This window comes from Oncorhynchus nerka, linkage group LG13 (genome assembly GCF_034236695.1).
Source record: "Oncorhynchus nerka isolate Pitt River linkage group LG13, Oner_Uvic_2.0, whole genome shotgun sequence".
Taxonomy (NCBI): domain Eukaryota; kingdom Metazoa; phylum Chordata; class Actinopteri; order Salmoniformes; family Salmonidae; genus Oncorhynchus; species Oncorhynchus nerka.
In genome coordinates, this window is record NC_088408.1 from 46,098,755 (window position 1) to 46,237,548 (window position 138,794).

Sequence of the window (138,794 nt, forward strand, 5' to 3'; positions counted from 1 at the left end):
AGGGAAGCCATAGAAAAAGGAATCTGGTTGATATCCCTTTAAAAATGGGCAATAGGCATGCATAACAACAGAGAGGTTTCAAAAACAGGGGCAGTTCCTGATTGGATTTTCCTCAGGTTTTAGCCTGCAATATAAGTTCTGTTTAACTCACAGACAAAATTTTGACAGTTTTGGAAACTTTAGAGTGTTTTCTATCCTAATCAATTATATGCATATTCTAGCATCTGGTCCTGAAAAGTAGGCTGCTTTCTTTGGGAACGTTATTTTTCCAAACATAAAAATAGTGCCCCCTAACTTCAAGAGGTTAACAAAAGGCTAAGCTGTGTTTTGCAATATTGCACTTGTGATTATTATTATTTTAATGTTGCGCTATAATATTCAGCGTTGCTGATGACAATTATACCGGATCCGGGATGGGTGGTTCAGAGAGGTTAATTTGACTAATATTATGGTATTTCTATTCAGAGAAATATGAAAAACGAAACCCTCATGGTTTCCGATAGGGTGGAATGGAAAATACGGCGCTGTACAACGTGACGGTCGGGGGTAGGCTACAGGATTGGAGGAGCCTAAATGATTTGCCTTCATTAGACAGATTTGTACCAATATTTCTGTAAATCAGCAATATTTATTCCCATAGTAATTCATTATGGATCCATAACTAAATAATCATCTGCATTTTGAAAGAGTATTTTTTATAATTATTATATTGATGAAATGTGTTTTTGTTTATTAGGTTACTGTGCAATATACAATACTGTAGTAAAAAATTTTTTTTACTGTAGTAAACATGGGAAAGTGCCTAATTCCTTACATAAGGGAGAGCAGTCTATACTACAGAATGTGGGGCACGCAGGAGACCAGTGTTATTTCACAGTTGTGATGTCTTCACTATTATTCTACAATGTAGAAAATAGTAAAAATAAAGAAAAATCCTGGAATGAGGAGGTGTGTCAAAATTCTTGACTGGTACTTGCTTAATTAAATTGACTAATATTATGTTTTTTCTATTCCAAGAAATATGAAAAACCCTCTGGGTTTCCATTAGGATGGAACAGAAAATATGGTGCTGTACAACGTGACGGTCGGCAGTACAGTACTGGGGTATTTAGCAAAAGAAGCTCCGCAGGGCACGAGGAAAGAGTAGGTTGTCCTTGTAAATAAGAATTAATTAACTTTTCTGGGATGGGGGCAGCATTTGGAATTTTGGATGAAAAGCATGCCCAAAGTAAACTGCCTGCTACTCAGGCCCAGAAGCTAGGATATGCATATAATTGGTAGATGTGGATAGGAAGCGCTCTACAGTTTCCAAAACTGTTAAAATAATGTCTGTGAGTATAACAGAACTGAAATGGCAGGCGAGAACCTGAGGAAAATCCATCCAGGAAGTGCTATTATTTTGAAATTGGTGTTTTTCCATTGAAAGCCAATCCACCATTTAAAGGGAGAGGACCCAGATTCCATTCCCTATGGACTCCACTAGCTGTGCACAATATTTAGACATTGTTTCAGGCCTTTATTCTGATAATTGAGGGAGAATGAGCTGTTTCAATGAGAAGTCCCCAACCTGTTTGGTGCGTAATCCCGAGAGCGCGTCTTTCTTGTTTTTCATTTATATTGACGACACTATTGTCCGGTTTAAATATGATTATTATTTAGACTAAAAACAACCTGAGGATTGATTATTAACATCGTTTCACATGTTTCTAAGAACTTTACAGATACTATTTGGAATTTTTATCTGCCTCGTGACCTCACTTGAGCCATTGGATTATTGAACAAAACGCGCCAACAAAATTGAGGTTTTTGGATAATAAAGAGGGACTTTATCGAACAAAACAAACATTTATTGTGTAACTGGGAGTTTTGTGAGTACAACCATATGAAGATCATCAAAGTGATTCATTTTATTGCTACTTCTGACTTTCGTGACTAATCTACTTGGCTGCTAACTGTTTGTAAAGTTGTGTGCGGAGCGCTGTCCTCAGATAATCACATGGTTTGCTTTCGCCGTAAAGCCTTTTTTAAATCTGACACGGCGGCTGGATTAACAATTAAGTGAAGCTTAAGGTTAGTGATTCATTTCTCTCCATTTCTGCTTTTTGTGACTCCTCTCTTTGGCTGGAAAGTTTTTCTGTGACTTGGCTCTGACATAACACAATCTTTTGGTTTGCTTGCGCTATAAAGCCTTTTTGAAATCGGACACTGTGGTGGGATCAACAAGAAGTGTATATTTAAAATGGTGTAAAATATTTGTATGTTTGAGGAATTTTAATTTTGGGATTTCTGTTGTTTTGAATTTGGTGCCCTGCACTTTCACTGGCTGTTGTCATATCGATCCCGTTGGCGGGATCTCAGCCCAAAGAGGTGAAAGACTGTGCATCCGTATTCATCGACCTGGCCAAGGCTTTCGACTCTGTCAATCACCACATTCTTATCAGCAGACTCAACAGCCTTGGTTTCTCAAATGACTGCCTTGCCTGGTTCACCAACTACTTCTCAGACAGAGTTCAGTGTGTCAAATCGGAGGGCCTGTTGTCCGGACCTCTGGCAGTCTATGGGGGTGCCACGGGGTTCAGTTCTCGGGACGACTCTCTTCTCTCTTATGTCGCTCTTGCTGCTGGTGATTCTCTGATCCACCTCTACGCAGACAACACCATTCTGTATACTTCTGCCCCTTCTTTGGACACTGTGCTAACTAACCTCGAGTCGAGCTTCAATGCAATACAACTCTCCTTACATGACCTCCAACTGCTCTTAAATGCAAGCAAAACTAAATGCATTCTCTTCAACCGATCGCTGCTAGCACCTGCCCACCCGTCCAGCATCACTACTCTGGACGGTACTGACCTAGAATATGTGGACAACTACAAATACCTAGGTGTCTGGTTAGACTGTAAACTCTCCTTCCAGACCCACATTAAGCATCTCCAACCCAAAATTAAATCTAGAATCGGCTTCCTATTTCGCAACAGAGCATCCTTCACTCATGCTGCAAAACATACCCTCGTAAAACTGTCCTACCGATCCTCGACGATGTCTTTTACAAAATAGCCTCCAACACTCTACTCAAGAAATTGGATGCAGTCTATCACAGTTCCACCCGTTTCGCTGAAGCTGGAGACTCATATCTCCCTCACTAGCTTTAAGCACCAGCTGTCAGAGCAGCTCACAGATCCTTGCACCTGTACACAGCCCATCTGTAAATAGCCCATACAACTACCTCATCCCCATACTGTATTTATTTTGCTCCTTTGCACCCCAGTATCTATACTTGCATATTCATCTTCTGCACATCTACCACTCCAGTGTTTAATTGCTATATCATAATTACCTTGCCACTATGGCCTATTTTATTGCCTTATCCCTTATCTTATCTCATTTGCACACTGTGTATATACTTTTTTCTACTGTATTATTGACTGTATGTTTGTTTATTCCATGTGTAACTGTATTGTTGTGTGTGTTGAACTGCTTTGCTTTGTCTTGGCCAGGTCGCAGTTGTAAATGAGAACTTGTTCTCAACTAGCCTACCTGGTTGAATAAAGGTGAAATAAAATAAAATAAAACCTCTGGGACTTGTTGGATTGGAGGGTGAGGGCTAGGTCCATTCCCCCAGAAATGTCTTAATGCAGCTGGTGGCGACACCAGATACTGACTGTTACTTTTGACCCCCCCTTTGATCAGGGACACATTATTCCACTTCTGTTAGTCACGTCTGTAGAACTTGTTCAGTTCATGTCTCAGTTGTTGAATCTTGTTATGTTCATACATGTTAAGGTTGTTGAAAATAAACGCAGTTGACATTGAGAGGACATTTCTTTTTTTGCTGTGTTTATGTCAAGGAAACAACTTTATAGGTGTAAACAATAGAGTGAATGCACTTTGAAGTAAATCTCAGCCCTGTTAAAGTGGCAATATGTAACTTTTTGGGGGACCAGACCAAATTAACATAGAAATGTGAGTTATAGATCTGTCATTTGCATTGTAAGCAAGTCTAAGAAGCGGTAGATCTGTTCTATGTGCCCTATTTCTATGGATTCAGTTATTTTTTTAAACACATTTTTTCTTTAACTAGGCAAGTCAGTTAAGAACAAATTTTTATTTACAATGACGGGCCGACCCCAGCCAAACCCTAACGACGCTGGGACAATTGTGCACCGCCCTATGGGACTCCCAATCATGACCAGTTGTGATACAACCTGGAATTGAAACATGGTCTGTAGTGACGCTTCTAGCACTGAGATGCCATGCCTTAGACCACGGCCACACTTGGGAGCCGTAAGTTTAGTTTTTGTGTCTTTTACTATTGATTTTGTACACCAGCTTCAAACAGTTGAAAATACAATATTTTGGGTTATGGAAAAGATATTTCACAGCGGTTTAGATGGTACAATGATTCTCTACACTATACTAGCTGATTTTGCCACAAACTGAAATTAGGCCAACTATTACAATTTCGCTAACTAGGAAATGGCTGAGTGATTTTTTCATAGTCTAACTTTAAATGTACAGAAAAATATTTTATTGATCATAGTGATTCAGGATTATCATTAAAAACAGGTTAACATGCCTCACCAATATTAGACAACTATACAGAAAGCTCTTGAAATAAGTACATCAAATCAATGATGAGAACAGTCAGATTAACCAATACGTGACTGGACACAGTGGCGTAACGGGAAGATCGGAATACCATGAACCAAGAGGTTGTGAGTTCAAATCCCAGGTGAGAAAATGTTGAATATTTACTGTATAAATGAACATGCACAATGTAATCATCTACTTCAGTGTGTAAAATACATAAATTAAAATCACTGTGTGTGTGAGTCTCCCCAACAGACAAAGAGCTATGAATTGATCAGTGGTTCACCAATTAGGGCCTTGATGTTAGGCAGTGTCAGAGGAAGGCCTTAAAGCCATAAGACTCCTGAACATCTAATCAAATGGCTACCTAGACTATTTTGACAGTGCAGCAGTATCTAACAGGTAATATTTAACAAAACCTAATATCTAACACATTCGGCAACAAAACCTAATACACACAATCTAGTAAATGAATAGGATGAGAAAGTAGAAGTATAAAATATATGGATGAGCGGCTAAGATGCAATAGATAGTAAAGAATAGATAGTGAAGGATACAGAATATACATGAGATGAGTAATGCGAGATATGTAAACATTCTTAAAGTGACTAGTGTTCCATTTATTAAAGTGGCCAATGATATCAAGTGTGTAGCTAGGCAGCCGCCTCTCTGTGCTAGTGGTGGCTGTTTAACAATCTGATGGCCTTTAGCTTTGATGCGAGGTGAACAGGTACTTGTAACTTTTATTTCTTATTCTTATGTTTTAAACTGCATTGTTGGTTAAGGGCTTGTAAGTAAGCATTTCACTGTAAGGTCTACACCTGTTGTATTCGGCGCATGTGACTAATAAAATTTGATTTGATAGGCTCGGAAACAGCAACAAGGTGTAATTAAACTCTTTGGGGGTTCAATTTACACCTGACAACTGATACACAGAAATGATCCCATAAAACGTGTCTAGAACATTAACATCTTAGATTCTGATAAAATGGTAACCATATTCTGGGTAGGATCTATGTGACATTATGTAGATGGTCTCTTAGAAACATTCATTACACATCACACAAACATTCCTATGAAAACGTTATTTAATGACCTAATGAGATTCTTAAGGAACCTTCTCTAAAGTTGTGGGGACGTTCTTGTTAGCTGGGGTGGGCCTTCAACCAGAGGTTACAATAGGGACAAATCTGCTGTGATTCGGTTATTCTAGCAAGGCCCTTAATCCCTATACTCCAGGCGTGCTACACCGTGGCAGACTCTGGCATCCAGCCGCTCAGTGTGTGTGTACCTCGGGAAGCAAAAAGGACCGGTTTCTATATAGCTTATCATTTTTGATGTGATATACAGCCAGCCTGTCAATGACATATGTTCTACAGTGTTGACATAGAGGGGATCAGTCTGCAATAACTAAGCATTTGTAGCCTTTTTTTTTATTTTAAGCCTTAGCTGACTAAAATCCACTCCATAGTGAAGGAAGTTGAGTTCATCAGAAATGCCTTTCAGCTCTTCAAGCCTAAATCTATAACAGTCTAGAATGCATTTGAACATAGTTGACCACAATGAACTATCTGCTATCATCAATGGTCTACTTTGAGAATGTGCAGTCAGTAAAAATACCCTCATGTTTGTGGTTCAAAACAGCAGTTTCTTTGTCAGGACTCCACGACGGCTCAAATTGAGAGGTTTTACATCCCACCCACGCATCTTCATTGGCCTAATTTGGAGACTGTCGCGCGGACATCATGTCTGTCAATCATACCACAATAAATAATAATAATCAGCTAGACAGATGTACAATCATTTCGCAGAGTGGTACTTCTTGAAAATATCGGGGGACCAAACAAAGTGAAACCAAAATGGAGAGCTCCACGGCAGTGTTGTCGGAAATGTCACGCAAGCACGCACTGCCACCCCGCGCTGCTTCCCGCATTCACCCTAGGTGAAAAAAGGCACAAGGTTTTTCCAAACGCAGGAATGTTGACCCTGTGAAAACACTGAATAAATACTCACCGAAAACAAAGGTGGCCGACTGTGGCTGTAGTAAAACTCAAATTGGGTTGTACTGTCCAGAAGTTCCACCTGAACCGCTTTTATCCAAGCATAAAGTTGTGACGAGAATAATCGCGAGGGCGAAGCCCCTTCTGCAGCACGGATGACAGAACTTCCGCACAGCCGCTGTTTGAGCTCGTTCACCGCACTGAGCCTGATCGAGCCCCACTCACGCAAATCCAACCGTCTCGAGACTGCACAGTAGAGTAACAAAGCAGGTAACATTACTCAGTTGAATGCTTGCAGTTAAAATGGACGAACATAGAAAATGTGATTTATGTGATACTGGCATAGTAGGCTAGTTATTATATTATACATGTAGGCCTGTACAATTGATTTAGGCATATCTTCCTCATCATTAATTTGATTAATAGCCCATGTGTATTGCATTTCGTCTCCACATGCACGGGCATTTACTATAATGACCGCCGATGATGTTTAGGCTACATTTCAGCATAAAGGCAAATTAGAATAAACTTTGACATCCAAGGCATACGTTAAGTAGAACTTTGCTGCACCCATTGGCTGAGCATGGCATGTACATTTTATGATCTATTAGAAAGTGTTCTCTGCTGCAAAGTTTGTTAACGAACATCAGACTTGTATTAGGATGGCGTAAAAAAACTATGTGCAAAAAAATATATACGTGCGTTCGCTACACAGACAGGTGATTTTTACACATTTTATGACCTGACAGAAAATGTACATGGGACACACTCTTTTCACGCATTTTGCCCGTTGGGCAGTCCCATACGTGGGCGTCGGTTTCAAAGTGCAATGATTGTCCCAATGGCATGGGATTGTCCGATGCACGTCAACGTTCTACGGAGGCTGGGTCCAGTTGTTTTAGCTAACATTCCACTCCCTGCCACTCCGGTCATTTGCCACTCCGGTCATTTCCCATGTCTTTGGCAAATGCCATGGAGTAGCCTACAAGGAGTGGAATGAACGAGCTGAACTGAGACCATAACCAGGCAACTCCATCTGGGATCTAATTCATACATTAAGCTATGATGGGTTTATACTTTATAGTTTACTTTAGCAATAATACATGAGGCCATGTTTTATGACATTTTTATCATGGCTGTGTATTATTGCTTTTATACAATGGGTTAACAGCATTAAAAATCAAGATTATTTCCGAAACGATCAGTTTTTAAACAAAACATTCACTAACACTGGTTGTCAAGTGACATTTTAGGCATTCTCTGATCATTACTTATTTTGTGTTTATTAGGATATAGCATCAAGTACTAGGATTAGGATATACAGTGTCTGAGTGTCTCATAGTGTTATTGTAAGAGTATCGTTCCATAGTATAGTAATTCCATACCCAGCATTTGGAATTCAGTTTATGTCCTCCCACTGCTAAAGGGTGGAGATCCCTCAGATGCTAATAACAATCGTCCTATCTCCAAACTCCCTGTCCTGGTCAACGTCTATGAATCCCTAGTGAATTCACTATCCTGGCCAAAGTCTATGAATCCCCAGTGAACTCACTATCCTGGCCAAGGTCTATGAATCCGTAGTGAACTCACAGTTAAAAAACTTATTGAAAAGAACATACTGAGCGGGGTTCAGTCTGGCTTTAGATCCGGGCACAGCACCACAACTGCAGCTATGGCAGTGGCAAACAACATCATTAATGCACTTTTATAAAAAGCAACGTTGTGCTGCTCTGTTTGTGAATTTATTAAAGGCCTTTGATTCCGTTGACCATGAATAGTTGCTAGCTAGACTCAGTAACATTGGTCTCAGTGAAGGGGCAGTAAATTGGTTTAGGAACTACCTTTCTGACAGAACACAATGTGGTATATACGGACAATCACAGTCTAGCTTTCTTGAGATGAAAAGTGTGCCCCAGGGTTCAATTTTAGCTCCTGTGTTGTTCTCAATTTTCATTAATGATTTGGGAAATGGGATGCAACCAGCAAAGTTACATCTATATGCAGATGATACGCTTATATATTCATGTGCTCCTTCTCTGGTTCAGGCTGTTGAAGAGCTCCAGACTGATTTTCAGTCACTGCAAGCTTCCCTTTATGGTCTCAAACTGGCCTTGAATATACAAAAACCTAAATTCATGGCAGAGCTAAAACTCTCCCAGAGAATGTCAGCATGGCTTATCAAATGAAAAAGTGTCATCCTATAAATACCTACAGTTGAAGTTGGAAGTTTACATATACCTTAGCCAAATACATTTAAACTCAGTTTTTCACAATTCCTGACATTTAATCCTGGTACAAATTCCCTGTTTTAGGTCAGTTAGGATCACCCCTTTATTTTAAGAATGTGAAATGTCAGAATAATAGTAGAGAGAATGATTGATTTCAGCTTTTATTCTTTCATCACATTCCCATTGGGTCAGAAGTGTACATACACTCAAATACTATTTGGTAGAATTGCCTTTAAAATTATTTAACTTGGGTCAAACGTTTCGAGTAGCCTTCCACATGCTTCCTACAATAAGGTGGGAGAATTTTGGCCCATTCCTCCTGACAGAGCTGGTGTAACTGAGTCAGGTTTGTAGGCCTACTTGCTCGCACACACTTTTTCAGTTCTACCCACAAATGTTCTATAGGATTGAGGTCAGAGCTTTGTGATGGCCACTCCAATACCTTGACTTTGTTGTCCTTAAGCCATTTTGCCACAACTTTGTAAGTATGCTTGGGGTCATTGTCCATTTGGAAGACCCATTTGCGACCAAGCTTTAACTCCCTGACTGATGTTTTGAGATGTTGCCTCAATATATCCATATAATTTTCCTTCCTCACGATGCCACCCATTTTGTGAATTGCACCAGTCCCTCCTGCAGCAGAGCACCCCCACAATATGATGCTGCCACCCCGTGCTTCACGGTTGGAATGTTCATTATGGCCAAACAGTTCTATGTTTATTTAATCAGACCAGAGGACATTTCTCCATAAAGTACGATCTTTGTCCAACGTGTGCAGTTGCAAACCATAGTCTTGCTTTTTTTATGGCAGTTTTGGAGCAGTGGCTTCTTCCTTGCTGAGCGGCCTTTCAGGTTATGTCGATATAGGACTCGTTTTACTGATACTTTTGTACCTGTTTCCTCCAGCATCTTCACAGGGGCATTTGCTGTTGTTCTGTGATTGATTTGCACTTTTCGCATCAAAGTACGTTCATCTCTAAGAAACAGAACACATCTCCTTCCTGAGCGGTCTGACGTCTGCGGGGTCCCATGGTGTTTATAATTGCGAACTATTGTTTGTACAGATGAGCGTGGTACCTTAAGGCGTATGGAAAATGCTCCCAAGTATGAACCAGACTTGTGGAGGTCTACAATTTTCCCAAGTCAAGCACAGAGGCACTGAATTTGAAGATAGGCCTTGAAAAACATCCACAGGTACACCTCCAATTGACTCAAATTATATCAATTAGCCTATCAGTAGCTTCTAAAGCCATCACATAATTTTCTGGAATTTTCCAAGCTGTTTATTAAAGGCACCGTCAAATTAGTGTATGTAAACTTCTGACCCACTGGAATTGTGATACAGTGAATTATAAGTGAAATAATCTGTCTGTAAACAATTGTTGGAAAAATTACTTGTGTCATGTGTAACAGTATAACTTTAGACCGTCCCCTCGCCCATACCCGGGCGCGAACCAGGGACCCTCTGCACACATCAACAACAGTCACCCACGAAGCATCGTTACCCATCGCTCCACAAAAGCCGCGGCCCTTGCAGAGCAAGGGGAACCACTACTTCAAGGTCTCAGAGCAAGTGACGTCACCGATTGAAACGCTATTTAGCGCGCACCACCGCTAACTAGCTAGCTATTTCACATCCGTTACACATGCACAAAGTAGATGTCCTAACCGACTTGCCAAAACTATAGTTTATTAACAAAAAAAATTGTGGAGTGGTTGAAAAACTAGTTTTAATGACTCCAACCTAAGTGTACAGTCGTGGCCAAAAGTTTTGAGAGTGACACAAATACTAATTTTAACCAAGTCTGCTGCCTCAGTTTGTATGATGGCAATTTGCATATACTCCAGAATGTTATGAAGAGTGATCAGATGAATTGCAACTAATTGCAAAGTCCCTATTTGCCATGCAAAGGAGCTGAATCTCCCCAAAATATTTCCACTGCATTTCAGCCCTGCCACAAAAGGACCAGCTGACATCATGCCAGTGATTCTTCTTGTTAACACAGGTGTGAGTGTTGACGAGGACAAGGCTGGAGATCACTCTGTCATGCTGATTGAGTTCGAATAACAGACTGGAAGCTTCAAAAGGAGGGTGGTGCTTGGAATCATTGTTCTTCCTCTGTCCTCCATGGTTGCCTGCAAGGAAACACGTACCGTCATCATTGCTTTGCACAAAAAGGGCTTCACAGGCAAGGATATTGCTGCCAGTAAGATTGCACCTAAATCAACCATTTATCGGATCATCAAGAACTTCAAGGAGTTCAGTTCAATTGTTGTGAAGAAGGCTTCAGGGTGCCCAAGAAAGTCCAGCAAGCGCCAGGACCATCTCCTAAAGTTGATTCAGCTGCGGGATCGGGGCACCACCAGGACAGAACTTGCTCAGGAATGGCAGCAGGCAGGTATGAGTGCATCTGCACGCACAGTGAGGCAAAGACTTTTGGGGGATGGCCTGGTGTCAACAAGGGCAGCAAAGAAGCCACCCTACATTATTCATCTCATATGTATATGTATATACTGTACTCTATATCATCTACTGCATCTTTATGTAATACATGTATCACTAGCCACTTTAACTATGCCACTTTGTTTACATACTCATCTCATATGTATATACTGCACTCAATACCATCTACTGTATCTTGCCTATGCCGCTCTGTACCATCACTCACTCATATATCTTTATGTACATATTCTTATCCCCTTACACTTGTGTCTATAAGGTAGTAGTTTTGGAATTGTTAGCTAGATTACTTGTTGGTTATCACTGCATTGTCGGAACTAGAAGCACAAGCATTTCGCTACTCTCACATTAACATCTGCTAACCATGTGTATGTGACAAATAAAATTTGATTTGATTTGATTTCTCTCCAGGAAAAACATCAGGGCCAAACCGATATTCTGCAAAAGGTACAGGGATTGGACTGCTGAGGACTGGAGTAAAGTCATTTTCTCTGATGATTCCGCTTCCCGGTTGTTTGGGGCATCTGGAATAAAGCTTGTCCGGAGAAGACAAGGTGAGCGCTACCATCAGTCCTGTGTCATGCCAACAGTAAAGCATCCTGAGACCACCACCACCACTCACAATTTTGCCTATGAACACAGCCATGAATAAAGAATGGAACCAACACATCCTCCGAGAGCAACTTCTCCCAACCATCCAGGAACAGTTCGGTGATGAACAATGCCTTTTCCAGCATGATGGAGCACCTTGCCATAAGGCAAAAATGATAACTAAGTGGCCCGGGGAACAAAACATTGATATTTTGGGTCCATGGCCAGGAAACACCCCAGACCTTAATCCCATTGAGAACTTGTTGTCAATCCTCAAGAGGTGGGTGGATAAACAAATACCCACACATTCTGACAAACTCCAAGCATTGATTATGCAAGAATGGGCTGCCATCAGTCAGGATGTGGCCCAGAAGGTAATTGACAGCATGCGGATTGCAGGGCGGATAGCAGAGGTCTTGAAAAAGAAGGGTGAACACTGCAAATATTGACACTGCATCAACTTCATGTAATTGTCAATGAAAGCCTTTGACAATTATGAAATGCTTATAATTATACTTCAGTATTCCATAGTAACATCTGACAAAAATATCTAGACATTGAGGCAGCAGACTTTGTGAAAATGTATATTTGTCATTCTCAAAACTTTTGGCCACGACTGTATGACATTTCAGACATGGCAACACAACGTGCGTTACAGGGGAAAAAAACACTGAAGTTTAAAACTGAAATATTTACTACACAACAAACGTAAGAGGATTCAAAACAAAAGAATAACAATACAAACTGAACGACTAAAAAGCACCCTGAGGAAAAGCAAAGAAAAAAAAGATGCGATTTAAGATCTCTTTTATATATGTCCACAGTTTTGGCCCCCCTCAGGTTCTCTGGCAGGCTATTCCAGAGGCTGGGAGCATAATAACTAGAGGCTGCCTCTCCATGCCTCTTGTTCTTAGTGTTTGGGATAGTTAAAAGGCCAGAAGACCTGAGGGACCTACTGGGTACATAACTCTAAAGCATGTCCGACATGTATTGGGGTGTACAACCGTGGATTGATTTAAAAAACAATATAAATATAAAAATGTATTATCAAACTCGCAGGCAGCCAGTGGAGAGACCTTAAAACCTGTGTAATGTGTGCTCTCAGTCTGGTCTTGGTCAGTACCCACGCTGCAGCATTCTGTATGTTTTGCAGTTGACCAATGGGTTTCTTGGGTAGACCAGACAGGAGAGCACTACAGTAGTCAAGGCTGCTTGTAATAAAAACACGGATGAGTCTCTCTGTATCAGCCAGAGAGAGAAATGGCTGCACCTTGGAGATGTTCCTCAGGTGGTAAAAAGCTATTTTGGTCACATTCTCAATGTGTGATTCAAAATGTTTTACCTGGTGTTTTCTCTTTATTGCCTGTGAATGACAATGTGCGGCCAGATTCTCTCTCTGTGCTTTGGCTCAAACAATAAGTACCTCGGTCTTGTCTTGATTTAGCTGGAGGAAGTTGTGTGCCATCCAAGTATTTAAATCACTAATACAGTCTAATAATTTATCCATGGAGCTAAAATCCTCTGGGGACACAGAAATGTAAAGTTGTGTATGGTCTGAGTAGCAGTGAAATCAACGCTGTTCTTTCTGATAACGCTGCCAAGGGGTAACAATATAGAAACTGAACAGTAACGGGACCCAAAATCGAACCTTGTGGAATGTCACATGTGATATGTATTTTCTATGAGTTATGTTCACCAAGGGTGACGACAACTCTTGACGGGTTAAATAGGTCCTAAACCAATTTAGATCTGGACCAGAGAGGCACACCCACCTCTCCAGTCTGTCCAGAAGGGCATCATGGTCAACAGTGTCGAATGTAGCACTTAAATCCAAGAGTACAAGGACAGAGAGCTGTTTAGCATCTGTGTTGGCTCTAAGATAATTTACTACTTTACAGCACCCTCAGCACCCCTACATCCCGCGGCTATAAGCCAATCTACAAAATGTATTTGAATGAAATATATTAAACTGATTATGATTAGATTTAACCTAATTTCAGGACCTCTATACCAGGCGGTGTCAGAGCAAAGCCCACAAAATTGTCAAAGACTCCAGTCATAAGACTGCTGAACAATTAATCAAATAGCCACCTGGACTATTTACATTGACACCTTTGTTTTTACTATGCTGCTACTCGCTAATTATTATCTCTGCATAGTCACTTCACCCCTACCTACATGTACAAATGACCTCGACTAACCTGTACCCCTGCACATTGACTCAGTACCGGTACCCCCTGTATATAGCCTCGCTACTAATCTGTACCCCTGCACATTGACTCAGTACCGGTACCCCCTGTATATAGCCTCGTTATTGTTATGTAATCTTATTGTGTTACTTTTCATTTTATTTTTTACTTTAGTTTATCTAGCAAATATTTTCTTAACTCTATTTCTTGAACTGCATTGTTGGTTAAGGGCTTGTAAGTAAGCATTTCACGGTATTCGGTGCATGTGACAAATAAAATTGGATTTGATTTGCTGATTGGTTAGTCAACATGCAATAATACCTGTATACTGTCAATCACTGAGACATGCATTTCTAGCTTCATTAAAAACTGTTAACCTGATGGATTTTGGATGTCCTTGTTCTTATTTGTTGGAGGCTCTATACATGAGGCTAACTGTTACGTAACTAGGAGTGGTGGGTGTAACTTTACCACATTATCCTTTAGGCAAACTCACACAACCAGTCTCGTTTGCATGAATTATATCTCTCAACTTTAAACAATGCGAAATTTGAATACAAAATAATTTGTTTAGCTTTTTCCTATGATGTGGCTGCATGAAATTGCAAATAATGTGAATTCAGCGATTACATTTGTTAACTTCATCTTTGTGGCTCCCTGATGAAACAGTAACATCCATTACTGTAGTTAGGCTTAGAACATCTGAACTCTCTATTGCTGTTTTTCAACTGTAACACCAGTGTTACACTAGTGCAGGGTTCTCCAATTAGCGCCCCGAGAGTGGTTTTAGTTTTCTGAGCAAAAAAAAATATTTAAATTGTTCACAGTGTAGCCATTGTTATATAAATGCAGCTGAAAAGCCCCAGCAGCCGTGCCTTGGCCCCAGGGCCGGTGCTAGCCTTTTGGGGGCCCTAAGCGAGAATTGGTCGGCATGGCTAATTGAATGATTGTCAGTGACTGACATAACAATAAAAAAATTGCTCAACCAAATTTCGAACTTGCACCTTGTGTATTCTACTATTCTAACTCTCAACAGTAAATTGAGACCCTGAGTTCCACAAAAAAATGTATTAAGTGTTCTGCAGTTCTACACATTTTGCCATAGGGTGGAGATACATTTTTTAACACCTTTCATGGAATTCTATTCATTGTGGCAAGGGGCAGAGATTTGTTTCTCTCTTCAGTTTTGTAGCTACTTTCCTGCAATTCTATGACTTATGCCATGTTAATGATATTTCAGTGAGAGTGACTAACAAAATCAATTTGAGGTCAGGGCCCCTGGGCACGTGCCCTGCATGACCGGTTGGTATTCGGCCATGATAACTAATTTAACAATCTAAAAAATGCTGGCTGACCTGGCTAATTGAGTAACTGTCAGTGATTGACATAACAAGAGAATAATTGCTGATTCACAACCAAATTTCTAACTTGCACCTTGTGTATTCTACTATTCTAACCCTCAACAATAAATTGAAATCCCGACTGGGTTCGGGCCCCCTAGTGGCCTGGGCCCCCAAGCAACCGCTTTTGTCACTTATTCCTGAAGCCGGCCCTGCTCAGCCCCAAGTTAGCTGAACCTGCTGTTCGCAGGAGCTATGGTCAAGTGAGATATAGGTTCCGGCCTGCATAGAAGGAAACAGAACACGGTTAAATTATCAGTGGAAATGCCCCATATATGGCTTTGCGCAGTGTGTTGAATAGATGCCACGATCCGGACATGAGTGAGTGCTCGGCTCGTTCTCGACACTGTGCGCGTTGAAATCTACGCCCACGGTGACGTTAGCACCGCCTACCGGGCGAAATGCCCTGAAAGAGTACATCCCAAATGTACGGCGCAGTACAGTCACGTGACGAATAACATGCTCAGTTGACAATCACATATGAAGACGTGAGAGACTGCGAGAATTTCTCTGCAGCAACAAATAGACTCCGAAATATAAACCTGTATTTCGCAAATAGGTGGTAAGAAAGACTCCCAATTATCGTATATGTTTTGTTTTGCAATTAGGAGGGGATATCCAAATGCATGCATTAGTCTAGAAGGAACACTTGATTCGGTCTGAAGGAACACTTGATTCAACGCAGACGTGTGTGAATGGATATTATGCTGTCGTGAAACAAGTTGGCGAATTTATAATGAAACTAGCTGTGGGTTGTAGGCTACATAGGGGACTGGCATATTGACCATCTTTTAGGATGGTATTTTCAGTTATTGATTTATTCCATTCGTCGAAAGCTTACCCTGTCGTGGTTGCAGAATTCATGCTTTGTTGCCATGTCTGACAGTCCATCGTATTGGCCCATCTGCTTTGAAGTAGATAACATGAATGTATACATTTGAATAAAGGCTTGCTACAATATAAATATGCCCGGTCGACAATAATACTTCTGGCATCTTTGGAAAGCTCAAATTCTCGCCTTTCAAGGAAAACACTGTCATGTCCCTTGACGGTTATGATTGGGAGAAAATATAGAGATTGACACTGTTTTTAACCTGTAACTAAGGCTTTATAGCCTATAGTAGGTGGGTTGGACAAGGCTATCAGAATGTGCACATGAAGGACGGTAGAGGTAGCCTAAATATTCATTATTTCATATTTTTTTAAATTCACTGACTATGTGACTAAGATGGCTGGGATTTAAAACTAAACTAAAATTGTTTTAGTCGAATGAATACTAGAACTAACGAAGGATGAAATAACACAAATGTAACAGCCTAAAATGTATTTTAAAACTTAATCTTAAATAGCTGCCAAAATGAATACTGCAGTGTAACAGTATATTCTATTGACCCCATGCTCAGTTGCAATGTACCATTATTGCCAAAAGGCTACATTGACATCTGGAATAGTTTTTATGTCATAGTTTTTAGGTTAGCCTACAGTTACTCAATGTTTCAAGTGTCAATGTTGTCACACCAGACGTGAAACTCCTTTACTATCTAAAATGTCTACATGTAGAAAGTTACGGAGATGCCAACATCTGGCCCAGTACTTTAGTTAGAGATGCTTCTTTCAGTTCTTTGACCAGCAGAGTATGCCATTGTTTCAGCAACACCTTGAGAAATGCCTTAGTGCATGAGTCAGAGGTGTTACATTTCCGAACATATGTTTGGTGCGTGTTTTAGAGCGTGGGGGAAGAGTGTAGTCCGATAGAACCACATTTTGTCATTGCACAGAAATCAGACCTGCATGGTTACCAATAGTATTTGTGTGTTTGATCGTTTATTGAGCTTACCTGGCAAAATGGAATAGCCCCAGAAGTGCAAACCCACCACACTAAAAGTATTTGATAGGAAGGACATACTATTTTAACCCACGTCTGCACAATATATCCTCTCCCAAATTAATTTTAAGCTGTATATAATACAATCTTAATTACTGTGTGCGTGTAGCAGGAGGTCGAGAAGTGGCATCATGGACGTGTCCAGCCACAGCCTGTTCCTCCTGCAGCAGCTCAACGTCCAGAGGGAGTTCGGCTTCCTGTGTGACTGTACTGTCGCCATTGGCAACGTGTACTTCAAGGCCCACCGGGCCGTCCTGGCTGCCTTCTCCAACTACTTCAAGATGATCTTCATTCATCAGTCAAGGTTTGCTAGCTTTTATCAACAGTACTAGTCAATATCACACTCATGTTGTTGTTAAATACCTATGTTGAGGCCTTCAAGTAAGTACTTAGCATTGTACAGTAGCGTGGGCTAGTGTCCACATACGATGTAGGCTAGCATAATAGTGGTCGTCAGGGGTTATTTCAGTGGTATTGGAGATTCAAAGGAAGGTTGTGTGTTGACTCATATTTCACTGACTGTTAAGCTAATATTATATTTGAGGATGGTAATATACAAAATGTATATGATATGTGTGTTTTCCCTGGAAAGCTGTCACAAATAAGATATTTTGAGCTAGTTTTATACATCTTACTCTACAAAATCCAAGAGATACTTTGATATAAGAGACAGGTCATTTTATGGAATCTGTCTTTGCAGACTAAAAGCTAATGGTCAGCAATAATACTTTCCCACTGTCTACTACCATCTCCACAGCGAGTGCATTAAAATCCAGCCCACGGACATCCAGCCGGATGTGTTCAGCTACCTGCTCCACATCATGTACACTGGCATGGGTCCCAAGCAGCCAGTGGACCAGGGCCGCCTACAGGAGGGCATCAAGTTTCTCCATGCCTACCAGCTGTGCCGTAACCCCGACGAGGGTTCCCCCGATGTTGGCGACCTGGTCCGTATGTCCAACCTGTACGGTATTCAGATTTCATCCCAGTTGGCCAACAAAGAGGGTACTGAGGGCCCTAAAGGTAGTGCAGGGGCCCGAGGAGGAGACGGGCGTTCGTCCACCCAGGCGGGCCGCTCCCACGCCGCACATTTCTCGATGACCGTGGGGATGGAGGGCATCCCCTCCTCGGACCGTCAGCCCTTCTCTGGTCTCCTCCGTGGCGTCTCCTCAGTGGCTTCCGGCGACGACTCAGACATCTCGACACGCATCAAGCAGGAGAGGGTGGAGGAAGGGGAGGGAAAGGAGGGCCACCAGGTGCTGGGAAGGGTAGGGTCCCCAACATCTCCCTCAGCCCAGGGTGGCAGCCCCTGCCAGGGCCTCCTGTTCAAGGATGGCCCTCTGGTGCTGCTGTGCCCCCGCTGTGGCGAGCGCTGCTCCTCCCCCGAGCGGCTCCGCAAGCACCTGTTCAGCCATGCCGCCTGTTCCCTGGATCCCAGTGGACTAATGGAGGACCTCTCCCAGGGCGGGGTAGGGGACCCGGAGGGCCCTGAGGACAAGCAGCAACGTGGGGCCCCCCAGGATCAGCTAGATGCAGGCTGCTTGGAGGAGGCCCTGCGGCAGAGCCAGGCCCTAGCTAATGAGCTAGCTGCTGAGCTAAGTTGGAGCAGGGGCGGTATAGCCATTGGCACTAGTCCACCGCCCACCACCACCTCCAGTACCAGTCACGCACGAAAGCGCAAGATCGCTTGTGCTGTGTGCAGCTTGCGCTTCGCCCAGAAGAGCCAGCTGCAGGAGCACATGTATACTCACACGGGCAAGCCGTCACGCTACCACCGCTACAGCCGCCTCTGCAGCCAGCTCATCCACGCCTCCGGACACTTCTGCGAGGGGCCACCGGAGGGCGGCGTTGGGGTGGCAGCAAGCACCACAGTAATGTTGACGGAGGAGTCCAACAGGGAAGCTCAGGACAATGGCAGCTCCTGCTATTCGCTAGACTCTGAGATCTCACAAGAGAGCGTGGATGCCGTCACTGTGGAATGAAAGTGATAAAAAAAACTGAGTGCCAAATATTTTTTCTTATTCTTAATTCCCGATAGTACCTCCTGTTTCAGTTTGTTTTCTTTGGTTTGATTCCTACTGAACATGACCTTGTTTCAGTTATAGGGATTCCTTACCTTTTGTCATTATCCTTCCACTTATCCGCTTATATCCTGTCTTTTGTCAATACTGTCATCTTTCTGTTGGTTAGATGAAACCCTGTGATGTGATTCCAGTGTAAACCGTATCTAATTTTATTCAGTGAATGTCTGAATAGAATAGAACATTGTTTTTACATGATACTTGTGTTCTCTCTCTGTTGTCATATGTTACCAGCTGATATTGATTGGAATTGAGCAAATACTATGTATCTGCAGTTATTTCTGAGAATTTGCACATTCCGAAATAAGTAGTTGAAACAGGTATAGTACCAGTCAAAAGTTTGGATACACCTACTCATTCCAAGTTTTTTTTCTTCTACATTGTAGAATAATAGTGAAGACAACAAAATGATGACGGCTTTCCATTCTCTCAACCAGCTTCATGAGGTAGTCACCTGGAATGCATTTCAATTAACAGGTGTGCTTTGTTAAAAGGTCATTTGTGGAATTTCTTAATTAGTTTGAGCCAATCAGTTGTGTTCTGACAAAGTAGGGGTGGTATACAAAAGATAGCCCTATTTGGTAAAAGACCAAGTCCATATTATGGCAAGAACAGCTGTTATAAGCAAAGAGAAACGACAGTCCATCACTACTTTAAGACATGAAGGTTAGTCAATTCGGAAAATGTACAGAGCTTTGAAAGTTTCTTCATGTGCAGTCGCAAAAACTATTGAGCTATAATGAAACTGGCTTTCATGAGGACCACCACAGGAAAGGAAGACCCAGAGTTACCTCTGCTGCAGAGGATAAGTTCATTAGAGTTACCAGCCTCAACCTAATTGAGATGGTTTGGAATGAGTTGGACCACAGAGAGAAGGAAAAGCAGGCAACAAGTGCTCAGCATATGTGGGAACTCCTTCAAGACTTGGAAAAACATTCCTCAAGGAGCTGGTTGAGAGAATGTCAAGAGTGTTCAGAGCTGTCATCAAGGCAATGGGTGTCTACTTTGAAGTGTTTAACAGTTTTTTTGGTTACTACATGATTCCATATGTGTTATTTCATAGTTTTGATGTCTTCACTATTATTCTACAATGTGTTATTTCATTCTACAATGTGTTATTTAATAGTAAAATTAAGGAAATACCCTTGAATGAGTAGGTGTCTCAACTTTTGACTGTTACTGTATGTAATGTTGTTATGGATGTTTGTCAGGGTTACAGGATTTTGCAAGGGACAACTTCTTAAGACCACAATGTTGCAGTACACAATTAAAGTATGGAACATCATTATACATATTGGATTTATTTAATTTTATATTTCTTCCCAAAATTGTGAGCAGTGCCTTGCTGTTTATTTTTTAAATTCAGTACCTCCTAACAAACTAGCTAAACAAACTAGAGAATTAGCTTGAATTCAAATGATTCAGGAAGAGTGTACTACCTACTTAAGTGGACAAATATGCAAAAGTAGACTGTCACAAGTGTCATCCCAAGACCTTTTCAAGCTGGAAAACCTGGATCTGTATGTTTCAAGTGTCACAAGAGAGGTGATCTAGAATCAGGTGTTTCCTGTCTTATTCATTCTTGATCGAAAAGGCAAAACTGATTCTAAATCAGTTGGGGGGGAGACCTCAATATACTTTAAAATGACAAAAACTAAACTGTATAAATGATAATGGACCTACATTCACACAGTTTCTAGACTGTCCAGCTCGCTAATAATCACTGAAATGAAAGGTAGACAGTGAGGGAGCATTTACAATTTCCTAAATGATGGATAGATGGCTATTCTTTGCTAATTTTGCCAGCAAGGAAATATATCACATTTTCAATGTGGCCCTCCGTACCTCGTTAAAGACCGAATGCGGCAAGGACCTTTAGCAAGGGGACATTTGCAGAGTGGCTAAGTATAGAGTACACTTGTTGAATGTCCTTTCTCCTTGACTAGGAATATTTTCAACACTAAGAGGAAGGACTTATTTTAGCTCATAACAGGCTAACATGACTAGAAGTGACTAAAAGAGATGTTCTGAAATTCGTTAGTGCTCTACAGCTTTATGATAGTGAGATTATTTATAGTTTCACCTTTGATGGATATGTGCCAATGGCCATCAGAATGTGTAGAAGAATGCATCTGTTAATGACAAACCAGGAGTCTGCATGTACTGTGATAGGTTTATACTGTCTCGAAATTGACGATCAGATTTGCCATTTTGGGTGTTTCCATTTTTGTACTGTTGTGTGTGACTTCTGGTCTGTTTGAATTCGCTACTCTTCTATGGTGTTTCCACTTTGTCATACACTTTAAACATGAATGTGGTTTAATGTTTTGTAAATCTGTGTCACCTTTCCATAAATGAGAAATGTTTTGTAAATAAATGTTAAGAGATTGTCCAATGTAACTCTTCTCATTGATAAAAATCATTGGTTTCCACAAACCTGAGTCTGTTTGTGCTACACAATGCCAACTCCTTTGCCAACTCCCTCCTTGACATGCCAAACTTAGACAAGGACTGCAATGGAGTAGGCAAGAGCACAAACAGATCTGGGACCAGGCTTTATGTTCCCTGTTCTTGTAGTAACATTCTGTTACCACCAGAGGCCACTTAAGAGCTGACGGACTCATCCCCAAAAGGTACCATCGCTCCTCTCTACCCCGTGCTTGATGGACTGAGTCCCAATTCTCCACCCTTTTCCAGAAGTGTGCACTTGAAAAATATCTGACATGGATTTAACAAAGATGGAAACTCCCTCCAGCATATGCTTACGCCAATCCTATGCTTATAAATCCATAATGGGGAGTGTGCCTGTACACACTTCTGAATACGCGTGGAGAATTGGTAAGCAAACATGGTCCATTAGTAGCGCAGGGTAATGGAACGACTACACAGAATGTTTTATGCATCCCTCTACGGGGCTCAACAACAAAATATGAAAACTGACAGATGGCTTCTGACTCTTAAGACAGCACACCTCTCAAGCAGTGGGTTCGATACATTCCAATTCATTCTTGGACAGCTAGTGCTGGAACCCATCAAACTGTCCTGTGTTGTATTGATGATATATGTTGTTACATAAAGTAAGAGGCTGAGGCTGTAAGGACAATAATTCTCCCTCCCAAACAAATGGAAAACTATTATTGCACCTAATTTAAGAGAAAAACTGATAAACTCGGAAACAGCTGTAGTGGTAAAAACTGGCAGTTGCTTGATGATTTATTATAATTTAACTAGGCAAGTCAGTTAAGAACAAAGTCTTATTTACAATGACGGTCTACCAAATGGCCTCCTGCGGGGATGGGCGCTGGGATTAAAAAATAAAATACAAATATAGGACAAAACACACATCACGACAAGAGAGACGACACTACATAAAGAGAGACCAAAGACAACAACATAGCAAGGCAGCAACACCTGACAACACAGCATGGTAGCAACACAACATGACAACAACATGGTAGCAACACAACATAGCAGCAGCACAAAACACGGTACAAACATTATTGAGCAAAGACAACGGCACAAAGGGCAAGAAGGTAGAGACGACAATACATCACGCGAATCAGCCACAACTGTCAGTAGGAGTGTAGATGAGTCTTTGAATGAAGAGATGAAGATAAAACTGTCCAGTTTAGGTAGGTTATAATTAAATGTAAGATAGTTCTATTGCTATAGAAACCAAACACTGCAGCATTCACTGGGGAAGATCATTTTCACGTTAATGAAAAACATTGGTAGACCAGGAGTGAGATTTTGCTTGTCTGTTCGATAATTTAATGAAAAATATTGTTATATTGATAAATACATACAGTGGGGCAAGAAAGTATTTAGTCAGCCACCAATTGTGCAAGTTCTCCCACTTAAAAAGATGAGAGAGGCCTGTAATTTTCATCATAGGTACACTTCAACTATGACAGACAAAATGAGAAAACAAAATCCAGAAAATCATATTGTAGGATTTTTAATGAATTTATTTTCAAATGATGGTGGAAAATAAGTATTTGGTCAATAACAAAAGTTTATCTCAATACTTTGTTATATACCCTTTGTTGGCAATGACAGAGGTCAAACATTTTCTGTAAGTCTTCACAAGGTTTTCACACACTGTTGCTGGTATTTTGGCCCATTGTTTTGAGGAAGTTGCTGGGCAACACGGACTTTCAACTCCCTCCAAAGATTTTCTATGGGGTTGAGATCTGGAGACTGGCTAGGCCACTCCAGGACCTTGAAATGCTTCTTATGAAGCCACTCCTTCGTTGCCCGGGCAGTGTGTTTGGGATCATTGTCATGCCACGTTTCATCTTCAATGCCCTTGCTGATGGAAGGTGGTTTTCACTCAAAATCTCACGATACGTGGCCCCATTCATTCTTTCCTTTACACGGATCAGTCGTCCTGGTCCCTTTGCAGAAAAACAGCCCCAAAGCATGATGTTTCCACCCCCATGCTTCACAGTAGGTATGGTGTTCTTTGGATGCAAATCACCATTCTTTGTCCTCCAAACCCGACAAGTTGAGTTTTTACCAAAAAGTTATATTTTGGTTTCCTCTGACCATATGACATTCTCCCAATCTTCTGGATCATCCATATAATCTCTAGCAAACTTCAGACGGGCCTGGACATGTACTGGCTTAAGCAGAGGGACACGTCTGGCACTGCAGGATTTGAGGCCCTGGCGGCGTAGTGTGTTACTGATGGTAGGCTTTGTTACTTTGGTCCCAGCTCTCTGCAGGTCATTCACTAGGTCCCCCCGTGTGGTTCTGAGATCTTTGCTCACAATTCTTGTGATCATTTTGACCCCACGGGGTGAGATCTTGCGTGGAGCCCCAGATCGAGGGAGATTATCAGTGGTCTTGTATGTCTTCCATTTCCTAATAATTGCTCCCACAGTTGATTTCTTCAAACCAAGCTGCTAACCTATTGCAGATTCAGTCTTCCCAGCCTGGTGCAGGTCTACAATTTTGTTTCTGGTGTCCTTTGACAGCTCTTTGGTCTTGGCCATAGTGGAGTTTGGAGTGTGACTGTTTGAGGTTGTGGACAGGTGTCTTTTATACTGATAACAAGTTCAAACAGGTGCCATTAATACAGGTAACGAGTGGAGAACAGAGGAGCCTCTTAAAGAAGAAGTTACAGGTCTGTGAGAGCCAGAAATCTTGCTTGTTTGTAGGTGACCAAATACTTATTTTCCACCATAATTTGCAAATAAATTCATAAAAAATCCTACAATGTGATTATCTGGATTTTTTTCTCTCATTTTGTCTGTCATAGGTTGAAGTGTACCTATGATGAAACGTACAGGCCTCTCTCATCTTTTTAAGTGGGAGAACTTGCACAATTGGTGGCTGACTAAATAACTTTTTGCCCCACTGTATTTACCAGCGCTTTATATACATGTAATAATACTGAAGCTGTTTTTATTGAACACACACAACAATGGTGTGTAGATACTTTGTAGAAAAGACGTATGCAATTCTTATATAAACATAAAGGAGCAGACATACAAAAACACCCAGAGTTTTAGGTACAAAATAAACAATACAAAATCAGACATACAGAACAAGGACAGGTAAATAGAAAGAAGGCAGATGTCATCGCCCATATCCATCCGCCATCAACCCCCCTCCCCCAAATCCTTTCTAAGTGTAGAGTGTTTGCCAAATCGCTGAGACATAAGTTCCTTCCGTTTCAAAAACAAGGTTCATTTTTTTGCTGAAATGAGACTGTAAGAGATTAGTTGTTTTAGGGGTTAATCTGTTTCACGTTTCTGACACTTACAGGATGATCAGAAGTGGGTCTGGGTAAATTGAAGTCTTCAGAAGATCCTAAAAATTCCACACCAATAACCATACAAGTTAGAGCATAAGGCAAAGCAGTGGAGTAGTGTACCCTGCACAGCATGACATTTATCATATGTAAACAGACATTATGTTAACAGTTTTAGAAACGTCAGAGTGTTTTTTATCCAATGCTACCATATCCTAGCTTCTGGGCCTCAGTAACAGGCAGTTTACTTTGGGCACGTCATTCATCCGAACTTCCGAACACTCCTCCCGAGCCTTAAGAGGCTTATAGATAGGACCACTCAACTTGGTCAAAGGCCATTTCGTTGTCAAGGGATAGTGTAACAGGAAAGTTCACTTTGGGTAACCTCTGAAAAAACATAATGTTAAAGAGGTGCCTTAGATTGAAGAATGCGTTTCTGTTAGGGATAAAGCCGGTCTGGTCTGAATGGACCAATTTGCCCACCATTTTGCCTGTTATCCAGAGTTTTTGCTAAAATCTTTTGGTCTGTATTAAGGAGAGATATTGGTCTGTATGACCCTACCTCTTCTGGATCTTTACCCTTCTTATGTATAACTGTAATTAACCCCTAATCCAAAGTACGTTGGGAGAGCTCCATCCTCATTGGCCTGAACCAACAGTTTGTGCAGGTAGGGAGAGAGAATGTTCCTGAGTGTTTTATATAATTCACCAGGGAATTCATCAGGCCCAGTGTCTTGCCACTCTTTAGAGATTTAATTGAGATATTTCCTTATTCAGGAAGTTAGAATCTTCCTGGTTCAGGGCAGGGAGATTACAGTCCTCCAAAACGTTTTGCATAATTAAGGGGTTAGGATCTGCTTTAGATGTATAGAGTCTCGTAAAACTGATGTCCTTGAGGGAAGAGAGTAATTCCCCAGTCGCAGATTTAACTTTGTGAATCATTCGGTCACTCAGTTTTTCGAAGTTGTCTGGCAAGTAATTTGTGCGGTTTATCACCAAACTCAAAATATTTTTGCTTGGTATAGAGAAAAGATTTAGCAATTTTAGCTGAGAGAATCCGATTATATTCCAATTTAAAGTGGTTATTTTTTATGTTTGATTTATGTCTGTGTTGTCATTGATATCAAAGAAAAATGTAATTTGGTCTTTAAGATGTTCACAGAATGTTGGTTCTGTGAGGAGCTGAGGAAACAACTTCCAGACCCTCTCGTTTTATACCATGTCACCCAACCTCAGGGAAAAGGTGAGTGGACTGTGGTCCGAGATTATAATATCATGATATCTCACATTACAGGTAAAAGGGAGTAATTGAGCATCAACCATAAAGTAGTCAGTTTGGGTATAAACATTGTGAACATGAGAGTAAAAGGAGTATTCTTTACCCATAGGGTTAGAGATCCTTCATATATCAAATAAGTTACACTTTTTCTTATGTAGGTACACAATAATTCACTTGAATAGGAGGTATGCCAGGTAGAGGATCTATCCAAATATTGGTCTAGCACACAGTGGGGGTTATCAATGTTTGGCCCATAGATATTCAGAGTTACAGAAGTATAATGGATCTCTCCTATTACGATAACATAGCAACCCTCTTTATAGCGACCCACAGAATCTGACCGACCACTCCCCCAAAGCAAGCACCCTTACTCCCCACCCTGTCCCCCAATGCTCCCCAACATTTACCCTCCCTTTCAACCAACCTTCAACAAGCATATACAAATAGGAAAAAATTATTACAAATAAAAAACACACTGTTTGGCTTCTGGCATCGGCGCGACCTCGAACGAGAGGTAAAACAAAAATAAAATCCCAAATATATGTTCACCTCTCACTATCCTAGAACTTCTACTAACATATGAACTGAGGAGGCTCCTGCAAATTAAGTGCACATTTAGCATCTAATAAACCAAAACAGAATAAATTGCAAAATAGACATATTACTCATTCAAGCACCTTCCTGGATTGACCCATGAGATACGGAAGATATAACAGCTCAAGTTTATATTGCTGAGGAATGCAGGTCTAAACATAAACCATCAGCAACTGATATAGACAGTAGTACATTTACATATTGTGGGTTGGGAGATTGGAACAAGGATCTTGCTAAATTAAACGTACCCCCCCAATCCCCCCCAAAAATGTGTAATTTTGGGGGGGAAATATAACCAAAAATATACAAATATAAATATTCATACCAAAAATTACAATTAAAATATACACATACATAATCGTAAAATGATAAGAAAAAAAAGAAAGGACAAATAATAATTATATGTACACACACACAGCAAGAATGAAAGTGAAATGAAAGCTCAGATCGCCCTCCAGTGGCTGGATCAGCATCTTACATGTCCGCATGGAACAATAAAACTTAATTCGGCAGCCATTGCTGAAATAGTTTAAGATTTCCCCCGCTATTGCACAGAATGGATTCAAGTCCATGAGAAGACCTTAACAAGCAATGACAAGGCACTCCCACGCGGCGTCCCATGTCTCCTCCGCGCGCCTGAACCAGTCATCCAGGAGCCTCGGTCTGACTCTGATGCCACGGAGCCAGAACCGGCCGATACCCCAAAACACACTGGAAGGGAGAGAGGTTAGTTGAGGAGTGGCGGAGCGAGTTCTGCGCCATCTCTGCCCAGGGCACAAATGCTGCCCACTCTCTCGGCCGGTCCTGGCAATAAAACCTCAGAAACCTACCCACTTCCTGGTTAACTCTCTCCACCTGCCCGTTACTCTCGGGGTGAAAACCTGAGGTAAGGCTGACAGAGACCCCCAGACGTTCCAATAACGCCCTCCAGACCCTCGACGTGAACTGGGGACCCCGATCTGACACTATGTCCTCAGGCACCCTGTAGTGCCGGAAGACGTGAGTGAACAGGGCCTCCGCAGTCTGTAGGGCCATAAGGAGACCAGGCAAAGGGAGGAGACGATAGGACTTAGAAAAATCCACCGACAGGTGCGACCACGGCCGTTGTGGAACGGGTAAGGGTTGTAGCTTACCTCTGGGCATGTGCCTAGGAGCCTTACACTGGGCGCACACCGAGCAGGAGAAAACATAAACCCTCACATCCTTAGCCAAAATGGGCCACCAGTACTTCCCAAAGACAGCGCACCGTCCGGCCGATCCCAGGATGACCAGAGGAGGGTAACGTGTGGGCCCAATAGATCAGCCAGTCGCGGACAACAGATGGAACATACAGACGCGCGGCCGGGGGAGTGGGCTCTGCACGTGACGCCCGCTCAATGTCCGCGTCCAGCTCCCACACTACCGGCGCCACCAAGCAAGAGGCGGGGAGTATGGGAGTGGGATCCATGGGCCCGCTCCTCTGTGTCATACAGCCGGGATAATGTGTCTGCCTTAACGTTCTGGGAGCCTGGTCTGTACGAAAGGGTAAACAGAAAACGGGTGAAAAACATGGCCCACCTTGCCTGGCGAGGGTTCAGTCTCCTCGCCGCCCGGATGTACTCCAGATTGTGGTGGTCAGTCCAGATGAGGAAAGGGTGTTTATCCCCCTCAAGCCAATGTCTCCAAACCTTCAAGGCCTTGACGACAGCCAACAACTCCCAGTCCCCCACGTCATAGATTTGCTCCACCGTGCTGAGCTTCTTTGAGAAGAAGGCACAAGGGCGGAGCTTCTGTGGCGTACCCGAGCCTTGAGAGAGCACAGCTCCTATCCCAGCCTCGGACACGTCCGACCTCCACTATGAACTTCAAAGAGGGATACGGATGGGCCAGCACGGGAGCCGAGGTAAACAGAGCCCTCAGGTGACTGAAAGCCCTGTCCCCCTCAGCTGTCCACTGCAAGCGCACCTGACCCCCTGCAGCAGTGAAGTAATGGGAGCCGCTACCTGACCAAAACCCCGGATAAACCTCCGTGCTAAGTAGTTGGCAAACCCTAAGAATCACTGGACCTCCTTTACCGTGGTAGGAGTCGGCCAATTACGCACGGCTGCAATGTGGTCACTCTCCATCTCCACCCCTGAGGTGGAAATGCGATATCCTAGGAAGGAGACGGACCTGTTGGAAGAACAGGTATTTCTCAGCCTTGACGTACAGGTCATGCTCCAACAGGTGACCAAGCACTCTGCGCACCAGGGACACGTGCTCGGTGCGTGTAGCGGAGTATATCAAAATGTCATCACCACTACATCCTGCCCGTGCAGGTCCCTGAAAATCTCATCTACAAAAGCTTGGAAGACTGATGGCGCATTCATCAACCCGTACGGCATGACGAGGTACTCATAGTGCCCAGAGGTGGTACTGAAAGCCGTCTTCCACTCATCTCCCTCTCGGATACGCACCAGGTTGTAAGTGCTCCTGAGATCTAGTTTTGGGAAGAAGCGCGCCCCGTGCATTGACTCTATGGCTGTGGCTATGAGCGGTAGCAGGTAGCCACAACTATACCTCACCGTGATCTGATTTAGATCCCGGTAGTCAATGCACAGACGGCAGATCTCCCTCCTTCTTATTCACAAAAAAGAAACTCGAGGAGGCAGGTGAAGTGGAGGACCTAATGTACCCCTGATGCAGGGATTCGAGACATATGTTTCCATAGCCTCCGTCTATGCCTGTGAGAGGGGATACACGTGACTCCTGGGAAGTGCAGCGGCAACCAGGAGATCTATCGCACAATCGCCCCGTCGATGAGGTGGTAAATGTGTCGCCTTCTTTTTAGAGAAGGCGAGAGCCAAATCGGCATATTCATGGGGAATGCGCACGGTGGAGACCTGGTCTGGACTCTCCACCATAGTAGCACCAACGGAAACCCCTTAACACCTACCTGAGCACTCTTGCGACCACCCCGTGAGAGCCCTCTGTGGCCAAGAAACAGTGGGGGTCATGACAAGCTAACCAGGGTAGGCCCAGCACCACGGGAAAGGCAGGAGAGTCAATAAGGACGAGACTAATTCTCTCCGTATGACCCCCCTGCGTCACCATGCCCAAAGGAGCGGTGACCTCCCTAATCAACTCTGACCCTAATGGTCGTCTATCTAAGGCGTGACCGGGGAAAGGAACATCCACGGGAAAAATGGGGATCACTAAACTATGGGCTAACGCTCTATCAATGAAATTCCCAGCTGCGCCTGAATCGACGAGTGCCTTATGCTGGGAATGCGGGGAAAACTCAGGAAAAGTTACAGACATAAACGTATGTGCAACAGAGGACTCTGGGTGAGGATGGTGCCAGCTCACCTGGGGTTACGCCAGGGCGCCCTGTCCGCTGCCTCGATTCCCAGAGGAACTGATAAGAGAATGTTCTCAAGGTACATAACCCAATTGAATTATATTGCTCAGTCTGCAAACCAGAATTTGTAAGATCCTGGTCGAATGAAACAGACGGAGGCCCAGCTAAAATAGTCAAATAAATGTATCCACGGGAACTTTCTAAAGTCAAGAATACACAACAATTCATTTTATACTGACTTCTCACGCCCACACATTCACACAGCCATACACACACACATACACACAAACAGACGCACACAATGTCCTGCTACGCACACACTGTCTCACTACCCAGCCGACAGACATTAGTGACCTTGTCCTTGAGACATACTCCCCGTTCTCTTCCTAATCTCTATAGTCAGGTCGGCACCAAGCTCAGACAGTCTGTGTTTAAAATACCATAAAGACATATTGTTTACCCTAATTCTGACTAGGACTACACATTTATTGAATATAATTTTATACATTCTAATCAATTCCATACAATTATATGTTTCAGGGTGGAATATTCTAATCTTTAAATTAACAGATAATTCTCAACTAACAGGAACCCAACCGGCACCAACCGGCAGTGTGACCTCTGCGGCCACAGTGGGAACCCCTTCCGGTCTCCCTGCGCACCGCCCCTCCCAGCTCCATGGGTATTGAAGAGGGGGTGCGGGAGGATGGAAGCACCAGACCCCGATCTGAACGTCCGCGAGTAGCCAGCAGGTTGTCCAGCCGGATGGACAGGTCCACCAACTGGTCAAACGAGAGGGTGGTGTCTCTGCAGGCCAGCTCCCGACGGACATCCTCGTGTAGACTGCAGCACTGTACACTTTACCTTCTCCACTATGCAATCTGGTTTCCAAGCTGGTCATGGGTGCAACTCAGTCACGCTCAAGGTCCTAAACAATATCATAACCATCATAGATAAAAGACAGTACTGTGCAGACGTTTTCATCGACCTGGCCAAGGCTTTCGACTCTGTCTATCACCACATTGTTATCGGCAGACTCAAGAGCCTTGGTTTCTCTAATGACTGCCTCGCCTGGTTCACTAACTACTTCTCAGATAGAGTTCAGTGTGTCAAATCGGAGGGCCTGTTGTCCGGACCTCTGGCAGTCCCTATGGGGTACCACAGGGTTCAATTCTCAGGCCGACTCTTTTCTCTGAATATATCAATGATGTCGGTCTTGGGGCTGGCGATTCTCTGATCCACCTCTACGCAGACGACACCATTCTGTATACACCTGTCCCTTCCTTGGACATTGTGTTAACAAACCTCCAAAAGAGCTTCAATGCCATACGACTCTCCTTCCGTGGCCCCCATCTGCTCTTAAATGCTAGTAAAACTAAATGCATGCTCGTCAACCGATTTCTGCCCGCACCTGCCCGCCCGCCGCCTAGCATCACTACTCTGGACGGTTCTGACTTAGAATACATGGACAACTACAAAGATCCTAGGTATCTGCTTAGACTGTAAACACTCCTCCCAGACTCACATTAAGCATTCACTCATGCTGCCAAACATACCCTTGTAAAACTGATTATCCAACCAATCCATTCGCTTTGGCAATGTCATTTACAAAATAGCCTCCCAACACTCAGCAAATTGGATGTACTCTATCACAGTGCCATCTGTTTTGTCACCAAAACCCCATATACTACCTACCGCTGCGACTTGTATGCTCTCGTTGGCTGGCCCTCGCTACATATTTGTTGCCAAACCCACTGGATCCAGGTCATCTATAAGTCTTTGCTAGGTAAAGCCCCGCCTTATCTCAGCTCACTGGTCACCATAGCAACACCCACCCGTAGCACGCACTCCAGCAGGTATATTTCACTGGTCATCCCCAAAGCCAACACCTGCTTTGGCCGCCTTTCCTTCCAGTTCTCTGCTGCTAATGACTGGAACGAATTGCAATAATCACTGAAGCTGGAGACTTATATCTCCCTCTCTAACTTTAAGCATCAGCTGTCAGAACAGCTTACCGATCACTGTACCTGTACACAACCGATCTGTAAACAGCACACCCAACTACCTCATCCCTATATTGTTATTTATCCTCTTGCACCCCAGTATCTCTACTTGTACATCACCATCTGCACATCTATCACTCCATTGTTAATGCTAAATTGTAATTATTTTGACACTATGGCCTATTTATTGCCTTACTTCCCTAACCTTACTACATTTGCACACACTGTACATAGATTTTTCTATTGTGTTATTGACTGTACGTTTGTTTATCCCATGTGTAACTCTGCGTTGTTGTTTTTGTCGCACTGCTTTGCTTTTTTCTTGGCCAGGTCGCAGTTGTAAATGAGATCGTATTCCTGGTGAAATAAAAAATATAAATAAACGTGACTTGTTATGAAGCACATTTTGACTCCTGAATTCATTTAAGGCTTGCCATAACAAAGGGGCTGAATACTTGACACAAGACATTTCAGCCTTTCATGGTTAGAAAAACATAATTCCACGATGACATTATGCGGTATTGTGTGTACTTCAGTCACAAAATACCTACATTAAATCCATTTGAAATTCAGGCTGTAACACAGCAAAATGTGGGAAATGTCAAGGGGCGTGAATTCTGAAGGCACTGTGGCCTATACATAGAAATAACACAGGTGAGTCAGTCCCTCTAGAGCAGGTAGCTTTCTGTAGACAATCAGTAGGCCTACAGCATCTAACTGACATACTGATTAATGAAAGACATGTCCTCAGCGGTCTTTATTAACCATAGATTTCACCCAAGCTGTCCATGTCTCATTCATTGAATTGCAGTCACCCTTACTTCTGAAGAAGAATAAACTGAAGATGAGGAAGGAGGCGGTATATGGTAGGTGTCACACTCTGACCATTATTTGCGTTGTTTGTTTCCTTGTTTTGTTTGGTCAGGATGTGATATGAGTGGGCATTCTATGTTGCATGTCTAGTTAGTCTGTTTCTTTGTGTTTTGGCCTGATATGGTTCTTAAACAGTGGCAGGTGTTTGTCGTTGTCTATGATTGGGAACCATATTTAGGTAGCCTGTTTTGTATTGTGGTTTGTGGGTTATTGTCTATGTTATGTTGCATGTTAGCACAGTGTTTCGATAGCAGTCGTGTTAGTTTGTTTTAGTGTATTTCGTGTTTTTTTCCAATCAGAATGCGCTTTGGTCTCCTCAATAAGGCGATCGTGACAGTAGGAGGAGGTGGTGGAAGGCATATGAATATCATCTATTTGTTATATTCCTGTTACAGAGGCTACATTGTGAAGTGTTCAAAGAAATAAATGAGATAGCCGTAAACAAAACTTTTCTGGGCCTTGGCAACTAAAACTGACCACCTGAGGATACTGTACAGTTTTGAGAGCAAAATATAAAATTCAACATTGACAGAAGTCATGGCCATATAACCATATAAATATGGATATTGGCATCATAAAGAGACAGTCTCTAGGTGTTTTGCAATATAATCAGATATTAGGTAATGGTCAGGGTGGTCCATTAAAATGGCTGGTCCTTTGGAACATAGTGTGTTCTAAGTTCTCCTGGGTCAGAACACAAACACTAACTATTCGTTTTCAGACACTAGGTTAGCCTCCAGCTGCAGAGGAATGAAAATGTGCATCTTCTCGCTTTGACTTTATTTGTCAGCTTTTGGCTCAAACAATTGGAGATAAAATGGGCATTCGTACTTTTTCCCAAAAAAGGGCACATTTGTTATTTTTCCCTATAGAATTCTGGCAGGCTTTTGTTCTAGCCCTGCACTAGCACACCAGATTGAACAAACCAACTAATATTACAAGCCCTTATTTTAAGATTGGGTTAAATACACACACAACCCACTTTTTTCCCACTGCCACAATAGTTTACCAAAGGGCCAATCATCAGAAAGTGTTTTTTACTGAGTGTGTCATGTTGTGCTAATGAATGATGTACAGTACCAGTCAAACGTTTGGAATTAACTACTCATTCAAGGGTCTACATTGTAAGAATAATAGTGAAGACATCAAAACTATGAAATAACATGGAATCATGTTGTAATGAAAGAAGTGTTAAACAAATCAGCTTCACCTGGAATGTTTTTCCAACAGTCTTGAAGGAGTTCCCACATATGCTGAGCACTTGTTGGCTGCTTTTCCTTTACTCTGCAGTCCACCTCATCCCAATTGGTTTGAGGTCGAGGGATTGTGGAGAACAGATCATCTGATGCAGAACTCTCCTTCTTGGTCAAATAGCCCCTACACAGCCTGGAGATGTGCTGGGTCATTTTCCTGTTGCAAGAAAAATGGATAGTCCCACTAAACCCAAACCAGATGGCATGGAGTATCACTGTAGAATGCTGTGGTAGCCATGCTGGTTAAGTGTGCCTTGAATTCTAAATACATAAATTCTAAATAAATCGCTGACAGTGTCACCAGCAAAGCACCCCCACACCATCACACCTCCTCCTCCATGCTTCATGGTGGGAACCACACATGCGGAGATCATCCGTTCACCTGCTCTGTGTTTCACAAAGACATGGTGGTTGGAAACAAAAATCTCAAATTTGGACACCTCAGAACAAAGGACAGATTTCCACAGGTCTAATGAACATTACTCAAGTTTCTTTGCCCAAGCAGGTCTCTTCTTATTATTGGTGTCCTTTAGTAGTGGTTTCTTTGCAGCAATTTGACCACAAAGACCTGATTCACGCAGTCTCCTCTGAACATTTGATGTTGAAATGTGTCTGTTACTTGAACTCTTTGAGGCATTTATTTGGGATGCAATTTCTGAGGCTGGTAACTCCAATTCATTTATCCTCTGCAGCAGAAGTAACTCTGGGTCTTCCTTTCCTGTGGCGGTCCTCATGAGAGCCAGTTTCATTGTTACTCTCAGTGGTTTTTGCGGCTCCACTTGAAGAAACTCTCAAAGTTCTTGACATTTTCCGAATTGACTGACCTTAATGATGGACTGTTGTTTGTCTATGGTTATATGAGGTGTTCTTGCCATAATATGGACTTCGTCGTTCACCAAATAGTGCTATCTTCTGTATACCACATCCACCTTGTCAGAACACAACTGGTTGGCTCAAACACATTAAGAAATTCCACAAATAAACTTTGAATAAGTTAGGCCTAAATATTTCTAAAACTAAAAGCATTGTATTTGGGACAAAACATTCACTAAACCCTAAACCTCAACTAAATATTGTAATAAATAATGTGGAAATTGAGCAAGTTGAGATGACTAAACTGCTTGGAGTAACCCTAGATTGTAAACTGTCATGGTCAAACCATATTGATCAAATCAAATCTTATTTGTCACATTCGCCTAATACAACAGTGAAATGCTTACCTACAAGCCCTTAACCAACAACACAGCTTAAATAAAATACCTAAAAAAAGTAAGCGATAAGAATAACAAATAATTAAAGAGCAGCAGTAAATAACAATAACGGGGCGATATACAGGAGGTACCGGTACAGAGTTAATGTGTCAATGTGCGGGGGCACCAGTGTCGAGGTAATTGACGTAATCATGTACATGTAGGTAGAGTTATTAAAGTGGCTATGCATAAGTAATAACAGAGAGCAGCAGCAGCGTGGGGTGTGTGTGTGCTGGGGGGGGGGGGGGCAATGCAAATAGTCTGGGTAGCCATTTGATTAGCTGTTCAGGAGTCTTATGGCTTGGGGGTAGAAGCTGTTTAGAAGCCTCTTGGACCTAGACTTGGCGCTCCGGTACCGCTTGCCATGCGGTAGCAGAGAGAACGGTCTATGACTAGGGTGGCTGGAGTCAATTTTTAGGGCCTTCCTCTGACACAACCTGGTACAGAGGTCCTGGATGGCAGGAAGCTTGGCCACGGTGATGTACTGGGCCATACGCACTGCCCTCTGTAGTGCCTTACGGTCAGAAGCCGAGCAGTTGCCATACCAGGCAGTGATGCAACCCGTCAGTATGCTCTCGATGGTGCAGCTGTAAAACCTTTTGAGGATCTGAGGAACCATGCCAAATCTTGTCAGTCTCCTGAGGGGGAATAGGTTGTGTCGTGCCCTCTTCACGACTATCTTGGTGTGTGTGAACCATGCTAGTTTGTTGGTGAAGTGGACACCAGGGAACTTGAAGCTCTCAACCTGCTTCACTACAGCCCTGTCGATGAGAATGGGGGCGTGCTCGGTCCTCCTTTTCCTGTAGTCCACAATCATCTCCTTTGTCTTGATCACGTTGAGGGAGAGGTTGTTGTCCTTACACCACACAGTCAGGTCTCTGACCTCCTCCCTATAGGCTGTCTCATCGTTGTCGGTGATCAGGACTACCACTTTTGTGTCATCAGAAAACATAATGATGGTGTTGGAGTTGTGCCTGGCCATGCAGTCATGAGTGAACAGGGAGTACAGGAGGGGACTGAGCACGCACCCATGAGGGGCCACGTGTTGAGGATCAGCATGGCGGATATGTTGTTACCAACCCTTACCACCTGGGGGCGGCCGGTCAGAAAGTCTAGGATCCAGTTGCAGAGGGAGGTGTTAGGGGTTGGTAATCCCAGGGTCCTTAGCTTAGTGATGAGCTTTGAGGGCACTAAAAGGTGTTGAACGCTGAGCTGTAGTCAATGAATAGCATTCTCACATAGGTGTTCCTTTTGCCCAGGTGGGAAAGGGCAGTGTGGAGTGCAATAGAGATTGCATCATCTCTAGATCTGTTTGTGTGGTATGCAAATTAGGGTGGGTATACAGTTTCTGGGATAATAGTGTTGATGTGGTTCATTACCAGTCTTTCAAAGCATTTCATGGCTACAGACGTGAGTGCTAAGTGTCGGTAGTCATTCAGGCAGGTTACCTTAGTGTTCTTGGGCACAGGGACTATGGTGGTCTGCTTGAAACATGTTGGTATTACAGACTCAGGCAGGGAGAGGGTGAAAAGTTGGTCAGCGCATGCTCGGAGTACACGTCCTGGTAATCCCTCTGGCCCAGCGGCCTTGTGAATGTTCACCTGTTTAAAGGACTTACTCACATTGGCTGCGGAGAGCATGATCACACAGTCGTCCGGAACAGCTGATGCTCTCATGCATGTTTCAGTGTTACTTCCCTGGAAGCGACCATTGAAGTTGTTTAGCTTGTCTGGTAGGCTCGTGTCACTGGGCAGCTCTCGGCTGTGCTTCCCTTTGTAGTCTGTAATATTTTGCAAGCCCTGCCACATCCAACGAGCGTCGGAGTCGTTTTAATACGATTCGATCTTAGTCCTGTATTAACGCTTTGCCTGTTTGATGGTTCATAGGAGAGAATAACGGTATTTATTATAAGCTTCCAGGTTAGAGTCCCGCTCCTTGATAGCAGCAGGTCTACCCTTTAGCTCAGTGTGAATGTTGCCTGTAATCCATGACTTCTGGTTGGGGTATGTACGTACAGTCACTGTGGGGACTACGTCCTCGATGCAGTTTTTGAGAAAGCTAGTGACTGATGTGGTGTCCTCCTCAATGTCATCGGAAGATTCCCGGAACATGTTCCAGTCTGTAGTTTAGCATCTGCTTAATCTGACCACTTTATTATAGACAGAGTCACTGGTGCTTCCTGCTTTAATTTTTGCTTCTAAGCAGGTATCAGGAGGATAGAGTTATGGTCAGATTTTCCAAATAAAGGGCGAGGGAGAGCTTTGTATGCGTCTCTGTGTGTGGAGTAAAGGTGGCCTATAATTTTTTTCCCTCTGGTTGCACATTTGACATGCTGCTAGAAATGAGTTAAAACTGATTTTCCCTGCATTAAAGTCCCCGGCAACGCCGCCTCCGGATGAACGTTTTCCTGTTTGTTTATGTCAGAATACAGCACATTGAGTGTGGTTTTAGTGCCAGCCTAGGTCTGTGGTAGTATGTAAATCAAATCAAATGTATTTATATAGCCCTTCTTACATCAGCTGATATCTCAACGTGCTGTACAGAAACCCAGCCTTAAACCACAAACAGCAAGCAATACAGGTGTAGAAGCATGGTGGCTAGGAAAAACTCCCTAGAAAGGCCAAAACCTAGGAGGAAACCTAGAGAGGAACCAGGCTATGAGGGGTGGCCAGTCCTCTTCTGGCTGTGCCGGGTGGAGATTATAACAGAACATGGCCAAGATGTTCAAATGTTCATAAATGACCAGCCTGGTCAAATATTAATTCTCACAGTAGTTGTCGAGGGTGCAACAGGTCAGCACCTCAGGAGTAAATGTCAGTTGGCTTTTCATAGCCGATCATTAAGAGTATCTCTACCGCTCCTGCTGTCTCTAGAGAGTTGATAACAGCAGGTCTGGGACAGGTAGCACGTCCGGTGAACAGGTCAGGGTTCCATAGCCGCAGGCAGAACAGTTGAAACTGGAGCAGCAGCACGGCCAGGTGGACTGGGGAGAGTAAGGAGTCATCATGCCAGGTAGTCCTGAGGCATGGTCCTAGGGCTCAGGTCCTCCGAGAGAGAGAAAGAAGGAGAGAAAGAGAGAATTAGAGAGAGCATAATTAAATTCACACAGGACACCGGATAAGACAGAAGTTCTCCAGATATAACAAACTGACCCTAGCCCCCCGACACAAACTACTGCAGCATAAATACTGGAGGCTGAGACAGGAGGGGTCAGGAGACACTGTGGCCCCATCCGATGATACCCCCGGACTGGGCCAAACAGGCAGGATATAACCCCACCCACTTTGCCAAAGCACAGCCACCACACCACTAGAAGGATATCTTCAACCACCAACTTACCATCCTGAGACAAGGCCGAGTATAGCCCACAAAGATCTCCGCCACGGCACAACCCAAAGGGGGCGCCAACCCAGACAGGAAGATTACGTCAGTGACTCAACCCACTCAAGTGACGCACCCCTCCTAGGGACGGCATGAAAGAGCACCAGTAAGCCAGTGACTCAGCCCCTGTAATAGGGTTAGAGGCAGAGAATCCCAGTGGAGAGAGGGGAACCGGCCAGGCAGAGACAGCAATGGCGGTTCGTTGCTCCAGAGCCTTTCTGTTCACCTTCACACTCCTGGGCCAAACTACACTCAATCTGTGTGTCATCGGCATGTAGACAGATATGAAAAATACAGATGAAAACTCTCTAGGTAGATAGTGTGATCTACAGCTTGTCATGAGATACTCTACCTCAGGTGAGCAAAACCTTGAGACTTCCTTAGATATTGTGCACCAGCCATTGCTTACAAATATACATAGGCTCCCACCTCGTATCTTACCAGAGGCTGCTGTTCTTTCCTGCCGATAACCCACCAGCTGCATGTACTTAATGTTGTCGTTTAGCCACAACTCGGTGAAACACAAGATATTACTGTTTTTAATGTCCTGTTGTTATATGTGCTTTCAGTTTGTCCCATTTATTTTCAAGCGATTGAACGTTAACTAGCAGAATGGAAGGCATTTACATTACATTACATTTAAGTCATTTAGCAGAGCGACTTACAAATTGGTGCGTTCACCTTAAGACATCCAGTGGAACAGCCACTTTACAATAGTGCATCTAAATCTTTTAAGGGGGTGAGAAGGATTACTTTATCCTATCCTAGGTATTCCTGAAAGAGGTGGGGTTTCAGGTGTCTCCGGAAGGTGGTGATTGACTCCGCTGTCCTGGCGTCGTGAGGGAGTTTGTTCCACCATTGGGGGGCCAGAGCAGCGAACAGTTTTGACTGGGCTGCGCGGGAACTGTACTTCCTCAGTGGTAGGGAGGCGAGCAGGCCAGAGGTGGATGAACGCAGTGCCCTTGTTTGGGTGTAGGGCCTGATCAGAGCCTGGAGGTACTGAGGTGCCGTTCCCCTCACAGCTCCGTAGGCAAGCACCATGGTCTTGTAGCGGATGCGAGCTTCAACTGGAAGCCAGTGGAGAGAGCGGAGGAGCGGGGTGACATGAGAGAACTTGGGAAGGTTGAACACCAGACGGGCTGCGGCGTTCTGGATGAGTTGTAGGGGTTTAATGGCACAGGCAGGGAGCCCAGCCAACAGCGAGTTGCAGTAATCCAGACGGGAGATGACAAGTGCCTGGATTAGGACCTGCGCTGCTTCCTGTGTGAGGCAGGGTCGTACTCTGCGGATGTTGTAGAGCATGAACCTACAAGAACGGGCCACCGCCTTGATGTTAGTTGAGAACGACAGGGTGTTGTCCAGGATCACGCCAAGGTTCTTAGCGCTCTGGGAGGAGGACACAATGGAGTTGTCAACCGTGATGGCGAGATCATGGAATGGGCAGTCCTTCCCCGGGAGGAAGAGCAGCTCCGTCTTGCCGAGGTTCAGCTTGAGGTGGTGATCCGTCATCCACACTGATATGTCTGCCAGACATGCAGAGATGCGATTCGCCACCTGGTCATCAGAAGGGGGAAAGGAGAAGATTAATTGTGTGTCGTCTGCATAGCAATGATAGGAGAGACCATGTGAGGTTATGACAGAGCCAAGTGACTTGGTGTATAGCGAGAAGGCAGATTAGCCACTCATCACCTGGTCCTCACAAGGCATCCTGATCTCTCGAAACCTACATTTTATTTTCCACCGAATCACGGGAACAGGGCCTGTTCGGGTGTCTGTAGTATATCCCTCGCGTCCTACTCATTGATGAAGAACTCCTCGTAAATTTTGAGGTGAGTAATCCCAGATCTGATGTTCAGAAGCTCTTTTTGGTCACAAGAGACGGTAGCAGCAACATTATGTACAAAACAAGTTACGAACAATGCAAAACAAACCTAACAAAATAGCATGGTTGGTAAAGAGCCGATACAGTAGTAGCTAAGATGGTGAGAAATCTGTCCATAATAAAGCAATTGCTCTGCCTTCTTAACAACGCTATCAACAAGGCACGTCCTACAGGCCCTAGTTTTGTCGCACCTTGACTATTGTTTAGTCGTGTGGTCAAATGCCGCAAAAAAGGAATTTGTTAAATTGCAATTGTCTCAGAACAGGGCAGCACGGCTGGCCCTTGGATGTACACAGAAAGCTAATATTAATAATATGCATGTCAATTTCTCCTGGCTCAAAGTGGAGGAGAGATTGACTTCATCACTACTTGTATTTATGACACGTTTTGACATGTTGAATGCACCGAGCTGTCTGTCTAAACTACTGGCACACAGCTCAGACACCCATGCACACCCCAGAAGACATGCCACAAGAGGTCTCTTCAGATTCCCCAAGTCCAGAACAGACTATGGGAGGCGCACAGTACTCCATTGAGCCATGACTACATGGAACTCCATTCCACATCAGGTAACTGATGCAAGCAGTACAATTTGATTTAAAAAACAGATAAAAAATACACCTTATGGAACAGTGGGGACTGTGAAGCAAAACAAACATAGGCACAGACACATCCATACACACAAACACGCGCACTATACCCCAGGAAGGCTTGGGGGTAGAAGCTGTTAAAAAGACTTTTGGATCTAGAATTGTCACTCCGTACCATTTGCCATGCGGTAGCAGAGAGAACAGTCTGTGACTAAGGTGGCTGGAGTCTTTCACAATTTTTAAGGACTTCCTCGGACACCGCCTGGTATTGTGGTCCTGGATGACAGGAAGCTTGGCGCCAGTAGTACCTTGAGGTCGGAGGCCGAGCAGTTGCCATACCAGTCAGTGATGCCTCCAGTCAGGATGCTCTCGATGGTGCAGCTGTAAAGCCTTTTGAGGATCAGAGGACCCATGCCAAATCACATCTCCATTTACACTGCTGCTACTCTGTTTAGCATACATCCTGATGCCTAGTCACTTTACCCCTAGACAGTTCCTTCAGAAACTATTCACAACCCTTAACTTTCACACAATTTTTGTTGTGTTACTGTCTGAATTTAAAATGGATTACCGGCCTACACACAATACCTCGTAATGTCAAAGTGTAAATATGTTTTTTGCAAATTCATTAAAAATGAAAAGCTGAAATTTCTTGAGTCAATAAGTACTCAACCCCTTTGTTATGTCAAACATAAATAAGTTTAGGAGTCAAAATTTGCTTAACAAGTCGCATAATAAGATGCTTGGAATAGTTGAATATGACTGACTACCTCATGATTGTGGTCAATATGCCCGTGGTAACTGTCTTCGATGCTGTAACAAACCATGCTCTCTCAGATGTGGTATCACACCTGTCAATACCGGCATAGGCAGCCCCATTGATGCAATCTCCATTTTGAAATAGTATATTTTCTTCTTCACGATCACTCCAACAGACAGACACTAGAAGACAAATTCTCCTTTCAGCAGGACAATAACCTAAAACACAAATATACACTGGAGTTGCTTACCAGAACGACATTGAATGCTCCTGAGTGGCCTGGTTACAGTTTTGAATTAAATCCTCTTAAAAATCTATGACAAGACTTGAAAATGGCTAGCAATGATCAACAACCAACTTGGCAGCGCTTGAAGAATTTTTAAGAAATGAATACATGTAATGTAATTCAACCATTGAAAACCATTCGACTTACTCGCCAACAAATGTGGATTTTCATTCAATAGGGTTTACAGTACATTTATCTAAAGCCATCCCTTTAAATTCGGGGTGTGCCTTTCATGTGGATTTTGTCGACAGACTCACTAGAATATATCGAGACAAAATATAAGGTATCAATGAAAGAAAACATTCTAAATCTATCCATGTTCGTGTGGTTTCCACCATTTGGTAGATTTAAAAATACTCTGACCTTGTAGATTATTGAGGGTTGGGAAAGTAGTTATGAATCATACAAAAAACTGGTTTGGAAATCCTTTACGCATGAAATATACAGCATTAATTAATAAAAAACACAGTGGTTTGATTCATCCTGAAAGTTGGCAAATTCAATTGTTCAATCCAACTGTAATGACAACGGTCCAGGGTCTTGAACCGTGCGTTAGGCTCCAGGCTTAACTGCACTCTATAATGATTAAAATAGGTTACATATCCCAAATGATTGCACAACGTTAGCCTTATGTATATGATCCACTATTTCTAGAGACCCTCAGGAACAACCATAACGGACATGACAGAGGAAAGAAAGGAAACAGAGTAATGTAATGTAATGTACTGATGCAAATACTCTACAAACTGAAGAAAACTAACACTCAAGTGCCAGTTATAAATGTATGTGGGTATTGCTGAAGGTGGCTACTGATACTGGATAATATTTAACATGATACAAATAAAAAAAGAACTGAGAATAGCCAGAGCATACAATTAAAACACTCTAGAGCCCTTAAATCAACTTGGTAGGTTCGGCGCTATGCCTAAACCTAAAGTTTGGGTCTCCAAATTTCATCCCTGAAAATGATGATGACATACAATTAAAATTCTGAATAATGGCACAGCTAATTATAGCCTACTTCGCTTTGGAAACGGGACCGAAATACATATTATGTTGATACGATATTCCGTTAGCTTCCATATAACTTGTTTCAAGTCTCCAGCGATCATAAGTAAAAATGATCTAAAACAATTGCTATTTATATATACATTCCCCTTCTCCAAATAGATGACTCATTTGCCTAGCTCTTGTCAATTTATAAATTACAGTGCATGGAGAATGGTGTTATTTCGATCTGAAAAAAATGATTATGTGTTTTTCCACTTAGAACCTACAGGAGATTGACCATATTCATGGTTTCCTGGCACTTATTTTTTAAGGTGACGTAATTATGAGGGAATAAAGTCAAGGTCAGTAGACCCACATCTGTAGACACACCTCCTGTAGACACACATCTGTAGACACACATCCTGTAGACACACATCTGTAGACACACCTCCTGTAGACACACATCCGTAGACACACCTCCTGTAGACACACCTCCTGTAGACACACCTCCTGTAGACACACATCTGTAGACACACCTCCTGTAGATACACCTCCTGTAGACACACCTCCTGTAGACACACATCCATTTCTGTGATCTCCACCCCAAATGTTTAGCTGGCAGGCACATACATTTCCCCATGCTTAAGTTCAAAGTCAGATTATGCATAGAGAGAATAGTGTATAAAAAGGGAATTCAGTTCCATTTATGCTTATGGGTCTCAATTCCCCCCATGTCCCCTTTCCAGACAGTGCATTTGAGGAGGAAAGGGACATCTATTTCATAGTCCTAAATATTGAATGAAACAAGTCAAAATCAAGAGTCCCTGGGATTCAGAGGAAAATTTGATTCACAAATAAATACCAGAGAGAGAAAGAGAGAGATGCTGGATGTTAATCAAACAAATTTGAGGGCAAAAAAATTGAGGGCAAAAAAATAGTTGGATGTTGGTTCTAGTGAGCCACGCTTGGATTGGGAGTGACCTTGCTTTCAAGACTTGCATAAGCTCCCTGAGTTATTTGGGGTTTAAAAAGGCTTCTGAAGTTTGTAATTTAAACTTTGAAATATAAGATTTGATTTTCTCTTTCGAAAAATGTCTCAAACCCCCCATAAAATTCCAATAATTAGAACCCACATAATAATTGACATTTCCTGTTGCTGAAAGAACAAAGGGGAGAACAAAGCTTACACTGGCCTCTCTCTGAAGTCAATATGAGGAGTGTGTGTATGTGTGTGTGAGCGTGCACGTGTGTGTGTGTGTGTGTGTGTGTGTACACATTTGTGTGTGCGTGTGTGTGTGTGTGCAAGGAGATCGAGGTAAGTGGTCATTTTAATGGAGAATAACACAACAGATTTCTCATTATCACCGCTGAGGAAGAAGACTTCTTTTTTGCAAAACGTTGTGATGCCTTGACTCAATCGAATTGCCTCCTTTCTGTGCTTTCCAGTGGTAATAAGGAGAGGAGCTGAGGAAAGAAAGCAATGTCCCTTTCCTTATCTAATGAGCCTTTAGTTGTTGGCTAATCTCTCTCCATGTGTGTGTGTGTGTGTGTCAATTATGATAGAATGCAGTTATTAAATCTTGAATCCTTAGTTGTTACATCAATTTTGGGACTTATAAATGAATGACACAGTACTGTCTTTACCCATTGATCTTGAAGAATATAACTTATGAATGCCTCATGAGCTTAATTCAGCTGTCATACCCCATCAAAACCCCAAATATTAGCATATTTTACTCTGTTATTGTAAACAATGTAAACGTAATCAAAAAATTGCCTCACATTTTGTTATCATGGATGGTCAGTCCATGCATCCATAACTGAATTTGAGAGTGGTCACATTTATCCAGGCCCATCCCTCCGGTTTTTACCAAAACACAGGCGAGATGACCTCTTTAATAAAGTTTTAATTAAGGATTCTACTTATAAGGTTCTATGCATGTGGACGCTTTTTCTAAATTCTACACTCTTGGGGATTCACAAGATTGTCAACATCAGAAAAATGTCACTAAAAACTGATTGTGAATGTGTTCCCACGGCTTCTTAATTTAGAGAATGACTGCATATTGGACTAATTCATTAGGTATATTGATTGGCAATTATAAAAGGCTAAATTATTACATTTAAGGATGTTGATAAGTGAGTAAATTAGTACAGGTGGGATTAGCCACATTAAAAAAATACTACAGTTTATGATATATAGAATATTACTATAGAATTCTGTAGTAAACTGTAGAATACTATACTACACACTGTAGTATTCCTCAATCATATGTAGTACTTATTATAGAAGTTTGTGGTATACTGTAATATACTATATTAAATACTACAGTATACTACAGAGCGCAAAACCACTACAGTAAATACTAAATTATATACTACAGTATATCATTTGCATATATCCTGCCCATTCCCCTCCCCCATATAAAAAGTTGTGCCTCCCATAAGTGAGAAACCTTACATGTCAAGTATAGACAATATATTGTGTTCCCTACAGCTTATGGAAAAGAGCAGGGGCCCTGAGCCTATCTGCTCAGATTTCAGTCCCACCTATCTATTGATTATGGAAAATGAGCTATTTTTATATATGCCATTAAGTTTTCAACCAGGAGACTGCTTCCACTTCTATGTCAAATATAATAACACAGTAGTAAATATTACAGTAATGTCTGCAGAAACACTACAGTAAATATTATAGTTTACTACAGTCTGCAAAAACACTACAGTAAATACTACATTATAAACTGGGTGGTTTGAGCCCAGAATGCTGATTGACTGAAAGCCGTGGTATATCAGACCGTATACTACAGGTATGACAAAACATTTATTTTTACTGTTCTAATTAAGTTAGTAATCCATTTATAATAGCAACATGGCACCTTGGGGGTTTGCGTCGTGCATAAGAACAGCCCTTAGCCGTGGTATTTTGGCCATATACTGTACCACACCCCCCCGTGCCTTAATGCTTAACTATACTACAGTCACCAAATATACTACATTAATTACTACAGTATACTACAGTCCACAAGCACAGTAATTACTTTTATTACAGTATTTATTACGGTATACTAAAGTCATGTCCATAACACAGTAAACACTACAACATCACTGTACATTGAATACTACAGTAAGGTTTGTAAAAACACTACAGTGAATACTATAGTATTTATACAACAGTGTACTATAGTATTTTATCATGTGGGTACTGTCACTAAAGTGACCATTTTATCATCATGCAGTTTCAGCTCTTGCCTCAGTTCATTTACGTAGTGTACAGACTTTATATGTTGTAGGTTGAATTGAATACAATAAGTCCTGTGTGGCTCGGTTGGAAAGAACGTGTGGCCTGCAATATCAAGGTCATGGGTTAAAGTCCCACAGGGGTCACATAAGCGGCATTGTACATATGCAAAACATTTATGCACTCACTGTCTGGACATATGGAGCCTCATTTGGCATTTTCAAAAACTATTACCAGAGGATAAAGAGCCCATGAAATATGTCTTAATTTGTATATCCTAAAAAGACAGCATATAACTACAGTACAAAAACACAACAACCAAGATATATTTGATTCACTCCTTCAATTATGCATTCACATTTCTGTAATACTTTTGTGGCCAAATGACATTTCCAAATGAAAAGTCAGTAATGAAAGCCTGCAGGAATAAGAAAAGGCCTAAAGCGCTTTGGTGATATCAAAAGTATTAAAATATCAACACCACATTGGTAAAAGTGCTGTTCTTCTTAAAAGTCTTAATATGATCATATTAAACAGCATATGATTGGTCCTGTGGTATCTCATATTGTGCCAACAAAACAGCATATGAGACTTTATGCAAGTAAGTGCGTGCACAGACACACACACTTCCCTTTCAGTCCATGTGGCTAGCTAGCTAGGTTCTTCAAAATCCCCTTTCACACTAAGTGCTGATGGACAGGCTGGCTAATTCTCCACAGCAGCAGTAGCGCTGCCTGGGGTCTATTCCTGGAGATGCTACCTATGACTGTGTCCCAAATGGAACCCTACTCCCTTTATAGTGCACAACTTCTGGCCAGAGCCCATTTAGAGTTAGATAAACTTGGAATTTTTGGCAAGGACATATACAGGATACTACCCTCCACAAGATAACCTAAAGTCCAAATCAAAACTCCAAACCTACAACCTGATTTTGGACAAAATAACCTGGGAAGATGCCTACTGCCTGTCACGGATCCCTCCAGAACTTTCCTTACGCACACCTGGTCCCTATTCCCATTGATTAGTAATTGTATAAGTGTGCCCTTTGTTCACCATTGTCCTGTCGATTATTGTTACAATGTCCATTGGTATGTGTGAGTACCTGTGCTGTGTGTTTTGGCTTTCCTGCCATTGTGGATTGCTCAGATGATTACTGGTCTGTCCAGCGCCGCCACAACTTCTGCAGTTGCAATCCGGGCCGTCCGATGTCGCCACAAGGTGTCCGTCCAACGATGCAACTTCTGCAGTTGCAATCAGAGCCGTCCGATGTCGCCACAAGGTGTCCGTACAACGATGCAACTTCTGCAGTTGCAATCCGGGCCGTCTGATGTCGCCACAGGGTGTCCGTCCAACAATGCAACTTCTGCAGTTGCAATCCGGGCCGTCCGATGTCACCACAGGGTGTGCGTCCAACGATGCAACTTCTGCAGTTGCAACTGGCCCGTCCGACGTCGCCACATCCGGTCCATCCGACGGCACTGCAAATGGCCCGTCCAACGATGACACAACTTCGGCAGCTGCAACTGGCCCGTCCAACGATGACACCACTTCGGCAGCTGCAACTGGCCCGTCCAACGATGACACCACTTCGGCAGCTGCAACTGGCCCGTCCGATGCATGCCACAACTTCGGCAGCTGCATCGGGTCCTGTTCGACTCATACTGCGTTCCTGTGATCATCCTCGTTGCACTGCTAGTGCGTCGGGGGGTTACTGTCACAGATCCCTCTGGAACTTTCCTTATGCACACCTGGCCCCTATTCCCATTGATTAGTAATTGTACAAGTGTGCCCTTTGTTCACCATGGTGCTGTCGATTATTGTTACAATGTCAGTTGGTTCGTGTGAGTACCTGTGCTGTGTGTTTTGGCCTTCCTGCCATTGTGGATTGCGCAGACGATTACGTGTCTCGTCCCGTATGTTAATCATTGTGCGCTTGTGTTATTTATTCAAGGTACTCCTCGCTCTTTTGTTTGGATTTCAACCCTGTGTTTTGTATAGTGTTTGGTTGGTCTTTGTCCCCGTGCAGCAGACAGAACACCGGTATAAATACACAGGCAATAAAAGGATCAAATGGGTGTGGGGTGGAGACATGCGCAAGAGAGGTGAAACAAATCAGGGTGTGTCTGTACATTACTTTACTACTTATTTTTTGACAACTTTAACTTCACTACATTCCTAACGAAAATAATGTACTTTCTACTCATTACATTCCCTGACAACCAAAAGTACTATTGACATTTTGAATGCTTAGCAGGAAAATTATCTAATTCACACACTTATCAACAGAACATCCCTGGTCTTCCCTACAGCCTCTGATCTGGCAGACTCACTAAACACAAATGCTTAGTTTGTAAATGATGTCTGAGTGTTGAAGTGTGCCCCTGGCTTTCCATAAATACATTTTAAAAACTAGAAAATCTTATGGTTTGCTTAATATTGTCACACCCTGGTCGAAGTATTTTGTGTTTTTCTTCATGTATTTGGTCAGGCCAGGGTGTGACATTGGTTTTTGTATGTGGTGTGTAGCTTAGTGGGATTGTAGCTTAGTGGGGTGTTCTAGGAAAGTCTATGGCTGTCTGAAGTGGTTCTAAATCAGAGGCAGGTGTTTTTCGTTGTCTCTGATTGGGAACCATATTTAGGCAGCCATATTCTTTGGTCGTATTGTGGGTGATTGTCGTATTGTGGGTGATTGTCCTTCGTGTCCTTGTTTGATGTTAGTTGACACAAGTATAGGCTGTTTTCGGTTTTCGTTTATTTGTTTTGTAGTGTTCGTGTTTAGTCGTGTTTACGTTTGTTTAAATAAACATGGATCGCAATCGACACGCTGCAGTTTGGTCCGACTCTCCTTCACCATATGAAAACCGTGACAAATATAAGGAATTTTGAATCATTTATACTTTTAATTTTGTTACTTAAGTATATTTTCCCGATTACATTTACTTTTGATACTTAAGTAAATGTTAAATCAAATACTTTTACTAAAGTAGTATTTTAACTAACTTTTACATAAGACATTTTGTTATCTTTACTTTATGACAATTGGGTACTTTTTCCACCACTGCTCATCAGACCAAAGGACATATTTCCACCGGTCTAATATCCATTGCTTGTGTTTCTTGGCACAAACAAGTCTCTTCTTTAATAGTGGATTCACGCAGTCTCCTCTGAACAGTTGATATGGAGACGTGTCTGTTACTTGAACTCTGTGAAGCATTCCACTAGATGTCAACAGTCTTTAGACATGGTTTCAGGCTTGTATTCTGAAATATGATGAAGAATGAGACCATTTTCTAAGTGGACTGTAGAATGAACCGGAGCTGTTTTGCCGGCATGACCGATTGCGCGCCGTTCATTGTTTTTCCTTTCTATTGAAGACTCTGTTGTCCGGTTGAAATATTATAAATTATTTAGACAATAGACAACCTGAGGATTGATTATAAACATTGTTTGACATGTTTCGACATACTTTACCTGTACTATTAGGATGTATTTGTCTGCATGTCGTGACCGCCTTTGAGCCAGTGGGTTACTGAACAAAAGACGCCAACAAAATTGAGTTTTTGGGACATAAAGAGGGACTTTATCGAACAAAACAAACATATATTGTATAACAGGGACTCTTGTGAGTGCATGAAGATCATCAAAGGTAAGTGATTCATTTTATCGCTATTTCTGACTTGATTAATTCCTTTACTTGGATGCAAAATGTTTGTTTGATTTTTAAACGGGGCGCTGTCCTCAGATAATCGTATTGTATCCTTTCGCCGTAAAGCCTTTTTGAAATCTGACACAGCGGCTGGAATAACAGGAAGTTCATCTTTAAGCGATGTATGACACTTATATTTTTATGAACGTTAAATTGGACTATTTCTGTATTTTGAATTTGGCGCTCTGCAATTTCACTGGATGTTGGCCAGGTGGGACACTAGCACTGCCCATAAGAAGTTAAAGTGGTCCTATGGACAGATACTCCAATCTCCGATGTGGAGCATTGCAGCACTTTGTTGCCTCTCTGATTAATGCCCACCTTGCCTGGTGGGTGAGTTTTGGTGGGAGGCCCTCTCTTGGCAGGTTTGTTGTGGTGCCACTTCTCCACTACTTTGTCTCTGACCTGTTTGGAGAGCTCCTTGATCTTCATGGTGCCGCTTGCTTGGTGGTGCCCCTTGCTTGGTGGTGCCCCTTGCTTGGTGGTGTTGCAGACTCTGGGGCCTTTCAGAACAGGTGTATATATTCTGAGATCATGTGACACTTAGATTGTACACAGGTTGACTTTATTTAACTAATTATGTGACTTCTGAAGGTAATTGGTTGCACCAGATATTATTTAGGTGCTTAATAGCAAAGGGGGTGAATACATATGCAAACACCACTTGTCCGTTTTTTATTTTATATAATGTTTAGATTTTTTTTTTCATTTCACTTAACTAATTTGGACTATTTGTGTATTTCCATTACATGAAATCCAAATAAAAATCTATTTAATTTACAGGTTGTAATGCAAAAAATAAAGTGGAGACAAATTTGACCCCAATAACTACCGTGGGATATGCGTCAACTGCAACCTTGGGAAAATCCTCGGCATTATCATTAACAGCACACTCGTACATTTCCTCAGTGAAAACAATGTACGGATCAAATGTCAAATTGGCTTTTTAGCAAATTACCGTACGACAGACCACATTCATGCTTTGTTGATTTCAACAAAGTTTATGATTCAATTTGGGATGAGGGTCTGCTATACAAATTGATGGAAAGTGGTGTTTGGAGAAAAACATACGACATTATAAAATCCATGTACACAAACAACATGTGTGCGGTTAAAATTGGCAAAAACACACACGTTTCTTTCCACAGTGCCGTGGGGTGAGACAGGGATGGAGCTTAAGCCCCACCCTCTTCAACATATATATATCAACGAATTGGCGAGGGCACTAGAACAGTCTGCAGCACCCGGCCTCACCCTACTAGAATCTGAAGTCAAATGTCTACTGTTTGGTGATGATATGGTGCTTCTGTCCCCAACCAAGGAGGGCCAACAGCAGTACCTAGATATTCTGCACAGATTCTGTCATACATGGGCCCTGACAGTAAATCTCAGTAAGATAAAATAGTGTCCCAAAAAAAAGATCCAGTTGCCAGGACTACAAATACAAATTAAATCTAGAACTGTTGGCATAGAGCACACAAAAAACTATACATACCTCAGTCTAAACATTAGCGCCACAGGTATCTTCCAAAGGTGTGATCTACCTGAGAGACAAGAAGGGCATTCCATGCCATCAAAAGGAACATAAAATTTGACATACCAATTAGGATCTGGCTAAAAATACTTGAATCAGTTATAGAACCCATTGCCCTTTATGGTTGAGAGGACTGGGGTCCACTCACCAACCAAGAATTCACAAACTGGGAAAAACATGAAATTGAAACTCTACATGCAGAATTATGCAAAAAACATCCTCTGTGTACAACGTAAAACACAGAATAATACACGGTGAGCAGAATTAGGCCTATACCCGCCAATGATTAAAATTCAGAAGAGAGCCGTTAATTTAGGGCTAGGCTCCTTTTTTCTCAATTTCCGCCTGAATGATGAGCCCAAAGTAAATTGCATGTAGCTCAGGCCCTGAAGCCAGGATATGCATATAATTGATACCATTGGAAAGAAAACACATTATTTTAACATTTCAATGTAGGAGAATATAACACAATCGATATGGTAGGAGAAAATCCAAAAGGAAAAAAAAATGTTTTTTTTTTGTTGAGGGAGAGACCATCCTCTTAGAAATGCAAGAGAAGGGTCATATTGTAAATTAGCTCCCTTTATGCAATTCCTATGGCTTCCATATGGTGTTAGCAGTCTATTTTCAAGGTTTCAAGCTTGAAACTTCAAAGACGAATAAGACATAACAGTTTTAGTAGAAGGACACAGTCTTGGAAATCCGTGTTTGCGCGCGCCATGAAGAAAATATGCAAAATCATTTTCCTAACTTTTTTCCAAAATAAATATTATAGTTTTATTACATTTTAAGGTATCTAAGGAGTAAATAGAAATGTATTTTGACTTGTTGAAACAAAGTATAGGGGTAGTTTTTCGGATTCCTTTCTCTGCAAGTTGAACGAGTGGATTACTCAAATCGATGGCACCAACTAAACTGACTTTTTGGGATATAAAGAAGGATTTTATCTAACAAAATGACAGTACATGTTATAGCTGGGACCCTTTGGATGACAAATCAGAGGAAGATTTTCAAAAGTAATTCAATATTTAATCTTTATATGTAAATGTATGAAACCTGTGCCGGTGGAAAAATATTTTGATGTGGGGCGCAATCCTCAAACAATCACATGGCATGTTTTCACTGTAATAGCTACTGTAAATCAGACAGTGCAGTTAGATTAACAAGAATGTAAGATTAAGAAGAATTGAAGCTTTCAGCCGATATAAGACACATATGTACCTAAATGTTAAAATCCATAATATTTATTAGAATTCATTTGAATTATGCGCCCTTCAGTCGAACCGGAAGCTGTCCCGCTAGCGGGACCCCGATCCTTAAGGAGTTTTATATTCTACAACCACCTAAAAGGAAGCAATTCCCAACCCTTCAATAACAAAGCCATCACCTCCAGAGAGATTAACCTGGAGAAGAGACCCTTAATAAGCAAGCTGGTCCTGGGGTTCTGTCCACAAACACAAACAGACTCCTATGGTGGGAGAATCAGAATTAGTTCGGTAACGTAATAATTAAGATGTCTTATCTGCTTAAAACTTCTTACGGATCATTGGGACGCTAGCGTCCCACTTTGACAACATCCTGTGAAATTGTAGGGCGCCAAATTCAAATGACAGAAATCGTAATATTAAACATTCATGAAAATACAAGTGTCAGACATCATTTAAAAACTTCTAGTTAATCCAGCCGCTTTGTCAGATTTCAAAAAGGCTTTACGGTGAAAGCACACCATGCGATTATCTGAGGACAGCGCCCCTGCACACAAAAGCATTACATACATTTTCCAACCAAGCAGAGGCGTCACAAAAGTCAGAAATAGCAATAAAATAAATCCCCTAGCTTTGAAGATCTTCCTCTGTTTGCAATCCCAAGGGTCCCATCTACATTACAAATGGTCATTTTGTTCGATAAAGTCCTTCTTTATACCCCAAAAAGTCAGTCGAGTTGGCGCGCTTGACTCAGTAATCCACTAGTTTCCCTCGTTCAAAATGCATACAAATGAATCCCGCAAGTTACCAATAAACTTCTTCCAAACATATCAAACAACATTCCTAATCAATCCTCAGGTACCCTAATATATAAATAAACGATACAATTGAAGACAGAGAATACCGGAGACCATTACCGGAGATAAATAACAAAGTGCACGCCCTCACCGGAACACACAACAAACACTACAGCCAAAATGGGAGCCACATAGAAAAACTACAAATTCAAGCTAATTTTTCATTTCAAAAAACAAACCTGAACCTCTTTTCAAAGACGGTTGACATCTAGTGGAAGCCCTAGGAATTGCAATCTGGGAGGTCTTCCTTTTATATTCACATTCCCAGCCATGGTAATCAGTGGTGAGCTGAAAAAATAATCTGTATGGATTGTCCTCAGGTTTTCGCCTGCCATATCAGTTATGTTATACTCACAGACATTATTTTAACAGTTTTGAAACTTTACAGTGTTTTCTATCCAATACTAGCATGCATATGCAAATCCTAGCTTCTGGGCCTGAGTAACAGGTAGTTTAAATTGGGCACCTCATTCATCCAAAAATCAAAATACTGCTCCCTAGTACGAAGAAGTTAATATGCTTAAAACTGTTGAACTCTTGTTGTTAGATTATATCCCTTCAGACTCTGGTGTTGGTAGTCGCACTTACTCCCCAAATGGGCCTCAGTCACCTGGGGCCCAGAGAGGGGAGAAGTCAGGCTTGTCTTTCACATGTCCCTGGTGCTATGCAGAATATCAGAAAAAGAAGAGAACAGGAGGGCACATTGTCTTCAATGTTATCAATGTTGTCTTCAATGTTGCGATTGTGTCTTTACCTATTTTAAACCATGATTTATCGGAAACCATTTACTATTCTCCACAATGTCTGTGCGCCAGTCACTCCCTCTATTGGCCTTAGGGGAGATAAGGTCTGAGACAAGATGTGTGGGGTAGTGTTTGGAACCATTGTATGTCATCTCTGATGTTGCACCTATCCTTGGATAGTGATTGACCTAGAGGCTCACTCTCCTCAGTGAGCTTGTCTAGGCGTGTGGTTAAGGAGGGGATTTACTTGAGAAGGGGGTTTCTGGAGTTGACAAATGACTTATGCCATAGAATGTTTTGGGGGCCAAATGTTGTACAATAAGGACAGTCTTCATAGCAGATGCTGGCTCGGTGATATTCCTTTCTCATTTATCAAGTCTCACCTTGTGACCCATTCCACAGGTCTGTTTGTCATGTAGACTAAATGGGGTGTATCTTGGCTATGAAATATATTTGTATCCTTTGTCTCGGGGCTCTCAACAAGGTTGTTTTGTCGACCAGCCATACAGAGCTCTCACTAATAAAGATTCAGTTTAAGTATAACTCTGATTTGTGTGCTAAGTTTTTCTCTCCTCATTTGATAATACAGAAATTAACCCCCACACCCCAAAGAGCCCCAGAACAGCAACACAATTAGACCCATCCAAATCATGAGAAAACAAAAATATAATTATTTGACACATTGGAAAGAATTAACAAAAAAACAGAGCAAACTAGAATACTTTTTGGCCCTAGACAGAGAGCACACTGTGGCAAAATACCTGACCATTGTGACTGACCCAAACGGAAAGCTTTGACTATGTATAGATTCAGTTAGCATAGCCTTGCTATTGAGAAAGGCAGCCGTAGGCAGACCTGGCTCTCAAGAGAAGACAGGCTGTGTGCCCACAAAATAAGGTGGCTACTGAGCTGCACTTCCTAACATCCTGCCAAATGTATGACCAAATTAGAGACACATATTTCCCTCAGATTACACAGATCCACAAAGAATTTAAAAAATAATTAAATTTTGATAATCTATTGGGTGAAATATCACAGTGTGCCATTACAGCAGCAAGATCTGTGACCTGTTGCCACAAGAAAAGGCCAACCAGTGAAGAACAAACACCATTGTAAATACAACCTATTTATATGTTTATTTACTTTCCCTTTTGTACTTTGACTATTTGCACATCATTACAACACATGATATGACATTTGACATGTCTTTATTCTTTTGGAACTTCTGTGAGTTTAATGTTTACTATTAATTTGTGTTAAATTCACTTTTGTTTATTATCTACTTCACTTGCTTTGGCAATGTTAACATATGTTTCCCATGCCAATAAAGCCCTTAAGTTGAATTGAATTAAGGGAAAGAGAAAAGTCCAATGAACATGGTCCATTAGGGACAGCAGGAGAACAGGTGTGAGATGGAGCATATTGCCTTTTTCCTTCTCATGTCTTTTTTTCTGAAATTTTTCTCCTTGTTTGGTCCACATTTAATGAAAGGGGTTGTTACAGTATATCTACAAAGAATGGTAGTTAGCTGATTTACTGAGTGTGTGGTTGATAATGGTACTGTGTGTAGAGGCAGTGTTCTTCAACCACAGCGTGAGTAGGCTTTTGTTCCAGCCCAGCACTAGCAAACTCGCCTGATGCCTGCACACCCTGTGGGTTCCCCGGGACCAGGGTTGAAGAACATTGGTTCTATTGTAGTTCTCAATGGTTTGATTGGGTTTCCTGTTGTACTGTGGTTGTCTGTTGCTGACAGTAGTTGGAGGGGACAGAGGTCTTCACTCCTCTTGAGATTAATGATTTCCAACTCTTTTAGAAAAGCACAAAGAAAGAAAAGGATTAAGGAGGGTGGGAGAATGACAGATGGAAAAGAGGAGATGGAGGAGAGAGAGAAAAGAGAGGCTAAAGAGACAGGCAAGATAGGAATGGATGGGAGAGAAATGCAGGGGAGGGAGAGAAGTAAAGTGGAAAAAAGGAATGGGGGTACACTCTTAGAAAAAAAGGTGCTTTCTAGAACCTAAAAGTGTTATTTGGCTGTCACCATATGATAACCCTTTGAATCATTATGTTTAGTTGCAGGTTAAACCCCTTTCGGTTCATGGATCCCGAAGGTTGTACATAGAACAAAACATGGTTATCCTATAGGGATAGCAAGATAATCCCTTTGGAACCCTTTTTCCTAAGAGTGTAGAGTGGGGAAGAGAGACAGGGGGTAGAGAGAGAGAAATAGTGTGGGTGAGAGAAAGAGTGGGAGAGGGAGAGAGAGAGAGAGAATGAGTTACACACTGACAAACAGGTGCAGCAGGGAACCAACACAGTCAGCAATAAAATGCTTAATAAAAACACATTTTCAAAGCCTTACACAGACCTTGTCTACGGCCCAAATGTCACCATATTCCCTATTTAGTGCACTACTTTTGACCATAGGGCCCTGGTCAAACGTAGTGTACTAAATAAGGAATAGGGTGCCATTTGGGATGCAAACATATTTTACCATTGGCTTTCAAACTGAATTGGATTCCAGACGAGAAACATTACTATTCAAATGAGAAACGAGATCAAATTAGTCACAAGAGCAGAGGCACAACACAACCTCTCATGATTGTAAGTGAATTCATGTTTTTGATTCCATTTAATTATAAATCGATTATGTCAAACAAAGTAAAGGTAGTGATTTAGTCATTCAGCCCGTTGCCCTGTGAACTCACCCCAGAGGAGGCAGGGACTATTTGCTCTCGGTGCTGAAGTCGTTGTCATGGAAACAGGAGAAGGCTGGAGATTGGGGTGGTACACTCGTCTAGTATAGGGCGGATAGAGGAAGATAAGAAATGTGTAAGAACAATAATACAGTATCTGGAGAGCAGCAGGTTGCAATATGCTACCTTTTTTGTTACTACACTCAATAACAAAAAAAGGTGCTAGTTATTACCAAAAAAATGGTACTTCATTTTTCCCTGCAGGGAAAATTCTGCCATTTTGAGTTCCATTTAGAACCATCATAAGCAACCCTCTTGTTCCAGGTAGAACCAATGGCAAGTTGTACAGTTACACCCATAGGATACTTCAGATGTGCTAATGGCACACACTGTTCGGTACTCACATGGTACTGGTCAGTACCTTTAAGGGTAGTGACCAGTACTGACCAGCCACCCAAAATTATTTTAATTTTTTTTTTTTACCTTGTACATGTGGGCTACATAGATGAGGTAGTCATATTGCACACAGAGTCCATGCAACTTATTATGTGACTTTTAAGCACATTTTTACTCCTGAACTTATTTAGACTTGCCATAGCAAAGGGGTTGAATACTTATTGACTCAAGACATTTCCGCTTTTCATTCTGTATTAATTTGTAGAAATTTCAAAAAACATCATTCTACTTTGACAAATCTAATTTTATTATATTTTAAATATATGAACTTAAAAAAGTAGAATGTGGAAAAAGTCAAGGGGCATGAATACTTTGAAGGCACCTACATCTGTTAAATACATGTTATTCATGGGGTGCCTTTGATACAACTATGAAACAGAAAGCATGTGTTGTAACAGCGTAACAGATTTGATTATTATGACAAAAAAATATAAAAAAATACCCCAACCACCGCAGTCAGTAAGACGCATGGTCAAATAATGAAAACATCAGTAGCCTAAACATCATTATAAGTGCCAAGTGTGCTTGATAAATAGTGAAAATCAGCACAAAAACAATAATGGCATTATAATGATTATATATAGTTAATTGTCAGCCCGCAGTGGCATCGGTTGGAGGTTGTCCATATCACATAAATAATGAATAATGAATGATGGTGAGTGTTGCTGAAGTTGTTTTTTGCTTGAGATGTAGGGTCTGCTCGCTCAGTTAATCGGCCCATAGCATTGTCACCGGCTTGTTCTACCCAAACAGTGCCTTCCCTTCCTCTCTCCTCTCTCACTGTTTCATTTGGTGGTGGTGTAGACACCTGTCACGCTTACTCCCTCTCCCCCTCTCCAGCGCAAGATGTTACCAGGCTACTAACCAGCGGCCCTGGCAACCATTACCACACACACCTGTATCCCATCATTACGCACACCTACTTTCCACCATTACGCACACCTGGACTTCATCATCACCTTGATTACCTTCCCCTTTTTTAGCCCTCAGTAGCCTCAGTCATCAGGTAGTATTGGTTTGTTTTGATTCACGGTCTCATGTTTTGTTCATCTGCGTTTATCATTATAAAACTCACCTTCTGTACTTGCTTCCTGAATCCCGGCATATACGTGACAGCACCTGTTTAGTGCGCACCATCCTGGCTTTTTTGCTATTGGACCTCAGAGATGTATGCTCAGCCTGAGGCTCAGAATCAGAAGAACAATCAGAGATGTCATGATTCATTTCTTCCCCACCGTCTGAGTCGTTTTCGTTCAATTTTGTATCGATGCTAATGCAGCATGTGCATCCATTCGCCTTGGTATTCTTGCCATTATAAATTACGCACGGTTTCACTGTGTACTCCAAGTAGGCTAGAGTAGACTGACAGGTCTGCTTGGATTCGGTGGCACTCCTTGGGATAGACAAGTGACAGCAGTTTCCTTCCGTACACATCCATATTCAGAACCCCGGTGCAACCTAGCAAATATCGTAAAAAATATCCTCTGAGTAATTCTGGGCAACAGTGTCTTGGCTTCGTCAGCACCACAACGCTGTTCAGACAGCTCACCCGCATAGATGAAACTCAATCTCATTGAATTTGTCTCCTCAGTTTAATTTTGTGTGTGTGTGTGTGCGTGCGTGCGCACGTACAGTTGAAGTCGGAAGTTTACATACATTACATTTAAGTCATTTAGCAGACGCTCTTATCCAGAGCGACTTACAAATTGGTGCTTTCACCTTATGACATCCAGTGGAACAGCCACTTTACAATAGTGCATCTAGGTCTTTTAAGGGGGGGGGGGAGAAGGATTACTTTATCCTATCCTAGGTATTCCTTAAAGAGGTGGGGTTTCAGGTGTCTCCGGAAGGTGGTGATTGACTCCGCTGTCCTGGCGTCGTGAGGGAGTTTGTTCCACCATTGGGGGGCCAGAGCAGCGAACAGTTTTGACTGGGCTGAGCGGGAACTGTACTTCCTCAGTGGTAGGGAGGCGAGCAGGCCAGAGGTGGATGAACGCAGTGCCCTTGTTTGGGTGTAGGGCCTGATCAGAGCCTGGAGGTAGTGAGGTGCCGTTCCCCTCACAGCTCCGTAGGCAAGCACCATGGTCTTGTAGCGGATGCGAGCTTCAACTGGAAGCCAGTGGAGAGAGCGGAGGAGCGGGGTGACGTGAGAGAACTTGGGAAGGTTGAACACCAGACGGGCTGCGGCGTTCTGGATGAGTTGTAGGGGTTTAATGGCACAGGCAGGGAGCCCAGCCAACAGCGAGTTGCAGTAATCCAGACGGGAGATGACAAGTGCCTGGATTAGGACCTGCGCCGCTTCCTGTGTGAGGCAGGGTCGTACTCTGCGGATGTTGTAGAGCATGAACCTACAGGAACGGGCCACCGCCTTGATGTTATTTGAGAACGACAGGGTGTTGTCCAGGATCACGCCAAGGTTCTTAGCGCTCTGGGACGAGGACACAATGGAGTTGTCAACCGTGATGGCGAGATCATGGAACGGGCAGTCCTTCCCCGGGAGGAAGAGCAGCTCCGTCTTGCCGAGGTTCAGCTTGAGGTGATGATCCGTCATCCACACTGATATGTCTGCCAGACATGCAGAGATGCGATTCGCCACCTGGTCGTCAGAAGGGGGAAAGGAGAAGATTAATTGTGTGTCGTCTGCATAGCAATGATAGGAGAGACCACGTGAGGTTATGACAGAGCCAAGTGACTTGGTGTATAGCGAGAATAGGAGAGGGCCTAGAACAGAGCCCTGGGGGACACCAGTGGTGAGAGCACGTGGTGAGGAGACGGATTCTCGCCACGCCACCTGGTAGGAGCGACCTGTCAGGTAGGACGCAATCCAAGCGTGGGCCGCGCCGGAGATGCCCAACTCGGAGAGGGTGGAGAGGAGGATCTGATGGTTCACAGTATCGAAGGCAGCCGATAGGTCTAGAAGGATGAGAGCAGAGGAGAGAGAGTTAGCTTTAGCAGTGCGGAGCGCCTCCGTGATACAGAGAAGAGCAGTCTCAGTTGAATGACTAGTCTTGAAACCTGACTGATTTGGATCAAGAAGGTCATTCTGAGAGAGATAGCGGGAGAGCTGGCCAAGGACGGCACGTTCAAGAGTTTTGGAGAGAAAAGAAAGAAGGGATACTGGTCTGTAGTTGTTGACATCGGAGGGATCGAGTGTAGGTTTTTTCAGAAGGGGTGCAACTCTCGCTCTCTTGAAGACGGGAGGGACGTAGCCAGCGGTCAGGGATGAGTTGATGAGCGAGGTGAGGTAAGGGAGAAGGTCACCGGAGATGGTCTGGAGAAGAGAGGAGGGGATAGGGTCAAGCGGGCAGGTTGTTGGGCGGCCGGCCGTCACAAGACGCGAGATGTCATCTGGAGAGAGAGGGAGAAAGAGGTCAGAGCACAGGGTAGGGCAGTGTGAGCAGAACCAGCGGTGTCGTTTGACTTAGCAAACGAGGATCGGATGTCGTCGACCTTCTTTTCAAAATGGTTGACGAAGTCATCTGCAGAGAGGGAGGAGGGGGAGGAGGATTCAAGAGGGAGGAGAAGGTGGCAAAGAGCTTCCTAGGGTTAGAGGCAGATGCTTGGAATTTAGAGTGGTAGAAAGTGGCTTTAGCAGCAGAGACAGAGGAGGAAAATGTAGAGAGGAGGGAGTGAAAGGATGCCAGGTCTGCAGGGAGGCGAGTTTTCCTCCATTTCCGCTCGGCTGCCCGGAGCCCTGTTCTGTGAGCTCGCAATGAGTCGTCGAGCCACGGAGCGGGAGGGGAGGACCGAGCCGGCCTGGAGGATAGGGGACATAGAGAGTCAAAGGATGCAGAAAGGGAGGAGAGGAGGGTTGAGGAGGCAGAATCAGGAGATAGGTTGGAGAAGGTTTGAGCAGAGGGAAGAGATGATAGGATGGAAGAGGAGAGAGTAGCGGGGGAGAGAGAGCGAAGGTTGGGACGGCGCGATACCATCCGAGTAGGGGCAGTGTGGGAAGTGTTGGATGAGAGCGAGAGGGAAAAGGATACAAGGTAGTGGTCGGAGACTTGGAGGGGAGTTGCAATGAGGTTAGTGGAGGAACAGCATCTAGTAAAGATGAGGTCGAGCGTATTGCCTGCCTTGTGAGTAGGGGGGGAAGGTGAGAGGTTGAGGTCAAAAGAGGAGAGGAGTGGAAAGAAGGAGGCAGAGAGGAATGAGTCAAAGGTAGACGTGGGGAGGTTAAAGTCGCCCAGAACTGTGAGAGGTGAGCCGTCCTCAGGAAAGGAGCTTATCAAGGCATCAAGCTCATTGATGAACTCTCCGAGGGAACCTGGAGGGCGATAAATGATAAGGATGTTAAGCTTGAAAGGGCTGGTAACTGTGACAGCATGGAATTCAAAGGAGGCGATAGACAGATGGGTAAGGGGAGAAAGAGAGAATGACCACTTGGGAGAGATGAGGATCCCGGTGCCACCACCCCGCTGACCAGAAGCTCTCGGGGTGTGCGAGAGCACGTGGGCGGACGAAGAGAGAGCAGTAGTAGGAGTAGCGGTGTTGTCTGTGGTGATCCATGTTTCCGTCAGAGCCAAGAAGTCGAGGGACTGGAGGGAGACATAGGCTGAGATGAACTCTGCCTTGTTGGCCGCAGATCGGCAGTTCCAGAGGCTACCGGAGACCTGGAACTCCACGTGGGTCGTGCGCGCTGGGACCACCAGATTAGGGTGGCTGCGGCCATGCGGTGTGGAGCGTTTGTATGGTCTGTGCAGAGAGGAGAGAACAGGGATAGACAGACACAGTTGACAGGCTAGAGAAGAGGCTACGCTAATGCAGAGGAGATTGGAATGACAAGTGGACTACACGTCTCGAATGTTCAGAAAGTTAAGCTTACGTAGCAAGAATCTAATTGACTAAAATGATTAAAATGATAGAGTACTGCTGGGGTAGGCTAGCTGCGTTGTTGACACTACCCTAATCAAGTCGTACCGTTGAGTGTGAAGTTTCTACAATGCTGCTTATCGGGAGCTAGCTGGCTAGCTAGCAGTGTTGGTTACGTTACGTTGCGTAGGAGAACGACAATAGCTGGCTAGCTAACCTAGAAAATCGCTCTAGACTACACAATTATCTTTGAAACAAAGACGGCTATGTAGCTAGCTATGTAGCTAGCTACGATCAAACAAATCACACCGTTGGGACTGTAATGAAATGAAGTGAAAAAGTGATACTACCTGTGGAGCGACGCGGAATGCGACCGGAATGCGAAAGTTCTATTCAGTAGACGTTGGCTGGCTATTGGCTAACTAGGAGTGTCTCCTACGTTAAGGACGACAAAATAGCTGGCTAGCTAACCTCGGTGAATTAAGATAATCACTCTAAGACTACACACTCTAAACTACACAATTATCTTGGATACGAAGACAGCAAAGACAACTATGTAGCTATCTAATACTACACTAATCAAGTCGTTCGGTTGAGTGTGATAGTTACTACAGTGCTACGGTAGCCGGTGAACGTATGCTAGCTGCTAGGCAGATAGGAGGGCGACGAAATACGATAATAACGCAATTATCACTCTAAGACTCCACACTCTAAGCTACACAATTATCTTGGATACGAAGACAGCAAAGACAACTATGTAGCTAGCTATGTAGCTAGCTAACACTACACTAATCAAGACGTTCAGTTGAGTGTGATAGTACTACAGTGCTACGGTAGACGGTGAACGTGTTGGACAGATAGGAGACGACGAAATACGATAATTACGCAATTATCTTTGATACAACGACGACTATGTAGCTAGCTAAGAGGAAATTGCTAAGATTAGACAAATCAGACCGTTGTACTATAATGAAATGTAATGAAATGTAATGAAAAAGTTATACAACCTGCAGACCGAAGCGCGGATGCGACCAGATCGCTCCAACCCGGAAGCATAATACACTTAGGTTGGAGTCATTAAAACTTGTTTTTCAACCACTCCACAAATTTCTTGTTAACAAACTATAGTTTTGGCAAGTCGGTTAGGAGATCTACTTTCTGAATGACAAAAGTAATTTTTCCAACAATTGTTTACAATTTCACTTAGAATTCACTGAAGGTACCTTGTTCATCTGTACAAACAATAGTACTCAGGTATAAACACTATGGGACCACACAGCCATCAGACCGCTCAGGAAGGAGACGCGTTCTGTCTCCTAGAGATGAACGTACTTTGGTGCGAAAAGTGCAAATCAATCCGGGAACAACAGCAAAGAACCTTGTGAAAATTCTGGAGGAAATAGGTACAAAAGTACCTATATCCACAGTAAAACGAGTCCTATATCGACATAACCTGAAAGGCCGATCCGCAAGGAAGAAGCAACTGCTCCAAAACCACCATAAAACAGCCAGACTACGGTTTGCAACTGCACATGGGGACAAAGATCGTACTTGTTGGAGAAACATCCTCTGGTCTGATGAAACAAAAATAGAACTGTTTGTCCATGTTTGGAGGAAAAAGGGGGAGGATTGCACACCATCCCAACCGTGAAGCACGGGGATGGCAGCATCATGTTGTGGGGGTGTTTTTGCTGCAGGAGGGACTGGTGCACTTCACAAAATAGATGGCATCATGAGGGAGGAAATTATGTGGATATATTTAAGCAACATCTCAAGACATCAGTCAGGAAGTCTCAAATGGGTATTCCAAATGAACAATGACCTCAAGCAGACTTCCAAAGTTGTGGCATAAGGACAGCAAAGTCAAGGTATTGGAGTGGCCATCACAAAGCCCTGACCTCAATCCTATAGAAGATTTGTGGGCAGAACTGAAAAAGCATGTGCAAGCAAGGAGGCCTATAAACCTGACTCAGTTACACCAGCTCTGTCAAGAGGAATGGACCAAAATTCACCCAACTTATTGTGGAGAGCTTGTGGAAGGCTACACGAAACGTTTGACCCTAGTTAAATAATTTTAAAGGCAATGCCACCAAATACGAATTGAGTGTATATAATCTTCTGACCCACTGGGAATGCGATGAAAGAAATAAAAGCTGAAATAATTTTCTCTACTATTATTCTTACATTTCACATTCTTAAAATAAAGTGGTAATCCTAACTGACCTAAGACAGAATTTTTACACGATTTAAAAAAATAAAAAATTCAGTTTAAATGTATTTGGCTAAGGTGTTTGTAAACTTCCGACTTCAACTGTACGTGTGCGTTTATGTTGAAGGAGGGGTTTTCTGAGTCCTTGTGAAATATTTGAATATGTCTTCTGATTTTATTGACATGTGACTTCATCCAAAGAAAAGTGACTGTCTAGTGACCTGTACTTCATTGGGTTTCTGTTTTGTATTTGTCTCTTGAGGGCTTTTTGCACTAAACCAAGGCGAGCCAAACCATGCCAAACCATGCATTACTGAGCTGGCCTGGTTACGCATCCAACATAGTTGCTAAAAAAGCACAATGTCAGCATGGTAGTGTGAAAATGTTATTAGATTCTTTCTTGCCTTTCAAATTGTGCTTGTAGCAAAATGTGCACATTTTGTGAAGAGAAGACAAAATAATCCTCAAAACAATCGCCTGAGCATGCAACTGATCTTGGAGAAGAGGCTTTTGGTCAAAATAAGAGATATGTTATTTGGCAGGTGTCATCTATCTGTTAGTCAGAGATGGAATATGAGAGACGTGTGTGGCCTTAGTGAAAATCTCTGTGTGAATCTTATTTTAGCTGAATGCTCGTCGATATTACAGGGGAGTTTCAAAAGTGTCTGCAGTGTCTGAATCTCTCTTGCAATGATTCTAAAAAGCTCAAGTCGTCACTCGTTTCAGCATTTCAGCTAACTGGCATTCCTCACTATACCCATGTGTCACATGCCCATGTATTCCATGTCATGTTCCAGTTCCGCATTCATATGAGTAACACTGAGTAACTCATATGAATGAGTGACAGCCCCAGTACTCACCGTGCCAACCAAGGGGTAGAGAAAACCAGCACCCAAATTGGCATGGATGTCCCTGATGGGCAAGGTAAAGCCGGTGGGCACCCCTTTCCTCTCTGGGTCGTGGGACAGGGACAGGTGGGTCTTTGCCATGCATATGGGCAGGTTGCCCAAGCCCTGGGGGAGAGATGGAGAGACGATGTTTCATTCACCCTGGTATGAGTTTAAATGCATCACATTGAGAAGCTTTCATTGGCGTACAATGGCCAGTCCAGTGAAGTGTTAGCTAGGAATTCACCATTTGTTGTAGATGGCATTCATACAGAATCACAGCCTTTTTTGTAGGGCAGTATATTTTTTGTTTATTTTACAGTACCAGTCAAAAGTTTGGACACACCAACACATTTTTCTTTATTTTTACTCTTTTCTTCATTGTAGAATAATAGTGAAGACATCAAAACTACGAAATAACACATATGGAATCATGTAGTAACCCAAAAAGTGTTAAACAAATCAAAATATATTTTAGAGTCTTCAAAGTAGCTACCCTTTGCCATGATGTCAGCTTTGCACACTCTTGGCATTCTCTCAACCAGCTTCATGAGGTAATCACCTGGAAAGCATTTCAATTAACAGGTGTACGTTAAAAGTGAATTTGTGGAATTCCTTTCCTTCTTAAATGCATTTGAGCAGATAAGTTGGGTTAGGGGTGGTATACAGAAGATAGCCCTATTTTGTAAAAGACCAAGATCAAGTGTCTTCAAGTGCAGTCACAAAAACCATCAAACGCTGTGATGAAACTGGCTCTCATGAGGACCGCCACAGGAAAGGAAGACCCAGAGTTACCTCTGCTGCAGAGCATAAGTTCATTAGAGTTAACTACACCTCATAATGCAGCCCAAATACAGTGGCAAGAAAAAGTATGTAAACCCTTTGGAATCACCTGGATTTCTAAGTCACAACAATAGACAAATTCAGTGTGCTTAAAATAAAACACAATTGATTGTATTTTTCCTGTCTATATTGAACACATAATTTAAACATTCACACTGTAGGTTGGAAAAAGCATGTGCACCCCTAGGCTAATGACTTCTCCAAAAGCTAATTGGAGTCAGGAGTCAACTAACCTGGAGTCGAATCAGTGAGACGAGATTGGAGATATTGGTTAGAGCTGCCCTGCCCCCCAAAAAACATTGCTATTCACAAGAAGCATTACCTGATGTGAACCATGCCTCGAACAAAAAGAGATCTCAGAAGACCTAAGATTAAGAATTGTTGCTTTGCATAAAGCTGGAAAGGGCTACAAAAGTTTCTCGAAAAGAAAGTCCGCGGTAAGACAGCATCTCTGTTGACAAGTCTACAATACATAAAACACTAAACAAGAATGGTGTTCATGGGTGGACACCACGAGAGAAGCCTCTGCTGTCCAAAAAAGCATTGCTGCTCGTCTGAAGTTCGCAAAAGAGCGCCTGGATGTTCCACAGAGCTTCTGGCAAAATATTCTGTGGACAGATTAAACTAAAGTTGAGTTGTTTCAAGGAACACACAGCACTATGTGTGGAGAGAAAAAGGCACAGCACACCAACATCAAAACCTCATCACAATTGTAAAGTATGTTGGAGGGAGCATCATGGTTTGGGGCTGCTTTGCTTCCTCAGGGCCGGGACAGCTTGCTATCAACGGAAAAATTCCCAAGTTTATCAAGACATTTTGCAGGAGAATGTCAGGCTGTCTGTCTGCCAATTGAAGCTCAACAGAAGTTGGGTGATGCAATAGGACAATGGCCCAAAACACAGAAGTAAATCAACAACAAAATAGCTTCAACAGAAGAAAATAGGCCTTCTGGAGTGGCCCAGTCAGTCCTGACCACAACCTGATTGAGATGCTGTGGCATGACCTCAAGAGAGCGGTTCACACCAGACATCCCAAGAATATTGCTGAACTGAAACAGTTTTGTAAAGAGGAATGACCCAAAATTCCTCCTGACTGTTGTGCAGGTCTGATCCGCAACTACAGAAAACATTTGGTTGAGGTTATTGTTGCCAAAGAAGGGTCAACCTATTATTAAATCCAAGGGTTCACATACTTTTTCCAACCTGCACTGTGAATGTTTACACGGTGTGTTCAATAAAGACATGAACAATTATAATTGTTGTTTGTTATTAGTTCAAGCAGACTGTGAGCATCTATTATTTTGACTTAAATGAAGATCAGATCAGATTTTATGACCAATTTATGAAGAAATCCAGGTAAGTCTAAAGGGTTCACATACTTTTTCTTCCCAGTGTAAATTATTCACAGAGTTCAAGTAACAGACAGCTTAACATAAACTGTTCAGCGAAGACTGCGTGAATCAGGCCTTCCCATGGTCGAATTTCCGCAAAGAAACAACTACTAAAGGACACCAATAAGAAGAAGAGACTTGCTTGGGCCAAGAAACACTAGCAACATTAGACCGGTGGAAATCTGTCCTTTGAGACCAAATTTGAGATTTTTGGTTCCAACTGCCGTGTCCTTGTGAGACACAGAGTAAGTGAACGGATGATCTCCGCATGTGTGGTTCCCACCGTGAAGCATGGAGGAGAAGGTGTGATGGCATGGGGGTACTTTGCTGGTGACAATGTCAGTGATTTAATTAGAATTCAAGGCACACTTAATCAGCATTCTGCAGCAATTCCCCAAAACATACCTCCAGGCTTTGTAAGGGCCATTTGAACAAGGAAAGTCATGGGGCTGCATCAGATGACCTGGCCTCCGTGATCACCCAACCTCAACCCAATTAAGATTGTTTGGGATGAGTAGGACAGGAGAGGGAGTAGGCAACGAGTGCTCAGCATATGTGGGAACTCCTTCATGACTGTTGGAAAATCATTCCTCATGAAGCTGGTTGAGAGAATGCCAAGAGTGTGCAAAGCTGTCTTCAAGGCATAGGGTGGCTATTTGAGGAATCTAAAATCAAAAATATATTTAGATTTGTTTAACACTGTTTTGGTTACTACATGATTCCATGTGTTATTTCATAGTTTGATGTCTTCACTATTATTCTACAATTAAAAAAATAGTAAAAAATAAAGAAAAACCCTTGAATGAATAGGTGTGTTCAAGCTTTTGACTGGTACTGTTGTTATTTTTAGGAAGGAATAAAGCACACACGGAAGTAAAGGTTATGATAAAAATAGTTGGTGAAAAGAATTCTGGATTTTGAGTTTAATTTTCAGATTTTTTGGAATGAGTGTTTGTCTGGTTCAAGATATTGACGACTTTTCCCCTTTCCACGGATCTAGGATAAGATTTCCTCAGACCAAGACCCTTAACCAATTGGGGTTTGCCTTAAAATATCTGACCCTGGACCAGCGGTTAGAGGCAAATTCTTCCAACTCTGTTGAGCTGTCTAACATAAAGGTTGTCCTGTTGCATTGTGTGTGGACTCACTTGTTTTGAGAACAGCGCCACCTTCTGTTGGGCCTGAGGAAGGAGCTCCACATCATCCGCTCCATACATTGACTTTGCTATTACTCTGATTTTGTCATCAATGGGAATCTGAAAAATATACAGATTTTCTCAGTGAGTGTTGTCAACACATAGCTTGTAGCATGACGACACCAACAAGACACTGACTTTATTTTCAATGGGGTAACGAGCTGTACTGAACAATTAACACCTGAAGTAGAAAGCTTGTGACACATTCATTTTACAGTTTAAATTTAGTCAGTTCGAATAGGTTTTTATCCAGAAAGACAGTTGTGGTTAATGCCAATGCTATGTTATTTTCAACAGGGTCAACGTGTTCATCAGGGCATGCAGGGCAACAAAAACTGTTTTAAAACATGTTGGAATACAATGGCAAGAAAAAGTATGTGAACCCTTTGGAATTACCTGAATTTGTACATAAATTGGTCATAAAATGTTATATGATCTTCATCTAAGTTTGCATTCATTTTATTTTTTACAGGGACAGTACACATTAATCAACGTTTCAGTAAAAGTGCCGGCTAATTTTCAACCGCAGTCCCTGGGCAGGTTATAAGTCACAACAATAGACAAACACAATCTGCTTAAACTAATAACAGAAAAACAAACGTTTTCATGTCTTATTGAACACACCGTGTAAACATTCACAGTGCAGGGTGAAAATCCAACAGAGATGTTAACATGTTCCAGATATTTTTGTAAGTATTTAGCTGACACTCTAGGATTCTTCTTAACCTCATTGAGCATTCTGCACTGGGCTCTTGCAGTCATATTTGCAGGACGGCCACTCCTAGGGAGAGTAGCAACAGCGCTGAACAATTTGTCTTACCCTGTACTGATGAACATCAAGGCTTTTAGAGATACTTTTGTAACCCTTTCCAGCTTCATGCAGGTCAACAATTATTTATCTTATGTCTTCTGAGATCTCATTTGTTTGAGCCATGGTTCACACCAGGCAATGCTTCTTGTAAATAGCAAACTCACATTTTGTGAGTGTTTGTTATAGGGCAGGTCTAACTCCTTCTAACTCCCTTATCTTACCTCATTTGCACTCACTGTACATAGACTTTTCTTTTGTTCTGCTGTATTATTGACTATGTTTTGTTTATTCCATGTGTAACTGTGTTGTTGTATGTGTCGAAATGTTATGCTTTACCTTGGCCAGGTTGCAGTTGCAAATGAGAATTGTTCTCAACTAGCCTACCTGGTTAAATAAAGGAGAAATATATAAAAAATAACCAGCATCTCCAATCATTGATTGTACTCCAGGTTAGCTGACTCCAATTAGCTTTTGGGGTTGTAGAACATGTTATATGAGATTGAATTTAAGAAATTTTGCCTAATAAAATTAGATACATTTTATGGTGTTTCTATTCCAAGAAAAACAAAAAATGAAAACCTCAGGAAAATATGGCACTGTGCAACGTGACAGTCGGGAGACTAGCTCCTGAGTGGCGCAGTGGTCTAAGGCACTGCAGCTCAGTGCAAGAGGCATCACTACAGTCCCTGGTTCGGATCCAGGCTGTATCAAATCGGACCATTATTGGGAGTCCCATAGTGCCTTAGACCACTGTGCCACTCAGGAGCCATAACCAATATGACCAATATATATTGTCCTGCTAATAACCCATCCTAGAAACGTTGTTTGCAGAATTCACAACCTGTTACGCTTGTGAAAAACAGGGTTATTAATAATAATGCTTATTCCCCCTTCCACTTGTTAAAGGTTCCATTTTCTTATTTAAAAAAAGAAAAAAATATATATTTTACCTTTATTTTTACAGGGTTAACATCTCTTTTCCAAGAGAGACCTGGTGCAATAGCAGCAGAGGGAACAACGTTTCAGACAAAACAACTTATATACACTAATACAACATTAAACAAAACTATAAACACACATACAGTACAACAAAAACATTTTACATTAAAAACATGAACGTCTTGACTAACAACAATGTATAACGTTTTTTGGATGAATTAGTATATTTGAGTTTAACCACAATATTTGTTGTATTATTTGTTCTGTCTTTTCTGGTGGTTTAAACTGAAATTGCAACAAACTGGCTTGTTTAAAAAATAACAGTATTTTGGAAATGATTTCATTTTCAAATAACCGAAAGTGAGCGAGAAAAAGTCCATTCTTGAACATGGGGTGAGACATTTTTACTAATTTGTAAATAAAGTCAGTTTGTTATTTAGAATTATTTATTTCTGTCGCCTCATGGGTCTCCCGGTCAGCACGGGTATTGAACCGTGATCTGTAGCAATGCCACCCGGGAGGCCCCAGCCACAAAGTTTTTAATGCTGATCAATTGCCTTGCACAAAGTATCTATTGTCCTGTTAACAGCCCATAATGTCACTGTACAACGTGACCGGTCGGAAGTAGGCTACACTACTACAGTAAGAGCAAAATAATCCCCAAATTTCCACACCCTACCCAAATGGAGATAAAAATCTCATTGATTTATCAAGACCAGTCCCCAATGCTTGTCTCAAAGCAGCGCTGTTTTGACCTCTGAATGCTGTCTTTGCCCCCTTCCACTTGCCTCTTCCATTAATTTTGAACGCGTATTTTCCAGTAAGCATAATCAGTGCTCTACTGTAACTCCCCGTTGTGCTGGTCTGGAGCAGTGATGCACCGTACTAAACCAAAAATTATCTCCAAGTCCCGCATCATAATCTCCAAACTTTTAGTTGAGCAACCACTGTAGATATATTTGACGTTGTATTATTTTCACTTTTACTTTCTTAGCAAGAGAATGCAGCTAGCCAGTTTAGCCTACTCAAACACCCAGCTCAAACAGAGAGGGATGCTCTGTTAGCTAGCTGGCTATGGATATCCAGCACTGGAACTCTTCCAAGTCAAGGTAAGCTTATGGTTTTATTAATGTATTGCCACCAGAGCCGGCCGCTGTAACTGCTAAACTACTTGGACTGTCATGTACACTGTACTTCATGATTGTAGCGGGTTTACAATTGCGTTAGTTCTTGTAGCCTTGTTGACTAGGACGTTAGCTAATATGGTGACAACAATGTAGACTGTGTGTGTAGCGATTAGCCGTTATGATATGAAAGTTTGGCTTGGAAAGGTTTATCCATCTGGTCACAAGACAGCTGATGTGTTTTGCACTGAAGTCCACAAGTGAAGGGAAAAGGTGAGAGGAGGAATAGTATGAGCAAAGTGATCATGCTGTTTGTTTGTGGCTGCTATGAAAGTGAACTGTGTTTTCGTGTGATTAGGGGTGTATTCATTCTGCTGATTATTTTCTTAAACGGAAGCAAATGGAATTAAACGGGGATATACATAGCTGAATTTGTCCAATAGAAACTCTTTTGCAAGTGTTGGAATAATGATTACACCCTAGATCAGCTAGATGCAGGCAAGAGTGTGCCTGATAGGCTAGGTTGTAGAAACCTCATGATGAGTATAAGGAATATTCAAGTATAATGTGAAGCAGCCTAAACCTATCGATGTTACATTGAGCTGGGTGAATGGAAGATGAATGACAGTCATCCAATATGCTGTAATAGAAATGCTCATAAAAAAATATTGATCCTCCTTCATCTTAACTGGCACCAACCGCCACTGCTTACCACCTTATTACTTTCACCAATCCAACAAACTCAGATCCACCATTACTTCTAGGAAGGACTGATGCATTTCTGAAGTTTTCCAACAGCGTCACATTTGTAATGGGATAGTTGAGGATAGAGTATAGTTTGAGCTCCAGGGTGAATGTTCCCAATGGTACAGATGCAGGAACTGGAAAATGCTAAAACTGACCCAAGATCAACATCTAGGGGCAACTTACCCCTACGCCATAGCTGATAGTGGGAGCTGTTTTACCTCCAGGTCATAAAGGAAGTTCATCTGGTGTGGTGTCTCAGCTGCCCTCTGTACCGCCTGACCCAACGCCACCGCTCCGGCACCGCCTTCAGCCCAGTGTGAGCATGGCACCGCCTCCAAGGCCCCCGCCAGTTTAGCCTGCTCACAGACTAGGCCCAACTCTGCATCAGTGTCGGTGCTGTTGTAATCAAAGGACAAATACACCAATGAGTCTGATGCAAGGTTGGGCAGTAAGAAATGTTTCGCCTGTGACAGCAGGAATGAAAGTGTGCAGCTTCTCTTGAGTTGTGATAAATTCCATTTCAATTCCGCTGAGGACCATTGAAATCTGAACTGACTGAATTTAAATGGAAATAATCAGATCCCAATCTTGGAAATGACCCCAATGGAAATGACCTCAGGGCATCTCGATCAGACGAGGAAATACACTTCTATTGAAAAGGTCTGTAAAGAGACACCAGCTCTTGAATAAGGTAAAGTCAACTTTTTAATTGGACTGAAAATCCACACCAGACCAATACCCTGAGACCATTCAAGACAGTGACACACACTGTGTGTGTTCAGTGCTGTTTTTAAAATCCACTGACAGACACCCAAACATCAGTCTGGAATAGGAACACTGGAGACAGTGGCCTACCTGAAGGTGTTGATGGCTACAACGACAGGTAAGCCAAAAGCCCGGGCATTCTCCAGCTGCCTCTTCAAGTGGTTGCAGCCATTTTCCAGTAACGTCAGGTTCTGCAAACAAAAATAAGAGAGACAGACCAACTAAAAGTGATTCTGACACAACTTCCATTGATGTGGGACTGTCCTAATATGGACACCGTACACTACTCTTTTTCCTCTTGATGGCTTGAAGCACATCTCAACCACAGGAAACAATGTCAACAGCAATAACAACAAAAAGTAATTGGACATCTCATTTCTATCTGTATCTCCAATCCGACCACAACAACCTCTCTCCTCTACAATTCTCATTGAGGTTTAGCTCTGACAGAAAATCTCTAAACCTCCACTATATAAATAAGTTGAAATGTGTCAATGAAGGTTGTTTTAAAATCTCCACAGAGTGAAAATAAATCCTGTATCATTTCGAAGGGGGACAGCCTGTGTCACGACTTCCACCGAAGTCTCCTCTCCTTATTCGATCGGTGTCACCGGCTTTCTAGCCATCGCCGCTCCATTTTTCATACAGTATATCCATTTGTTTTGTCTTGTTTTCATACACACCTGGTTTTCATTTTCCCAATCAATCTACTTGTATTTAACCCTCTGTTTCCCATCATGTTTTGTGTGTAATTGTTTTCATGTCAAGTGATGTTCTTTAGCGCTTTACTTTATTGTTCCGTTTTTTGAGCGCGTTTGTTTTGTTGTGCTCCCGGTTTGGAACTATAATAAAGTGACCGTTATTTAATCATACTCTGCTGCACCTGACTTCGCCTTCATACACATCTTGACAGCCTGATATATATTTCAGCAACTTGTGAGTGAGTGTATGGCTGGCTGGGAAGCCATGGGGAACTTACCTCCGCTGAGTACTCCTTCGGCATGGCTGAACCTGCCGTGACCTGTGGAAAAGAAGAGGAAAACCAACAGGGACATTACATTTAGTGTGCATGGCCACTACACTGTTAGATGTTGTCTCTCCCACTCTCTTTTTTGCCTTTCTCCTCACTTTGATGTATTGGGTTGTTGGGTTGGAAAATGGTCTTGGTCGCTCTCTTTCTCACTCTCCTTCTTTCTGCTTCATTCTGGCACCCATAGAGATGTGCCATCAACGGTCCACTGTTTATTTTCTCTCTCTCACTGTATCGCTCTCTTTTGCGCTCTCTCTTTTTCTGTCAATCTCTCTCACACCCCTCAAGAAGCAGCCACCACAGAAGCAGGCACAACATAAAACAATTTCTTAATTGTTCAGTTTAGATTATGAGAATAAACAATGACTATTTATTCAGGGCACTACCCCTGTGTTTTGGACAATTAGCATGTCAAATTACATTGACTACAACAACTCCAGTACGGCTTTACCTCCCCAGTGTAGGCACTCAATGGACTCTGAGCGTCTGTTCAATGAATAAATATCACATGTAAGAATACGTGTGACCAGGTGTTAAATTAACGAGCGCTCAGTCCTTGAAGAGTTAGAGATCTCGAGAGACGTTACACGTGTGTGTGTGTGTGTGTGTGTGTGTGTGGTGTTGATGCTAGAGACATCGATGCCAGCCAGTGGTGCCCATTAGCATGTTAAATAATTAGACATCTCTGTGTCATTGCCCAAAATGGAAGCATGTGTGACCTGTGACAGAAGAGGCTTCATGAAGACTGTATGGGCTTGAAGTTTACATCGTACTCTTCGGCTGTCCCCGTAGTTGAACCTTTTTTGGTTCCATGTAGAACCCTCCGTGGAAAGGGTTAAACCCGGAACCAAAATGGTTCTACTTGGAACCAAAAAGGGTTCTTCAAAGGGTTATGATATGAGGACAGCCGAATAAACCTTTCGGGCTCTCGATAGCATGAAGAGTGTATGTGTGGTACAGATTACTTTTCCAAAGTGCAAACTCCGTTTTAAGGTCATTGCAGTTTCCCAGTTCAATTCAATTGTATTATTTTTAGTTGCCATGGCAGCTTCAGGTTTAGTGCACACTGTCATGAAAGTTCAAACCCGTCGCATTTATCAACAGTCGATGTCTGTGCGAGGGTAGGTTGCCCTTAAACTCAGATCTAGGATCTGATTATCTTTTCCCCCGATCTTCATCTAAACCATAAGGGATTGAAAACATATCCAACCGTGTATCAGTGGATAGTGGCAATTTATGTCTAATCCTATAGTATGTTTGCGGTGAGAAATGATGATGGATGAGGTCGATCAGTCAATTAATAATTGATATCTAATGAATCCTCAGGGTTAGAGACTTTACATTCAAATGGCACCCCATTTCTTATATAGTTTACTACTTTTAACAGAGCCCTATGGGCATTGGTCAGAAGTATTGCACTACATAGGGAATAGGGTGCTATTTTGGAGGCAACCATATCCAGGAGCCACTTGTCAGATGTTCTTAGATCTTCAAAGGGAGTGAATGAAAGGGGCCAGTGTTTAAAATATCAAGTCTCATTTTTATGTTGTCCATGGAGTGCGTTCAGACCATGGCTCTTTCTTAATTGTATAAGAAATATTTCCTCAACTCGCCTCCTATCCTTCATTGCGCTGATCTAAATGGACTGACTACAGTGGGTGAGACTAATGATGAGCTTCTAGCATTTTGTTTTCACCTGTCAAGTCTTTTCAAATCAATGCAGATGAAGTGAAAGAAGACAGATTTTTCAGCAATTGAGATAGAGCACTTATCCAATTGACTGACTGGTATTTTCTACTCTCCTCCCTTACTAGCACTCCCCCTGGTGGTAGCTCACCGCAGGTCCACCCCCATGCATCTTCAGGGCAGGAACTGAAGCCACCATCACCACCACGTCAGGATGCAGGCCCGAAGAGCGACACTTGATGTCGAAGAACTTCTCCAGGCCTAATTCAGCACCTCCTTCTGCCTCGGTGACTGGGGGAAGTTTTATTTGTGCGTGCGTGCGTGTGTGTGTGTGTGTGTGATGTTACATTGGTGATGTAGGGAGGTGAGACACAAACAACAGAATCATTATATATTCATAAGTATATGTCCCATTTATGTAACATTACAAAAATGGATCATTTTATTGAACAGAAACAAAACCCTGGTCTAATATCCTTTCACTTTACTTTTTCTAACTGACTTTTCTAAACGTTCCCTCTATAATCCGATTGTATGACTTTGTGTCAATGCCAGCTTGTGACAATTCTGCAGAGGTGCCTCCCGTAAATGAGTCATCCCATTTCACGCAAGTTGTTTTTCAAAAGCTTTCTGCTATTAATTGTGTTAAATGTTTCTCCTGTTGTCACTTATTTCGCGGAATGTCCACCATTGAATGAAATAAAAATGTGCTTTATTGTCCATTCAATTGACCTTCGACAGAAAATCACACAAAGTGCATACTAAAGTGCATGATACAGTTAGTGTGTCATATGTGTTAAAGGCCCATTGCAGCCATTTTTATCACACTATCATATCTGGGTAACAGTATCTTACTGTAATAGCTATTCATTAAAACGGTCAAAAATAAACAAAAAATAGCCTAATATCAACAACAACAACAATTCTCAAACAATAATTTTGTTAGGACTGTATGGGAGTGAGGGGTCTCATTGGAGGGGCCTAATGCGAGGGATATGTATGCTGAAACTAGCTGTTATTGGAAGAGAGGCTTGGAACTTTTGATGTCATCAAGCAAGCCAAAACTCCACCCATTCAAAACCTGCTGATTAGAAGGTCCTGTGTAAATTGTATTTTCAACCATCAGGAAGTAAAACTTTTATTTACACTTTTACAGTGTTAGTTTCATCATCTGTTTTACAATATGATACAAACACAGGAAAAACAATCATTTTGGCTGCACTAGGCTTTTAACAGCATTTTACTTACCCACAAACCCCTCTGGGCCCACCAGCTTTAAGGCGATCTGGTCAGCCAGGATGGACGAGTTTCCCTGGCTCCCTCTATCCTCCCTTCCTTTGTCTGTGTCCTACATGCTTGTCCCCCTGGTGGATGGACAGTCCTCAAACGTTGCAATATCTGACAATGGACAGGTGTGAACAAACACAGGTGTCCCCTAGAAAGAGAGAGAGAGAGAGAGAGAGAGAGAGAGAGAGAGAGAGAGAGAGAGAGGTGGGGGGTGGAGAAGGGGAAGAGAGTCAACAGTAAAAAACCTAAGACACAGAACCTAACCCTCAATCATTTAGCAACAACAATATTAAGAAATTATTATGTTGAGATGTGCCTGTTACTTTAACTCTAATGAACTCATCCTCTGCACCAGAGTTAACTCTGGGTCTTCCTTTCCTGTTGAGTCATTGTCCTGTTGAAAAAAATGATAGTCCTCATGAGAGCCAGTTTCATCATAGAGCTTGATGCTCTTTTGCAAATTTGGACTCTCAGACCAAAGGACAGCACTAATGAAGAAAGTCTTTCTTATTGGTGTTCTTTAAGTTCTTGAGAAATTTTCAGCTGATGCATGCCTGTTACTTTAACTCTAATGATCCTTCAGAGTTAATGTCTTAAAGTAATGATGGACTGCTGTTCTTGCATTAAGAAGGAAAGACATTTCACAAATTAACTTTTAAAAAGGCACACCTGTTCATTAAAATGCATTCCAGATGACTATGAAGCAGGTTGAGAGAATGCCAGGAGTGTGCAAAGCTGTAATCAAGGCAAAGGGTGGCTACCTTAAATAATCTCAAATATAAAATATATTTTGATTTGTTTAACACTATTTCATAGTTTAGATGTCTTCACTATTATTGTACAATGTAGAAGATAATCCAAAGAAAGAAAAACCGTGGAATGAGTATTTTATTAAATGTTTTACCTTTATTTAACCAGGCAAGTCAGTTAAGAACAAATTCTTATTTACAATGATGTCCTACACCATCCAAACCCGGATGGCGCTGGTCCAATTGTGCGCCGCCCTATGGGACTCCCAATCACGGCTGGTTGTGATAGAGCCTGGATTCAAACCAGGGTGTCTCTAGGGACTCCTCTAGCACTGAGATACAGTTCCTTAGACCGCTGCGCCACTCGGGAGCCCAAGTAGGGGGGCCCAAAGTGAAGCCGAAGCTCTGACATCATCTATAGCATGTTACTGTATAGCCACTGCATTCCAATTTAGCCATTTATCATTGCCCAAATCTGTCATTTTGAACCTGTATATGGGTACGAGTGTAAAGTACTGTACTAGGATACTCTTTAAAGAGGTAGGGATTCAGATGTTTTTAGAGGGACTCCACTGTCGTGACATTAAGGGAAAGCTTGTTCCACCATTGGGGTGCACACACACACACACACACACACACACACAAAAGGCTTAAGGGTCTAATACGAAAAATTTATCTCATAGATCGGTCTGGGTCTCTGGGTCTCTTACCTCCATGGTCTGCATTAGACTGGGCTTCACAGCATCTCTCATCAATGTGGCCAGCACTCCACTAATACCCTGTTGGATGAACACAGCAAGAGACTCTAATAACATGTTATTCACTCAGAAACAATAAGAATAGCACTCGCTCCTGTTGCACACCATGATTGGAAATTATATAGAACAAGCGCAATAAGTGGACACACGTTCGTCGCATATCGTAAACTCTTTCTCTTCTTTTCAAACACACACACACACACACACACTGACCAGGTCCTCTGTTGTGACAGGCCACCCCTTGCGGCTGTAGGCCACCACCATCCTGGCCAAGCGGCGCGTCATGTCTCCCAAACTGGTACTGAGGGCCAACACCGCCATCATCTCACTGGCCACATATCCACTCAGCTGTTTGGAAGGAGTTTATTAGATAGAACCTTACAAATATACCTATTTTTATTTATTATGGATCCCCATTACCTGCCAAGGCAGCAGCTACTCTTCCCGGGGTCCAGCCAAATGAAAGAATATATACAATTCTAAAAACAATACATTCATTACAGAATTCACAACACACTAAGTGTGTGCCGTCAGGCCCATACTCCACTACCACATATCTATAACGCAAAATCCATGTGGACGTGTGTGTATAGTGAGCATGTTATCATGTGTGTGTATAGTGAGTATGTTATCATGCATATCTTATCATGTGTCTGTGCCAATGTTTGCGTTTCTTCACAGTCCCCACTGTTCCATATAGTGTATTTTTATCTGCTATTTAATTATGATTCTACTGCTTGCATCAGTTACCTGATGTGGAATAGAGTTCCATGTTGTCATGGCTCTGTGTAGTACTGTGCTCCTCCCATAGTCTGATCTGAACTTGGGGACTGTGAAGAGACCTCCGGTTGCATTTCTTGTGGGGTATGAATGGGTCTCCGAGCTGTGTGCTAGTATTTTAAACAGAAAACTCGGTACCTTCAGCTTGTCATCACCTCATACAAAAACAAGTAATGAGGAAGTCAATCTCTCTTCCACTTTCCATCTGACCACACTACTGAACAGTAGTCTAGGTGCGACAAATCCAGGGTCTGTAGGACCTGCCTTGTTGATAGTGTTGTTAAGAAGGCAGAGCAGCGCTTCACTATGGACAGACTTCTCCCCATCTTAGCTACTGTTGTATCAATATGTTTTGACCATGACAGTTTACAATCCAGGTTTACTCCAAGCAGTTTAGCCACCTCATATTGCTCAATTTCCACAATCATTATGAGATGTAGTTGAGGTTTAGGAGTTAGTGAATGATTTGTCCCAAATACATTGCTTTTAGTTTTAGAAATACTAAGGACTAACTTATTGCTTGCTAACCATTCCAAAACTAACTGCAGCTCTTTGTTAAATGTTGCAGTTATTTCAGTCGCTGTATTAGCTGATGTGTAAAGTGTTGAGTCATCCACATACATAGACACTCTGGCCTTACTCCAAGCCAGTGGCATGTTGTTAGTAAAGATTGAAAAAGCAAAGGACCTAAACAGTTACCCTGGGGAATTCCTGATTCTAATTGAATTATGTTTGAGAGGCTTCCATTAAAGTACACCCTCTGTGTTCTGTTAGACAAGTAACTCTTTATCCACATTATAGCAGAGGGTGTAAAGCCATCACACATATGTTTTTCCTGCAGCAGACTATGCTTGATAAAGTAAAAAGCTGCAATGAAGTCTAACAGCCTCCACAATAATTTCATCATCAATTTCTCTCAGCCAATCGTCAGTCATTTGTGTGCCGTGCTTGTTGAGTGTCCTTCCCTGTATGCGTGCTGAAAGTCTGTTGTCAATTTGTTTACTGTGAAATAGTATTGTATCTGGTTAAACACATTTTTTTCTAGCTTATCTCCGAATCCATTGATCTTTAGTCAAGCATGCTTATTCACAGTTGTTTTAAGAGACATTCAGTATCTCTGTGTGTTACATTCTAAATGTCACGGTATACAGTCGCTGAAGGAAGAATACTTGTAAATGGATGTTTATGAGGGAATCATTAGTACTCCTCATGTAGCCTGGTCCCAGATCTGTTTGTGTGTTCTTGTCAACTCCTATCATCATTGTCACGCAAATTCTCAAACAATAGGAGTTGTCAAGACAATATAAACAGATCTGGGACCAGGCTCCACCTCATGATAAGTGACATACCGTCTTGGTCTCTGGATCAATGTCCAAACGGATAAATCGGTATATCTCCTCTGGTTTCAGGGTTTCTGGTTTCTCTATACCCAGTCTCTACAAACACATCACAAGGCAAACAATCATCTGCAAGAATGACAAGACCCCCCCCCCAACAAAAAGAATGAGCCCTTTAAACATGTCCCCCCACGGCCCATTTGTCGGCTGCTATTCGTTTTAAACCCTACATTAGATTTAAACTCTTTACATTCATTTCTACATTCACTATTCCTTCGTTGTTTTTTCGACAATGGTCTACACCCTTGACATTTTCTGTAAGTATTTTTCTTTACAGAAATGGCCCCTTACACAAATTTGCTTTGCGATGTCTGCTTTAAAACAATACTTTGTAATAACCACATCAATAAAGAGAGGAAGATATTCCACTTGCCTTCAACCTATTGAGTTGGGACAGGGAGAACTTCCTGTGACCGTCACTCAGTGGCACCAGCCAATCAAAGAGAGCCTGTACGGGCATGGTAAAATTAAATCGCACCCTGTCATGAATTACACACAACTTGATTAACAGCCATTCCTCCTCCAATATATTTTGGTTTTACAAATCTGCTACTCATCTCGAATCTATAGTGCCTTCAGTAAGTATTCACACCCCGTGACTTTTTCCACAATTTGTTTGGCAGCGTGAGTGAAGGAGGCTTTGTTGCAAAATAGGAAGCCGATTCTAGATTTAATTTTGGATTGGAGATGCTTATTAATATGAGTCTGGAAGGAGAGTTTACAGTCTAGCCAGACAAATAAAATAAAATAAAATTGGTTAGCAGATGTTAATGTGAGTGTAGTGAAATGCTTGTACTTCTAGTTCCAACCATGCAGTAATATCTAACAAGTAATCTTACCTAACAATTTCACAACAACTACCTTTCACACAGAAGTGTGAAGGAATGAATAAGAATATGTACATAAAAATATATGGATGAGCGATGGCCGAACGGCGTAAGCAGGATGCAGTAGATGGTGTAGAGTACAGTATATACATAAGATGAGTAATGTAGGGTATGTAAACATTATATAAAGTGGCATTGTTTAAAGTGGCTAGTGATACATTTACTACATCCAATTTTTAATTATTAAAGTGGCTAGAGATTTGAGTCAGTATGTTGGCAGCAGCCACTCAATGTTAGTGATGGCTGTTTAACAGTCTGATGGCCTTGAAATAGCCTTTTTTCAGCCTCTTGGTCCCAGCTTTGATGCACCTGTACTGACCTCACCTTCTGGATGATAGCGGGGTGAACAGGCAGTGGCTCGGGTGGTTGTTGTCCTTGATGATCTTTTTGGCCTTCCTGTGACATCGGGTGGTGTAGGTGTACTGGAGGGCAGGTAATTTGCCCCCGGTGATGCGCTGTGCAGACTTCACTACCCTCTGGAGAGCCTTACGGTTATGGGCGGAGAAGTTGCCGTACCAGGCGGTGATACAGCCCGACAAGATGCTCTCGATTGTGCATCTGTAAAGGTTTGTGTGTTTTTGTTGACACGACAAATTTCTTCAGCCTCCTGAGGTTGAAGAGGCGCTGCTGTGCCTAGGTATTTGTAGTTGTCAGAACCGTCAGAACCGTCCAAGGTAGTGATGCTAGTCGGGCAGGCAGCAATTGGTTGAAGAGCATGCATTTAGTTTTACTAGCATTTAAAAGCAGTTGGAGGCCACGGAAGGAGTGTTGTGGCATTGAAGCTCGTTTGGAGGTTTGTTAACACAGTGTCCAAAGAAGGGCCAGATGTATACAGAATGGTGTCGTCTGTGTACATCTGAGGTGAATCAAGGAATCACACGCAGCAAGAGCAACATCGTTGATATAATGTCAAAGTGGATTTTAGTTTTTTGAATTTGTACAAATGAATAATTCATTAAAACTGAAATGACTTGAGTCAATAAGTATTTAACCCCTTTGTTATGGCATGCCTAAAGAAGTACAGGAGTACAAATTTGCTTAACCAGTCACATAATAAGGTGTATGGACTCACTCTGTGTAACGGTTTTCTATTGGTGAAGGAGAGTCGGACCAAACTGCAGCGTGTAGATTTCGATCCATGTTTAATAAAACAACGTAACACGAATCAAAATACAAACTCAACAAAACAATAAACGTAATGAAAACCGAAACAGCCTAAACTGGTGCAAACTACCACAGAATAAGGACATCAAGACACTAAGGACAATCACCCACAATACAACCAAAGAATATGGCTGCCTAAATATGGTTCCCAATCAGAGACAACGATAACCACCTGCCTCTGAGAACCACTCCAGACAGCCATAGACTTTCCTAGAACACCCTACTAAGCTACAATCCCACTAACATACACACCAAAACCTCCAGACAAAACACACCACAATACAAAAACTCCATGCCACACCCTGGCCTGACCCAATACATGAAGAAAAACACAAAATACTTAGACCAGGGCGTGACAGAACCCCCCTAAGGTGCGGACTCCCGAACGCACCTCAAAACAAATAGGGAGGGTCCGGGTGGGCGTCTGTCCATGGTGGCGGTTCCGGCGCGGGACGTGGACCCCACTCAATAAATGTCTTAGTCCCCTCTCCTCGCGTCCCTGGATAGTCCACCCTCGCCGCCGACCATGGCCTAGTAGTCCTCACCCAGAACCCCACTGGACTGAGGAGCAGATCGGGACTGAAGGACAGCTCGGGAGTGAGAGAAAGCTCGGGAGTGAGAGGAAGCTCGGGAGTGAGAGGAAGCTCAGGCAGGTAGATAGATCTACCAGATCCTGGCTGGCTGGTGGTCTCAGCAGATCCTGGCTGACTGGCAGATCCTGGCTGACTGGCGCTACTGGCAGATCCTGGCTGACTGGCAGATCCGGAAGATCCTGGCTGACTGGCAGATCCGGAAGAGTCTGGCAGATCCGGAAGAGTCTGGCAGATCCGGAAGAGTCTGGCAGATCCGGAAGAGTCTGGCTGACTGGCAGATCCGGAAGAGTCTGGCTGACTGGCAGATCCGGAAGAGTCTGGCTGACTGGCAGATCCGGAAGAGTCTGGCTGACTGGCAGATCCGGAAGAGTCTGGCTGACTGGCAGATCCGGAAGATCCTGGCTGACTGGCAGATCCGGAAGATCCTGGCTGACTGGCAGATCCGGAAGATCCTGGCTGACTGGCAGATCTGGAAGATCCTGGCAGATCTGGAAGATCCTGGCTGACTGGCATATCTGGCAGATCCTGGCTGACTGGCGGATCCTGGCTGACTGGCGGATCCTGGCTGACTGGCGGATCCTGGCTGACTGGCGGATCCTGGCTGACTGGCGGATCCTGGCTGACTGGCACTTCTGGCGGATCCTGGCAGACTGGTGGATCCTGGCTGACTGGTGCTACTGGCAGATCCTGGCCGACTGGCACTTCTGGCGGATCCTGGCAGACTGGTGGATCCTGGCTGACTGGTGGATCTAACTGATCCTGACAGACTGGCGACGCTGGGCAGACTGGCGGCGCTGGGCAGACTGGCGGCGCTGGGCAGACTGGGAGCACTGGCGGCGCTGGGCAGACTGGCGGCGCTGGGCAGACTGGCGGCGCTGGGCAGACTGGGAGCACTGGCGATGCTGGGCAGACTGGCGACGCTGGGCAGACTGGCGACGCTGGGCAGACTGGGAGCACTGGCGGCGCTGGGCAGACTGGCGGCGCTGGGCAGACTGGGAGCACTGGCGACGCTGGGCAGACTGGCGACGCTGGGCAGACTGGCGACGCTGGGCAGACTGGCGACGCTGGGCAGACTGGCGACGCTGGGCAGACTGGGGGCACTGGCGGCGCTGGGCAGACTGGCGGCGCTGGGCAGACTGGTAGCACTGGCAGCGCTGGGCAGACTGACAGCTCTGGATGCTTCATGCAGGCTGACAGCTCTGGCTGCGCTGAACAGGCGAGGTGCACTGAAGGCCTGGTGCTGGAACTGGTGGTACTGGATCGAGGACACGCACAGGAAGCCTGGTGCGGGGAGCTGCTACCGGAGGACTAGAGTGTGGAGGTGGCACAGGATGGGCTAGACCGTGAAGGCGTACTGGAGATCTTGAGAGCAGTGTTGGCACAGGACGTGCAAGACTAGGGATGTGCACAGGAGGCCTGGTGCGTGAGGCTGGCACCAACTTCACCAGCCGACTAACACGCACCTCAGGACGAGTATGGAGCGCTAACCCAGGTGCCATCAAATCCCCGACACGTTCCGTCGGTCGAATTCCATGCAAAAAGCACCAACTCCCTCATTTCTCTCTCCTCCAATTTCCCCATTAACTCCTTCACAGTCTCTGTTTCGCTCACCTCCAACACCGGCTCTGGTTCTGGTCTCCTCACGATAAACAGGGAGAGTTGGCTCAGGTCTGACTCCTGACTCTGCCACACTCTCCCTTAGCCCCCCCCCAATACATTTTTGGGGCCGATTCTCAGGCTTACGTCCGCGTCGCCGTGCTGCCTCCTCATATCTGCGCCTCTCAGCTTTCACCGCCTCCAGTTCTTCCTTGGGGCGGCGATATTCTCCAGCCTGAGCCCAGGGTCCTTCTCCGTTTAGGATTTCCTCCCATGTCCAGAAATCCTTATAGCGCTTCTCCTCTTTGGGCTGCTCCTGCCTGTTGACTGCTGCTTGGTCCGTTTGTGGTGGGTGATTCTGTAACGGTTTTCTATTGGTGAAGGAGAGTCGGACCAAACTGCAGCGTGTAGATTTCGATCCATGTTTAATAAAACAACGTAACACGAATCAAAATACAAACTCAACAAAACAATAAACGTAATGAAAACCGAAACAGCCTAAACTGGTGCAAACTACCACAGAATAAGGACATCAAGACACTAAGGACAATCACCCACAATACAACCAAAGAATATGGCTGCCTAAATATGGTTCCCAATCAGAGACAACGATAACCACCTGCCTCTGATTGAGAACCACTCCAGACAGCCATAGACTTTCCTAGAACACCCTACTAAGCTACAATCCCACTAACATACACACCAAAACCCCCAGACAAAACACACCACAATACAAAAACTCCATGCCACACCCTGGCCTGACCCAATACATGAAGAAAAACACAAAATACTTAGACCAGGGCGTGACACTCTGTGTGCAATATTAGTGGTAACATGATTTTTGAAATATTACTCATCTCTGTACCACAAAGACCAGGGAGGTTTTCCAAAGCCTCGCAAAAAAAGGGCACCTATTGGTAGATGGGTGAAAATAAAAAAAAGCAGACTGAATATCTTGAGTATGGTGACGTTATCAATTACACTTTGGATGGTGTATCAATACAATTCCTAACTCAGTTGCCATAGACGAAGGAAACCTATCAGGGATTTCACCATGAGGCCAATGGTGACTTTAAAACAGTTACAGAGTTTAATGGCTGTGAGAGGAGTAATCTGAGGATGGATCAACAACATTATAGTTACTCCACAATACTAACCTAAAGGACAGAGTGAAAATAAGGAAGCCTGTACAGAATAACAGTCTTTCAAAACATGCATCCTGTTAGCAATAAGGCACTAAAGTAATGCTGCAAAAAATGTTTGCAAATAAATTGAAAGAATGCCAAGACCGTGCAAAACTGTGATCAAGGAAATGTCATACCCTGACCATAGAGAGCCCTTGGTTTACTATGGTGTAGTAGGTCAAGACGTGACTAGGGGATGTTCTAGTTCAATATCTCTTGGGGTTTTGTTTGGTTCCCAATTAGAGGCAGCTGGTTTCGTTGCCTCTAATTGGTGATCATATTTAGGTAGCAATTTTTCCCACCTGTGTTTGTGGGATATTATTTGTGTTTGTGCTTGTAGCACCACTGAGGTTACGTTTCGTTGCTTGTTTATTGTTTTGTTTGAAAGTTTCACTCAAATAAAGATGTGGAACTCAACACAAGCTGCGCCTGGGTCCCGTCCTTATTACGAATGTGACAGAAAAAGGGTGGCTACTTTGAATAATCTCAAATATAAAATATATTTTTATTTGTTTAATACTTTTTTGGTTACCACATGATTCCATGTGTGTTATTTCATAGTTTTGATGTCTTCACTATTATTCTACAATGTCGAAAAGAGTAAAAAAAATATTAAAAAATGGAATGAGTAGGTTTTCGAAAACTTCTGACTGGTACTGTAAATTGGCTTACAAATGGCTATCTGGCAATGATCAACAACCAGTTTGACAGAGATGGAAGAATTTTGAGAAGAATAATGGGCAAATATTGTACAATCCAGGTATGCAAAGCTCTTAGAGACTTACCCCAAAACACTCACAGCTGTTATAGCTGCAAAATGAGATTCTTACATGTATTGACTCAGGGGGTTGAATACTTATCTAATCAAGATGTATTTTTCATTAAATATGTTTTAATTTGTATATATTTCTTTCCACTTTCACAAGACATATTGTGTGTGGATCATTGACAAAAAAGTTATAATTAAATACATTTTAATCCCACGTTGTAACATAACAAAAGGTGTAAAAGGTTAAGAGGTGTGAATAAATTTTGAAGAAAATTTTATAATAAAGTAAAACATTCTATAATGAATCCCTTTTGTTTTTAGTGTGAGTAATGTAAAGAGGCTTTTACATACAATTTTAAATAATGCAGTTTTGCAAGTTTTGGCTTGGAAATAACAGAAAGCACACATACCACATACTTTCCTAGTAAACAAAGTAAAGAACAATTGAAATAGGTTTTGAAATAGAGAGACCAAATAATATTGGGACTAATATGATGTTTTTTATTACCTTATCTGACTGTGTTGACTCGCATAACACACGTGCATTGACAGTGTCCACCACCAGGCTACTGGCTGCCATGACAGCTTGTGTGTCACTGGTGAGGTGGAGACTGACCTGGAATCAGTGAGGTAGAACAGATTAAAAAGACTGCACTCAAATGTGAACATTGATGTATCTAAAGGAGGAGTAGAAAGTGCTTACCTCTTCCATAGGAATGACTTGGCAATAACCACCTCCAACAGCACCAACTACATAGAAGTTATAAACAAAGTACCGTTTTATAATCGTTTAAACATGTGTGTATAACTATCTTTACAAATAATGGAGTAATTATTAATAAATCATTTGACAAACAATTTACAAATCCATAAATAAAACTTTATGAAAAGGGGTATACAGAGTACACTTTGAGGGCCGAAACTTAGCTTGAGAAACACGTGGTCACGTTAAGTTTTGCATAAATAATGTGCTTTTTATATGTGGAAGATTTTTGCATGTGTATGAGACTACACAACAGCAACTGAGTATGCTTGCTTGTGATTATTTTGATTCGTCAGTTAAAGGCTTGTGATTTGTCAGATGAATTAGTTGGATTGATATATTTTTTTAAACAAATTAACAACTGGGTAATCCAGTGGCAAAATAATTTCAAAGACAGAAACACCAAGCAGTATGTTTTGTTAAAAAAACTCACCTTTCACCCCAAAGTTGGAGCCTCGGCTGGGATGGCGCACACAGGCAAAACTGTTGACATGAAGGTGTGCTCCTAGGGCCTGTGCCAACCCCAGGGTGGTGGTTGTCGTTCCCTCACCCAGTGGTGTGGGTGTGATCCTGCAAGGAGGAAGTCAAAAGACTTGGCACAGATACGATGCTGTGCCATTTGCCATAAAACATTTGCCATTTCCGCGCACAGAGGCCAGGGCATATCCCATACAGGCTCATAATGAACTTTCCGTGCCAATGTTAATTGGTACACATACTGCATATCGGTATGTGATGTGACCTAGAGTATTGCATACTGTCCCATTGGGCCCAGTCTTTCAAGTTTTACTACCCTTACCCTGTGACCACCAAGTATTTCCCATTAGGCTGTGTCTTGAGGCGGTTCAAGGCCTCCAGACGAACTTTGGCTCGGGTCGTCCCGTAGGGCTCCACCTCCTCTGAGAAGAGGCCAACCTCCCGGGCCAGACGGCCAATTGTCTTTGGCGTGAAGGAGTGTGCGATCGCGGCGTCACTGAAAAAGGTCACACTAGCTACAGCATGTAGAGAGCTTCTTTGATCTCATAAATGACATCATCCTGATGTAGGCCTACAGTGATGCCAATTCTCCCCATTCTCTTTAATAATGTGGTTGTGTCCTTATGGCCACTACAGTTAGGACATGACCCTTACTTATTGTCAAATTGATAATGTAGGAGCAATGTTAAAATATACAGTGCCTTGCGAAAGTATTCGGCCCCCTTAAACTTTGCGACCTTTTGCCACATTTCAGGCTTCAAACATAAAGATATAAAACCGTATTTTTTTGTGAAGAATCAACAACAAGTGGGACACAATGATGAAGTGGAACAACATTTATTGGATATTTCAAACTTTTTTAACAAATCAAAAACTGAAAAATTGGGCGTGCAAAATTATTCAGCCCCTTTACTTTCAGTGCAGCAAACTCTCTCCAGACGTTCAGTGAGGATCTCTGAATGATCCAATGTTGACATAAATGACTAATGATGACAAATACAATCCACCTGTGTGTAATCAAGTCTCCGTATAAATGCACCTGCACTGTGATAGTCTCAGAGGTCCGTTAAAAGCGCAGAGAGCATCATGAAGAACAAGGAACACACCAGGCAGGTCCGAGATACTGTTGTGAAGAAGTTTAAAGCCGGATTTGGATACAAAAATATTTCCCAAGCTTTAAACATCCCAAGGAGCATTGTGCAAGCGATAATATTGAAATGGAAGGAGTATCAGACCACTGCAAATCTACCAAGACCTGGCCGTCCCTCTAAACTTTCAGCTCATACAAGGAGAAGACTGATCAGAGATGCAGCCAAGAGGCCCATGATCACTCTGGATGAACTGCAGAGATCTACAGCTGAGGTGGGAGACTCTGTCCATAGGACAACAATCAGTCGTATATTGCACAAATCTGGCCTTTATGGAAGAGTGGCAAGAAGAAAGCCATTTCTTAAAGATATCCATAAAAAGAGTCGTTTAAAGTTTGCCACAAGCCACCTGGGTGACACACCAAACATGTGGAAGAAGGTGCTCTGGTCAGATGAAACCAAAATTGAACTTTTTGGCAACAATGCAAAACGTTATGTTTGGCGTAAAAGCAACACAGCGCATCACCCTGAACACACCATCCCCACTGTCAAACATGGTGGTGGCAGCATCATGGTTTGGGCCTGCTTTTCTTCAGCAGGGACAGTGAAGATGGTTAAAATTGATGGGAAGATGGATGGAGCCAAATACAGGACCATTCTGGAAGAAAACCTGATGGAGTCTGCAAAAGACCTGAGACTGGGACGGAGATTTGTCTTCCAACAAGACAATGATCCAAAACATAAAGCAAAATCTACAATAGAATGGTTCAAAAATAAACATATCCAGGTGTTAGAATGGCCAAGTCAAAGTCCAGACCTGAATCCAATCGAGAATCTGTGGAAAGAACTGAAAACTGCTGTTCACAAATGCTCTCCATCCAACCTCACTGAGCTCGAGCTGTTTTGCAAGGAGGAATGGGAAAAAATTTCAGTCTCTCGATGTGCAAAACTGATAGAGACATATCCCAAGCGACTTACAGCTGTAATCGCAGCAAAAGGTGGCGCTACAAAGTATTAACTTAATTAAGGCGAGAATCTGTCTCCTCACCACGTGCTCTCACCACTGGTGTCCCCCAGGGCTCTGTTCTAGGCCCTCTCCTATTCTCGCTATACACCAAGTCACTTGGCTCTGTCATAACCTCACATGGTCTCTCCTATCATTGCTATGCAGACGACACACAATTAATCTTCTCCTTTCCCCCTTCTGATGACCAGGTGGCGAATCGCATCTCTGCATGTCTGGCAGAGTGAAAATAAGGAAGCCTGTACAGCTGCTCTTCCTCCCGGGGAAGGACTGCCCGTTCCATGATCTCGCCATCACGGTTGACAACTCCATTGTGTCCTCCTCCCAGAGCGCTAAGAACCTTGGCGTGATCCTGGACAACACCCTGTCGTTCTCAAATAACATCAAGGCGGTGGCCCGTTCCTGTAGGTTCATGCTCTACAACATCCGCAGAGTACGACCCTGCCTCACACAGGAAGCGGCGCAGGTCCTAATCCAGGCACTTGTCATCTCCCGTCTGGATTACTGCAACTCGCTGTTGGCTGGGCTCCCTGCCTGTGCCATTAAACCCCTACAACTCATCCAGAACGCCGCAGCCCGTCTGGTGTTCAACCTTCCCAAGTTCTCTCACGTCACCCCGCTCCTCCGCTCTCTCCACTGGCTTCCAGTTGAAGCTCGCATCCGCTACAAGACCATGGTGCTTGCCTACGGAGCTGTGAGGGGAACGGCACCTCAGTACCTCCAGGCTCTGATCAGGCCCTACACCCAAACAAGGGCACTGCGTTCATCCACCTCTGGCCTGCTCGCCTCCCTACCACTGAGGAAGTACAGTTCCCGCTCAGCCCAGTCAAAACTGTTCGCTGCTCTGGCCCCCCAATGGTGGAACAAACTCCCTCACGACGCCAGGACAGCGGAGTCAATCACCACCTTCCGGAGACACCTGAAACCCCACCTCTTTAAGGAATACCTAGGATAGGATAAAGTAATCCTTCTCACCCCCCTTAAAAGATTTAGATGCACTATTGTAAAGTGGCTGTTCCACTGGATGTCATAAGGTGAATGCACCAATTTGTAAGTCGCTCTGGATAAGAGCGTCTGCTAAATGACTTAAATGTAAAATGTAAAATGTAAGGGGGCTGAATAATTTTGCACGCCCAATTTTTCAGTTTTTGATTTGTTAAAAAAGTTTGAAATATCCAATAAATGTCGTTCCACTTCATGATTGTGTCCCACTTGTTGTTGATTCTTCACAAAAAAATACAGTTTTATATCTTTATGTTTGAAGCCTGAAATGTGGCAAAAAGTCGCAAAGTTCAATGGGGGCGAATACTTTCGCAAGGCACTGTAACTGTATTGGCTGTATTGGCTGGCTGACTGACTGACTAAATGGCTGACTGATCGATTGATTTATCATTTCATTTACTGATTATCGTGGGGTCACCTATATGAAACATAAATCCATTTGAGATAAGCGTAAAAGGCACAACTGTGGCAAGTCCTCTAAATTGTGTGAAGATGTAGCAAGGATATCAAGTCTATACCTGGGTTGAGGTTTCTGTGGCTTTAGCTTGGCGTAGGAAATGTTCCACTTTCCTGGCTGGTACGTCTTGAGAAAGCTCTTTGCACTCTGGACAGTGTTCTAGAAATGACAAAGAAAGAAAACACAAGATTAAATAGTTAACAGTTGTTGTTTTTATTTAACCGGGATAGCCCCCATTTTTTCAATTTTCGCCTAAATGACATACCCAAATCGAACTGCCTGTAGCTCAGGACCTGAAGCAAGGATATGCATATTCTTGGTACCATTTGAAAGGAAACACTTTGAAGTGAATTGAATGTGAATTGAATGTAGGAGAATATAACACAAAAAATCTGGTTGAAGAAAATACAAAGAAAATAAACAACCAGTATTTTTTTACCACCATCTTTGAAATGTAATAGATAGCCATCACGCTGTTATAGCCATCACTCTGGTTGTAATAGTGTCGACAAGATGGCAACAGTTTATGTGCAACGTTTCAGATGGATAACTTCATGTATGACTGAACCTCAAGACTTTTTGTGTGAAGTCACCAGGTACATTTGGGCAAATCGCAAAGGAGACATTCACATTCATATTCCATTTTTATGCAAGAATATCGTCAAATCTGTATACTTGGACTTTGATTTAGCTTAGTAGCCGTATAAGTATTAGTAGCCGTATAATAAGTTCCACATTTGCAAAACAACCAGTTTTAATAATAACTACATATCTCTGAATATCTTTATAATTTTTGTCCCAAATGAAAAGGCATGCTGTCGTACAAGGTTGGAAACGTCATTTTACAATATATACATGGTTATCCATATACATGATACTCCCGTAAAGCCCAGCTCATTGGCTATCTAGCTAGCTTTGTTTGACCCCGATTGGTGCTTATTTGACAAAGATACAGTCATTCAAGTGGTGACCGCCCGCGTCATTGGCGTGCAATGAAGACGTCGCTCTCTGACCAAATATGGTGTCCTATAGGATATACGACACCCCTAATGAAATAGTGAAGTCTTGTTAGCTTCTAGGATCTCTGAGGAATAGATTCGAAAGTGATTTGACTTGTTGAAACAACGTTTAGGGTGAGATTTTCACAGATTCCTTTCTTTTCAAAATGAATAAGTGGAAATACAAAATTGATCATGCATGCTATATGGACCTTTTTAGGATATGAAAAAGGATTTGATCGAACAAAAGAACACTTAATGTTATCTCTGGGACACTTTGGATGATACATCAGAGAAAGATTTCAGAATGTAATTACACATTTCAGCTATCAAACCTATCACGATGAAAAAGCTGTTTTGTTGTTAGGCGCTCTCCTCAAACAACAGCATGGCATTTTTTTTCGCAGTAATAGCTACTGTAAAGTGGACAGTGCAGTTATATTAACGGGAATTTAAGCTTTCAGCCGATATAAAAGACTTACATTTACCGAAATGTGTTGTTTATCTAAAATCGGTGATCTTGACATAACACGCTGCATGATTTACAACTGTCCCGTTGACAGGACGCCGATCCTTAAGATTAAGAAAAAAAAATCCCCAAAAGATAAACATCCTCATTTAAAACTACACAGAGATAAAAGTGCATTTTTTTGTAACCATAGGTGAACATTGAACATTATAGCGTTGCCATCCTGACACAACCATTACAACTAAATGAGAAAACAAGGAAAGAAATACTCCCTCAAAAGCAATGGAGAAAGACAGCGATGTGTTCAAAATGGCACCTTATTCACTATTTTGAGCACTACTTTTGACCAGGTCCCATAGGGATCTTTTCAAAAGTAGTGTCCCATAATAGGGAATAGGGTGCCATTTGGGATGTTGCCAGTAAGTGCATAACTAGGGCCTACATTTTAATTACATTAACCAGTAATATATTTACTTCTGTGTTGTTGCCAACATGACACAAAATAATATCTACAAGCAGCCATGGCAGGGACAAAGCCAAGATATTTATGTGGTAAGGCCTATAAAATAGACTGGCAAGAACATTTACGAACATGAAAAGTTCCTATCTATTATTTTGTATTGATTTAGTATCTTTATCTTAGTGAGGAAACTAAAACAATTTAATCAGAAAGTTTCATTGTCCCCCTTAGCTCAAAATGAGTGTCTGTGCATTATAATATAGCCATAATTTGTTCCAGATAAATTATTTTAAAACAAAACTTATATCTACACAAATGCAAAAAGCCAAAATAAGTATGTTTGACGTTCATGTGGGAAAGTAAATTGAATGCACTTTTTAGCCCGAAAAACACCCAAAAGTAATATAATTGAATTTTGACAGCCTACCTCCATGAGCATAGCAACGGTCATTGGTCCCACTCCCCCGGGCACAGGGGTAATGAACCCAGCCTTCTCCTTGGCAGAGGGGTAATGCACATCCCCCACCACTCGCATCCCGTTGGCTTTGCTGTCATCTGTGGGGGTCCAATGGTCAGGGTCAAAGTTCAAAGGCTGAAGTTGAGGGTCACTGAGAACCCAAGCAGTAGCCTGGCTACTGGACTTTCTACATTCAACATCATCACATTGTTGCATTAATGACAAGTTGACTAAAGCAGAAACAGACTAGCACCAGACAAGGAGGAATTTAAAAGGAGACATCTGCTTCCTTCTGAAAGTGTTAAATGGCTTCCTCTCCTCCTCTCCTGTTCTTTATCACCAATGATCGGTATGGACACTGGATGCTATTCAAGACTGTAGCTCTTGGGTTGTGATTGAGAAAACGGTTGTTATACATACCTGGGATGTGGTTGATGCCACAGTCGATAACCACAGCACCCTCCTTCAACCACTCGCCTTTCACCATCTCCGCCTTGCCTGCACCCACCACCAATATGTCTGCCCTTCCCACCTGGAAAAGGGTTCAAATGTCATACATTCACGTAGATTTGGACCTTTTAGCTCTCAGTCTTATTGTTATAGGATACATCTTTACATCTTATGAAATATGTTCCCAGGGTTGGGAACCAAAATGATTTCCCAACCGTTTTGCTCTGAACAGAACCATTATTATTTTTGTTCCGTTCCACAGTTCAGACCAGCAGTTCCACATTTAGCTCGATATTAAATCACTTCACCAATCAGTGTGGATAAAGCAGCGTCTATAGTTGTTTGCATTGGGCAGACAAGTGTGGGGCAAGAGATGCGACTGTAATTGTGGGGAGAGAGGGCCTCAAACATGAATCCTTAAAGACATGGGTGGGGATAAGGCTTTAGAGGATGTGAACAATCCTGAATGGGTGTAGACAAAGGCGAGCTCTCTAGTAGGTGTACCAAAACATTTAAGGGCCATTTTAGAAAGATTGGGGTTACACGTTTATCAACTTTCAATGCAGAATAACTTTCCCATTGTTCTTCAACTGCAGTGTATGATATACCATCTTGTAATACTATCCAATGTAAAAAATACCACTTCAAATGTTGCTACATAAGACAATCGAGGCGGTTGGTCACATAAACAGTACATTCGGGAAAGTATTCAGACCACTTGACTTTTTCCACAATTTGTTATGTTACAGCCTTATTCTAAAAGCTTATTCTGTTTTTTTCCCTCATCAATCTACACACTATATCCTATAATGACAAAGCAAAAACAGTTTTTTTAAATGTTGGCTAATTTATAAAAAATGTAAACTGAAATATCACATTTACAAAAGTATTCAGCACCTTTGGCAGCAATTACAGCCTTGAGCCTTCTTGGGTATGACGCCTCAAGCTTGACACACCTATATTTTGGGGAGTTTCTCAGATTCTTCTCTGCCGATCCTCTCAAGCTCTGTCAGGTTGGATGGGGAGTGTTACGTTACCCAGTTCCTGTGTTGTTGTGGGTTTGTATGTATGTGTATGTATTTCAAGAAATGGCTTCCTGGATTCCCCTAAGCAGCTGATTGGTCGGCCCCCATGGCTAATTGGAGCTGACCCCGCCCTCTCGTCAGGGGATACAGTTGTCTGCAATCACAGACTCCTTCTCCAGCTGTATAAAAGTCAGTGTTCCTTGGCTCAGAGGGAGAGCTTCTGGGTATGCACCAGTATTGTTTGTTGCTCAGAGAGAGTGGCTTTGATGCCCTGTGTTGCTCAAACAGTTTTCGTAAAGTATTTTGTAGCCGGTCCTGCTGAGGTATGTTTTTGTCACAAGGACTGTGTTTTGATTATTGAAATTGTTCACATTATGTTAGTATTATTCTGTTTTTGTTCCCAGGGGGGAAGGGGAATGCACCTTGGGAGTGCTTAGGCAAGAGGCCTGCGACGATAAATATACCCGTAGTGTGTACTGTCTATGCACACTAGGTAAGACCTGGGGGGACCACCCCCTGTAATTTGGTTAGTGAGCCAGGTGGTGCTAGTTAGGTAAGTTGTGGGTAGGTAGGAGAGGGGGCTCTTTAACTTTTACTTTCGTTGCTTTGCACCAGTCCAGCCCCTTTTTCCCAAAGTACAGTGTGTAAATGAATAAATTCCCTGTTAAAGGTAACATTCTCTGCCTCTGTCATTCTTACCCGCACCTACAGTCACATACCTCTTTCACTCCAAGGGGAGTTGAGAGTAGCAGGGTGTTGCGTTCCCCCCTCCAAGAGGCTTGCGTAACAGGGTGCATTGCTGCACAGCTATTTTCAAATCTCTCCTGGGCCACTCAAGGACATTCAGAGACTTATCTCGAAGCCACTCCTGCGTTGTCTCGGCTGTGTGTTTAGGGTCGTTGTCCTGTTGCAAGGTGAACCGTCACCCTAGTCTGAGGTCCTGAGCACTCTGGAGCAGGTTTTCATCAAGGATCTCTCTGTACTTTGCTCAGTTCATTTTTCCCTCGATCCTGACTACAATGGTTGCTCAATGAAAAGTGTTGTGATTATACTGCTGGACTTAGAGGTAATTTGTGGTTTAGTACAGTACCCTGCATCACTGCTTCATTTCTCCAGACCAGCACAGGGGGTGTTAGAGCACTGATTTATGATTTTGGGTCCCAATATATAAGCCAAGTAGAAACTGATAATTGTGCACTACTTCAAAATTGAATGATGAAGATGAAGGTGATTGAATTTAGAACAATAGTGTAAGAATTGCTATTCCTCTGTCCTGCATGCGCACACCCTGTTTGTTTCTACTCGTCGGTATTATCTACTAAAACTGTTACACTAAGGTTTTTATTCTAAGAGAAACAAAAATGTTTCATTATATTCCATGATATTCTTAAGATATATGTGTTGACTGAATATAAGTGATATAAGTGCTAAATAATCAAGTTGATGGCACAGTCATATAGCCTCGGCACCTACATCAAGCTGAGTGACTCAGTCATATAGCCTCGGCACCATAAAGCGGCATACATCAAGCTGAGTGACTCAGTCATATAGCCTCGGCACCTACATAAAGCTGAGTGACTCAGTCATATAGCCTCAGTACCTACATAAAGCTGAGTGACTCAGTCATATAGCCCCTGCACCTACATAAAGCTGAGTGACTCAGTCATATAGCCTCGGCACCTACATAAAGCTGAGTGACTCAGTCATATAGCCTCAGTACCTACATAAAGCTGAGTGACTCAGTCATATAGCCCCTGCACCTACATAAAGCTGAGTGACTCAGTCATATAGCCTCAGCACCTACATAAAGCTGAGTGACTCAGTCATATAGCCCCTGCACCTACATAAAGCTGAGTGACTCAGTCATATAGCCTCGGCACCTACATAAAGCTGAGTGACTCAGTCATATAGCCTCGGCACCTACATAAAGCTGAGTGACTCAGTCATATAGCCTCGGCACCTATATAAAGCTGAGTGACAACAGTCATATAGCCTCGGCACCAACATAAAGCTGAGTGACTCAGTCATATAGACTCGGCACCTAAATAAAGCTGAGTGACTCATTCATATAGCCTCGGCACCAACATAAAGCTGAGTGACTCAGTCATATAGCCTTGGCACCAACATAAAGCTGAGTGACTCAGTCATATAGCCTCGGCACCTACATAAAGCTGAGTGACTCAGTCATACAGCCTCGGCACCAACATAAAGCTGAGTGACTCAGTCATATAGACTCGGCACCTAAATAAAGCTGAGTGACTCAGTCATATAGCCTCTGCACCAAGATAAAGCTGAGTGACTCAGTCATATAGCCTCGGCACCAACATAAAGCTGAGTGACTCAGTCATATAGACTCGGCACCTAAATAAAGCTGAGTGACTCAGTCATATAGCCTCGGCACCAACATAAAGCTGAGTGACTCAGTCATATAGCCTCGACACCTACATAAAGCTGAGTGACTCACTCATATAGCCTCGGCACCTACATAAAGCTGAGTGACTCACTCATATAGCCTCGGCACCTACATAAAGCTGAGTGACTCACTCATATAGCCTCGGCACCTACATAAAGCTGAGTGACTCACTCATTCATGGTTTGGATCAAAGTAAATAAGTACCAACATTCTAACTGTTAGTCTATAATAAAGAAACATTCTGGTTGTCCTGACCTGGACACCATGTACAGTATTATAATAGCCCACTACCCTGCCTGGGGCGGCAGGGTAGCCTAGTGGTGAGAGCGTTGGACTAGTAACTGAAAGGGTGCAAGTTCGAATCCCCGAGCTGACAAGGTACAAATCTGTCATTCTGCCCCTGAACAGGCAGTTAACCCACTGTTCCTAGGCCGTCATTGAAAATAAGAATTTGTTCTTAACTGACCTGCCTAGTAAAATTTTTTTTTTTAAAATTTTTAAAAAAATTATGGGCTATTAGCAGGACAATATACGCAAACCAACACCTTTCTGTAGTTTGATACTTTGTGCTTCAAATCCTATAAATCCAAGGCAATTAATCAGCGTTAAAAACTTTGTGGACGGGGCCTCCCGAGTGTCGCAGCTGTATCAGACTCTGCATCTCAGTGCAAACTGCATTGCTACAGATGCTAGTTCGATGTCAGACGCGAATGGGAGACCCATGAGGCCTTTTGTTGGTTTTTCTCCCTCTAAAAACATAAAGAATTCATTCTAAATAACAAACTGGCTTTATTTACAAATTGGTAAGAATGTCTCACCCCATGTTCAAGAATGGCCTTTTTCTCGCTCTCTCTAAGTTATTTGAAAATGAAATAATTTCCAAAATAGAGTTTTTTTTTAAACAAATGGATTATTATTAATTCATTTAGAATGATATAAAAGCCCCTTAGATATGTTCACAGATCAGATTTGCCCTAATGAAAAATGCCCCTTAGATATTAATTTAGAATACTCCAATCCTCTAAATGTAATTATTGTTGGAGAGTCACGTCATTGAAAAATATATATTTTCGATATACTGGTGGCCTACCATAGGCGACATGAGTCTCACTAGTGTTGAGTAATGTGGTGTAGCTCTTATTTATTTAAAGAGCATATTGAAGATAGAAGGAACACGATTTGAAGCAATAGTCTACAACTATTTTAGCACCGTTTCGCGCTGCTCTGAGACCAGCATGGGGACTGGTCTTGATAAATCAAGAGATTTTTACTTTCACTATCTCCATTGGGGCATTGGTTAGACTACAATTAGGGTGTGGAAATGTTATGCTCGTTGTACAGTAGCCTACTCCTGACTGTCACTTTGTACTGTCTCAGAGCTCTATGGACAATTCCTTTGAACTCATGGCTTGGTCTTTGCTCTGACATGCACTGTCAACTGTGGGACCTTATATAGACACGTGTGTGCCTTTCCAAATCACGTCCAATCAACTGAATTTACCACAGTTGGACTCCAAGTTGTAGAAACTTCTCAGTGATGATCAATGGAAACAGGATGCACCTGAGCTCTTATGTAAATAAGGTATTTCTGTTTTTAATTTTAATACATTTGCTATTTCTAAATACCTGTTTTTGCTTTGTCATTATGGGCTATTGTGTGTAGATTGATGAGGGAAAATTCTAATTTAATCAATTTTAGAATAAGGCTGTAATGTTAAAAAAATAGGGATCTGAATACGTATGTATATATATACTTAAAAATGTCCTTGTTTTTCAAAGAAAAGCAAACTGATCAGAAATACAGTGTAGACATTGTTAATGTTGTAAATAATGATTGTAGCTGGAAATGGCTGATTTTTTAATGGAATATCTACATAAGCGTACAGAGGCCCATTATCAGCAACCATCACTCCTGTGTTCCAATGGCACGTTCTGTTAGATAATCCAAGTTTATCATTTTGAAAGGCTAATTGGTCATTAGAAAACCCTTTTGCAATTATGTTAGCACAGCTGAAAACTGTTGTTTTGATGAAAGAAGCAATAAAACTGACCTTCTTTTGACTAGTTGAGTATCTGGAGCATCAGTATTTGTGGGTTCGATTACAGGCTCAACATAGACGTCAGTCTATTCTTGTTCTGAGAAATGAAGGCTATTCCATGTGAGAAATTTACAAGAAATGGAAGATCTCGTACAACGCTGTGTACTTCTCCCTTCACATAACAGCACAAACTGGCTCTAACCAGAATAGAAAGAGGAGTGGGAGGCCCCGATGCACAACTGAGCAAGAGGACAAGTACATTAGAGTGTCTAGCTTGAGAAACAGACACCTCACAAGTCCTCAGCTGGCAGCTTCATTAAATACTACCCGCAAAACACCAGTATCGACGTCAACAGTGAAGAGGCAACTCCAGGATGCTGGACTTCTAGGCAGAGTTGCAAAGAAAAAGCCATATCTCAGACTGGCCAATAAAAAGAAAAGATTATGATGGGCAAAATAACACAGACACTGGACAGAGGAACTCTGTCTCGAAGGCCAGCATCCTGGAGTCGCCTCTTCACTGTTGACGTTGAGACTCTGTATGCCTATGTAGATATTCCATTTAAAATTTTAAAATTTAAAAATCCATTAAAAATTTCCAGCTACAATAATCATTTACAACATTAACAATGTCTACACTGTATTTCTGATCAATTTGATGTTATTTTAATGGACAAAAACAAGGTCATTTCTATGTGACCCCAATCTTTTGAACGGTTGTGTACATACTGAACAAAAATATAAACACAACAAGTGTTGGTTCCATGTTTCATGAGCTGAAGTAAAATATTCCATAAATGTTCCATATGCACAAAAACATATTTCTCTGGTGCTGAGGAGTATTTCTGTCTGTAGCCCTTTTGAGTGGAAAAACTCATACTGATTGGCTGGGCCTGGTTCCCAAGTGGGTGGGCCTATGCCCTCCCAGGCCCACCAATGGCTGCGCCCATTGCCCAGTCTTGAAATCCATAAATTAGGGCCTAATTTATTTATTTCAATTGACTGGTTTCCTTCTATGAACTGTGACTCAGTAAAATCTTTGAAATTGTTGCACGTTGCTTTTATATTTTTGTTCGGTATATACAGTATATATATTTTTACACACATTACATCTAAATAAAGGTGCTTAGCCAAATAGAACATAACTGAGCGCATCTGTGGAGTTAGCAACTTTTTTAATGACAATTTTGAATCTATTAAAAAATTAAGTGCACTAAATGGTGCTCAAGGATTCAAGAGGAGGTGACGATTACATTTCATGCTTCAACAGATGCAGTAAAAAAAATCAGTGAGAGGAAGGACGTGAACTTTCAACTAAGTGATTATAGGACGCAGTTGGAAGATTGTTCAAGAAGGGGATGGGATGCTAGCCTGAGTCCAGATATGTTTGTGCTGTTCTGCCGTCTCTTTATTTCTATCACTGTCACACCAAATGACAGCAATGCAGTTGGCAAGACAGAGCACACAGATCTGGGGTCAGGTTAGATGGTGTTACTTGTGCAGCCAGGTCAGTTGTTTTGGAATGACAGGTGGTCACGGTGGCATGGCTCCAAAGAAGCAGGTCGTGCATGGGTGCTCCCACAATCTTGCTACGGCCAATCACCACAGCGTTCTTCCCTGCCACTGACGTGCCTATACGTGCAGACACAATTGGGGACCATTACACATTGCTCCATTTCATTCTCACACATACACATACTTGTCAATTTTCAAGTAATGATTTTTTAAATTATTACGTACATTTTCATTTTATAATGTTATATAATGTAAATATTGTCAGGTCCGGTCATACATTATGATACATTTATCAGTAAAGCACAAAGCCAATTAAGACCCTGACAAGTATCCTAAACAAGGAAAACTGCCTTTAAGTATCCATTTTTGTGCTTATGTGCGTTTCAAGGGAAGTGTTTGTGTATCGTTCGGCTACTATACAATAATCTCCATGGCAACAATAAGAGGTGTGTGACCCTCACCTGTCTGGCTAATGAGCTTCATGCAGCCTTTAGGAGTACAGGGGATAAAACAGTCCCCCAGGTCCCCCCGAGAGAGCTTCCCTGCGTTGATACTGGTCAGCCTGAGAACACACACACACATACAAATCTATAGCATCACATTTCACATGCAATGGATGCTAAGTAATAGGTCCCCCACCCCACACTCTCACTCTCTCTATCTCTCTATAAAACACACACACACACAATCAAACAAACAATGCCGACTGTGCCAGACACACACACTTCCATAAACTGAGAGCTTCCGGAAATGTTCGAAACTTCCAATCGGCGGAAGGTATTTTGGGGACATGGATTGATATTGGGGCCTCCTCTGACTTGTGTCATAGTTTATACGACCTGCAGAACAAATCACTACTGCCCTAAGATGTGGACAAGGAATCAATTGTACTCATTACTTGCCTAAATTGGACCAGCTCGTCTAAATTGGACCAGCTCGTCTAAATTGTGTCACGCCCTAGTCTAAGTATTTTGTGTTTATCTTCATGTATTGGGTCAGGCCAGGGTGTGGCATGGGGTTTTTGTAATTGTGGTGTGTTTTGTCTTGGGGTTTTGGTGGTGGTATTGGGATTGTAGCTTAGTGGGTTATCTAGCAAAGTCTATGGCTGTCTGGAGTGGTTCTCAATCAGAGGCAGGTGCTTATCGTTGTCTCTGATTGGGAACCATATTTAGGCAGCCATATTCTTTGAGTTTGTCGTGGGTGATTGTCCTTAGTGTCTTTGTTCCTGTCTTAGTGTTTGCACCAGATAGGGCTGTTTTGGTTTTCGTTACGTTTTTTGTTTTGTAGTGTTTGTGTTTATTTCGTGTTTCACGTTTGTTTGATTAAACATGGATCGCAATCTACACGCTGCGTTTTGGTCCGACTCTCCTTCACCACACCTAGAAAGCCGTTACAAATTGGACCAGCTTGTCTAAATTGGACCAGCTTAATTTCCAAGCTCTCCCACAGTGTGAGAAATGACTTGTACAAGTCTGCCTAAACACTATCCAAACCCCTTCAAAGAGTCCACTCTGTCGCCTCCAACAAATCTTACCGATGCGCTAGCTCGATCACGTACCCTCAATATATTTGCTCTAGTTCCACACCAGTGCTTGAATCAAACGGCCGTGTACACACTAAAAAAAGATACTACACTATTTACCCTTAGGAGGTCTGCGTCCTAAATGGCACCAAATTCCCTTTATAGTGCAATTATTTTGACCAGATGCCCAAAAGGCCATGACCATAGAAGTTGGCAAGACAGCACAAATCATGGTGGCTGAAACCAGACCAAAGGGAGTCAGATGGAACTGGAAGAGTCCGGAGCCTCAGGGAGTGGTTGTGGTGTGTGTGAGGGGGGGGGTCGTAGTGGTGGTGGTGTTTGTGTGTTGGGTGGGGAAACGCTTATTATTATTTTATTTAAAAAATATATTTAACCTTTATTTAACTAGGCAAGTCAGTTAAGAACACATTCTTATTTACAATGACGGCCTAGGAACAGTGGGTTAACTGCCTTGTTCAGGGGCAGAATGACAGATTTTTACCTTGTCAGCGTTATGACCAATAAACATATATTTTATATGTTTACGATATTTACAGCTGAAAGACTTATCATTTGCTCAGAAACTGAAAAACAATTCAACTAAATAGTGACTGATTTCAGCAGGTCATGTTACTCTCAAGACAGGTCAACAGAGTCCATTGTGCTAATAGGCTGCTGGATTGCAAGTGCAGTATGACTCTCTTTTGCTCAAATGAGGTTTGTCCCTCAAATATAAATAACTATACACCGTGTTAATATCTAAGTATTTCTTAAGGGTAAAAAAGTAAACGATTGATTACTTAAAAACCCTGGTGACAAACAGCTCCTCACTGCCACTATGAGCTTATTGTGAAAGGTGTGACCGTGTAAGCTAATAGTAACAGTAGCAACAGAAGTAACAGTAGGCCTACTACTCACAGTACAAACAATAATAATAGTATGTTTCGATGTTCATATCAATAGTAACATACAGGGGTTGGAACCGGTTCAGGGAACAGAACTGAAAACTGGAAAAGAAAGGCATCAACAAACAGGACCAGAACCCGGTACGAAAGTGATCTATACTGTTCTGGAACATAACTGTTATTTTAAAAGCATGTGAACCGGTTAATAAAGTATTTTATCCAGGCATTTTCCACACAAAAAATGCAACAAAGCACCTATGCAAAGCCCTCCCTTTTTGTCAATCAGAAACTTATTCCATCATCTGCCTGCCAGCTGAGAATCTTGCTAATATGTGTGAGTGTTGGCTACCTACCCATCCCCCTCCGAAACACAGCAGTAGCCTACTGATGTTACAAACGTGATTCAGAAGATCCGGAGCGTGATTTTTTAATTAGAGAAGAATGGATGAACCTTTCCAGTGCTAGTCAGGGATACTATATCATCACATGTCACATTAGATCCATTATCTACAAAAAGGTAAGAAGGGTTTTTAATTTTGGTGCCGCTCTGCACACACACGCTTGTTAGCTAGCTAGCTTCTCTGGTCCAACATTAAGCCAACTCTGAAGTTAAAATACATTCAAAGTTCCTCCATAAAAGCCATAGGTATAATTATGTGGGCCTAATTCAGAGAAGGATTTCAGAGGTTTAAAAAGGACAGAAAGGAACTACATGAACCGGTACTTTTTTGGGGAGTTCGAACTTGTTCAGAACCTTATTTTGCTGGTCGAAACGGGAAAAAAATAATAATGGTTTTGTTCAGAACAAAACAACTGGAAAATGATTTAGGTTCCAACCCCTGGTAACACATGCAGGCTCCCTGTGAGAGTTGTCACTTACCCATCCACATCCTTTTCTGGGGCCACGGCATTAGTCACCTTCTCTGTGTCCATGGGGTTGATAGAGTCCAGTGGCAGCTGGACAATGAGGCCGTGGACCTCTAGGTTCTCATTGACCTCTACAATTCTACGGAGGACCTGTGCAGGCCAAGGTTTTAGAGTGGTGGTCAGGGATTGGTGAAGAAGTGCTAGTACAGAATAACAACATAGCCCTATTATTAAAATAATATCAAACTTGTTTAAAAGTTCATATCTGAGGAGTAATCATAATATCAAACTTGCTTGATTTTTTATATTTCAAATGCTTTTCAAGGCCTGTATTTTTTTTGCTTAGGTAGAGGATTCAATGCCCCTCTTACACAACTGTGCCAAATGTTGTATCCATATCTATGTTATATTTTAGATGCTCCTTGTTCAGGCTCTTCCCACTGGTCACAAACATCAATTCAATGTCTATTCCACGTTGGTTCAACGTATCTTCATTGAAATTATGTAGAAACAACATTGATTCAACCAGTGTGTTCCAAGTAGGTTGAAATACACACACTACTCTGGCCGTATAGGGGCATGTACAATACCAGTCAAACGTTTGGCACACCTACTCATTCAAGGGTTTTTCTTTATTTTGACTATTTTATACAACTAACAACAATTTTCTAGTAACCAAAAGAGTGTTAAACAAATCAAAATATAGTTTATATTAGAGATTTTTCAAAGGAGCCACCCTTTGCCTTGATAACAGCTTTGTACACTCTTGGCATTCTCTCAACCAGCTTCAACTGGAAAGCTTTTCCAAGAGTCTTGAAGGAGTTCCCACATATGCTGAGCACCTTTCCTGCTTTTCCTTCACTCTGCTTTCCAACTAATCCCAAACCATCTCAAATGGGTTGAGGTCGGGGATTGTGGAGTCCAGGTCACCTGATGCAGCACTCCATCACTCTCCTTCTTGGTCAACTAGCCCTTACACAGCCTGGAGGTGTGTTGGGTCATTGTCCTGTTGAAAAACAAATGATAGTCCCACTAACAGCAAGCCAGATGGGATGGCGTATCGCTGCAGAATGATGTGGTAGCCATGCTGGTTAAGTGTGCCTTAAATTCTAAATAAATCACTGAGAGTGTCACCAGAAAAGCACCCCCACACCATCATTATGCTTCACGGTGGGAACCACACATGCAGAGATTATCCGTTCACCTACTCTGCATCTCTCAAAGAAACGACAGTTGGACCCAAAGATCTCACATTTGGACTCATCAGACCAAAGGACAGATTTCTAATGTCCACTGCTCATGTTTATTGGCCCAAGCAAGTCTCTTCTTATTATTGGTGTCCTTTAGTAGTGGTTTCTTTGCAGTTATTTGACCATGAAGACCTGATTCACTTATTTGGGCTGACATTTCTGATGCTGGTAACTCTGATGAACTTATCCTCTGCAGCCGAGTTAACTCTGGGTCTTCCTTTCCTGTGGCGGTCCTCATGAGAGCCAGTTTCATCATAGCGCCTGATGGTTTTTGCATCTGCACTTCAAGAAACTTTCAAAGTTCTTGAAATTTTCCGCATTGAATGACCTTCATGTCTTAAAGCAATGATGTACTGTCATTTCTCCTTGCTTAATTGAGCTGTTCTTCCCATAATATGGACATGGTCTTTTACCAAATAGGTTTATCTTCTGTATACCACCGCTACTTTGTCACAACTGATTAGCCAAACGCATTAAGAAGGAAATAAATTCCACAAATTCACTTTTAATAGGGCTCACCTGTTATTTGAAATGCATTCCATGTGACTACCTCATGAACTGGTTGTGATAATGCCAATAGTGTGCAAAGCTGTTGTCACACCAGCCTTCGCTTTGGCTCCCCCTCCTGTCCAACTTGGGCATTCGGTGTCGCCGGCCTTCTAGCTGCTGGCGAACCTACTGCTGGAAAACGCCTTTCACTCATCAACCCTGGACTTGTCTCGTCATCATTACACACACCTGGTTCCAATCCCCACTCTATCACTGTATATATACACCCTCTGCCATTTTTGTCAGTCATTGCAAATGTTACTTGTTTTCCTGAGAGGAATCTCTCCTACTATTTCCTGAATGCTTTATATTTTGCACTTTGGGTTCACCCTTTTTGTTTCTGAAGATGTATTTTTTCACAACAGCATTTAAGTTTCTTCCCGCTTTGATCTATGTTGTTAAAATAAACTCAGTAGTACTAAACCTGTGACTGCCTCCTGCCTACTCCTCTCTACTACCACAGTGACAGCTGTCATCATGGCTACTTTGAAGAATCTCAAATATAAAATATATGTTGATTTTTTTAAACGCTTTTTTGGTTACTACATGATTCCATTTGTGTTATTTCATAGTTGTGATGTCTTCCCTATTATTCTACAATATAGAAACTAGTAAAAATAAAGAAAAACCCTGGAATTAGTAGGTGTGTCCAAACTTTCATCAAAACATAACATGGATGTAGTGGCTGTACTTCTTACCTCATCCTCTGTTGCAGTCTTTGGCAGTCTGACATGGCTGGCATTGATTCCAATCTATAGAAATGGTGGCAGTGATTAGCATTCTCATTGCAATTATACATCAAATAGCTAGCATGTGTTACTATCGACGCTCTTCTGCCACAGTGCTTACCTCAGCTGCGGCTTTTAGCTTCATGCTAATGTAGAGGTTAGAATCGTCTCTGTCACCCACCTGAAACACACACACAGTCCTGTATAACTAACCTTGTGCGGACACACAATTCAGTCCCATTCAAAATCCTATTTTCCCTAACCCTAGATACTAAAACTAACCTTAGCTCCTAACCCTAACACTAATTCTAACCTTAACCATTAAACCCCTAGAAATACTATTTGACCTTGTGGGGACAAAAATGTCCCCAGTTGGTCAAATTTTGGTTTGCTTAAAACCTGTTGCGACTCTAGGGGCAGTATTTTAATTTTTGAAAAAAAAATGTTCTTTGAGCTGTTCTTCCCTACGTCACAATGCTGTAGACGCCTTGGGGAATACGTAGAAAGCATAAGCTGGTTGATAGCACATTCACAGCTCAATAGGGACTCATTGGATATTTTGTCAGGACAAGATGCTAGAATATGCATATAATTGACAGCCTTGGATAGACACTCTAACGTTTCCAAAACTGTAAAGATATTGTCTGTGAGTATAACAGAACTGATGTTGCAGGCGAAAGCCTGAGAAAAATCCAATCCGGAAGTGCCCCATATTTTGAAAGCGCTGCGTTCCAATGAGTCCCTATTGAGCTGTGAATGTGCTATCAACCAGCTTATGCTTTCTACGTATTCCCCAATGTGTCTACAGCATTGTGACGTAGTTTTACGCATTTATGTTGAAGAATAGCCGTAGGTCCCGACGGATATATTATCGAATAGATATTTGAAAAACACCTTGAGGATTGATTATAAACAACATTTGCCATGTTTCTGTCGATATTATGGAGCTAATTTGGAATATTTTTCGCCATTTTCGTGACTGCAATTTCCAGGCGATTTCTCAGCCAAACGTGAAGAACAAACGGAGCTATTTCGCCTACAAAAATAATATTTAGGGAAAAATGAACTTTGGCTATCTACCTGGGAGTCTCGTGAGTTAAAACATCCGAAGTTCATCAAAGGTAAACAATTTAATTTGATTTCTTTTCTGATTTGTGAAAAGATTGCCTGCTGATAGCAAGGCATAATGCTATGCTAGGCTATCGATAAACTTACACAAATGCCTGTCTAGCTTTGGCTGTAAAGCATATATTGAAAATCTGAGATGACAGGGTGATTAACAAAAGGCTAAGCTGTGTCTCAATATATTTCATTTGTGATTTTCATGAATAGGAATATTTTCTAGGGATATTTATGTCCGTTGCGTTATGCTAATTAGTGTCAGGCGATGATTACGCTCCCGCATGCGGGATGGGGAGTCAGTAGAGGTTAAAATAAGTATAGTTAAACAAATCTATAGATGCACACACCAAATAGGGTTTTAATAACAAAACAATACTAGAATATAATGTATGTATGTTGTTTTATCAAGTTACACAGCTTCAAATGCTAAACATGGAGCTCGAATGCTCTCCAGCTACACATCAACAACAAATAAAGAGCATGTACCATGTTCCCAAGTCTGTATATCAGCTATCCTACCACAGAGTAAGCTGAGCAAAAACTGATGAATAAGTGTAGAGATTAAATGAATGACTAAATGTATAATTAAATGCAAATGATTCATTGTAGTTGATAAAACAGATGTTATACAAAATAAATAGAAAACAACAATCTACTTGGGGTGTTGGGATACAATGTTACTCAACAAAACAATGTGTACAATTTGAAACAAAAAAGAACTCTGAACACATTTAATTATTCACTGAGTGCACAAAACATTAGGAACACCTGCTCTTTCCATGACAGACTGACCAGATGAATCCAAGTGAAAGCCACGATCACTTACTGATGTTTCCTGTGAGATCCAGAAGGGGTTGAAGTGGAGGAGACAGGTTAAAGAAGGATTGTTAAGCCTTGAGACAACTGAGACATGGATTGTTTATGGGCGAGTCAAAATATTGAAGTGCCTTTGAACAGGGTATGGTAGTAGGTGCCAGGCACACCGGTTTGAGTGAGTCGAGAAGTGCAACGCTGCTACATTTTTTATACTCAACAGTTTCTCATGTATATCAAGAATGGTCCACCACCCAAAGGACAACCAGCCAACTTGACATAACCGTGGGAAGCATTGGAGTCAACATGGGCCAGCATCCCTATGGAACACTTTCGACCCCTTGTAGAGTCCATGCCCTGATGGATTGAGGCTGTTGCAAAAGTGGGTGCAACTCAATGTTAGGAATGTGTTGCTAAGGTTTTGTACACTCACTGTATATTCTGTTGTTTTGAATGAATTGGGCCTCTGAATATTTGAGCAAGGTTATTTAAGACTTAGAAGGGTTACAGAGGGGGAACCTCACAGTTAGAAAACAAATCAACAGTAAAGTAGCCTATCGTTATAAGGCGAGCAAAACAATCAACACATTTACCGAAAGCTCATCTGAAGAAGTGTGGAATTAGAAGAAAAGAAAAAGAATTAAGTGAAGAAAAACAGCTCAAAAGAACACACTCTGGTAATGAAATAAGGAAACATACACAAAGGGGCCTTTCACACTACTGTGCAGAGTTGAGCCAAACTGAAGCAAGAGCTGTACTGAGCCGGCCTCATTATTAAGCCTCCACCACAGTTGCTGGAATTGTGCTGGAAAGGACAAAGTGAAGAGAAAATATCCAAGCAAGCACGACACAGTTTGGGTTGGCAGGATAATGGGAAAAGGGTAAAAGACATACCTGCAACACTACCAGACCTGGCCGGAAGCCAGGGAACTGGCCCCTCATCTGGTCCAAGTCCTCTTTCAACCTTTCTCTCACCAGCCTGTGTTGAACAAGAACAACCACATTGTAACATTAGTTACACTTTCTATGAAGCTGATATAATGCATTATAAACACACTCGTAGAACAAACAACCACATTGAAACATTGGTAACATTTTCAATGAATCCCATTGCCCATCGACCATCATTGTAAATAAGAATTTGTTCTTAACTGACTTGCCTAGTTAAATAAAGGTAAAATAAATAAGAAAGAACAAACACAATATAACATTCAGCACTCCCCCATGTCAAACTCCATGACCTCCATGACCTCCATGACCTCCTTCACTCCAACATGCTGTGATATCACCGAGTCATAGGCTACTCACTGAGACGTCTTGTTGCCGGAGACAATTGTGGCCAGGTTGCGCCTGCCTCCTCTGCATCCTGTGGACGCTAGACGGAGGGTGAGGGAGGCGAAGGAAAGCATGGCTGACAACTGGAGAAAGATGGCTGGATGGAGAAATGAAGAGAAATAATAATGGATAGATGGTAAAGGGATTTTAAGAGGCCCAGAGAACAGAAAAAGGAACTGCATCCACTACAACTACAGTGCAACATATATCCCATTATGAACAATTAAAAACATCACTATTGCCAGTTACAACTATAATAATAATAATAAATTACATTTGGAGAGCGCTTTTCATTTACAGATGTAAATCACAAAGCTCTTATAGTGGTTCCCAGGTGCCTATTTTCAATCACCAGTGCAAGCCAGAAAACTGCAAACCCATACAGCAAGCCAGAAAACTGCAAACCCATACAGCAAGCCAGAAAACTGCAAACCCATACAGCAAGCCAGAACACTGCAAACCCATACAGCAAGCCAGAAAACTGCAAACCCATACAGCAAGCCAGAAAACTGCAAACCCATACAGCAAGCCAGAACACTGCAAACCCATACAGCAAGCCAGAAAACTGCAAACCCATACAGCAAGCCAGAAAACTGCAAACCCATACAGCAAGCTAGAACACTGCAAACCCATACAGCAAGCCAGAAAACTGCAAACCCATACAGCAAGCTAGAAAACTGCAAACCCATACAACAACTGGCTCAAAAGTTTCTACTATTGACTACAACCATGACTACTTGCAGAAATTGTTAGCATGCAATGTTGCAACATCTTATTATAATGTAATAACAGATTACAACTATATTATTATACAATAATTGTATTATTATTTTTGTTATTATAAATATTTGAAAAGTAAGAGAGATAAAAATGACTTACCAGAGTTAATGCAATGTTCAGAAGTGGATCTAGTCTCTTGAGGACCAGATCAGCCACCAAGTGATCCACACTCCAACATAGTGGTCTAGGCAACTCCTCTTATCAGTGTGTGTGTGTGTGTGTGTGTGTGTGTGTGTGTGTGTGTGTGTGTGTGTGTGTGTGTGTGTGTGTGTGTGTGTGTGTGTGTGTGTAGCGCCCACTCTTTCTCACTCTCTGTCTCTCGTTCTCTCTCACAACTGGGGAGGCTTCCAGCAGTATCTTATCACAGTCTATGGACTTTTCCGTGGCATTCCTGCCTACTCCAGATTGAACGTGAACTAGGTACATACATTTCTCACTGCCAAGGCTATTGGGTTAGAGAGAGGGTAAAACAGGGAAAGTTGCAACTCGTAGGCTCAAACCAAAAATCCAGGGGGAATGGAGTTTGGTTAAACAGAAACCCAGAGGTTGGGAAGTGTATTGTGCCATCCCACTACTGGGTCTACTCCCAGCCAATCAGAATCCATTCCATGTTTTTGGCAACCAAGCTTGTTTTTTTCCCTCGTTTACTACCAAAAGTCGCTACTTTTCCACAGAGTTAAAGCAATGATTTATATCCAAGGAAGATTAACTGAGGTTGCTTTCTTTTCAGGAAGGAGCCTGCCCCTCTGCTTTCTCTGTTATTTCTCTTTCAGCCAGAACTTTCTTTCTCTTCCCCTCCTTCTTCTGCATGTCAAAGACAACAAAACAACCTCCCGCGAGAACTCAGCTTTGGACAGCGTACGAGGAAAGGCCCTGGGACATGTTCATTGGGCACCAAACAGGAAAAAAACTGACTGGAACAGGAAGGGACTACTGCGGCTTGTCCAGTAAGTAACACTTCATTTCATGTTCCATTGCAAAGCATTTTAAAACATTTTCCATTGTATGCACTAACGAACGCAAGCTCTGCTAACCCTGTTCTTTCTCTGTGTGTACATTGCAATAAATGAAGCAGTCTGATTTAGGTTTGTCCAGTTTCACAACATGGCATAACCAAAGCCTCAGTGTTGACCACAGTGGGTGTTAATCTCCACTACTACAACCAACACATTCAATAACCAGACCAGACCAGACTTACTGGAGTGAGTACAAAGGTCCTCTTGAGTTACTGAGAAACGGTTGCTGAAAAACAACACGATTTTCCAACGGCAATAAATATGGAGAAACAAAACTTATCAACAGTTTGTATTTGGGTAGATGAAACCATGACTTGACAAATAAAAAGCTCCATTAGGCATTGCCTTAGTGAACATGTGTACTTTTCACTAAACCTATTTGACTCCATTTTTTTGCATCTCAGTCAGAGGAACCGAACAGAACACACTTACAAAATGGAGCCATGATGTGAATTGAGCATTGAAGCCAGAATACTTTAATTACATGTTGTTTATAAATGTGTTATCAATTATTATAAAGGACATTAATTTCAATGCTTATAAATGTTCACAAACAACAATGACCGCTAATCTTCAAAAGAGACACAATTAGCCTACCTGTAAATAGTGGGTTCAATCTGCTTCTTACATATTTATATCACTTCATTGCCTCTGGTTTTGCTTGGTTGGTTTTAATGCCTTTTTTCTCATGTCGTCTCCCACTCCTCCAGCTGTTTGATAGAGATAGTAGCCCTCTTTTAAGAACCACAGCGCCCTCCAGTGTTTACTTACTGAATTACAGTGGTTTTGAAAACAGTACCACCACACATGTGGACACCCTTGGTCGATTGCAAAAAAACAGGCATAATTTAACGTTGGTTGTCTCTTTATTTCTTAAAATGTTACTAACGGGAGATTACATCCACCTGTTAAAACACACTTGATTGAAACCAATAGATCTCTTGCTGTTTCCATGTCAAGTGATATGATACTAGACAGCTGCGTCTATGTTCTGTGCTCCCGCCTCCAATGAAAAACCAAACTATCAGGAGTATGGGAAAAATTATTAAACTTCTATAGTACTTTTCATAATACAAATTGTAAAGCGCTTCATTAGCAAACAAACCAACAATAATGCAGCTAGATAAACTAGCTAGCTAGCTGCAATATATAACTTTTTTGTCAATGTAATCAGCACTGTTCAGCACTCAGGACCAGTCCCCTGGTTGAGTTATCATTATAGGAAAAAGGTCCATTAACAAATTATCTTTATATTGAATTGTTGTGTCCATGTTTGACATTTTAATATAGGGAACATCATTGAAAGTAACTGATATATCCTGTTGTACAAAAAAAGACATTTAATTTATGTTTCATGCTCTCACCTATGCAGAACTTAAACTCTTCAGAATGGCAATCAGATACGTGCTTTGATTGATAGAAACTATGATTTTAGGGGTTCTTATCAATAATTTCAGAAAAAAGCCTATTTAATTCATTTCAATTGTATATAATATTATATAATATTGTGTTAAATTCTACTAGATGGCTGTAATGAGCAGCAATTAACCCTGGACACTATTTGAACCCTGTTGGTATCTTGTGTCAGACTTTTGTATCACTATGCTTACGTTATGGTTATTTAGCATTTTGCCCATGCACCCACTATTCATCAAGTCCTTGCTTCCTCTGTCCTTGTTTCGTTCATTCCTCACTGCTCTTTCAAAGCGCATTGGATGAGGAGGAGGACTGAGGGGATGAACCTTCAATCCTCTCTCCCATTGTGGTTTCAGAGGGAGGCAAGGCATTAAGGAAACAAGGGCAGAGGAAGCAAGGATTTGACGGCTAGTAACATTTTCAGACAGTGCATGAATGAGTGAGTTGCCATGATACCCAGGCCTTGTCATGACACAACCGCTAGGCTAGCCCCTACTCTCTAGACACTTGTGGAGATATGAGAGGATGTGTGGTTACATGGTAATAGCTCCACTTTGCCCTCTGATAGACTTGCTGGAATTTTGTCCATATGGCTTACAATCCAATTCCAATCCTTTCAGACCTCCACAAGAGTCTAGGGGTAGGCGCTAGGGGCTGGAAAGGACACCAGAACCCTGTGGGGACCTTTAGCACCAGTGTTAATTTTGGCAACAATAACTATGACAAAAAACATTAGTCAATAACCTACTTTTCCCGACAAAATCTAATCTAATTTTATTTTTATTTCACCTTTATTTAACCAGGTAGGCCAGTTGAGAACAAGTTCTCATGTTCAACTACGACCTGGCCAAGATAAAGAAAAGCAGTGCGACAAAAACAACAACACAGAGTTACACATGGGATAAACAAATGTACAATCAATAACACAAAATAAAAATAAAATTATAAAAATCTATGTACAGTGTGTGCAAATGTAGAATAGTAGGAAGGTAGGCAATAAATAGGCCCTAGAGGCAAAAATAATTACAATTTAGCATTACTACTGGAGTGATAGATGTGCATATGATGATGTGCAAGTAGAGATACTGGGGTGCAAAAGAGCAAGAGGGTAAATAATAATATGGGGATAATGAGATGCCCTGAATAAAACGATAACCATTACAAATTATTTTTAATTTCAGTTGGCGAAAATGTAATGAAACGGGAATAACATGTTTGACTAATGGACATTCAATCTCACATGAAGCTCTTTTTCATCTGTCTTGTCCAATCATAATCATGCCTTTGCAGAATATAATACAATCTATCACTGGTCTTTTAGCTGGCGGGCTGATTGAGCTGATCTGCCTGGCTCTCCAACACACACATCTACTAGGTGGTCACTTCAGTCACTCGTCTCTCCTTTGAATTGATGTGCAGCCAGGACACTTCAATTGTGACTTACGTCAATTAGAAACAATAATGTCTTCGATCATCTTTGCTTTCAGAAACTCTATTTAGCCATGTGTACTGTCTTGTCATCTGTGTTGCAGCTCTCATGGTCGGTAAATGTGAGTGCAGTTGCTTTTTTCCCAATTGGAAATAGTAATGCAATTTGCTGAACATTAGGAGCACAGTAAACATTCCAGCATTGTTGGAAAGCTCATAATCTCCACTTCTTAAAGCCAGACTCAGTAAATCCAAAATAAAATAATGAATTTTCGCATTTATTTTTTATCACTCGAGTAAAGAGATATTTTGTCTTAATTTGAACTATTCAATGCTTTGACGGCACATCACTTGAAATACCGGAGCTTTTAAGTTCAAGATTGTTTACATTTTGCAGCTGATGTCTCAGCCAGGGGAAGTGATGACGTAGGCCAAGATGTAATCTCGCCCACGAGCTGAGTGATGTTTACAACTCAACTCTCACCCTGCCGCAGTACCGATTATCTTTACAGTTAATCCCATCCAATTATCTTATGTAATTAGCCATCATCCATTATATTGTACACTTTGTTCTGTTCTGGAAAATAGCTAGAATCTGCCAACCTGTTCTGCATGTTCCGTAGTGTTTTGTTGTGTTTTTCCTGTTGGCTAGACTAGGCAGCTAGCTGGCTAAATTAGCTAGCTAGATAGCATGCTAACAGTTAACTCGGCACATCGTAATCAAAAATGCTTTTTTTCATTTAACCTATAAGCAAAATGTTTTGAGTATATTTGTGTTAATTAATTAAATATGTTTTCTTTCCACAACAGAAAAATCCAAAGTGATCGTGATTCTTGAATGATTGTTTTAACGAGAATCTGCTTAAATGATTGCTTTCAGAAGTATCTGCTACCTGAACATGGCACACATAGGTCTACACAGAGAGGGAGAGCCAGGGGCAGAGGTCCAAGGTACCGTAGAGGATTGCTGAGGGCCAGTGTAGAGACAGGGGCTCATGTAGATAGCAGAGCGCATGTAGAGAGCAGGGCAAGAGGATGAAACAGAACCTGGGGAGGGAACAGGGGGAGAGGTAGAAGGGGCAGAGGCAGAATCAGGGAAATATCCCTGGCAGACAGTTGATCAAGATAGACGTGCACAGGTGGAGCATTGTTAGCCACAATACACCATCTCTGATTAGTCTAAACCAAATCTAGACCAGGTTGTCAACTCTGATACATATGTCAGCCAGGAAATATAGCTATTACTTTTTTTAAACTTATTAACTTTAGGTGTATCTTGAACAGCGGTTGGAGAGATACCAGCATGGTGCATGATGGTGATGCTGGAGAGGACACCAGGAGCACTTTTTGATGTGATCCATCTCATTCAGGCAAACCAGTGAAGTGGAGAATGTGTGTGGGGAGGCCCTTTTTGGTGCACCTGTGGCAGGTGTCCTGAAATGCAAACTGACATTGAGATGAAGTGCTGTGGTGGGGGGGCCAGTGCATTGCCGCACATATACGGTGGTTCGTCCTTTAAAGGTTGCTGTGTACTGCAGCACAGCTTGCGTGGTGCCGCAGAATTCTATGGCACGTTATTTATCCATTAATAGTTAGTTAGTGCCAGTTTCGACCACCAGCGGGCATCTTTAACAATCATTTGATAGCCTTCAATAGTGGCTGTATGTCACGTTCTGACCTTTATTTTCCTTTGTTTTGTCTTTATTTAGTATGGTCAGGGCGTGAGTTGGGGTGGGCAGTCTATGTTTTGTGTTTCTATGTTTGGTTTCTGTTTCGGCCTAGTATGGTTCTCAATCAGAGGCAGGTGTCGTTATCTGTCTCTGATTGAGAATCATACTTAGGTAGCCTGGGTTTCACTGTTGGTTTGTGGGTGTTTGTTTCCTGTGTCAGTGTTTGTGCCACACGGGACTGTTTCGGTTTGGTTATTTCACATATTAGTTTATTGTTTTTGTATTTCATAGTGTTCCGTATTTTCTTATTAAAATTCGACAAGGACACTTACCACGCTGTGTATTGGTCCGATCCTTGCTACACCGCTTCAGACAAAGAGGAGGAAATCTGCCGTTACGCTGTACTAGAGAATTTAAAACCTTTTTTTGTAAGAACATATTATATGGGACCGATTCTAAGAAATGTTGCTTAATTCATTTGATAAAAATTATGGTGTTTCTATTCCAAGAAAAATGGAAAACCCTCTGGGTTTCTGTTAGGATGGAACGGATAATATGGCACTGTACAACGTGACGGTTAGGAGTAGGCTACAGGGCTGGGCTATTTAGCTAAAGAATCCCCATGTAGTACGGGCAGGACACGCAGGAGTCCGGGCTTCAATTCCGCCGATGTGGAGGAAGGAGTAGGCTGTCCTTGTAAATAAGAATTTGTTCTTAACTGACTTGCCTAATTAATAAAGGTTACACTAAAGGCATAACATTTCTACACCATAATTTTAGTCGAACCAATACCCAAACGAAGATTCAGTCAAAATAAAAATCTCATTGATTTATCAAGACCAGTCCCAGTGCATGTCTCAGAGCAGTGCGAAACGATGCTGAAATAGTCATAGGCTAATGCTTCAAATTATATTAGTTCTAACTTCTATATGCTCTTTAAATAAATAAGATCTACACCACTTTAAACAGCACATTACTCAACACTAGTGAGACTCATGTCGCCTACCGTAGGGTTACAGTATATCGAAAAAATATGTTGTGACTCTTCGCCAATAAATACATATAGAGGATTGAAGGATTCCAAATTGAAACCAGGCACGGGTATCTGTAGCAACTTATTTTGCATTGCGATGCAGTGACTTAGACAGATGAGCCACTGGGTAGGCCCCATCCACAAAATGCAGAGAGGTGTTGGTAAAGGTATATTGTCCTTCTAATAGCCTATAATGGGCTATTATAATACTGTACATGGTGTTCAGGTCAGGATAACCAAAACATGTATTTATTAAAAACTATCAGAAAGAATGTTGGTACCTTCTTATTTTGATCCAAAGCCATGAATGAGTGAGTCACTCAGCTTTATGTAGGTGCGGCTATATGCCTGTGCCATCAACTTGATAATATACAACAATATTTTGGAGGTTATTTCATTTTCAAAAAAAACAAAAGTGAGCGATTGTAATCTGAATAAAGGCCAAAATCATATTTGCAAAGGCCAAAACATGTTTTTTTGAGGGAGAGAAACGCTGGGCCAATTGTGCAACTCCCAAACACGGTCGGATGTGATACATAATAATAATACTTAACTTAGAAATACATTTGATAATATAATTTTCTCCCAACCCTCCTAGGCAAGTCTATTGTCCAGCTAGAACAGTGGGAACGTTTCGCGAGTCAGCTCCATTACTAGTGCAATCCGCCTTAGTGTTGATTTGTGTTTACCCAGTGTGGCGGGGTGGGGGTCCCCTCCGTTCCCCATGGGCTAAGTCTGTCCTCTGTGCGCGGCTCTGCAGCCCGTGCCTTGAACTTTGTACGCTCTCAGTGGATACAGCTGGAGAACTGCAAGGCAATCCCATTGTGCGCCACTCAGGAGCCATGACCAATATGACCAATATATACTGTCCTGCTAATAACAGGGTTAATAACATATCTGTGAGAATATCCAAGGGGCTTTTATATCATTCTAAATTAGTCATCTCATGTGTCTCCCAGTTGAGGACAGTACAGGTATTGAACCAGCATCGGTTGCAACACAGCTTGCACTGCTTTGCAGTGTCTTAGACCGTTGCACCACTCAGGTGCTGTACAAGATGTCCGGTTGGGACTGGGCTACAATACTATAGTAAGAGCAAAATAACAAAATTAAATAATAAAAGTGTAACAACAGTTTTAGTAAGTAATACTGAAGTCGTGCACAATTATAATTTTCAATTTAGGTTTATGTCGCCCTTCATTGTCAATTAGGGACACAGTAGGACCCAAAAGCATAATCAGTGCTCTAACTCCCCCTTGTGCTGGTCTGGAAAAATGAAGTGGTGATGCAGGGTACCGTACTAAACCACAAATTACCTCTATGTACCGCAGCATAATCAATGCTCTGGTCTGGAACAATGAAGTGGTGATGCAGGGTACCGTACTAAACCACAAATTACCTTTATGTACCACATCATAATCACTGCTCTGGTCTGGAACAATGAAGTGGTGATGCAGGGTACCGTACTAAACCACAAATTACCTTTATGTACCACAGCATAATCACTGTTCTGGTCTGGACCAATGAAGTGGTGATGCAGGGTACCGTACTAAACCACAAAATGACCTTTATGTACCACAGCATAATCAATGCTCTGGTCTGGAACAATGAAGTGGTGATGCAGGGTACCGTACTAAACCACACATGACCTTTATGTACCACAGCATAATCACTGCTCTGGTCTGGAACAATGAAGTGGTGATGCAGGGTACCGTACTAAACCACAAATGACCTTTATGTACCACAGCATAATCACTGTTCTGGTCTGGAACAATGAAGTGGTGATGCAGGGTACCGTACTAAACCACAAAGGACCTTTATATACCGCAGCATAATCGCACAACTTTTTGTGAAGTAACCACTGTACACTTACTGCGTGGAGCCTGGAAACCTGAGGAACATAAGGGTCTATAGGAATGATCTGTTAGTCCTGGATGAGAGCGAGGAACCGCTTCGGTTGAGCCACAGAATTGTTATTCCAAACTGCTGCATGTAGTGCATCAGAGACACTTTCCCTGATCCCCATGGCCAATATAAAGGATTCACTCCTGGCAGACTGACCTAGAGAATTCTGTTCACATGTTTTGAACTGGGTTTTTTGTATGTGTTTGCTAACCCTAACACACTGTTTAAGAAAAACAACGGATGTTACAGTCAAAGGATGACTATAGTGTAAGTGAAAAATCATGTATATTTGTGATGTTCCACAAATAGTTCAAAAATTGTATATGAAACAACATTTTTGACTGACTGACAAAGTATTCATAAGGTCTATAACACAGACCAGCAAAGAAAGAGTAATTAGTATTACAATATCAAGATATAAGCAGATATAGGCAGTAAAATGTGCTGCTGCACTGACCAAGTTCATGCAGGTTCAGACCGGAGATGTACAAAATAGTCTGCATGCACAGAACAGGTGAGTGCCCAGAGCGGCAGGGAAACAGTAAACACTATTAGGAACACAGGTTTGTAAACGGGTGAGAGTTAGGCAGGTACAGAACGGCAGGCAGGCTCGTGGTCAGGGCAGGTATGGTCAGAACCAGGGAACAGAACTTGAGAAAGCAGGGAGACGGGAAAACCCGCTGGTAAGACCTGACAAGACAAGACGAACTGGCAACAGACAAACAGAGAACACAGGTATAAATACACTGGGGATAATGAGGAAGATGGGCGACACCTGGAGGGGGTGGAGACAAGCACAAAGACAGTTGAAATAGATCAGGGTGTGACAAACACTCACATCTTGTTGCCAGCTTTGTTCCTCAGAACAGGCCTCTCTCGATGTTGATTATAGTTCAATGCTGCCAGGGGAGTCCTGGCCTCATATACCGTTGAAGTTGGGAGTTTACATACACTTAGGTCATTTTTCAACCATTCCACAAATTTGTTGTTAACAAACTATAGTTTTGGCAAGTCGTTTAGGACATCTACTTTGTGCATGACACAAGTCATTTTTACAACAATTGTTTACAGACAGATTATTTCACTTATAATTCACTGTGTCATAATTTCAGTGGGTCAGAAGTTTACATACACTAAGTTGACTGTGCCTTTAAACAGCTTTGAAAAATCGAGAAAATGATGTCATGGCTTTAGAAGCTTCTGATAGGCTAATGGACATAATTTGAGTAAATTGGAGGTGTGTCTTTGCTTGGCATCATTGGAAAATCAAAAGCATCCAGCCAAGACCCCAGAATTTTTTTTGTGCAACTCCACAAGTCTGGTTCATCCTTGGGAGGAATTCCCAAACACCTGAAGGTACCATGTTCATCTGTACAAACACTAGTACGCAAGATTAAACACCATGGGACCACGCAGCCGTCATACCGCTCAGGAAGGAGACGCATTCTGTCTCTTAGAGATGAACATACTTTGGTGCGATAAGTGCAAATCAATCCAAGAACAACAGCAAAGGACCTTGTGAAGATGCTAGAGCGAAACAGGTACAAATGTACCTATATCCACAGTAAAATGAGTCCTATATCAACATAACCTGAAAGGCCACTCAGCAAGGAAGAAGCCAGTGCTCCAAAACCACCATAAAAAAGCCAGTCTACAGTTTGCAACTGCACATGGGGACAAAGATGTACTTTTTGGAGAAATGTCCTCTGGTCTGAGGAAACAAAAATAGAACTGTTTGGCCATAATGACCATCGTTATGTTTGGAGGAAAAAGGGGGAGGATTGCAAGCCGAAGAACACCATCCCAACCGCGAAGCACGGGTTGTCAGCATCATGTTTTGGGGGTGCTTTGCTGCAGGAGGGACTGGTGCACATCACAAAATAGATGACATCATGAGGATTGAAAATTATATGGATATATTGAAGCAGCATCTCAAGACATCAGTCAGAAAGTTATTAAAACTTGGTTGCAAATGGGTCTTCCAAATGGACAATTACCCCAAGCATACTTTCAAAGTTGTGGCAAAATGGCTTAAGGACAACAAAGTCAAGGTATTGGAGAGGCCATCACAAAGCCCTGACCTCAATCTCATAAAAGATGTTGGCAGAACTGAAAAAGCGTGTGTGCGAGCAAGGAGGCCTACAAACCTGACTCAGTTACACCAGTTCTGTCAGGGAATGTGATGAAAGAAATAAAAGCTGAAATAAAAATCATTATTCTGACATTTCACATTCTTAAAATAAAGTGGTGATCCGAACTGACCTAAGACAGTGAATTTTTACTAGCATTAAAAGTCAGTAATTGTGAAAAACTGAATTTAAATGTATTTGGATAAGGTGTACGTAAACTTCCGACTTCAGCCGAATGTGTGGTGTGAAGGAAAACGTCTTACTGGCATACATCCAAATGTGACTCTGGAATGCCTCCAGCTCATCAGTTGACCTGTGAAAAGCATCACAATTAGCCTTATGTGTGTTGTCTCATCAAGCATATAAAATATATATAGGATTTTACAGTAGCTAAAAGCCAGGTATTTGGGAATATCTTTAAGCCACCTCTCGTAGAGCACAATTTCAGTCAGTCTTGTGGGCTGTTGAACCTCTCTCCATCCATGATTTTGTGACAGACTCAGCCAAACTGTCATGGTGACAGCTGCCGAAAACCCATTTGTTTGTATTTGTATTTATTATTATTTGTATTTGTATTTATTTATTAAAAACATTACATTCATTGTGTGTGCCCTCGGACACTACCACATATCTACAATGCAAAATCCATGTGTACATGTGCGTATGTTATCAAGTGTGTGTTATCATGCGTTTGTGCCTATGTTTGTTGCTTCACAGTACCCTCTGTTCCATAAGGTGTATTTTTACCTGATTTTTAAATCCGATTCTACTGCTTGCATCAGTTACTTGATATGGTAGAGAGTTCCATGTAGTCATGGCTCTATGTAGTACTGTGTGCCTCCCATAGTCTGTTCTGGACTTGGACTGTGAAGAGACCTCTGGTGGCATGTCTTGTGGGGTATGAATGGGTGTGCTAGTATTTTAAACAGACAGCTCGGTACCTACAGCTTGTCAACACCTCTTACAAAAACAAGTAATGAGGGATTCAATTTCTCTTCCACTTTGAGCCATGAGAGATTGACATGCATATTATTAATGTTAGCTCTTCTTGTACTTTTTAGGGCCAGCCGTGCTGCCCTGTTCTGAGCCAACTGAAATTTTCCCAAATCCCTCTTTGTGGCATCTGACCACACGACTGAACAGTAGTCCAGGTGAGACAAAACCAGGACCTGTAGCACCTGCCTTGTTGATAGTGTTGTTAATCTAGTGACACCCCATCCCGGATCCGGGAGCGTAATCATCGCCTCACACTAAGTAACATAACGCAACGGACATAAATATTACTAGAAAATATTCCTATTCATGAAAATCACAAGTGAAATATATTGAGACACAACTTAACCTTTTGTTAATCACCCTGTCATCTCAGATTTTCAAAATATGCTTTACAGCCAAAGCAAGACAAGCATTTGTGTAAGTTTATCGATAGCCTAGCATAGCATTATGTCCAGCTAGCAGCAGATAACTTGGTCATGAAAATCAGAAAAGCATTCAAATTAAATCGTTTACCTTTGATGAGCTTCGGATGTTTTCACTCACGAGACGCCCAGTTAGATAGCCAATGTTCCTTTTTTCCAAAAATATTATTTTTGTAGGCGAAATAGCTCCGTTTGTACTTCACCTTTGGCTGAGAAATCGACCGGCAATTTCGGTCACGACAACGCCAAAAATATTCCAAATTAGCTCCATAATATCGACAGAAACATGGCAAACGTTGTTTATAATCAATCCTCAAGGTGTTCTTCAAATATCTATTCGATAATATATCCACCAGGACAATTGGTTTTTCAGTAGGACCGATTGGAGTAACTACTTCTGTATTTTAAGCGAGAATCACTCTGAGAGCCATCAGGTGACCACTTACACAATGTAGCCGCTTACGGGTATTCTTCAACATTAAGGCGTAAAACTACGTCACAATGCTGTAGACACCTTGGGGAATACGTAGAAAAGTAATCTGGTTGATAGCCCATTCACTGCTCAATAGGGACGCATTGGAACGCAGAGCTTTCAAAACATGAGGCACTTCCGGATTGGATTTTTCTCAGGCTTTCGCCTGCAATATCAGTTCTGTTATACTCACAGACAATATTTTCACCGTTTTGGAAACTTTAGAGTGTTTTCTATCCACTGCTGTCAATTATATGCATATTCTAGCATCTTGTCCTGACAAAATATCCTGTTTACTTTGGGAACGTTATTTTTCCAAAAATGAAAATACTGCCCCCTAGTCACAAGAGGTTTTAAGAAGGCAGAGCAGCGCTTTACTATGGACAGATTTCTCCCCATTTTAGCTACTGTCACAAATTGACTATCTTTTTGTAAATTAATGGAGTCTCTCTTCTCTGGCACTAGAGTCCTGCATCAGGCAACAACAAAACTGTTGGAGTTAAGAAAGAACTTTGGTAAATAAAACAGGGGAATTTACTTGACATGTGGACTGAGGATTATTTTTAAAAATAGGCTCTTACTGTAGTACTTTGGCCCACTTCGACCTGTCATGTTGTACAGCACCTGAGTGGTGCAACGGTCACTCAGGTGCTGGTTCAATACCAGATGCTGGTTCAATACCTGTGCTGTCCTCAACTGGTAGACCCATGAGATGACTGCAGGTTTTTGGTTTCTTTCCCTCGAAAAACAGAAATAAATCATTTTTAATAAACTGGCTTTATTTACAAATTAGTAAGAATATCTCACCCCATGTTCAAGATTGGCATTTTTCCAATTATTCAGAAAACGAAATCTCCAAAATATCGTTAATTTTTAAACAAGCCATAGGAAGTTGGTTGCATTTTCAGTTTAATCCATCAGAAAAGACAGAACAAATAAATCAACAAATATTGTGGTTAAACTCAAATATGCTAATTAATTTGTTTTAAATAATTGTAAAAAAGTATTTTGAAAAGTATAACCTTTGTAAATGATATCATAAATAGGACTGGTAGGGTTATGTCACACATGCAGCTCTACCCAAAATTACAACCAACTAATTGCAGCATTACCACATAAAGAGAAAAGGCAAGTGGAAGGGGGAAAAAGGAAGGAACTTGCCTGTTGGCCCTAGAGGCATTTTGATAACATGTTTTCAAACGCTTGTTTTTCACAAGGGCTATTAGCAGGACAATCGACACGATGTGGTCCCAAAAACACCTGTCTGACATAGGGTACACCACATCTCTTGGTGACATCATTGAATGCCTCGCCAGCTTTGATCCATGCAGGAAGGACGCAACGTCTTTGTCAGACGAATCATTGAGCCGGAACTACAGAACAGTACAAAACAAGAGAACACACATTTCTTTCTATATATATTTTTTTAACCTTTATTTAAACAGGGGAAACAAGCTGAGACAGTATTACAGTTGTGCCCTGTGAAACAATAAAAACACAGCAAATCATTCATTAAGAATTTTAAACCAAACAAAATTAAATATAAAAAGTACAAGATGGAGATTAAAAAGATCAAATAAATAAACTTCTATAAGAAAAACATACAATACAAAAAGCAATCACAGTTTATAATAAAAAGTTAATGTAATGTGCATTACACCTGTTTTACAGGCACCGAAACATATAACTGGAGTTCTCAGTGTGGAGCATAATACTCAAATGCCGTTTTGCCTAACTCAGAGTGGATAATGTTCTGAACAACAACATAATAACAATAATAATAATAATATAAAATGTCTTACAGAGCCTTTCCATAAGTCCACTCAAGTTTCTTCAACTGTCTCCTGACTGTGATTGGAGTGATGTTGATGTTGTGCGGTGATGCCAGCAGATTACAGATTGCCTTTCCCGATCGCTCATCATCTTCAACCATCAGTGAGTCAATGGCTTGAACAGTCTCGCTGGAAATGGAATACAATATAAAAATATGCAGCATACAGTAAAGACCAGCTGTCAATTATTTTTGGCATTAATTAGGCCTACTTTACAGTACTGTGGCCTACTGTACCTGTTCATTTTCCTGGGCTTTCGTGTTCAGCGTAACACAGACGAATAGCACTGTTCGTGACCATAATCCCCAAGTCTAACAGTATTTTACCGACATGGTTAATTATTCAAGGCTCCTTTCTCTTCTTTGTGCTGGAGTTCTGTTAAGAATACAAAAGAAGCCATGTATCCTTGTTGGGCTCTCAGCAGGTGTTAGGAGTATGTATTGGAGGCGAAGTCAGGTGCAGGAGAGCAGAGTGTAGTGAACAGGCGCATTTTTTATTCAGGTCCAAAATGACAGTACAAAGTAACATAAAATATGCCTAAACACGGAACATAGACAAAAAGTAATGCGCGTAACAATATCCACAATATCAAAATACACGTAACACAAAACAATCCTACACAAAGACATGAGGGGGAACAGAGGAATAAATACATGTAGATTGATTGGGGAATGAAAACCAGGTGTGAAGGGAACAAGACAAAACAAATGGATGCATGAAAAATGGAGTGGCGATGGCTAGAAAGCCGGTGACGTCGACCGCCGAACGCCACCCAAACAAGGAGAGGAGCAGACTTTGGCGGAAGTTGTGAAGGCAGGACAATAGATGTTTACCGGGTCAACCAAATTAATTGTTTTCTAACCACATCTGGATGGATCCATAATGAATTACTATGGGAATAAATATCACTGAATGACAGAAATATTGGAATAAAGTCACTAAGTAGCCTACTCCCGACCGGTCACATTCTACAAGTACAGCACCATATTTTCCTGAGGGCTTCGTTTTTCGTTTTTCTTGGAATAGAACCACCATAATATTAATCAAATGAAGCTACATTTCTTCAAATCAAATCCATATACTATGTTCTTACAAAAAGGTTTTAAATTCTCTAGTACAGCTAATGCTAAAAACAGTCAAATGCTTCTCAAAGATGCCCTCTGGTGGTCAAACGTCTTCTAACTAGCATTAATAGCAACAATGGATGACACTTAAATAACGTTCCATAGAATTCTGGGGCAGCCCACAAACTGTGCTGCAATATGACACATCTTTTAAAGGAAGAACCACTGTATGCAAAAACGAGATAAAGAGGCAGTTTTCACGTTGCCGATTGCTGTTTTAACGCAGAAAAGAATTAACCACATGTACACGGACCTCCAGGGGTATTTGGATTACATAAAAAATATATATATTTTTTAAATAGGCTGCACCAACAGTATTTTTCCATAGTTTTCCATTCATAAAAGGTGTCGGGTAATTTCCACGTGGAAAACAGGGGATACTTTATTTCAGTTGTACCAATGATTGTCAAATAGATAAATCTCTCCTATTCTACTAAAAAAGCAACATCAATATGTTCAGATGATAATACCCACCAGAGGGTGAAATATTCTTGAAACATGTTAGCAGCAATCAGAACTAAAAGATAACACCGACATCCACTTTTCTACCAAGCTAACATATGGAATTGCTTTAAGTTTAGAACCAAACAGAAGCAAACAGAGCCAAACGAGAGTTTCTAATGGAAAAATTCAGATAAGTACTTTCCTGTTTCGTTCCGTTTGCTTCTGTTCAAAAAATGTATTTTGCAACAGAATCTTAATGAATATGCCCAAATGGACAGCCAGTACCAAATGCGGTCTTGTAACAACTGCACAGGATCCCAGCCTATGGAATAACAGTTTGAGGGAGTTCTTCCATCTTAAATTCCCCCGTGGTATTCTGCACCAGCCGGTCAAAAAACAGTTTAATTGAAAAAGACCACAAGTCGAGCTTTTATTGCTATTCATCAAAATCGTGCTGATAAAAGGAAAATCCATAGGCCTAACAGAAATACTCAACTAGACTTAAATAGCTGCAAAGTATCAAGATATCAAAGTGTGGGGGTTGTGGAGTGGAGATGCTGCACATGCACATTAAAGTTTGAGTTTTTTCTGAGTTCAATCAGTAGCACACAATCTCAATTTCTCATTGTGTGTGTGTGTGTGTGTGTGTGTGTCTTTGTGGTTTTTGTGATGTGTCAAAAATGGGTCAAATGGGTCAAAAATGACCCTAAGACAATCTTTGTACCCTGGTGGTGTACAGCTTTCTTGGAAATATGAACAAAATGTTTCACTTTTTCTAATGTTGGGGTCACTGTAGGAAAAGTAATCAAATTTCAAGTTGAAAAGCAAAAAGCTTTATTAACCCCTGTAGGTCTACGCCCTTAGATCGCGATACCTACTACGCTAACATATGGAGTTGTTTTAAGGTTGTCATAAAATTGATAATTTAGACATCTGATTTGGAATTTTACAACTCCTGTTGGTATGCAAAAAAATATATAAACACATTATTTGATGAAACATTGAATTTGGCCTTTACTGCTGTAACCCATATAAAAGCATTGAATAACACATGTTCAAAAATGTATCATTAATCTGAGAGATATAAGAAAACTCACGTAATTCGTGGCACATTTAACCCCTCCCACTTTTTGAATTTTTTTACAGTCCTACCGGCTTCAGACGATTCCCCTGAAGCGTGTGTGCATCATAGAGAGAGTCTCCTCTTTCGATATTGATACTAAATTAGTTTGTAGTTCAAATGGTTTGGTCTGGCTAGTTGATATTCTTCAAAATCAGGATGTCCACGACAGAGAGCAAAACCTGAAACCAAATGGGGAGGGTAGAGGGGGTGACTAGTGTCAGTGGCGGCTCCAGTGTGGGTCGTAGCCCCCGCCCCGACAACGGATCCGGCCATGGAGCTGTGTTGGACATCATGCCTGGACTGGGCACCGGAAGACTCCAGCCATGGAGCTGGGTTGGACGCCGTGCCTGAACTGGGCACCGGCACAGAGGAAGGCTTCGGCCATGGAGCTGGGTTGGCCGCCGTGCCTGGACTGGGCGCCGGCGCAGAGGAAGGCTCCGGCCATGGAGCTGGGTTGAACGACGCGCCCAGACTGGGCACCGGTGCAGAGGTCTCCGGCCCTGGAGCTGGGTTGGACGGCGTGCCTGGAGTGGGCATTGGAGCAGAGGAAGGCTCCGGCCATGGAGCTGGGCTGGCCGCCGTGCCTGGACTGGACACCAGCGCAGAGGAAGGCTCCAGCCTTGGAGCGGGACTGGACGCCTTGCTTGGACTGGACATTGGCGCAGAAGAAGGCTCCGGCCTTGGAGCGGGACTGAACACCGTGCCTGGACATCGGCGCAGAGGAAGGCTCCGGCCATGGAGCTGGGCTGGCCGTCGTGCCTGGACTGGACACCAGCACAGAGGAAGGCTCCAGCCTTGGAGCTGGGCTGGCCGCCGTACCTGGACTGGACACCAGCGCAGAGGAAGGCTCCGGCCTTGGAGCGGGACTGGACGCCTTTCTTGGACTGGACATCAGCGCAGAAGAAGGCTCCGGCCTTGGAGCGGGACTGGATACCGTGCCTGGACATCGGCGCAGAGGGAGGCTCCGGCCCTGGAGCTGAGTTGGACGCCGTGCCTGGACTGGGCATCGGCGCAGAGGAAGGCTCCGGCCATGGAGCTGGGCTGGCCGCCGTGCCTGGACTGGACACCAGCGCAGAGGAAGGCTCCGGCCTTGGAGCGGGACTGGACGCCTTTCTTGGACTGGACATCGGCGCAGAAGAAGGCTCCGGCCTTGGAGCGGGACTGGACACCGTGCCTGGACATCGGCGCAGAGGAAGGCTCCAGCCTTGGAGCGGGACTGGACACCGTGCCTGGACTGGGCATCGGCGCAGAGGAAGGCTCCGGCCTTGGAGCGGGACTGGACACCGTGCATGGACATCGGCGCAGAGGAAGGCTCCTGCCCTAGAGGGGGACTGGACACAGGACGTACCGGACTGTGGAGGCGCACTGGAGGCCTGGTGCGTCGAGCTGGCACAGGTGGCACCGGACTGGTGATACGCACTTCAGGGCGAGTGTGGGGAGCTGGCACAGGATGTACCAGACTGGGGAGGCGCACTGGAGGCCAGATTCATGGAGCCGGCCCAGACTTCACCAGAATGCTGACAGGCTCTGTGGCCGCGGTCCCTGGCGTCGTCGCTGTCCTTCCACCCTGCTTGGTGTCTCCTTCCAAGGAAGGGTCTCACTACCTCCCATAATTTCTTCCCAGGTCCAAAACTCCTTTACCTCCGTCACACGCTGCTTAGACCTTGCTTGGTGGGATATTCTGTCACATTCGTTATGAGAGATGGACCAAGGCGCAGCGTGTTCTGAGTTCCACATATTTTATTTTGGTGAACTTTAAACAAAAACAATAAACAAGCAACGTAACGAAATGAAACATAAGTGGTGCAACTAGCACACACACAAACAATATCCCACAAACACAGGTGGGAAAATGGCTACCTAAATATGATCCCCAATTAGAGGCAAAAAATAATAATACAATGACTAGAACACCCCCCGAGTCACGCTCTGACCGAAACACCATAGACAACTGAGGGCTCTCTATGGTCAGGGCGTGACACTTTATATCGGCGGAAAAGAGGGGAATGAGTTGCAGCCACTACAGGAAACGAAAAGTCTCTAGCATAAACACACAGGCAGCTATTCAATAATCAAAATGAGGTCACCATGTGAAGCACGGGTGCATCAATCGACTGCATTCTGCTCATTGAACATTTCTTAATGTTTACTATGGAATCCCTAGCATAGGGATATATTATTTGGACTGTGTTCTTGTCAAAAAGGCTGAGTTACATAGACCTACCTAAATAACCAATGATGTTTCATCCATTGAATAGATATTAACGATTGCTTCAATAGAGAAATAAATTACTCCTAGTGGGAGTCATTTATGACTCCTGTAGGTTTTTGTACACACACTACAGTAATGGGAACAGGAGAGTCATACGATTCCAAATAAAGTCAAATAAATGTTGATGTGCATCAATATAAAAAATGATTAAGTTACATTTCAAATAGATAAATTCAGTCTGGTATTGTTTCTCTAGCAACAGACGATTGTTGTCAAGTTTGTTATTCAAAAGGAGCCCACTAGGTGGAATCCAAATATCAGAAATACTCCTCAGATGTAACCACGAAAAGGTGTAAACATGTCAACAAACACACAAAATAGAGACTTGACTGTGATAAATAATTCTAAGCATAACATAAATAACAGTTAAAACTTTACAGATCTTTTGATTTAATTCAAGATCTAAATCGTCCCAAATACCCTCTAGGTAAAAACCTAGAGCAAACACCCGTGGCTGCCATTAATACTTCTAACAGTAGATTCCTCACCCCTGTGGCTTTACTGGAATGCTGATAGGCCATCCAATAGAAGGGTTTGACGATCTTCTTCAGGCAACGGTCTAAACCAAGCATATCAACATTAGCTATATACTGTAGGCTAGGTTGTTAAGTTCCCCCAATGTAAGGCATTCTAAGATCTAGGGAAATTGCAACATGAACGCCTCAACTGGATGTAAATGGTGTTGTAACATGGTAAAACAATAACAATGTGTGCTGTGTGTGAACTGTACACCAAGAGTTGCAATTTACAGTATTATAGAGTTTTATACTTGTATATGGAGTATGTGCAATACTGGAAAGCTATGTTCTCCAAAACCATGGTAAGTACTGTAAGTAGCCTTACATACATGCAAGGGCTATGGCTTGTGAACAGCACATAGGAGCAGGAGTCTACTCTATCTCCTGTTTCTGTAGCGTAACCTAACATTGCAGGCATAAAAGAAACGCTTGAAACTAGATCTCCTATGGAAAAAAATTGTCAGGGGATAAAAAAAAAAAAATGTAAACAATTTTTATTTAACCTTCATTTATCTGGGCAAGTCAGTTTAGAACAAATTCTTATTTACAATGACGGCCTACACTGGCCAAAACCGGACGATGCTGGGCCAATTGTGCGCTGCCCTGTGGGACTCCCAATCACGGACGTTTGTGATGCAGCCTAGGGTGGAATCGTCAAGCAATGAGATGCAGTGCCTTAGACTGCTGCGTCATCCAGGAGCCACAAAGAACCCCCAGGTTCTCTTCTTCACTGTTCAACCAATACAGTAAATGTGGAGGAGTTAAGAGGGTTGTACAACTGAATACATTCAACTCTGAATCAGAGAGGTTAATGTCCAAAAGCAGAGGTCACGTCACATTCTCTCTTTCCATTTCCCCTAAAAACCGTACCATCTGGTTGTTGGGGGCTCGGCAGAAGCTCCTGTAGTGTGAGGCAGCTTAAAGCAACGGTGCACCCATTTTGAATGTTATATTGTTTTTGTGCATCTCTATGCTCTATCGATTCCCTGGGTCATTTCATGTGTTCACGTGTATCTGAGTTATTGGCATTCAAGCAGGCAGAAGGCCGGTATGATGGAGCACCGTGATAAAATCCCTCTCGCTACACTAGAAGTTAATTGGACTACCACTTTTAGATCAAAAACATCTATCATACATGTCAGATTTCAATACGGTCTGATGTCATAACTCTCCAATGTTTTTGCAATATTCCTACCTCGAGAAATGTGTCATTTAACAGAGGGTCAAGCACATTTTTATTATTTGTCTGCCTCTTTAGTCCTGGGTGCGTTGCATGGTGTCGTTGCCAGAGTTTCCTATCTCCTCAAAAGTATATATGCCGTTGTGAATGTTAGACTCCACTCTGAGGCACATCGATATGTAGGTTGAAAATGGTGAGAATGTAGACCCCTAAATGTATAGTGCAGTTTGTTTAGCTGATTTTACTGCTAACTAGCTACGTTGCATGCTGATATTGTATTTGGTATTATTGTGTGTAGCTACGGTTGCTAGCTACCCAGCCAGCCCATAGAGAGAACATTGCATTGTGGATTTTGTAGTCAACTTTAGCTGCAGCAGAATTCCACAACAATGTTTCATGTTGCTACCAACACCAAAATGAAACCTTAAATAACACAATTTTGTTTGTGAACTAACACTGTAAATGAAAGGAAACAGTGGTTTTGGGTGGATTTTTCCTTTAATGTAAAGTACACCCCCTGGACAGAACACTAGTCTGTCACAGGACCCCCAATCTATCTACTTAATGCTGACACGCATCGGGTACCGTTTCTACAGTTTTTGGTATGACTCTATTGGGGATCAAACCCCCAAATTCCCAATCTTAGAGAATACACTCTAACCACAAGGCCACTGAGTTGATATGCAGACCTATTTTCTGTAATCAGTATGTTGATGATTCCACGCAGTACCACATCTCTGAAACACAAACATGGATGATTCTGATTTCCACTACCCCCAAGAATGTCTGTAAGTGAATCAACATCATTAGTATAACCTGGTTTGTGTTCATCAGGACACACCGTAGCAAAACATTGCAATGAAAAATGAAAACGGGTGATTCTTATTGGACAAATTCAGATAGTACCTCCCTGTTTAACTCATTTTTTGAGTGTTTTATTCAGTTTAGTGCATACTGAACACAACTGTGTATGTTGAAAAATATCTTCTTAGAAACATGAGGAAGTCTTAGTTAATGGGAACACCTTATTTGTCCTTTGCTGTCCTGTCAGGGCGGTTTGTTGAAAAGGAATTTGAGGTGCGGTCTGTGGCTTCCTTGCACTGTTGCCGCCGAGTAGCACTTGAAAGCTATACCTGATTCACACTATAGGGCCCGAAACCAAGCCAAGCCAAGTCAAGTCAAGCAGACCTGCACTGGGCTGTCCTACATGTAGTTGCTGGAAAGGACAATGTGAAAAGAAAATGTTAGAGCCAGCAGAGTATGGTTCAGATCAGACCTATTGTGTTAATGAGGCAATTGTTAGGACTACAGTGCCACAGATATGACATCTGGAAAGAAAGGTAGCCACACATACAATCGCTATAGATTTATACATCCCAACCATGAAGCACGGGGGTGGTAGCATCATGTTGTGGGGGTGCTTTTCTGCAGGAGGGACTGGTGCACTTCGCAAAATAGATGGCATCATGAGGTTGGAAAGTTATGTGGATATATTGAGGCAACATCTCAAGTCATCAGTCAGGAAGTTAAAGCTTGGTCGCAAATGGGTCTTCCAAATGGACAATGACCCGAAGCATACTTCCACAGTTGTGGAAAAATGGCGTAGCTTGTTATGGGCAGGTGGGACGGTGAAATTGCAGGGTGTGAAATTCAAACTACAGTATTCTAAATATTTAGCTTTCATAAAATCAAAAGTGTAATACATCAAAATAAAGCTTAACTTCTTCTTAATCCAGCCGCTGTGTCAGATTTCAAAAAGGCTTTACGGCGAAAGCACACCATGCGATTATCTGAGGACAGCGCCCCGCATACAAAACCATGAAATACATATTTCAACCAGGCAGGTGTGACGCGAAAGTCAGAAATAGAGATTTAAAAAATGCCTTACATTTGATGATCTTCTTCTGTTGGCACTACAAAAGGTCCCAGTTACATCACAACTGTTCCTTTTGTTCGATAAAGTCCTTCTTTATATCCATTAAAACTCGGTTTAACTGGCACGCTTCAGTCAATAATACACCCAGTTTCCCTCCATCAAAATGCATACAAAATGAATCCCAAAAGTTATGAGTACATTTTTCCAAACAAGTCAAACAACGTTTATAATCAAACCTTAGGTACCCTAATATGTAAATAAACGATAACATTTAAGACTGAGAATCGCTATTGTCTTTACCGGAGACAATAACCAAAGAACACGCTCTCTTCCATGCACTTGGAAACACTACAGCCAAAATGGGAGCCACCTACAAAAACTACAATTTCTGGCTCATTTTTCCAAAAACAGCCGGAACCTCTTTCTACAGATTCGTGACATCTAGTGGAAGCCCTATAAACTGAAATCTGGTAGGACTTGACCTTATAATAAAAGTGATAGCCATTGAAAATAGTGGTAGGCTGACATTTTTTGGGGGGGATGGTTTGTCCTCGGGGTTTCTCCTGCCATATCAGTTATGTTATACTCACAGACATAATGTCAATAGTTTTAGAAACTGTAGAGTGTTTCCTATCCAAATCTACCAATTATATGCATATCCTAGCTTCTGGGCCTGAGTAATAGGCAGTTTACTTTTGGCATGCTTTTCACCCGGACGTCAAAATACTTCCCCCTACCCAAGAGAGGTTAAGGACAACAAAGTCAAGGTATTGGAGTGGCAATGACAAAGCCCTGACCTCAATCCTATAGCAAATTTGAGGGCAGAATTGAAAAAGCATGTGCGAGCAAGGAGGCCTACAAACCTGACTCAGTTACACCAGCCCTGTCAGGAGGAATGGACCAAAATTCACCCTACTTATTGTCGGAAGCTTGTGGAAAGCTACCCGAAACGTTTGACCCAAGTTAAACATTTTAAAGGCAATGCTACGAAGTACTTATTGAGTGTATGTAAACTTCTGACCCACTGGAAATGTGATGAAAGATATAAGAGCTGAAATAAATCATTCTCTCTACTATTATTCTGACATTTTCACATTCTGAAAATAAAGTGGTGATCCTAACTGGCCAGATTCATAGTAGAGAAAAACACATACTCTGACTTCATTGATGTCACCTGTCAAGCATATTGGCTAGATTCAGAGTTGAGAAAAACACATACTCTGACTTCATTGATGTCACCTGTCAAGCATATTGGCCCAATTCAGAGTTGAGAAAAACACATACTCTGACTTCATTGATGTCACCTGTCAAGCATATTGGCCCAATTCAGAGTTGAGAAACACATTCTCTGACTTCATTGATGTCACTTGTCAAGCATATTGGCCCGTTTCAGAGTTGAGAAAAACACATACTCTGACTTCATTGATGTCATCTGTCAAGCATATTGGCTAGATTCAGAGCTGAGAAAAACACATACTCTGACTTCATTGATGTCACCTGTCAAGCATATTGGCTAGATTCAGAGTTGAGAAAAACACATACTCTGACTTCATTGATGTCACCTGTCAAGCATACTGGCTAGATTCAGAGTTGAGAAAAACACATACTCTGACTTCATTGATGTCACCTGTCAAGCATATTGGCTAGATTCAGAGTTGAGAAAAAAAACACATCACTCTGACTTCAGAGTTGATGTCACCTGTCAAGCATATTGGCCAGATTCAGAGTTGAGAAACACATACTCTGACTTCATTGATGTCAACAGTCAAGCATATTGGCTAGATTCAGAGTTGAGAAAAACACATACTCTGACTTCATTGATGTCACCTGTCAAGCATATTGGCTAGATTCAGAGTTGAGAAAAACACATACTCTGACTTCATTGATGTCACCTGTCAAGCATATTGGCCAGATTCAGAGTTGAGAAACCCATACTCTGACTTCATTGATGTCACCTGTCAAGCATATTGGCTAGATTCAGAGTTGAGAAAAACACATACTCTGACTTCATTGATGTCACCTGTCAAGCATATTGTCCTGATTCAGAGTTGAGAAAAACACATACTCTGACTTCATTGATGTCACCTGTCAGTTGAGCATTTTGATATCACCTGTCAAGCATATTGGCCAGATTCAGAGTTGAGAAAAAAAACATTGACATACTCTGACTTCATTGATGTCACCTGTCAAGCATATTGGCTAGATTCAGAGTTGAGAAACACATACTCTGACTTCATTGATGTCACCTGTGAGAAAAACACATACTCTGACTTCATTGATGTCACCTGTGATTCAGAAAACACATACTCTGATTTCATTGATGTCACCTGTCAAGCATATTGGCTAGATTCAGAGTTGAGAAACACATACTCTGACTTCATTGATGTCACCTGTCAAGCATATTGGCTAGATTCAGAGTTGAGAAACACATACTCTGACTTCATTGATGTCACCTGTCAAGCATATTGAAAACACTACTCTGATTCAGAGCTGAGAAAAACACATACTCTGACTTCATTGATGTCACCTGTCAAGCATATTGGCTAGATTCAGAGTTGCCCTAGATTCAGAGTTGAGAAAAACACATACTCTGACTTCATTGATGTCACCTGTCAAGCATATTGGCTAGATTCAGAGTTGAGAAAAACACATACTCTGACTTCATTGATGTCACCTGTGAGAAAAACACATACTCTGACTTCATTGATGTCACCTGTCAAGCATATTGGCCAGATTCAGAGTTGAGAAAAACACATATTGATGTCTCAAGCATACTTCATTGATGTCACCTGTCAAGCATATTGGCTAGATTCAGAGTTGAGAAACACATCTCTGACTTCATTGATGTCACCTGTGAAACACATACTCTGACTTCAGAAAAACACATACTCTGACTTCATTGATGTCATGTCACCTCAGAGTGAGAAAAACACATACTCTGATTTCATTGATGTCACCTGTCAAGCATATTGGCCAGATTCAGAGTTGAGAAACACATACTCTGACTTCATTGATGTCACCTGTCAAGCATATTGGCTAGATTCAGAGTTGAGAAACACATACCCTGACTTCATTGATGTCACCTGTCAAGCATATTGGCTCAGATTCAGAGCTGAGAAACACATTGATGTCACCTCAAGCATATTGGAGAAAAACACATACTCTGACTTCATTGATGTCACCTGTCATAGCATATTGGCTAGATTCAGAGTTCAGAGAAAACACATACTCTGACTTCATTGATGTCACCATATTGTCAGAGTTGAGAAACACATTCTCATATTGGCTAGATTCAGAGTTGAGAAAAACACACTCTGACTCTGACATATTCATTGATGTCACCTGTGAGAAAAACACATACTCTGACTTCATTGATGTCACCTGTCCATATTGGCTAGAGAAAAACACATACTCTGACTTCATTGATGTCACCTGTCAAGCATATTGGCTAGATTCAGAGTTGAGAAACACATACTCTGACTTCATTGATGTCACCTGTCAAGCATATTGGCTAGATTCAGAGTTGAGAAAACACATACTCTGACTTCATTGATGTCACCTGTCAAGCATATTGGCTAGATTCAGAGCTGAGAAAAACACATACTCTGACTTCATTGATGTCACCTGTCAAGCATATTGGCCCAATTCAGAGTTGAGAAAACACATTCTCTGACTTCATTGATGTCACTTGTCACTTGTCAAGCATATTGGCTAGATTCAGAGTCATCTGTCAAGCATAAATTCAGAGCTGA

General features: G+C 42.2%; 3 protein-coding genes across 5 annotated transcripts in view; 1 reads left to right on the plus strand and 2 right to left on the minus strand.

Moving 5' to 3' along the window:
* LOC115139572 (zinc finger and BTB domain-containing protein 1-like) overlaps nt 1-6,871 on the minus strand; it is a 22,598-nt gene extending 15,727 nt beyond the window's left edge. Inside the window, exon 1 of the mRNA XM_029677109.2 lies at nt 6,601-6,871. The gene's annotated coding sequence lies outside the window, so the exon portion shown is untranslated. The remainder of the gene's footprint in view (nt 1-6,600) is intronic.
* Nucleotides 6,872-17,462: 10,591 nt separating this feature from the next.
* Nucleotides 17,463-21,811, plus strand: LOC115140516 (zinc finger and BTB domain-containing protein 25). The gene is made up of 2 exons (XM_029678848.2): nt 17,463-17,645; nt 18,099-21,811. The coding sequence occupies exons 1-2, from the start codon at nt 17,473-17,475 to the stop codon at nt 19,321-19,323; spliced, it is 1,398 nt and encodes a 465-aa protein (XP_029534708.1). The 5' UTR covers nt 17,463-17,472; the 3' UTR covers nt 19,324-21,811.
* A 33,763-nt stretch (nt 21,812-55,574) lies between these two features.
* LOC115140432 (C-1-tetrahydrofolate synthase, cytoplasmic-like) lies at nt 55,575-113,898 on the minus strand. 3 transcript variants are annotated; one of them, XM_065026440.1, is made up of 29 exons: nt 112,286-113,423; nt 111,380-111,503; nt 110,966-111,050; nt 108,258-108,317; nt 108,107-108,160; nt 105,623-105,759; nt 102,777-102,877; nt 102,296-102,432; nt 95,294-95,405; nt 94,844-94,971; nt 92,551-92,648; nt 89,241-89,414; nt 88,875-89,011; nt 88,382-88,428; nt 88,187-88,294; nt 81,859-81,933; nt 81,438-81,524; nt 79,522-79,656; nt 79,261-79,329; nt 77,906-77,949; nt 77,763-77,830; nt 76,666-76,805; nt 74,778-74,819; nt 73,889-73,989; nt 73,252-73,429; nt 69,365-69,472; nt 65,957-66,109; nt 57,632-57,720; nt 55,575-57,102 (listed from the first exon to the last, which is right to left on the minus strand). In XM_065026440.1, exons 2-28 carry the CDS (start codon nt 111,478-111,480, stop codon nt 57,649-57,651), a joined length of 2,751 nt encoding a protein of 916 aa, XP_064882512.1. In that variant the 5' UTR covers nt 111,481-111,503; nt 112,286-113,423; the 3' UTR covers nt 55,575-57,102; nt 57,632-57,648. The 3 variants fall into 3 exon arrangements, with proteins under 3 accessions (XP_064882512.1, XP_029534624.2, XP_064882513.1); XM_029678764.2 differs by having other exon boundaries at nt 55,575-56,732; nt 112,286-113,419; XM_065026441.1 differs by lacking the exons at nt 55,575-57,102; nt 57,632-57,720; nt 65,957-66,109 and adding an exon at nt 71,174-71,214 and having other exon boundaries at nt 69,398-69,472; nt 112,286-113,898.
* Nucleotides 113,899-138,794: the final 24,896 nt, after the last annotated feature.

Excerpts from the sequence above, each read along its gene's own strand:
- LOC115140516 (XM_029678848.2), top strand. The coding sequence starts at position 17,473 with ATGGACGTGTCCAGCCACAGCCTGTTCCTCCTGCAGCAGCTCAACGTC. Across the intron at positions 17,646-18,098 it reads ATCTTCATTCATCAGTCAAG|CGAGTGCATTAAAATCCAGC; the intron begins GTTTGCTAGCTT and ends CCATCTCCACAG.
- LOC115140432 (XM_065026440.1), bottom strand. The coding sequence starts at position 111,480 with ATGCTTTCCTTCGCCTCCCTCACCCTCCGTCTAGCGTCCACAGGATGC. Across the intron at positions 79,657-81,437 it reads TTGATCCAGAGACCAAGACG|CTGAGTGGATATGTGGCCAG; the intron begins GTATGTCACTTA and ends CCTTCCAAACAG. Across the intron at positions 74,820-76,665 it reads TGCATGGGGGTGGACCTGCG|GTCACGGCAGGTTCAGCCAT; the intron begins GTGAGCTACCAC and ends TCTTTTCCACAG.